The following is a 121,100-nucleotide window of genomic DNA, read 5'->3' as shown; positions in this document are numbered from 1 at the left end:
TAAGTCAAGGATCATAATGGAATGTAGCCGGATTACGCAGTTTGCAACGAAACGCTCCAAATGAATGAAGCTATGATAAATAAATAAATAGAATCATGTCAATGATGATGCAGAGGTCTTAATGCCATGAAAATATTTTTAGATATGGACAAAGTCATGGATCTATTAATTTGATAATTTAATAAATACATTTTAAATATGTAAGATAACCCATTTTAAGACTACACATTTTCCATTGATTATGGTACATATTATATTATATTACATTATTTTATATTGCTTATATTTCATTTTTCCAACTCGTAATTATTACTCTCAATAAATGAAGGGGAAGCAAATGAGAAAAAAGTGAATTGTTCTAAAACTTATTTAATAGAATTGTTCTAAAGCTTATTTAATCGATTGCATAAGAATTTGGGAAAGAAAATATTATATGTGTTTTAGATAGCTGTCTTACATTTAAAGGGTAATAATAAAGTTTTAAAAACAAATTCGTATTACTTTTAAAGCAAGTGCTTAGGAAACGTTGAGTGAATTTCAATCACTTATTTATAGAAACGCATTTTGAAGTTCTGATTTCAAATCATCGCACATTAAAGACTGAGATATTGCGATCGTAATATCTACACCCCCTGAGACCATTTGTCAGCAGCTACACTGACACTGGCACACCACGATCCGTCCAAACAGTTTCCAGCCGTATTGGCAAACACTTCGGTTTGGCTGGGCTGTTGGGCCAACTACTCGTACTGTGAGCGCTGTCATCGCCGATGTAGGAGGAGATCGGAGAACAGGCTGTAATGTGCGCACATTGGGCGAGTCCTTGGCTCGTCCAAGGATAACTCGAGCTATCCCACTGACTTGCAGCGGACTGGGAGTCGAGCGCATGCTGTTAGCGCACAAATTGATTTGTCAAATCGGGGCGCACAAGGACATTGCCATCATTAACGATGATTGCTTGAGAGCCCGGACCCTAGGATGCGTATCCGGCCGAAGGTCGTTGCGCAGTCGGTGCCAAGTTTGGGCATTGTCAACACTTTGCGTACCACCAACTGTTTCTGTTGCTGTTTCGCGCCGTCTCTTTCGTCCGCCCTATATGCGTCTCTTTCGCGGCGAAATGGTTGGAGTTTTATTAATAAACACCTTGCTGGCGGAGGAAACGGGATGGCTGCATATCGTACTCGCTCTTTGATCTTTGGAAAAACAGTCGTAATCGATTTGGAATGCTTGGCGGGATCTGCTGCTCCTTGGCTGGCAACTTGTCAGCTTCCTTTTGGCATCCCTGCCCAGCAAGTGTCTTCTGTTTCTGGCCAAGTCGGCTGGCTGCTGAGCGGTTCCATCGCACTCGGATCGGATCGGATCGGAGTGCCAAAGTTAACGTGGCCGGAACGGTTACGCTACTTTCCACCAATTAAGCGGAGCTGCAACTCGGATTGGCTGGCTAATTTAAGATGTATTGGGAATCCAATATGCAAAAGATGATCGGCTTGTAGGGGGTCAATAAGGTGCGGGAAAGGTAACTGCCTTTGTGGGCATTCGGTAACCTTGAATATTTTCTATGGTAAGTAATCTTAAAGTAGAGTAATATATTACCTAACACATTTCCAAAGTCCTAGTTATAATACTATTATCATAAAATGTTTGTAAGCCCAAAAAGTATACTGTTCTTAGAGTTCTTTTAAAAATAATAGGTATCCTAAGTGCTGTAGCCTACGAGACCCCAAATGTTCACTTAATGATAAGTGTTCTCACTTTCTTTATAATTGTAGCTTTCTGGCTTTTAATCACTTCCCATTTGAAATAAATACTATCTTAAAGCTCGATCTGCGCTTGTTGCATTTACCTTCCCACCTGAACAGGTGCCTCCACTGCCCCAACTGCCAAACTTCCAGCTCACACACAATAGCTCAAAGCCAATTTCATGAACAATTCGGGCTCGGGCAATACGAGCCATCCAATTCAGCATTTGGCCCAATCCAAATGGTAATGCGCTCGCCTCATGCCGACATTATTATTAATGATAAGCACAAGTCGCCCTTTCCGCGGTGGCGGGGAAACAATGGAGAGCTCCTATGCACTGAGAAGAAAATATATATTTTCTAAAAATACTGAATAGGAACCTTAACAATTCAGTTTTCTACTAGTTGCATAAGTGTTTTATTAACTAATTTGATGTATTTATAATGATTATTAAATTACTTATGTACATATATCACTAGTATGAATAATGCAACATTATTTTTAAAAATATGTTAGAATTTCAAATATTAATATAATTTAATAATGAATCTGAAGAGCTAATCCGTTGGTTCTCTGAATGTTTTTCGGTGTCCAGTTCTCGCAGTTCGATTTCGATTTTCGATGTAGGAAAAGCGCTGTGTTCTTATCGCCGCGTTTCTGCGGGGGGGTTTCCCCTGGCATATTAATGGTTCATTACGGTGACCCGCTGGCCCGATCCGCTCTCGACCTGGCCTGCACATGGACACGGAGGTGGACGTGGATACGGACTTGGGTGCACCGCCCAGCTACAGCTACCAGCCTCAGTGGCAGCTCCTTGTGGACGCGGTTCGCTTGGGGTTTCGATGGCTTTGTTTTGTGCCGGTACTGTGGGGACTTGCACTGACGCCTGGCGTGACGGTTTTAATTTTATTTTATTATTATGTATATGGTGGCGCAGGGTGCTTGCAGTCCCTGCCAGTCCATAGCCACCGATTCCTACCCCCTACCCCCTTTACCTACCAGTAGTTGGGCATTTTATCATGAACTTGTTTTTATGGCCGGGTCTTGGCGAGCTGCCTCGTAATTAGTTGTGGTGCTCCTGCGCCAGCGCCACCTAGCGGCCGTGGCGGGAGTAACGAACGACATTGCCCGACATTTTCAGGCCCCAAAGCTAATGAAGCAACAGCCCCAAGCCCACCTATTCCCCCGTAGATGCCGCAGACTTTCGGGCTTCATGGACGCGTGCAAATTCCATTGAAAAGGAAGTTTAACTCCGCTTTTATTCCTCGACCTCCTGCTTTTTATCTGCATTGGCCCGGCAATTTACGTGGTTCGTATTTTGTTTCTTGACTTCTTTGTATTGCCTTGCAGTTCCGCTGAGTTTCCTCGCGTCGCGGGTCCACACCACACACACCACACAATGTGGCAAGCTGAAGTTGCCGCGGCAGCCACTAATTTTGCATGCGGAAATTGGAGTTTGACATGTGCCCATGAGGGCTTTGGCTATATTATGGGAGTGTGGTATGCAAATTGCAGCCAAACTATCCTTAAACGTTTAAGGAAGCTCTTCAAAGTTGAATTCATTCAAAGTTTCCATAAAATTCTGGTAAATGAGAAATATATTAATCTCCTCTATATTACTTATATTTCTATTAATCCGTTTGGATTCGCTACACATGCTGAAAGCACCTGAATATAAATCAATTAAGCATTTTAAAATCTTTATTGAAACCCTCAATATTCTTCAAGTAATGGACCCTTAAGATAGTAAGCGTAGAAAATATATATAATATATATTCAGAAAACCGCCGACCGGCAACGACGAAGTTCTGGCTTCTTCTCCTCCAGCGTGTCCACGCCGAATCCATGCCACAATGTATCCGGCGGTTTGCTCCATCGTACGAAGTAGGTTTTATGAACGGCGACCGGCTGGGACTTGGACTTGCTCCTGGTGTCCAAGCGCCGGCGGAAGGGCCAGAGGAACCAGTGGAGTGGTCCTCGACTGGCGGAAGGCACCTGCAGCTGTCCGCAGGAAGCCAATGATTGGATCGTCTCCAGCTGCAGCGTGGGATGCGGTTGCTCCACTATCACGGAAGCTGCCTGAGAACTCCGGCTTGGCGTATTAATAGTAGTTAATCCGGTACTGGAATCAAAGACCTCCATCTTGTCCTGATTTCGTGTCGACCAGGGCTGCAGGCAGCTGGATTGTGGCGGAGAAGACTTCTCATCCGATTCCTCCGGAATGGGAGATACGCGACTGCCACGGTTACATTTGAAGCAACGTGGAATCTTGGACCTTGAAGGAGGCGGAGAAGGATCTGGTGGCGGCATTTTAACCAGGATGAAGTGGTCATTCAGCAGACAGACATCCGACACCTTCTCGTACTTCGGCTCCTCGCCGAAGAAGGCATCCAAGTCGACGTTCTGCTGGTAGATGCGGTAATCCTCTCCAAAACAATTCGGCTGCTGATCCTGCTCCTGTTTCAAAAGGCTGGATTTGCGGCATGTTCCGAAAGTCTGGACAGGCGGCCTCCAGACAATCCTTTCGAGGGACTGGTTCATGAGGCTGCGGCGCAGCAAGAGGATCCTAGCGAACATGGGACCATGAAGGCGATGGTGCAAGAACATCCTGACTGAGTTGTATACAAGCAGGCCTAAAAAAAGTTTAGATGAAAGTAAGTCATTTCACGAAGTTATAAGGAGGTGCGATATGGGTAATATGATAGCATACTTTCAGGCTAGTGTTAAAACTCAACCACTCATCTTACAAAATCATCAGCAATATCAAATAAATTAAAATTATACTGAATATAATGAAAAATCAAAATAACAAGAAATTTTAATATTCAATCGTCATGATCACATCATTACAAACAATCATCAGCAATCATTAGAATAAATCAAATTATATTGAAGATAATGAAGAATCAATAACTATTGACAAGAGAAACTTGTTAATATTCACATCTCATGATCACCATTCATCTTACAAACAATCATCAGGCAATCATTTAGAATTAACATTTCAAATCTTATATTCTGAAGGATAATTGAAGAATTCAATAACTATTTGACACAGAGAAACTTTGTTACATATTCTCACATGCGTCACTGATCTCTTGAGTTTTAAATGGGCCAAGTTTAGGTTTGCTTTTGGATATAGGTTACTCAAAACTAACTGGCGTTTTTCTTGTCGGACAGGCACAATATCCTTCGCTTGACTTTTGACACTGCACTTGGCCAAGAAACGGAGGAGGAAAGGAAGCGGCAGACAGGCGTCGAGAGTCCTTCGCCGGCTGGTTCCTCGTATCCGCTACCAATGCCAACAGCAACAGCAACAACTGGCCGTATTTTATGCCCCACGAAAACAAAAGTTATATTTATTATTTTGACAGGTAAACAAATCACGAGCTCACCGCACTCACACAGACACACAGGCGGTGGGGAAAACAACGAAATGCAGGCAAGGAGACACTCACATTTTGACTCTACCCCACCCAGCGCGGTCTTCTTCTTGCTTCTGGCTTCCGGTTTCCGCTTTCCTTTCCGCTGCCAATTGGGCGTTGTTAGCCGCTTGGCTCACCAACGGCAACTGAAGCCGCCTTTCAGGCCGCCGTTGAATGCAGCGCAGCCACATGCGTGGCCAATTAAATACCCTTTCGAAATGGGGCAGCATGAAGTCTGCGTGCATTTTGCCCAGCTGAAGTGCACAGAAAATAAACCCTAAAACAAAATAATTACAGATTCTTTGAGGATAGAAGAGAGTTCTAGAGATAGATTAAGAAGAGATTCTAGAGATACATATATGGATCATCCTAAACATTTCTTTGTTTTACATATCTTTCCTAATAAAACACAAACATCAAGCTAAAGTTCATATTAGGAACAGATATAGAGTATTTATGCTTCGGTTTTCCATCGTTCCTTAGCTTTCCCTTTTTGTTTTGCATGTTAATGGAAGGACGTTCAGACGAATTGATGGTTGACAATTAGCAAAGCATACCAAGTGCAATGTTTTTAATACTCCAATATAGAACTTGTTACATTAACGGAACATAGGAACCTAACAATAAGTGCTATCCAATGTCAAGGTTACTTACGTTTAATGTGTTTCTTTTTTTCTTGTGATACTTTGCTTCTTTCATATATTATTTAAGTTGTGTTTAGATCTAAAGTCTCAAATATATAAAAAACCGATTTGGTTGATATAATTACTTCTATCTTTATGTCCTATAGTACAACATAATTACTTCTTAAATTTCCTATATTTACCATCAGAAAAGGATATGCGTTTGCAAGGCCCAAGTAACCCTCGTAAACATGGCACATTAGTGACTATTTTTGACATGATTGAATTAGATATATTCCTGGTCTATTCCATAGGGCTATTACGCTGCTCGGGCCCGTTGATTCCAATCTTAGTTCCCAACTAATTCAGGTGCCTGACATGGCGTATTGATTGTTAATGCACGCCACATCGATAAGTCAAATGAAAGCAGAACATCAGGGGGGTGGAATAGGGAAGAATAAAGACTAAACATTAAGCAACAAGCTGCCCCAAGACGAATAGCCCCACCCATTAATCATGGGGAAGTACATGATAGGCAGAAATTCTTTGTTTACTTTGCTTTGTGGTCATGATTATTTGAGTTATAGGCTAGGCGTTAAAGTCGCGATTGTTTTCTGTTCCAAATGGAGAATTTACATTCATTATAGGTATTCTTTATGTACCTAAAAATCATGAAACACATTACCTTCAAGTAATTTTCAAAACATTTGGTTTTTCATGCACGCAAAAGTAACAATGTTAACTAACAGTCTGCAAAGTGACATGCTCGTTACTGTGGTTGCTTTCATACCCGTTACTTCTAATGCAAGTGGGTATACTAGGCTTGTTAAATAGTAACAAAAGGTGATGTCCATCAGTTCGAAGGAACGTTTAAAATATTAGAATTCTTTGATTTAGACTTATAAAAAATGTTCTCAAATTAAACATGGTGGGAAGACAAGTACATGTGAAGTACACATAAATGTAATTGAAATTGTTAGTAAGTTAATTTATTTTTAACGGACGATCTCTTTAACAAGGGACGAATTTAAATTATGTAAACGAAGTAATGGGTATCAGATAGGCGAGACTCTTCTTCTTTTTTTTATGTTACTGTGGCTATTACTGTTTAGTTGGGATGTTTATTGCACTTTATTGACACCAATTATGTGAACGGGTCGTCGATCGCATGAAATTGAACGGAAAATGCGGGGACAGCCCTTTAATGACCTTCCGACAAACTGATAATAAAACAACAAAATTAATATTTTCGAGTTGCCGAACTATAAGATACCTTACAACATACTACAAATAAAGTACTTTCAAATAATGCACATAAGACTTTAAGGTTTCTAAAAGACAACAATATTTTCTAATATTGAAAAATAATAAATTACAAATTACTTAAATATATGTAAATTGGACTATAAACTAGGCTATTTATATTGTGGAACTATTTCCTTAGAAATATGTGGTCTATATCCGTTATGTATTATAAAAATAGTTCTGATCGTAGATATGTATGTATATATAATTAGTGAACTTTAAGTTTTAAATATAAAAAACTATATTTACACGGTTGTTAATCTAGACACCGCATGTTCGAACGTTTTCACTTTCCGTAAGTGTAAAGGGTATCACAACGAAGGAGAACAAAAGCACATAATAAAATGCATTCGAGTAAAAGTTATTTTTGATTCGAAAATGCATAAATAATACATGCTTGATTTTATTTTGATGATCAGCTATGGACAAACTGGATAGACACTTTATCCAGGGAAACACTTCCCTGCACTCTTTTCACTTTTTATGATCGTTGAACTTGAACTTGTCAGCGAACTTCGGCTTACTCATCTTGAAAATAAGCAAAAACAGAGCCTGAAAACTGTAAATCATGCTTAGCCAAGTTGGTTTAAGCCACGTTTTTGCTTCCCGGTCTTTTGTGTTCGTCTGGACCGCAATGAAGGTCACTTAAGTTGTTTTTCTTACTTCTGTAAGGGAAAGGGAAACAAAGTGAACATAATTATTCCAGTTTTAATTGTCTGTGGCTCCAAGGATCGCGTTCCAGCGCTCTTCCAATCTATCCGCTCTCTTAAGCCTCTCTCGGAGCTTCCACTATTCCGGACTTTGCAGCGTAGGCTTCATTGCTTTGGAAGGCCTGAAACTGGAATCATTTGGCGCCGAGCAGCCAGACTTATCGGTCGTTCCAGTCTCGACTTCTGTTTCGGATCTCCTTCAAAACCCAAGATAACGATCCATTGGGAATAATAATAATTGTGTAAATAATGCATATTATTCATTTAAATTCGTATTGCCGAATTAGAGTTCAAAACGTTTAATTATAGTGTACACTGTGTGATTTGTGAAAGTGATTTTTGTGGCTTGCAAATAGATTAAAAAACCAAAAAACTAGTTTTTTATTACAGGATACTAAACAGCAAACCAATCGATCAAATCAACCATTAACTAAATGCGCACACCTTTTCACCGAAGTCAATGATGAGATAGCTAGTCAGATCCATTAAGAACAATGGCTTTTAAATGTCATAGCTATAAGTATCTATAGTTTAGTTGTTGAGCTCAAAATACGTTGGTAAAAGTGCATAATTACGATCTAACTGATTATTATCATACACCTTTGCCAAAAGGAAAATGTGACGATTAAAAATGAATTCAAAGAGTAATTATAGGGGCTGCATCGTAAACCAAAATGAATGCCATAAATTATTACGTAATCAAGTAATTTGCGATTAGACAACCTAAAAAACAAGGAAAAGTTTTGTTACCACCCTCGTTGCATTTTATGGTTATGGCTTACGGTTGCTGCAACAAACATTTGGCTTCCCCATTGCAGCAGGCCATGTGTCTGCCCCTTGCCAAGAAAGTAAAAGAGCCCCAATGTGCAACTGGCCAAAGCGAAGAGCACTGCGAAAAGAGAATAAAGAGGCACTTGCACTTTTTGGAAACCCTTTCAACAGGGCAGTAGCGTACGAATAAATTTGTTAAGGCCTCCTTAAAACAATCTTTTTTGTTCAAATTGAAAATATTTAAAATGTTTATCATATTGAGTTAGTTTTGTAGTTGTATGTGGCATTTATGTAGAGCCCTTTAGTGAAGTTTGCAATTAAGTATTCTCATGTTAAGTATATAAAATCGAAAGAAGGTAAAGCTAAAATGTGTTAGTATCATTTTCGATATAAGTCCCCTTTTCTACGCTCCTGCATCCCGTTTTCTTCGTGTGCGTTTGTCTCTTTTCTGTGTGCCACATTGGAGTGCACGTAATTTTCCATTTAGTGGCAGGCGAATCGAAAACGAAAGTGGAAATGTTGCACTGTCGCTGGTGGCTGCATCACCTCCTCGCTCGCCCACGCCGCTCGCTCTTGGCCAGCCGGTTGTAAAGTCGAGGAAGAAACTTGAGTGAAGAAACCCAAACCCAAACTCAAAAGCCAAAAGTTGTGAAAAGGAAATCCGCAAATGCGGAAGAGCCAGGCCAGTCCAGGCCTGTCCAGTCAGTCAGTCAAACGATCCGTGACTCAAAACCATTATTTTTCATTATAGCCATTGATTGCATCGCATCGCACTTGGTTCTGCCCGATTAAGCTGTCAAAGGGCACCGGATTTCGGAAGCCAGGGAACCCGTACACCCGATAAGAAACGCTCACCATGATAGAACGAGAAATTATCCAGTAAGTGTTAATGCTTATCGGTTGTTTGACCATACGAGTATGTGGCACAGATGAAGAGCTGCACCACAATCTCCTTATGCAGTAAAAGCAATATATGGTTGAACGATTTCACTTGCTTGTATTTTGTTTTAATATTACAAGTATGCTAAGTATGCTATTTTAAGCCCATTTACTATTATACGTTCTTTGGTTTAGTAGCTTTGGTGGAATCTACTGATAGAAGCCACCATTAAACGCTATTTTCCAGCCCATGCAGCCTTGACTGTCGTTCGCTTGGCCACTCGAGTACCCGAAAAAGGGGCCAAGACCCAGTGTCAATACTTCGAGGCGGCTTGAGCCTCAACATTCTCCAGTATCTTATGTTGTACTATATTGTGGCGACTTGGCAAAGTCCGAGCGCTTGAACATTGCACATGCAGCGGGCGCATACAAATAGATAAATTAAATCATTTCGGGGCTGGCCGAGACTCGACTTTGTTTCAATATTTGCCAACTCGGAGTGGGTAGCAAACGTTTCTAGCTGTTGGGCATTTCGCTTCGATCTGTGCACTATATTTGTTCTTTATTTCAGCACTACACCTGCCTCGGAGCGCATCTTTGACGTCCTCAAGGATGTCCTGCAATTTGTCGAGCTCTATGTGCGAATCCTGCTGGAGCTGTTTGTTTGCCTGGTGCAGATTGTCCTGCCCAAGAAGCAGAAGGATGTCAGCGGGGAGATAGTTCTAGTAAAAGCATAATTTATTCCATTTCTACTTTTACCTTTATCTTACCACCTTACAAACCCGCAGATAACCGGAACTGGCCACGGAATCGGTCGGGAGTTGGCCCTCCACTATGCTTCCTTGGGTAGCACTGTGGTTTGTGTGGACATCGACGGGAAAAACAATCTGCAGACGGTGGAGAAGGCCAAACGACTCCAACTCGGCGAGGTGTACAGCTACAGGTATTAAACATATTAAACAAATTTATAAAGAAATAACATTTTGATTTGGCAGCTGCGATGTTTCCAAGCGCGACGAGGTTATGGCACTGGCGGATCGGGTCAAGTCGGAGGTTGGATGCATATCCGTGCTGGTGAATAATGTTGGCATAATGCCAACCCATCCCATCCTGCAGCAATCGGCCGAGGAAATCCAGCGGGTCTTCGATGTGAACGTGTTCTCGCAGTTCTGGACCCTCCAGGCCTTTCTGCCGCACATGCAGGAGAAGTGTCGTGGCCACATCATCTGCCTGTCCTCAATCGCCGGCTTGGTGGGCATCTCCAACCTGGTTCCCTATTGCGCCACAAAGTTCGCAGTTCGTGGCCTGATGGAGGCACTGCATGCCGAACTACGAGAGGGACCCTACAGGGATCTGGTAGGATAACCAAACCACAGCTTAATTATATGAAAAATATGTGAATCTCGACCATTTACAGATTCGAACCACCTCCATCTTCCCCTATATGACCAACACTGGCCTCTGCAAGCATCCCAAGGTGAAGTTCCCATCGATCCTGGGCCTGCTGGATCCCAAGCAGGTGGCCAGAAGGATCGTGGAGGCGCACCGCACCGACCTCATGGAGGTAACCATACCGAGCTGCCTCCTCCACATCAACAACTGGACGCGACTCCTGCCCGACCACTGCGGCCTGATGCTCAAGGACTTCATCGACAGCGGAGTGGAGTCGGATTTGATTTAGTTTACCTTCTATATGTTAGATCATAGATCGAGCTACAATGTGTTGCAGTACAATAAACTTACATTTGGAGTTTGTATTAAAGTAAAACCATCTAGATATTCAGCTTTGCTTTTGGAGGAATGCAAAAAATTTGCAAAGCTTCCAAGTAAGATGTAAGATTTCCTCAAAAAATGTACAATTCAAACTTAAAACGCAAAGTACGCACTAAATTCATCCAAACATTACGACCATCTAGTTACTTACTTAAAGTTTATTGTTTAAAATTACTTAATTAATTATTTTATATTGAAATGTTACACAATCCTTAATATCTTATATTTTATTTGTATTCTAAATTATTCTTTAAGTTTAAACTTTAAAATCAAAAATATAAGCCAGGAATTAATGGTTTATGGTCAAAATGAAGAAACAATTTTTAACAACTTTCTAGTTTATGGTGACCTAAAGTTACCTTAAACAAAGGCAAATACTCCAAATAGTTTCTACTTCGTTTTGAATGCAATTTCTTAAAGTTTCTTTAGTTTCTTAAGTTGCAGTTACTTGTTGCAATTAAATCGATAGCGATAACACACGTTAATCGATTGACAGCAAATCTGGCTGTTTATAGCTAAATCGACTTGCATTGCCAACTCCACTGCAAATCAGCTGTGTGATGAAAACAAAAGGCGATGGCTTGCGAAGTAAAACACTGCGGAGAAATCCGGGATTTTAGGAAAGTTCAGGAATACTTTGGACTCGGACATGGTAAGATAGCTTTGCCACAAACCTCTGCAGCACGTATTCATAACGAATCCGTTCGGAACAGATGACAACTGGTTAAATGCGATAAACCATGCCATATCACCCACTGGGGAACTGATTGCCATGGCCCAGGGTGAAAAGTTGGCCTTCCTCAGCACCTGCTGGAACAGCCATGGCAATGGCAATACCTACGTACTTGGCTGGTGCGGCGAGTTGGAGGATCGCAACCAAATCGTGACCAGCCTCACCTGTTTGCCGATGACTCAGAACAAGAGCACAGATGGAGCCATCGAATGGACGTGCGTGGCAGTTGGCCTGTGCTCTGGAATGGTTATCTTCTACACGGACTCGGGCGTAAAAATCTTCTCGCAATGGTTAGTTGGGACATTAATCGTAGCTACGTTCTTAACCGACTGTACTTTCCAGCTGCCAAGAAGATCCGGTCATTGCAGTCAAGCTGCAGTCCGCTCCGCGTCATTCCGAGGCGGATTCCCTGCTCTACATCGTTTATCCACGCTGCCTGTGCTTCATCCAGGGCCAGGACATTTTGCCCACGCTGACAAACTGCCGGCACAATGTGCAAAGAGGTGCCTTGGATCGTGGATCGTATCCCACGGCAGATGTGGTGCCATTCCAGAAGTATAAGTTCAAGCAAGAGCGAGAGGCCGTCATCAACGATGCAGCCATCTCTACCACACAGCGACCTCCCACATACGACTACATTGTTCAGCAGAGCATCGGTCTCGGTTACTTTGCCAAGGTGCATGCCACGCCGCCGAGGAGCTCACAGGTTCTGGCCGCCGGAGCCGAGCCCTATTTGGGCTTCTTTCAGGCGGAGGAGGGTTATAAAACGATGTCGCTGGGTGAGGTTGCTAAAGATGTTATCGGAATAGCCTACAAGAACCTGCTGGGCGGAATCTTTCGACGAGCTCCGGAGCCCCTGCCATCGCCCGAGGAATCCCCACTGCCCGTGCCCACAAAAGAAGCACCGATGCGGATTCGCTGTCGTCTATACGACGGAAAGAGAGACGGACTGACATTGGCTGTGGCACCAGGAGGACGCCTGGCTGTCGTCACAGATAATCTGGATCGTGTGATGTTGGTGGACACACACCAGGCCATTATCTTGCGCGTGTGGAAGGGCTATCGAGATGCCCAGTGCGCATTCGTTCCAGTAAAAGAAAAATCTGTTCGCGGTATCAAAACGCACAAGCGAAAGGCTTTGTTCCTGGTTATCTACGCTCCGCGAATGGGCTGCCTGGACATCTGGGCACTGCAAAACGGACCCAAGGTGGCTGCATTCAATGTTTCGAAGAGCGGCCAACTGATATACAACAATCACAGTCCCCTAGGCTCCGGCGGAAGCAGTGGATCTGGTAGTAGTAGCAGTCAGTCAAGAAAAGCTTTAGCCATCAATCATTGCTTGTTTCTGGACCCCAGCGATGGCAGCCTAAAGGAGATACACATTCCCTTTCACTACGCGCTCAGCGAGACCAGTTCCCAGACATCGCGGGATATCCATATGCTTAGGCGCCTTAGAAATCAATTAAGAGCCATAAACCATGGCCAAGCCAAAGATGAAGCGTTGCGGGAGATTGGCGAACTGGCAAGTGAACTACAGACGTTAGAGGTGCGGCAACAGTGCCTGGAGATGTTGCTAAAGAGCAAGAAGCTGCAGCCACAGGTGTTTCAGTGCCTCATTAATGCATTCATAAGGAAACCTCTATCTGAGACAACGGGCTCGGAGGAATTCGTCAACCAAATCGAGAACTATAAACGCTTGACAGATCTCTACTTGGCACTTAGTCAAGCCAATCAGCGGGAAGACAACGAGCCACCCGTAGAATACTTAGAGCTCTCTGATGCTGATCTTGTCACCATAAACAAGTTGGTTTTGCTTTTGGACGACGGCACCGAAAAGGATAAACCCGCCGGCACTCGCGAAGTGAGCTTCAAGTTGCAGGCGGAGCATAAGACCGAAGAGTTTGTTGATTACCTGAGCATCTTTAACATCGATAGTCCGGATGGCATAAGTCTACTTCCGGAGAAGTCAGATAAGTTTGGTGCCGTAAGCATCGATCTCTTCAGTCAGTTTTTTGCCCAGGGGCTTTGCTTTGGTAAATTCAAGCAGTGGATCAATCAGGCGTGTCTGCCCAGCAGAGATTTACTAAAGTTAATAATTTGGTTTTGGCTCGAGAAGCCTTTTAAGTACAACAACTGGTAAGAAAAACATTTCATAAATTGTTTTCTTGACTTATCTAGAATCTGTTTTCAGTGATGAAGTGGTGGAGGACATGTCCAGAATTGCTGCTATGGTGCAGACTATTTGCGATCTGGCTGGTGAACATATCCACGACTATGCCTACAATGCCATTTCGCCGTGGTGGCAAGAAGTTCGAGAACTTCTCCTGGAGAGTAAACAATTTTCTGGCTTGCTGGTAGCCATTGTTTGCAAAACGGTAGCGAGTAATTTGTGGCGAAACAGAAAAGAGGTAGGTCTCCTGGTCATAAAAACCAAAAAACTCTATTGCAAAAACATGTTTTCATTAGGGATCTTGTGACGAATCCTCGCAAAACGAGGATGAGGAGCGTTGGGAACGTATCTCCCACGATGAGGCTCAGTGGGGATTGCTCACTGGCAAGCTGGAGGATGTGGCCGTGCTCGGAGCCATACTAAGGTAAGTGCCAAATCTCTCCACCTAGTTCTTAATTAAATTTTGCTCCCTTTGCAGTAAGCCTCTCACCTGCCGGGATCCTGTAGGTCCAGAGATGTCCTACGAGCCGCCGGACTGCAGCCTCAAAAGCATTGTGAGCAGCGGCAAAGGCATCGTCACCGAACTGACTGCCAAGTGGCTGATCAGTGCACAATTACATCCCAGCAAAGTTCTGGAGATCTCGCCTCCCGAAAACGAGTTAGACGATGAGAGCAAAATTAAGATAAAGGATGAGACAACTGAGAAGCCAGCCAATGAAGAGGCAGAATCAGAAGAGGATTTGGAAATGGCAAAGGAAGCGCACGCGCCAAATAAGGACGCCCACGAACCTATTCTCGAACGATTGTCTCTGCTCCGTGCCCACTTTCCCTTCAGCTTGGAATCGGGCGTCCTCTTAAGTCTCATGTCGTGGCAGTACATGGTCCAGTGGAGCAAGCAGCTCTCATCGCTAGATCACCTAAAGGCTGCTTTGCTTTGCCTAAACCAATTCCGGACACCTGACTGGGCCCTAAAGCACGGAATATGCTGCATGCTGTGGAATGCCACCCTGAAGTTTCCTCTCCAGGCGGCGGCAAAGCTTATTCAGAAAGTGGGACGCCTGCCAGTGGACAAAATGTGCCAGCAAGATCTCGAGATGTCGGCGGGAAAAGTGCCAGAGTTTCTGGAACTGAGCCTCGAATTCCTGCAGCATTTCACCGCTTCCATGGAGCACGATAAGCGGGAATTGCACTTTGAGCAGTCGCTTAGCGAAGGAGCCCTGCCATTGCAGTTCCTGGCTCTCCAGCAGCACCATGCCATGCCGCAGTTGCTCCGTCTTCAAACCGAACTGTGTAGCGTGCTGCACTTCGTGTCCTTCTTCCAGTTGCGCATTCCAAAACCACTAACCACTCTTTTTGACTCGATGAGCAACAAAGCTCTGCTGGCGGACATCAACAAGGAACTGCCTTATGTTTTGCCTGCACCAGATCTTGTCCTGCAACAGCAACGCACTGATTTCCTGTGTCGCCTTGTGGTCGCTACCATGGACCTGATTAGAGAGGATTTGGAGCAGCTGTACATTCTCGATCACGTCTTTTACATGGCCAAGATCTGTGCGTTGGCCGACAGTTGGGAGGTCGACAAACTTCCTATCCTACGACGGCAGGTAAGAATTGCCTTTAAGTTGGGAGTGTATGTCATTTCTTATCTAGCAACCCATGAACCCACTTGACGGGCACTTACGATGACTTTTGGCTTATAACATCAGTTTGTTTTCTTGTTCAATAGGGAGCACAACAGAGGAGACACAATGGAATAAAAAATATATTTAAACTATCTTTCCCTTCTCCAGGTGGTTGAGTTGTACGCTTTTGGATATGATGCTGAGGCTCAAATGTTGCTCCAGGACATCAGCGATGACGAGGAGCTGGGCCGACTGCTGCTGGAGATCGCTGGCCGAAGACTCAATCTTTACGCAGAAAGCTCTCAGTCCACGTTCCTGAAGATTGCCTCTGTTGGCCACCAGTTGCTGGCCTACCTGGACAACCTGGTAAGTGCTGCCAGCGTATACCATCCGCAGTACTGATCCACGCTCACTTCTCACACCGCTTCCGCAGAAGGAGCCCATGACGGAGAACAACATTCATATTGCGGCCACCAAGCCCGAGGAGATCGATGTAGCCGCCCTGGACAGACTGTTGTCCCACGCCTACAAATGCCTCTGTCGACGCGAGTCCAAGCAACTGCCCATCATTGCCCAGATGTACAACGCCGTGCGTGTCCTGCAGAATTAGGAGCGAGGATGACACGAAAACACTAAGTTTATTTTTCGTTTATCGCATGATTTTTGTGGGCTTAAGAATGAACCCAATGTTTATGATAAAGCACTACACGAACTCCACATCGGCTCATAATCAATAATCACAAAACCATTCAATCAACTTACGGAAAGCATTACGTTAACAGATATAAAGAAAAGAGGGAATCAAAGATCGACACCGATAGGATATACAACACGAATTTGATGTAAATCGTTAATTTTGAATAATACTGAAAGGCTTATGAAGCACACTCATGCAAGCCTTCAAGGATTATGAACATATATATTTAATGAAATAAAAAATTAATTTCAACATTGTTTTACTATTATTCAGGGATACCTTAATTACATTTATCTTAAGATAATAGATCAACATTCTCTTTATTGATGCCCATCGCCAATCAATTATCTATTCATATATTTAAGCAGAGATCCAAGCGGGCCTTTGAAGTTCGAGTCTTAGGCGCTGCCTCCAAGTTCTCCGCCTGTATTCGTCCAATTGCCTCTGGCGTGGGCAATCTCTCCGGCATCCTGGTGGCGTGCACTTTGAGATGAGTGTACACGGCAATGTAGCTCTGGCTGGTGTCCAGTTCGATGGGTGGACTCTGCCCTATGCGGCCGGGCAGGGCAAAGTGCTTGCCAAGAATGGGTTCCTTGAGAGATCGAGCCAGAAGATTTTGTAATCCATCGTGGTCAGACTCCCACTGCTCGTTCTTCAAACTTGAATTCATTGAGAACTAATCGAATGTAAAGATTTTGAATTCCAAGGTGTAGTGCTTAGAATTTTTCCGAACAAAGGATACGACGCCCCGAGTTGCACTAGGTTAGTGGCACTGACTCCGACTAATCGAAAAACAACTTTCCCTCCTTCATGGCAACAAGTAGCACAGTTTGGCATACCTTTGGTTCCCGACCTCCACAGCTCCTCCTGCTCGGTTATGACTTATTTATTATTCGAGGCAAAAAGTTGATTCTCTGGTTTGTTCAATTTGGGAACTCGGCTGGGACACGCAAGGCCAAGAAGCTACGAACTTGTGTCGTGGGTGAAGTTTATCATGTTGATAAACATGTAGGATAATGAGGAATGTCGTTAGAGACAGTTTCATGTGGTTCCATAATGGGATCAGGATTGCTTTTATGGGCATACAGTAAACTCACGGTACAGTCTATCTGGCCATCTATTGGCTTCTTTAAATAAGTACAATCAAAGAGTATATGTTTGTATATAGATGTGTATTGGGCTTAGCTACAGAATGGGTTATAGAGGTTGAACAATCACTTAAAGGTTTACTAGGCTAGGGTCTCTACAGGCAGCGGCCAATCAGTTCGTTGATAGCATTGCCACGGTCCCCATATTCGCCACCGCGTTTGTAGGAGACGGATACCTTTTTTTGCCAACCATTGCTGGGACTGGACAACTGCAAAGAACCAAATGACATTATTAAGATAGTTGATAAGTTACAAGAGAAGAATAAACCAACCGTGAAGGCGCACAGGAACTCATTGACAGCGGAGAAGTTCGGACCCACTGTGCAGATTTCGTGAATTATATCCTCCAGACAGATAACACCCTTGTCTCCCAGCTGTTCCTCCACCATGGTGTTCGACTGGATGGCCGTCTTCTTGCCTTCGATGCGGGCAAAGCCCTTCTTGAAGACCAGCTCGCGAATGGAGCTTAAAGAGGGATTGCCGTAGACCACAAAGGGTTCGATAACGCGCAGCAGCAACTGGTTCTCCTTGGTATTCTCCAGGAAGACGGCGTTGTGACGCGAGCCCATGCGCAGGGTTCGGAATATGTCCGCGGTGGTCTTGTCGAAGATCTTCTTGCCTGCGTGGCGCATCACGAAGAGCAGTTTGGGATTGGAATCGTCGGCAGCCTGGGCACTTTGTTCGGTGACATTGGTGCGCAGAATGGTTTGCTTGATCCGCTTGGCCGTACGCTCTGCTTTCAGGTAGCCCATTACGAAGGATTCGGCGCGGCGGAACTTGTGGTGATTCTTGCTGGCGGTCCTCTTTTTGATGCGGTCATTTCTTTTCTGCGTAACCACAGATTCATCCTGAAGAATTCTCCTCTTGCGATGCTTCAGCACCGATACTGTTTTGCCGGGCAATTTGTTGGGCACCGCGTATCTAGGGGGTTAAATTATAGGGTCAAGTTAAAGATCGACACATTTTTATAGTTTTACAATAACTCACTTGTCTGACATTGCTAGTATTTGGCTTTTTAAACGCAGTAAATGAAAACACGTGCAAGCACCAAAACAATAACTAAAAAGGATAGAGGTGGGCGCATATCGATAAATGCTCTGCTGTCGATAAGTTATTGGTGCCACAGCTGAACGGGTTTCGTGGTGAATAGCTAATACATTTGAAATTCTGGCGGGATCACTTATTAGTTTTACGAAATATGGTTATTTAACTAAAAACTAAACTTTAATGTTGTGCCTTTAGATAAACTTATTTATAGCTAGTTTTCCAGGGGACACCTTTCAAGTTTATTTATCTGTAAGTAACTGACTTTTTAAAAAAAAGAGACCAAAAATTAAAATCTAGCTAGTTTTCAAATAGAGTGGTGATTAAGCTCTCAAGAATTATGTATATTAGTAGTGAATCATTGATGAAAAAGTTCTTCGCAGAACTGGAACCGCCCGACTAATTACACACACACATAGGGCGCATACACTCTCTCTCTCGCTCTCTGCATTTCTTACTCTCACTGCCTTTTTAGGGTGGAAATTGCGTTAATTTTAGTATGAAAACGCCGGTCTCGATGCCAACGCACAGTCGCTGTTCGCAGTCAAAGCGGTTTCGTTGTGTCGCGCGCTCGAGGTAAAATAAATCGAGTTTTACGTGCACAGTCGATGGGGCTAGATAAACCGAATTAATCAGCTAAACTGCATTCCAAACCTTGCGAAAAGCGAAAAGCCGAAAAACGAGTGAATGCAAAGGCGCAATTGCCAGAAAAACTGCAACTCTGCAATTGCAAATTTCAGTGCCACGCGTCGTGAATTGATGACGAAAGCGTGAGATTTGGCACGCGGCTAAGGCGTCACCATGAAAATGGAGAACTCCCTAATAGGAAGCCAACACGCCAACCCCAAATCACACTACTTTAAAGCTCCATGTTGTGAATCGAAGATAGTGGTGGTGTCAAGGAACATAATTAAAGTGGGAGATTAACTTTTGATTTGGTGCCAGCGAAGCAAAAAACGGGTCTTCAATAGCAATTAGCAACTAAAGACAACAAAAAACACTAGCATTTGTTTACAATTTGCGCAACACGTGCTGAAGCTCATTTGCTGATACTGAAAGTAAAGGCTGGAACACTTAAACTTTTGCATCTCATTCCAGTGGCAATGTGCGATATTCAGCACTAGAGGATAAGCCGAATCCCACAGTCCAGCCAACATGACGGACCGATATGCCAATGGAGTGACCACCAGCCTGGTCGAGCCCACCAATGGAAGCGCCGCCGCGGCACAGCCCGGCGATGGAGAGGAGAAGATTGTCCTCAAGCGGAAGCTAACACTCATCAATGGAGTGGCCATCATAGTGGGCACCATCATCGGATCGGGCATCTTCATCGCTCCCACGGGAGTCTTTCTCTACACCGAGTGAGTGGGGCGCGGGCGGGAAGATGGTGATGATTATGATGATGATTTGCCCACAAATGCATGTGTATTGTATATACATGCTCCTTAATTCAATTTATTTACAAAAAGGTCAATTTAACTGTTAATGGATAGATTGTCGCAAACATTCCTTTAGCGCCAATTAAGATACATTTATTAGTTCTCGATTTTCCCTCGAAGATTCACCCTTGAAATTCAGCGCACGTATTGCGTCAGCTTTTAAGTGTTTTTTTTTGAGCGAATTGCCTCCAGTTACAAGAATAACGTCAATAAGGCGCGCCAAACATTTAAATTATTGATAAGAGCCACGAAAAAGGGGTGCGTCATAAACTTAAGGCGGCTGCAAAAAGTTCCAGGAAGTTAAATTAATGTCTGGAAATATTATATTCAAATGAAAGTTAATCCTCCACTCGTTGTTTATTTATATTTTGCTTAATTACATGATATTTTATTTTTATTACTTACCTATATGACTTATATTGCTTATCTTTATTCTAAGAAAGTCACAGATCTGAACTTAAAATTTTTTGAAGAGATCTTGATGGCTTGCACATGCATTTCTTGGCCATATTTGTTTGTATACTTCAACCCAAATTGTTTATTTACCCATTTTGACTTCAATTAATTATATTTCAGATCCGTGGGAAGCTCCCTCTTGATTTGGCTGACCTGCGGCATTTTGTCGACAATCGGAGCTCTTTGCTACGCGGAACTGGGAACATGCATCACGAGATCTGGCGGGGATTACGCCTATCTGCTGGTGTCCTTTGGGCCGCTGGTGGGATTCCTGCGGCTCTGGATTGCACTGCTCATCATCCGGCCAACCACGCAGGTCAGTTCCGAAGGCGCATCAATTGAATTACGGAATGTTTATTCGTCTTGATTGATGGATTGGTTGGATGGGTTGTTGATGCAAATCAATAGAAATTTATTAAGGGGCGGCTACCTTCGACCGGAATTGAATTCAATTACGAGGAGAACAGCTTTCTCCAATAGAATCAAATGGAATGTAGCATTTATAGTTTGAATACTTTGTTTTCAGACCATTGTGGCTCTTACTTTTGCCCATTATGCAGTCAAGCCATTCTTCCCGGAATGCGATCCCCCACAGAATGCGGTGAAACTGCTGGCTGCCATATGCCTGAGTAAGTAAGTTAAACACTTCACTCGCCATTAATTAATACAAATTATTCCCAGCACTGCTCACCACGATTAATTGCCTGTCTGTGAAGGTGTCCATGAAGGTGCAGGATGTGTTCACGGTGGGCAAGCTGCTGGCCCTCATCATGATTATCCTGGCCGGACTGTACTACATGGCCACTGGCGAGTTGGAGAACTTCAGCCATCCGTGGGAGGGCATCTACACTACCCGCAACATTGGCTACGCCTTCTATTCCGGTCTGTTTGCTTTTGGCGGCTGGAACTACTTGAACTTTGTGACGGAGGAGCTGCAGGATCCATACAAGTGAGTAGTGCTGACAAAGACAAATGGCTGCCAGAGTGGAGTGGGTCGGTCTTATTTGTTCCTCTTATTCATTCCTTTTGCGTCATGCGCAGGCAGCAACAAGTGGAAACTTGTTGAGCGTCCTTGATGTCGTGGCTCCCCGAATACCGCCCGGTGGGTGGGATGCTGCCTCATCCCTAACGAATTCAATTTGCAATCAATTTAAGTGCTACAGCCCCTCCTCAGCCAAGTGGCTTTCTCGCTGAACAGCACGCTCTTCATCACACAGAAAGAAATTTCAAGTAAACCGCATTAAGATTCTTAATTCTGATTTGTAGAAAGCCCTTAAATTAGTTGTAGTTCTAGTGTTTCTGGTTATTACAAACAAATATGATTTTGGCAAGCTACTTTTTTCTGTATTATATCAAATGTTTTTTAATGTCTTTAATGTTTAGTTCCGAATGGAACATAAATCTGTAATAGTACTGGTACCCTTACCAGCCACAGCTTTTTACTCACTACCCATGGTAAAGATAGTAATTTTTTAAACAGAGTTTCATTATGAACAAGCCAAGTCGATGTAAGCAGTTATCAATCTGAAGTAGAAAAGCGACTGAGGTTGCTACACTGGAAACTAATGGTGACCTGGTCGCTAAGCATCGCAAGGTGCACCTGGAAATCAAGGACGGCGTTACTTTCATGAAGCCTGCCAATTACTATCCAAGAACAAGGGGCTTTTTAAGTTAGAAAAGTGTCATGACCAGAAAACGTAAAACTACTGACCAACCAAATTTATGTGGCGAACAGCTCGCCAGCTAAAGATCAGACCAGTAATAGTATTTCCTAAGCCCACTCAACGGTCGTCAAATCATGGTCAAGAGTTCAGCCGGATACCGATTCTTTTAAAGGATTAACTTATAATAATGAAGAATCCAATGTGCATTTCATTGTAGTTACAAATTAATGTAATTTACTGTGCTTTCAAATTGGTATTCATATTGTGGAAAATATTATGTATAAATCTGATCTCCCTCTTTGTTTTCTCTTGTGCAGGAACCTTCCGCGCGCCATTTGGATAGCCATGCCCCTGGTCACGGGCATCTATGTTCTGGTTAATTTGGCCTACTTCGCCGTGGTGAACAAACCGGAGATGCTCAGTTCACTGGCCGTGGCGGTGACCTTTGGAAACCGCGTGTTCGGACCGCTGGCCTTCATGGTGCCCATTTTCGTTGCACTGAGCACATTCGGAGGCGTCAACGGAGTGCTCTTCACCTCGGCGCGACTCTTCGCCACTGGAGCTCAGGAAGGGCATTTGCCCAAGTTTTTCCAGCTGTTCCACGTGAAGCAACAGACTCCCATTCCCTCCCTGATTTTCACAGTGAGTTGGCAGTTTACACGACAATTGTGCATTGATATTACCGAATTTTCCCACAGTGTCTGATGTCTCTGCTCATGCTGCTCACGGATAACGTCTACCAGTTGATCAACTACTTCAGCTCGGTGCTCTGGCTCTCAGTGGTGGCCAGCATAGCCGGGATGTTGTGGCTCCGGCATAAGAGGTGGGTAATTCAATTCACTTGTTGTTAAGTAAGATTGAGTAACCCAATGTGTATTCATTCCAGACCCGACTTGCCCAGACCCATTAAAGTCCATATTGCGCTGCCGATTATCTTCATGGTGAGCTGCGTGACACTGGTACTGCTGCCGAATCTGGAGGAGCCGCAAAATCTGCTGATTGGCATCGGCATAACCCTGGCCGGCATTCCGTTCTACTACGCCTTCATCGCCTGGAAAAATAAGCCCAAGTGCTACGGACGACTGTCCAACTCAGTAGTGGAGATTTGCCGGGCCGTCTTCAATACCACCATTATCGAATCGAATGAGGCGATTAACTAGGCCTACATACATATGTACCACACGCGTAAAACTCGTGCATTTAGTGCAAATTGGACTGCACTGGAAATTGATATTCGAAAACACTGAAAACTTGTTAACTTGTAAACAGTTTTGAGTAAGCCCCTGCCCCGTTTGTATGATATTTTAGCATTCCTCACCACCAAATTGGCATCTATAAGAATTTAGTTTTATCGTACGTACGTATTTATTTCAGCAAGCCCCTCAGTTAACAGGTTTTACAAACCCCAGCCTTTTTGGCCCACTTCCCACTTATGTTTACTATAGACTCTATGGTTGGGTGCAACAATCCGAACTCCTTTTTTAACCAAATGAGGAAGTAATTGAAAGCGCTTATATGGGAACAAACTACAAAATGTGACATGTTTAGGGAAGCTACACAGCAGTACAATAAGGAGCATATTAATGTTTAACTTAACCGCTTAGCAAATAAATGTATTATTGCAAACTCGTTACTTTGAAATTTCAAAAAGACTTCTATGAATCTATGTAGGTGGGGACTACATATAAATCTTACGGGCATTATATTCAATCGCCGTTTCCACAAGAGTAGTGACTCTTATGAAATCCGCCGATACTATATTCGCATTCGTGCCCAGTTCATTCCGGTACAACTGGGAGATGCGCCAATTCACGTTGTCGGCCATCTTGCGCAGTCCACCGATCTTGTCCAAAATGACGTCCCAGGTCTCCGGGGTCAGCTCCGCCATATCGGACACCGGGCGACTGGAGAACCGTCTGTGGGAGTAAAAACCGATTGATCTATCGTATGTATCTATCTTATCTAATCAATTAGGTGTAGCTCCACTTACGACACATCGAAGTCATTGATGTTGCGCAAATAGGTCTCCAGTTTGGCCCACGTCTGCTTGTTTCCCCAGCGCTGCTCCACGGACCCGAACAGGACATCTGGGAACTCCTCCACCATGCCCTCATGGTCGTAGGCGAGGAAGACGTTCTGCTTCCGGGCCCAAATGTCCCGCAGGGAGGCGCTCCACGTCAGCGAAGGATGGGCTATCAGATCGTGGAACTGATCCCGCAAATAGCTGATCAGCAGACGGTGAACTCCAAGTCCTTTCCCAAAACCTGAAGCAAAACGAAATATATTGTGCTCCGATATGTGGATATAACTCAATGGGGCAATCCTTACCCACTGGGAACTCCTTGAGTCCGAAAATCACAATCTCGTTGGTTTCATAGACAAAGTCCCGAACCTGATTGATCACTTCCTGCAGTGGACGTTGTTTCGTGATCCCGTGGTAGATGAAGAACGGATCGGGTGAGTTCCGGTAGTAACCCACGCGTATGTCCAAGTAGCGGACTCCGTGCATCAACTGTCCCCGGATGTCGTCGTCCTGGGTGAGAGCATACTTGGTCACCAGACTTTCTCGGAGCAGCGGATCGAAGTTGGGACGATATGAGCCGGAGTCGTGGGTGCCAGGAATGAAGAGATCTCGCAGGCGCATCTCTCCTATCTTGGACTTCAGATCGTTCATCCAACGGGGGAACACTCTCAGGCAGGTTTTGGCCAGGATATTGCCCTGTGCATCGATGTAGCTGGCCCAGAATCCGTAGCAGTCAGTCTGCACCGTCACATTCTGGGACAAGGCATAATCAAATGGTAATCCCGTGGTGAACCACTGGGTGGTCAGGCCCTGACTTGGCTGAATGGCAGCCACAACCTCGGTAGCTCCTCCATTGGCCACCCAGTACTTCTGCTCCACCTCACTGGTGGCCGATTTGCTCTCCGGTCTCGCGGTGAACCCACTGATGGGCACGTAGCTGGGGGATCCATCGCCGGAGCCACTTCCCTCCTCGCTGGGAAATGCCGCCAGCGGAGTGTGTTTGCGCAGGAGTTGGGTTTGGAAGCTGAGAGCATCCTCCCTCGTCACGAGCACTTGGTCACCCTTGTTCGCCGGTGCATTGCTCCACGAGACCTCCAGGAACCGCTTGCGGGCACTGATGGTCAGCCACACCTTGAGCGTGTTGAGATTCTCGTAGGATTCGGTCAGTGCCAGGCCCTCCTCCGTCCAGGCGGCAAGGAGCATCAGCAGCGCAAGGCGTACAACTTTTCCCACCATATCGCACTGATTGAATTACCCTGCTGATACGCGGTGATTGCAACTGACGCTAATCGGCGGTTCGGAATCAGAGCAGTAATATAAACACGACACCCCGAGAGATCAGAACATCAGAGATCGGATCAACCGTTCGCGTCGAGAGCTCCGCACTCAATGAGCTGCGACCCAGACCCCAAATAACGCGGCACAGGTAGATCTTATCTAAGTGTATGCTTTTTATGGGGCTCCAGTTATAAGGGAAAATTGGAACCCGACACGGGGAGCTTGGCAAGAAAGGGCTGTGTAAATTAGGCTAAATTTCTATTTACTTCGGGATTCCCAGTAATTAGACTTATGCTAACCGGAGGATCAGGTTTCAGCATTTACAATGACTGCGTAAACAGAACATTTGACCGCGATTCAAATCCGATAAGAAATTTGAACAATAGTGGGTGGGCAGATTCTCAGCAATGTGCCTATTATAAAAACATATTTATTCGCACTCGACTTTAATTGGCAGTGTAATGTTCGTTGGCCTTTGGTAACTGGTAACTCGGAACACAATAAATAAATGCCCGGAGGTTAAGCAAGCGTATTTCCTATAGGAAGCTAGACAATGGATGCGTTATGATTTGATTAAACTCCGCACCGACTAATAAATTAATGCAAAAAGCGACCGATCTGTCCGTTTCTGACATTCCGAATCCAACGTCGCCTCTCAACTGAAGCTCAAATGCGCGACCAGAACTGAGCAGAGCTTATTAAATGAGCAATATTATTTGTTTAACTCTTCCACTTTCCCTGTAAGCCGCTGATAATTCAGTGTCAAAATTTAAATAAACAACTCAATTCCTTTCTTAGGTTTAGCTGAAGTGTGAAATTTGTAAGTCAAACTTTTGTGTTGTGCACTTTTTTATAAAAATCGAGTTTCTTTAACTAGTTTTAAATGTACTTTAAATGTATCTATGAATACAACCAAAACCTTAAAAACTATTTCAAATTCCCATTTTTAAGGTAACGGACGAAAATACTAGTCAGTATTTTAATACGTATTTTAAACGGTTCGGTGTTTTTTGGTCACACTGTTGCCCAGCTGTTTTGGCGTTCTTTGGCAAAACATTTGATTATTTTGTTTATGTCGAGTGTTTGTATTATCTAAGGTGCAGAAATGCTGCACTCGCCGGCAATGCAATCCATTCCCACTCTGCACCAGCCGCTGCATTCCAAGGTATCGAATTACCTGAACAACCAGCGAAGAACCGGACAATTCTGTGACCTGCTCCTGGAACTGGATTCAGATGATTCCCTGAGCTTGAGCGTCCATTTCTGCGTGTTGGCTGCGCAGAGCCAGTTCATCAACACCAACCAGAAGCAGCAGCAGTTCTCCATTCACAATCCGCTGAAGATCACCATCAAGAATTTCAGCTGCACCCAATGCCTGCACACAATTGTGGACTTCTTCTACGAGGATTTGGTTTCCGTGTCCAAGGAGCACGAGCTGCACTTTCGGGAGCTGGCCCAAATCCTCGCTGTCACAGAACTACTAAATCTCTACCAGTTGCAGCCCTTGGGCGAGGTTAAGGAAGCAACAGAGATCACAGCACCTGGAGAGGCGCAACCAAATCCAGAGGTAGCTAAGAAAGCGGAGGCTGTGTTTGAGAATCGACAAAGTTACTTCAAGGTGGATAAAATGTCATAGATCCACTCCTGTATCTTATATTCGCCTTTTCGTTAAAGCTTAAAAATCCGCGAGCGGTAAAGTCCAGCAGCAAAGTGAACTACTGCATTGGCTGCGACTACAAGTGCTACCAGGTGCAGAAAATGATCGAGCACATGGGCAGCTGTGAGCCCTCCCATTTGACCTGCTCGCTGTGCGAAGTGGGCTTCCTGGACTGGCGGGAATACGACTCCCACCTTCGCCGACACTCTGGTGATCTGCGTAAGCCCTTCTTTTGCTTGCAGTGCGGCATCCGCTTCAACACCCGAGCTGCCCTGCTCGTCCATCAGCCCAAGCATTCCACAGAAACGCCGCATATTTGTCCACATTGCGGCAAGGGCTTCAAGTGGAAGCAAGGCCTGAGCAACCACATCCTGGTCCACAATCCCGAGAAGCAAATGCTCTGTGACGTTTGCGGCTACAGCACCACCCACATGAAGGCCCTCAAGTCTCACAAACTGCTGCACACCGGAGAATTCTTTGCGTGCACAGTTTCAGGCTGCAAGCATCGAGCCAATCGCAAGGAGAATCTCAAACTACACATTGAAACGCACAAACAGGGTCGTGATTTCATCTGCGAGATCTGCGGTTGCAAGTTCAGCCAGAGCAAAAACCTCAAGCGCCACGCCTTGAAGCACACGGAGAATGGTCCGAGCCGCTACAAGTGCCAGCTGTGTGGATTCAGTAGTCATCGCTCCGACAAAATGAAAGAGCACGTGCAGCGGGTTCACACGGAGAGGGCGGTGCAATTGGAGCTCTCGGAAACGGTGGATAGTAGCTTTCCCGATGACTTTGATCTTCCCGTGATCGACACGTCACCCAAGAAGAAAGCAAAGGATGTTAAGAGCAAGACTAAAAGGGATGTAAATCCTGACAAGCGACTGAAAACACTACTGCCCAAGGAGACTGCTGAATAGGAATAAAACGAAAGGTTACTATTCAAACCTTCTAAAAAGAGATTTGTGAAAACCAACTTTCACATATGTACATGTACATATGTTAGCTACTGAAAAAGTATCGTTATAAGGCGAATGCCAGCTGTAAATATTTAGGATAACTTGGTTAACAAGAAACTGTATCAGTAAATTTAGAAAATGAGTATAGGGATCTCATGTTCTGAGTTCCAAAACAACAAATTTTTTATGTAGAATATTCACGGTAGGCCATAAAAAAAGAACCATCGAGAAATTTCAAGATGGATTTGCTACAAACGAATTGTAAATAAAGACGTATATTGTGGCAGGTTCTTAACACAACATTGTTTAGGCCGTTCTATCTTATCTGAGAAGGTGACTACGATCTATTGCGTCGTTTCCAGACGAACTTTCAGAACGAATACCAGCCAAATGACTAACTAGAGCGATAGTTAGCACCTTATCAACGCCAGAAGGCTGCGTAACATCTGTTTATATAAAATCCAATAAACCAAAACAAACTGAAAGCTCTTTGCTTTTCAAAAATAAACAAATGCGTTGCTGGTGGGAGGGAACTGGGTCAACCAATCAGGTTCTAATGCACCACAATAAATATCCATTATTGGCAATAAGTATATATAATTAGTATGGATTTTAATTTAAAAATGTTTTCTTAATTTTAATAATATAAAATTGTTTTTAAATCTTACTTTCTATCTAAGAAATATTTTTGAGTTCTCAAAAAAACTTATTTTGAGCAGTGCATTTGGGGATCATCCAGAACTTATGCTGCATTTAGTTCTATGTTTATTACATACATAGGTGGAAAAACAAATGCAGGGTAACTGCACTTTGGGGGTCGTTTATGGAGGGCCAAGGTGGGCGGCTGTTACATAACACTCGGGGAACGTGTGTATTCTGAAAATTTAATTATTAAAATAAATGGACGAGGCGAAATAATATGTTTGTTGATTTCTGTTTTTTTTTTGTTTACCGCGCACTTTGTAAACAGCAAAAAATTAAATTGCGCAGCAAAAATTGCTAAGGCGCTCTCTTGAGCACAAAAGGGTTGTCAAGGCAAGTTACTATGAATTTTAATCACTAAAAAGGCTTTTATAAAAAAAATAGTAAAGCTATTAGGGTATAATTCGCTAGAAAGTATTGCCAATAATAAATATGTTTAGTAACTGTGGGTAAACAACAATTAAATGCCTTTCTAGTAGTTTCTCAAGCAAAATCCGGCAACTCTGGCGGAGAGCGAGCTTTTGATGCGCAACAAAAAGCTTTGCCTCCTATAAAAGCCGCTGTTCGTCCGAAAAAAATTCAATTCCGTTCGCAGCTCAGCGAAAAGTGAACCAAAAAAAAGCAGCAAAGAAATTTGGAAAGCAGCCTGCAAATTTGCAGAGAAATAAAAAGCAGAGAATCAGCCAAGAACGCAGTTAGTTTTGCAACCTTAAATCGCCATTATGTCCGAGGCCCACTTCGATGAGTACGAGCACTACAACTTCGACCATGACAAGCACATCTTTTCCGGACACAGCGGCAAGCAGCGCAACAAGAGGGAGGCCAATGAGCACACCAACCACTTCGATCCCTCCGGTCATTCCCGCAAGATTTTGACCAAGCTGATGAACACCAACAACAACAACAAGAAGGCCGCCGCCTGCAAGAACTGATGCAGGGCATCGACGGGGGCGGTGGAGCAGGAGAGAAAGAAGTAACGGGGACACGTTGAAAGGAGAAACGAAATCTTCGAATTTAAAAGGAAAGCAAAAGCAAAGGAGAGAAGCAGAATAAGAAGAAGAAAACGGCAGCAACTTTGCTGGAAGGAAAGAAAGAAAAACAAAAGCCAGCTGGAAATACACATTGCATTTGTATTGTGCATTGGCTTTTCATGCGGCGCTAAACTTTGTGAACGTTATAATAATTTTATTTCGCTTATAATTTCACAAACACAAAAAAAGGCACATACAACTCTTAGCTTCTAATATATTCCTAAACTAATTCAGACTTGCAAGTTTTAGTTGCTAAGCCTTAGAGCGTTTCAAATTATGAAGTTTGATTTAGGTATTACTTATAAAATAAAGAGAAAACCAAAACTGAATCCCATGGTCCGTCTTCTTATTTTCATTTGCATTTGCAGTGCACCTTTCCAAGTGAGAGAGCTCTTCCAATGCTTTCCAATGCCGTTGGTGTGCTGGTGCGCATATTTATAGCCTTTTAGTTGAACTCATTTGCACTCAGCTCCGCGATTATCGCAAATGCAGTTGCAGTCGATTTTTTTCTTTGTTTATAGCGATCGACAAAAAGGAAAACATGTGTGTACATACATAAATATACATGCAGCTTGACATTAAGTTTCCAAACGGAAATATTCCCGAGACCTTCCATTGAAAGTTCACCAGTTACACGGGTAAATAAACTTGCACACACATATGTATGCAGGCCATATTTCTTCCGGTTGTAATTTGCGAGTGAGGTTGCATTAATGAATATTGGACAGCTTTGTATTGCCTTTCCATACAAAAGAGTATTTTTACATAAGGTGTTCAAAATTACAAAAGCTATGTTATTTTCCACTTACAAACAAACAAGCACAAACGCAAAAACAAGCACACATACAAAAATAAAACGAACAAACTTTTCCAGAAAGGTCCACTCTAGTGGAATTCTCTTCTCTCTCGCTCTTTCTCTCTCTCTATTTACCGGCTTTTTGAATTGCGTTGTTGATATTTGGTAAACAATAAAACAGACTCGATCAGGTGGTTTTGCTATGCTGAATATTAATGAAAATGTTTAAACCTTTTGACAATCGAAATTCCAAGATGCGTATGTCTGGTTAGTCATAAATATTGCTTATCTTCATTAAAATTGCACATTGTCTGAATCATGATCATTCTAAAAAGTTCTGTCTCATTGATCATTCTAAAAAGTTTCCCAAACGTGAAACAAAGAGAATGTGATGAAATATCTGTTTTCTTTTTCTATAAAATATTAAACATTGCTGATATATTGCAATTTAAAAGTGTATTAGAATCGTAATTAAGGGAATCTATAATTAAATGGATTTCTAAATTAAAAATATTGCTCATACAAATTACAAAAATTGAACATTACATTACAAAAATTTAACAAAATCGAGCGATAAACATTATCGCGGCGGTTTCAAACAAAGCAATATCAACAACAACATTTACAATCAGAGCTTTTTGGTGGAAAACAAGCAAAGGTCTACAAAATGAGTAAACAATTTTGGGGGTAACGAAACTAGTTTGCCACGCTGCGTTTCCCCGGTAAACATATGACGCATTAGTAGTTCAGTAAGATCTAGAAATCTATAGTCATTTATACATATGTAAATTGTAAATATATATATGTACTTGGAAGATTTGAAGGTAATGTAGAACATAGAATGTATGTACATACGATGTATGTAGTTAATGCAAATACATAAATGGGCGAAGTAATTATGCGAATACGACGTGGATTGCATTAGAAATATAGAAATATTATATTCTTTCATTTGATTACGAATTAAAGTATTAAACTGTGAATATTGGCTTCCTTTTCGGAGATATGAACTCCAAATAGCTTTAAAAATAAAGAATGTAGTTCTCAATTAGTTGGTATCTATGTACATAGTTCATTAATTTTTGTTTGGTTTTTTTTGCATGAACATATAAGCAACAATTAAGGCATTTCAATTAGTATGAATTCCAAAATGATTTTCTCCACTCTGGCCATTCAATGATAGAAACTATTAGAAAAAATCTCATTCTCAAATAGAACTGCGTATTACCAATTTCAAAAAAATGTTATCTTCAGATTACAGATCGTTAAGGGGATCTCACCAGTTTACACAATGAACCCTATAATTGTTGACCTAACGCATCTTAATTGTAGAAATGGATTTCTTTCCGAGTCCATAATGAAAGTGGCACGCTTGCCACGTTCGGTGTCTAACTATGGGCATGTATGCAAGCTTCCTAGATCGTGATCTTCGCCTGGCACACGACTGACGATGGACCTCGATGGGGGCCACTCCACAGGCGTGGATCTCTAAGCTCCACCGACATGGAGCCATTTCAATTACGACTTCCTAAATTCCACAGCTCAACTTCTTCTGGGAAGAGAATCATATTGCACACTTTCACCGCGAAAAAAAACGAATTTGTGGCAAACAACAAAATCGGGAATTATGCATAACTGAATGGAGATGGAACCCAGCCTCGCATGGGATCGTAGTACTGGCTACATGAAGATCTAGAGATGGTGCTAATTGCCGCGGCACTTGGTGGCGGATGAACCGTTAAACCGTCGAAACTGGAGCACTGGCCCAATAACGATGATGCACGCGGCCCACGGATTAGCACCTTTCAACGAGATACTACGGACGGATGTTCTAGATACCCAAAAGTCGCCATTAGCACCATCGCCGGGCGGAGTTTTTCTGGAGCATCATTTGGGGATCTTCGGTTAGTTGTCGACTTAACTCCGAGCCAACTGGCCGTGCGGTGTGTGCTGAACAGGATTCGGAACAATAGAAACAATAGTGCCAAACGGATAATGACTGCCTACGAAAAAATGCCGGCGAAGCCACCACGACGCCTCTCACCCATCTGGTTTCTGGTGATCACGTTCCTACTCTTTGCCACCACCTTAACGGCGGTGGCCGTGATCGAAGCTGGACGGGCACAGAGCAACGCCGGTGGTGAAAGCGATCTCCTAATCCTCACACGCATGTGGAATCACTTTAGAGCCGGTGCCGAAAATGACACAGAAATTGCCACGGTGGAGCGAATTGCTAGGGATACCGGAAACGCAACCAATCCGAGTGCATCCGCATCGCAGCAGGGCAGAAACTTCTACGAGGAGCAGCAGGCGGTGGTGGTGAATGCAGAGAGCATGGACTCACCCGTGATGGGACAACGCCAGGATGCCTACGGTCCGCCGCAGAGTCGCGAGGATTCCTACGAGCAGGATCCGTACTACGATGTGGCCGATGACTACGGACCTGGACGCTATCCAAGTGCAGAGTCCAAGCAGGAGTCGGAGGAGGAGGATCGCTTCTATGATAGGGAAAACACGGGTGAGGGCCGGGCTCATCAGGGACGTCCCTACGATTCCTTCTACGCCCCCTGGTCACACAACCAGCAGCTAGCTCCAGTGGCTACTCATCCCGCGGCTGAGGGCAACAATCGGAAGCTCCAGGCGCCTTCAGCTCCCAATAGGTGAGAAATACTTCATCAAGCTAGATCTGGGTCTTTGGTGTTGGATGATGAATCCGATACTTAGAGTTTAAAACGAGGAAATACACTTCCAATGTTGAAGAGGGTATTTGATGTTAGTAAACTCGTATCTTGGGATATGAGCTTTTATTTTTAAGCCACTAAGTTCGTTTAATTTCTACAGATCGCCCTATCCCGCCTACGATGAGATGTACGATTATCCCATGGGCTTCCAGCCACGCCCTCATCCGGAAACAGAGTTGGCCAAGCAATCTCAGCCCGCCTCCGACAATGCAGTGGCTCAAACCCAAAGCGAATCCACCCTGGTCACCGTGCTGAAGAGCCTCAAGCAGATCTGGGATCTATATCAGGCACTGATGGGTGCCTGGAACGCGGTCAGCGAACGCCATCAGCAGAGCACTGAGAAGTTCCGACAGGAGCAGGCGGCGAAGAAGGCCGAGAAGGAGCAACTGCGTCAGCAACAGCAGCAGAAGACCAGGATAAACTCCAAGAAACCACCGCGTATGGAGGGAAACAAAAAGAACCAGAACAAGAAGCCGACCACAACGACAACTAGGGCAACCAACAAGTCTACGACGACAGCTGCTCCAGATGCCTCTGATGAGGAGGAGGAAGAGGAGGTTGTGGAACAGCCGCAGAAGACAGTGGAGAAAGTTGAGACAGTCACACCTTCGGCTCCAGCCACCAAAGTCTCGGCACTGAAGGGCGAAAAGGGAAATCTGAGATCTGTGCGTGGACTGCGCCAGAGACGCGAGGCCGAGGCGGACACGGATGTGGGCGAGGGCCGCTATATCAAGGGTGATCCTCTCAAGGGATACTACGATTTCGTCATCACGGAGGGCTCCTACAAGTTCTGGGCCGTCTTTCAGGTGAGTGGACATAAAGAGCGGGAAGAACATGGGAGTAAAGTGTAATATATACATATGTTTTAAATATTTAACCTATAGGTGGGCACTGCTCTGCTGATCATCTACTCGACGTTCGCAGCCATTTACTACTCCAAGGTTAATCCGCTGACCAGTGACTACGATTACACGGATTACCTGGGCGGAGTTCGTTCTTTGTCCGGCGGCGATGCGGATTTCGTGGACGACGGCGATGCAGCGACACCGCCCGTTTCGACCACCTCCCGCATCATGGAGTGGCTGCCACGGACGGCGCACTCCATCCAGTTCATACTGGATGCCATCGACAAGGTGCCAGTGGATCATGACAAGGACAAGGAGCTCGGATGGTCCACGGCGAAAACGGACACGCCGCCGGTGGGAATGAGATAGGGAACTGACTACCATATGCGATATTTGTTAAGGAAAATATAATAATGTTGAAGATAAACTGGAAGTTGAGTTTAATTTGTTGGACGACGTGGCTTTAGTTAATTAGTTACATAGTCACAAGGAATTTTTATACAGGTTTTTAAATTACTGCATTAAAAGCCGTAATGAAGACCATAGAGTCTACAATAAACACGTATATGTATATTTTGAATAATTTTTACATACATTTAAACGAATTTCATTTAGTATTTTGTTTATTATAAGTATTCAATAAACTAGATTTAAATGCGAAATTGCGATCTCAAAGAATTTAAATTCAAACCATTTGTCAGTGCTGTCGGCTGCAACGGTAATTTTTCCAATATTTAGCTACTTTCAAGCTGAAATGCCTATGCAGGCCAGCCGATTCTCTTCTTCTTTCTCAGTCACCATTCACAGTGCCACGGCGACAGTCAACATCTGTTCCTTATTTTTTGAGAAAAACAACACGTAGCATTGCAATTATTTGTATATTGTCACGAAAATACTCATGTAAAGAAATCGCTACTTTAAACACGAAAATGGCCAAGTCCTACGTGATAGTTGCGAGAACAGCATTGCTGCTGAATTTGATAATTGCAGCGGCGTCCCACGAAGCCAAAGATTTTGACGATTCAATTTTGTATAAAATAGATTTCGAAGTGCCGGAGTTAATTAAACAACCAGTGAGTACAAATGCTTTAATACAAACATAAACAAATGTCTTAAAAACTGGTGTTTAGGACTTGGGCAATCAGCTAAGAACATTCTACACTCCGGATAAGGAGAAGTACGACTGCCTGATTCCCACTTTGGAGCACCAGAAGGAGGAGGAAAAGTCCGACAAGCCGGAGTTGTGTAAGAAATTGGCATCGCAACTTAATCCTCTTGGATGATACAGCACTTCGAATTTTTAGCTCCAATTACACTGCTGCAGCCCATTTTTTCCGCCCTGACCTGCGCGTACCGCATCGAGGCCTACTGGTCCTACGAGATCTGCCATGGCCACCATGTGCGTCAGTATCACGAGGAGCGCGAGGGAAAGAACGTCAAGTTCCAAGAGTATTACCTGGGCAAATGGACCGATGACAAGATGGAAACAATGACAAAAGCCTGGGAAGCAGACCTCAAGGCGGGCGTTAAGCCGAAATACAAGAGCCTGAAGATTGACAACACTCGGTATCCATACTTTGAGATGGAATACAACGACGGCACCATGTGCGAAATAATCAACGCTCCCCGAACCACAATGGTGCGCTATGTGTGCTATCCCCATGGCAAGGACGATATCTACTCCTTCAAGGAGACATCCTCGTGCAATTACGAGGCCATTATCCTTTCATCGACGCTGTGTGCCATTCGCGGCTTTCATGCCGAAGAGACCAAGGAACTCTCCATACAGTGTTTCAACTCCGAATCGGAGCCGCACAGACCACTGAGCATGCTGCGATCGGAGCTGAAGGAATGGGCTGAATCCGAGGCGGACTTACTGGTTTCCAAGGAAAAGGCCAAAGCCTGGCCCAAGTCGGATGGCGATTTGATCACCTTAAAGTATGGCGGAGTTATGGACAAAGTCATAGTCGAGCTGTTCAATAATGGTGACCTGGAGGTAGACGGAGACTATCAGCAGCTACTGCTGTCTAGGGCAGCCTCTGGAACAGGACCCACACCCATCACTGATCTGACGCCCGTTAAGGACTTTATTTCGGGCAAAAACTGCCTAACTGGGGTACGAATAACATTCAGCTGACCCATGCTTTTGGATTAATAATACTCCTTTTTAGGGTAGTGGCTGGTGGAAGTACGAGTTCTGCTACGGGCGACATGTGCGTCAGTTCCACAAGGACAAAACCAGTGAAGTGGAGCTCTTTCTTGGCTACTTCTCAGAGGAAGCGCATCGCGCGTGGTCCAACGCCAACCCGGATAAGGGAGCGCGCCGTGCCGGCTTCACGACTTCCATCTGGCACCATTATGGAAAGGGAACCCACTGCGAGCAGATTGGAATGCCCCGCGAAGTGGACGTGAAGTTGACCTGCACACCTGTGACCAACAGCGGCACCGCTGTATCCATGTACCTTCTTGAGCCGAAGACGTGCCAGTACATCCTGGTCGTGGAGTCGCCCACAATATGTGATCTCATGCACTATGCCGATTCCCAGGGCCTGGTGAAGCTGGAGGATCTGGACAAGATCTTGGTTACGGAAACCGATAAATTAACTACTAAATCGGCTTCTGCTCCACCTCCTGTTCCAGCTCCCCCTCCTACTTCCAGCCCAGAGGAGGAGATCCGCTCTTAGGCTGTTCTTGTATTCTAGTGAATTACTTAAATACATTGATTGTAATTTTACAAACTTATTTGTATTTCACATATTTATGGGGGGTGATATCGCAGGTAGATACGGTTTTGTGTGACTGGAAAGGTACAGCTGATAGCCAGTGCTGAGGTACAACAGCGGGTGAAAGTATAGTACCGCGCTATGAAAAAGGAAAATAAGGAAGGTCAGTGCAGATGAATCCGATTTTTAAATTTAAGACCTCATGAATTTAAACTTGTACTGGATTTGCGTAAACGGTTTCTTCACAAAATTTAATGTTAAAACTATTTTAGAAATTGCTCACCCAAATTAACTATTTTAAGCCCGCCAGCACCACAAATATATTTAAGTTAATCACTTCCTTAGTTTGGCTACTTAAGAGGATAATCTCAATATTAACTTGAAACAGCTATTCACACAATTAGCTTTTATCAAATGCTCTTCTTCTTCTGCAATGAGCATTCTCTGCGCCGTTATTACTCCATACTTATCGAAACCTATCGTTTTTCGATGTCGTGTGCTCAGCAGGCTGAGGTACAATAGAATCTAAGTTTCTCGAGTTCTAACTGAAAATAGAACAAACAACGTTTCATATTTGCCAAATTCACAGCAGTGTTAAGTTTTAAAAAAGTGTAAGTTCCGTTCACTGGATGCAGCGCGTCACTTGCCGGGCGGTTGGGGGTGTGAAAAATCAATTGGATTGGGGGTTAGGCACTGCAGAAACGTGCCCCCCGCCCGGCATTTAGCGGGCTCAGAAGGCGCCGAGCGATAAGCCAGCGAAGTATTACACAATTTGTGGCGGTGACCATACTGATTCAACTCTTTTCTTGCAGTTCATCACACATAATACACATCCTGAGCCTAACGAGACCGGCACGATGGCGATGACTCTGAACATTGGCTCGGTGAAGCTGACAAAGTGGCAGCTGGCGCTCATCCTTGGAACTCCCTTGGCTATCGGACTGGGCACCTATGCGGTAAAGCGCTGGACTGCCGCGCCCAAGGAGGTGGACGGGGAGAAGAAGCGACCAAAGGCCAAGATCGAGAAGCAGGCCATCTCCCTGGACGGCACCGCACCGGATAAGGAGCTGGAGCGCAATCAGAAGTCCGCCGAGCTGGGCGAGAAGCTATCGCCTCTGAAGGAGGCCAACAACTACAAGACGGAGGGCAACAACTGCTACCGGAATGGAAAGTACGATGAGGCCATCATATTCTATGACAAGGCCATCGACAAGTGTCCCAAGGAGCACCGCACTGACATGGCCATATTTTACCAAAACCGCGCCGCTTCTTACGAGATGCTCAAGAAGTGGTCCAAGGTCAAGGAGGACTGCACCGCCTCGCTGGAGTTCAATCCTCGCTACGCAAAGGCATATTATCGTCGGGCCCGCGCTCACGAGGCCACCAAGGATATGAACGAGTGCCTGGACGATGTTACTGCCACCTGTATCCTGGAGATGTTCCAAAACAATACAACTATCATGTTCGCTGACCGTGTGCTCAAGGAGACCGGCCGAGTGGACGCCGAGAAGGGTATGCGCAATCGGGTGCCCGTTGTGCCGTCTGCTTCGTTCGTAAACACCTACACGCGTTCCTTCATCGCGGATCCGCTACAGACCATGGAAGTCCCAGTCTCCTCTGAATCCGACGCACCCCCAAAGGGTTTCCTGCGTGCCCACCGCGCTTTCCTCGAGGAGAATTACGAAGAAATCATTCCCGCCTGCACCGAGGAGATCGAATCCTCCGAGGCCGAAGCGCAGTACAAAGTAGAAGCTCTGCTTTTGCGGGGAACTTTCCACCTGCTGTGCGGCTCCTACGCAGAAAGCCAGCAGGACTTTGATGCTATTCTAGCCAATGGTAAGAATTTTTACAATTTGAATTTGTTAATTAGTCTGTTTACAGTTTATTTTTCCACTGAATGAATTATTAATTAAACCATTTATTGGTTTACTGCAGCCGATGCTGATCCCAATTTGCGTGCATATGCCTACATAAAGCGAGCAGCTCTCTTCATCCAACTTGATCAGCGCGATAAGGGTCTAGCTGACTTTAATGAGGCGGAACGCCTGAACCCGGAGAACCCAGATGTGTACCACCAGCGCGCTCAGATCCTTCTGCTGCTCGAGCAGATCGAGCCCGCCTTGGCCGAGTTCGAAAAGGCGGTGCGCATTGCGCCCAACCACGCCATCGCCTTCGTCCAGAAGTGCTATGCCGAGTACCGACTATCCCTTCTGGCCGGCGACCAACGGCGCTTGGAGAGCGTAATGCACTCCTTCCAAAATGCCATCGACCGGTTCCCGAGCTGCGTTGAGTGTTACAGTTTGATGGCTCAGGTGTTGGCCGACCAGCAACAGTTTGCCCAGGCGCAAGAATACTACGAGAAGGCCATGAAATTGGCGCCGACGAATCCCGCACTTATCGTTCACCAAGCCATCATGGTGCTTCAGTGGCGCGGAGACATTGAGGTGGCTGTCCAGCTGCTCAACAAGGCGATCGAGGTAGATCCCAAATGCGAGCTGGCCTACGAGACACTCGGAACCGTCGAAGTGCAGCGGGCGCAACTCAAACGGGCCGTCGAGCTCTTTGAAAAGGCACTGCTTTATGCCAAGAGCCAGGCGGAGTTGGTGCACGTTTACTCGCTGCGCAACGCGGCAGTGGCCCAGATCAACGTCACCAAAAAGCTGGGTATCGACATGAACTCGGTGTCGGCAATGGCCCAATCCGGATTAATGCCGCAGGGCGTTGCATAGAGTATGGAACAGGTGTGTTGGGATTGATAGCCCGAGGAAAAAGAAGAGAGAGAGCGCGGAGCATTTAGCCAGATGACCACCAGCAGTCCTACTCTAATTAAGTTAATATCGACCATACCTGTTATTTATATATATATAAAGCTTGTTTACGTTTATGCTCCTAGCTTTAGCATAGAAATCGTCATGTATTATGGTACATATGTAATCTAGAATCTGTTGCCTAAGGAATCCACTAAGACAAATCCAGTAGCTTATGGTTAAGCGTAAGATTAAACTAACAACAAGCAAGTCTCCTCATTGTGGCTCCAGTTCCGGTTGGTTGAACGCCTGTACATCGCCGGATATGTAGCTGGCGCCGATCACCCACATGGCGGTCCTCACACTGCTCACCAGCTTATAGTCGGTCTCCAGTTGTTCCAGATAGGGCATCAGAAGTGCCGGAAGCGCGCCCATTCCGCCCGAAATGCCCATCAAAGTGCCAGCATAGTTGGGACTCATATCCAGCGGTAGCAGCTTGATGCTCGCATAGTAGGCTCCCATGCCCAAAACACTCCAGATTCGTGCTCCGCTCGTCTTGATCTGCAGCATGTACATGGATCCGCATAGGAAGACCAACCAGGACATGAGGCGGCGCGTCTGAGTGCGAGTGAGAATCTGCTGCTCGATCAGCACATCGCTCAGCCGCCCCGTGCTCAGCGAAGCCACCCAGTTTCCAACGTAAGGGGCTATCGTTTCGATGATGGTGGTTAGTTCCGACCAACTGGTGCCTCGGGCTCTTACTTCCTCAAGCGCAGTTTGCAGCTCCTGGGGCAATTTCTGTTGGAATTCTTGCTGCATGGAGGTGGAAACCAGTGCCCAGAGCGGTGTGCTGGTCAGCATGCTCCTCCAAGGAGCAGTGTTACACGTTGCTTCCACTTCTCTGCGGTGCTCCCAGTCCTCGCCTTCATATCCGTCTTCCCCTTCTATGTCCTCTCTTCCTCCGCTAGTGGTCAACAATTGGGAGGTGCTGGTATTGCACCTTATGTATTCCCTTTCTTCGCTCTGAATGAACGGACAATGGTCCGGAGTACTATAGCAAACTAAGGTCTGGAAAACAATTTGGCTTAAACTAGATGAACGTGACTTTGGCCTTGGTATAGACTTACAAATCCCAGGAACCATGCCACGGCGCCTCCACCGACGAGATAGAAGAACACGGGCCAGTCTTGCTCCGCCATAACCAAACTGCTGACCAACTGCACCATCGTGATGCCGATCTCGCCACCACTGAGGACGCAGCTGGCCAGCATGCCGCGCTCTTGTTCGGGAACCCACTGGGCCAGGAGTGCACACACGGCCGGAAAGCAGGGGCCCTCACAAATTCCGACCAACAGACGAACAGCAACAAGGGCATACGGACCGCCCTGGCGCACTGCAGTGGGAGTAAGCAGGGTCAGCACCGCCGACGTGAGTATCGCCACACCGAGGACCCACTTTCCGCCATACCTCTCCGCCAGACGGCCGCCCGGAACATGGGTGAGCACATAGCCGGCGTAGAAGGCCATCACTACAAGGGATTGGGTTTGACGAGGCCACAGCTCGGAGCAGCTTCTTCGTTCTTCAGAATCCTCTTGAACAGGAGGATTCGCGTGGACAGGGACAGGATCTCTATTCCGCGGTCTATTGTGGCTCATCTGGTTGGGATCTGGCTGCTCCTTTCCCGCTTTTAGCCTGCTTCTCAGCAGATATTCCGTCTGATTCAGTGCCATGGCCAGTTCAAAGCGCCAGTTGGGCAGCGCCTTTGGATTCAGTACCTGTGGAGCGTGGTCCACCCCATGACCACCACATTCCAAGACGATCCGATTAAGCGAAAAGTCCAGGCACAAGCGCATTGTGTAGGCATTGATGATCGCCAAAAATGTGAAGCAGCAGAGCACCAAGCGCTGTCGCACCTCCAGATCTGTGGGGTGGAATAGATAACCATCTGGTGGTAATGGATGCCACGTAAGTTCCCTCGACTATGCTCACATACATATAAAGATATCGCTCAACTTTTGCTCAACAAGGGGCAGCATTTTGGTAACTTTGTTTTATAGAAATTGTACAAATCGCAGCAAGCCTACTAAAAGATGTTCCTCAGACTATTTGACACCCATTAAATATACTTTTCAATCCCAAGACCCACAAACAGAATTAAAGAAAACAAACAGGGCTACAGTTTTAATTTGCTTTATACACTTTATTTGACTAACATCATAAAAACAGTAATGTCTTAACAGAACAGCTAAAAACACGTTTTACTTTACACATTGATCAACAATTTAAAATGTACACATTATTTCATCATTTGATTTACAATACGGCAATACGAGCTCTGGTACACGAAATCCTTAAAGGTGAAATCGCTGTTTATTTAAATACTAAATAATAATTAAGAGAGTACGTTGCGTGCGCGGCGAAGGGGATAGTCTTGAATTAGGATTAGGATAAGGATTAGTTTAAGGGTTATCCTAGCTAAAAAAGGGATACACATGGTACACTGCGCACGTTCGGGAGTGTAAGTAAATTCGCTTAGATTAGTTAGTTGGCGCTTGTGCCAGGGATCGGCCAGATCGGGAATACTATAAAACTAGCAATTTGAACAACAGCCACTGCGTATACGGCATGACACTGCTTTTGGGAACCTCTCGGATCCCAGGTCGCGGATCACGAATCACGAATCCGCGTAGACAGCGCTTTAACTAGATTACAATGTATACATATATGTATGGCACTTTTTTTGGCGATCCGCCTTAGGAGCTCTGCTCCAGACCCTTCGACTTCTCACCATCCACCTTGCGCTCCTGTGCCTCAAAGTCCACGGAACGCGGCTGGATGGGGGCATTGTTGAACGGCTGCACCTCTCCGGATGCCCAGATGCAGTAGACAACGGCAGTGACGCAGAGCACGGCGAAGGCCACCCAGAACACAAGACGCCACTCCAGCAGCGAGGCCTGTAAAAGTAGTACAACCGGATTAGCTACAGGTTCAAGCATTCCTCATAAAAATGTCAGTTTAAGCAAGCAAAGTAAAGGTCGTGGCATTTTCATTTATCTATTCGTTCTAATTAATAACTGCTCGGTACTCACATTTGGTGTCATCACGCCCACCAGGTACGGCGTAATCACTCCGGTGATTGCTCCAATTCCGTTTGTGATGGCCATGAGCGTTCCGGCGTAGTTCGGACTCATGTCCAGGGGACTCAGCTTCATGCCCGCATAGTAGGCGCCCATCAAACCCATGCAGATGGTGAAGAGCACCACGACGAGGACTCGATCGCAGCCGGCGTAGGAGGCGCCCACCATGAAGATGGCCGGTCCAAAGGCAGCCAGACCCGTCATTACCTTGCGAGTGTTCGTGGTGCTCATCAGGCCAGAGCGGATCATCCAATCGGCCACGAAGCCACTGCCGACGGACACTATCCACATCATGATGTAGGGCAGCGAGGAGTACAGACCGTTGGCCTTGATCGAGAACTGGAGGACGTCGGCCATGTACTTGGGCAGATCGGTCACCATGATGTAGAAGCCCCAATCGTGACCAATCTGGGCGGCCACCAGGGCAAACATGGGCAGGTTGGTGAGGATGGCCTTCCAGGGAGTGGGGGGCAGGTCCTCGTTGCGGCTAATGGTGCCAATCTCCTTGACCAGATACTCGCGCTCGCTGGGCTTGATGAAGGGATGCGAAGTGGGATCGCTGTAGCAGAGGAAGATCTACGAGCAAAAATAGTTTGGATTATTACAAATATTTATTACGAAGTGGAGTGCTTAGCTATACTTACAAAGATGGCAAACCAGACAACGCCCAGGCCGCCGAAGAAGTAGAACACAAACTCCCAGCCATAGGCGTCTATGAAGACTCCCGACAACAGGTTGCCCATGATAGTACCCACTTGACCACCACCCAGCACCAGAGCACCGAGCTTTCCACGTTCGTTGGCCGGAACCCAAGCAGCCAGCAGGACACTCAAAGCGGGGAAGGTGGTTCCCTCGCCCAGACCCATCAGAACACGGGTCACAATTAGCCAGTCGGATTCACCCTTGTTGATGGCCAAGGGCGTCAGCAGGGTGAATACGGCTGTGGACAGAATGCCAAGTCCCAGGGTCCATTTGCCACCGAACTTCTCGGCCAGCAGGCCGCCGGGAATGTGGGTGACAATGTAACCGATGTAGAAGGAGGACAGGATCAAACCTTGCAGCTCCTCGGACCATTCGAAATCGCCACCAACCTGGAGGATAAATAATTTAAGTTTTAGGTAATACATTCTGAAAGGATCCATTCGGATAATGGTCCTAGGCTCTACTTACACTGCTTCCCTCGTCGAGGTCATCGGGTGGGCAGATCGCTTCAGAGTCGTCGTCCGTGGAGTTCTTCTTGACCACCAGCACGGTGATGGCCTGCGAAAGACAGACGCGCATCGTGTAGGCATTCAGGATGGCCAGGAAGCCCATGATGGCCAGGATCACTCGCTGGGGTATACAGAAATCTGCGGGCGAGAAGACCGAGATCGGAATTGACGTCAGTGGATGTCTTGTGGTGCACATTAATTAACCTGCTGGACAACATTTGCCAAACACTGCGTCAAACATTTTACGAGGCAAACGGATTTGCGTCTCACATATGTATATATTGTTTAAGCAATTAACTTATTTAATTCGGTTAGCGTGCGAATAAATAGTTTGACGGGTGACTCAATTGGGTACAAATCAATTTGCGCTGATAAACTTCAAATTGCACTTGATTGCTGTGTGGCACTATATCAATTAGCGGACCTGCTGAAGCCGATTTGAGCAATTTTTCAATATAATCGATGGGGAATTGCTTAAAAAAAGTTTACTAAATTAAATATAATACATACAAAGCTTAGTTGTTCAATGCTGAAAACTAGGTAACTTAGTGTAATGCCAAAGAGAACACTTCAAGTTTTAGAGCTTAAACAAATTATATGCCACGCAGTTATTAAGTCGATTTTTAAAATAAGCGTGATGCCACCGCAATGTATTTTTTAATGCTAACGACAGATTCTTTAATTTCAAACCAGTTTTTAATCTTAATGATAAAGAGACTATGCGTAAACAACTGCGACATCGCGAAATAATCATTTAAAACTTATAGAATACATTAGGCCTGTTCCGATCTGTAAACCTATCCAGGCTTTCATTAAACATGAATCATGAACATATATTTAACATATTGAGTCAACGTTTTAAAGGTAAGAAGGGTAAACAACTTCCAAAACTCAGATGCCAAAAGTAGCATCAAGTGATCTACCATAAACCAGCCAATAATCTTGTTCCAATCAAGCGCAATAAATAAATACTTTTCATAGGCGGCAATAAAGTACTTATTTTGATAAAATATTCAATAAATCATGTGCTGATTTCAGGAGTAAATTTATGTGCTCTCATTTATGGACCTCCAGCATTGGTTACTTTATTGTTTATTTAGTTATTAGTTATTCCAGGGCATCTGAGGAATTTGTTTAGTTTATAGCCCCGCTCTGGGCCAACTTCCTGTCTCGTGAGCTTTATGGCTCGTGCTCAAGTTTGGGTGAGCACCCGGGTCGAAAGATTATGGTCTACAGATATAAACGGCGCTACGTACTCTTGTCCCTCTATCAATCACCAGGCAGCGATCAACAGCAATCAACAGACGCAGTTTATGCGATGGCCATATCGCAATCAAATTGTTAAGCGGAATTACGCCCTGATAAGGCGGATTGTGATAGATCTGCGATAAACATTTGGAGTGGTGTGTGAAGTATGCGAAATCGCTAACCGAATACAATGACCATAAACCAATGGCGGCGCCAATTAAGTAATTTCGGGTATAAATTCAATGGGGCTTCAATGATAGATGGCAGCCCATGGATGTCGAAGGTTGGATTGATCAAGTTCTTGGGCACGCTTAGTTAACATTGACCAATTTCATTCCGATGGCATAGAAATAAACGATCTAACAAGAATGGCACGCAACGCACTTGGATCTCTGGATTGCGGGTAAACAAACAGCCTGGCTTCTTGGGTAAACACAATCAGAATCCAATTCATGACAATATTATTAGATCACCCCCACAGCCGCCGACTTCTGATGTTTTTGTTGACACTTAGCCACGACTCCACCTACGTCAGAAATCTATCTACTACTTTCAAGCTAGTAAAAGTTAGACAACCATGTTTGCCTTTTTAATGGCATTCGAAACTCCCTTAGTTTATAAGAAATGGTTTCGCAAAAAAGCCCATCGACGTCACCCACTGACAAGTTTATTTTGCCTATAAATTAACATCAATATATCTTTTGCTGGCCGCAAATTGCATTAAGCCACCGTAGCTGGCAAAATTAACAATGTGTCAATATTTGACAGGTTACTTAACCAAATTCGACACGAGCATTTATTCGCGCTCACTCCGCGAGTGTCAAATAAAAAATAAAATAAAGAAATAAAATATGATTACCAAGTGATAAGTTGATAAGGCCGTATATGTAAATGCTAGTTAAGTGCTAATCATATCGCCGTACGCCAAGTATGCCAATATTTTCAGCCCACCAATCCACTCGGTGGCGTTAATATATGACCCCTCTCCATCTAAGGACCATCACCACCACTTATCACACGATAAGCCAGTTAAGATTTAATCAGAGTTTAGTAACGCGACCTTATCGCGCATATGAGTGGAAAAGGAAAGCTAAGTGGCAAAGGGGGGACTCACTTTTACCTAGATTTAATCGCATTCACCTTCTTCATACATTCACTTCTTGCAAAAAATAAAAATAAAATTCATTTGCATGACTTCAATTCTTATTACTGACTGGCCTGATCACTGATTACCTATAAAAATAGGTTTCACAATCCCAAGAATAGATTATATAGCATTAGATATCAATTAAAGTCCAGCGAAACTTTCCAATGAGCCAGGCAATACAATTGAACTAGTTTCAATCGTGGGAATTTGGTTGGAATTCCAAATAAAAAGGAAGTATGGATATATTAAATAACAAATAAGTTAATAACAATTAAATACACATCCCATCAAACTAATTCCCTCAAAGCTTAGTTAATAGTTAATTTTATTCCCCTAAAGCTTAGTTAATAGCTAATTTTATTCCCCTAACATTCACTTAATAGTCAATTCCATTTAATGAAAATGACTTTTAGTTTTTAAATGTGCTAGCGATAGTCACTCGTATCCGTTGCATTAATGAGAAAACGAAAACAATTCCATCTGTCCATTCGTCCGTATGTCTGTCCGTCCGTCCGTCTGTCCGTCCGTCCGTCCGTCCGTATTCGTATTCTGATTCTGTTGACATTTCTGGGTCCGTGACTCTTTGTCCGGCAATCGTGAATGTCTAAGAGATAGCCCCTGAATGAATAAACCTCATTTCTTTTGCTTGCATTTCCGCGGTCTTGCGAAAATTATGTCAATGGGCCTGGGGGGCAGAGGGTCGTCCGTGAAGTGCGATTGCCGCATAAGAACATATACACCAGATCCAGATAGTGCACCCAAGCCAGACCCTTTCCATATGATAATGAGTCTTGCAGTAGAGTAACTGGGACGGGCCACAAACGAGGCGATTAGTCGGGTTGATTGCCGTAGCTCAAAACTAATGCCCAATGCTGCCTGCCAATCGGCTGATTTATGGCCAAATTGTAAATTTGTTAGTTCATTAGGCTAGAACTTGTGGTCAGAAAACGGAAAATTTACAACAGAGCATATAAATCAAGGGAAACCCAAGCAATATATCAGTTCTAGTTAGGTAGAACTAGTACTGCTCAAAAGCTAATTAGTTTGCAACTATCTATTTATGGTTTAGTCTTCAAGGCAGATAACATTTCAGGAAAATCTTCGTCGGCATACGTGATTCCTACCACCCGCACTCCAAGTATATTTGACATTTTATTTTCGTAAAGCTCTTACAGCTGAAATATGTATGATGTACGATGTATGTATGTATGTAGTTGCCCAATCGGACGAAAGAATTCTTTATTGCATTGACCTTGCCCAAAAAAGAACAGAGCGAGATGGCGCGAGGAAGTGGTGTGGGTGTATGTTTATGTATATGGACAGGTCCATAATCGGCTCCACAAGACCGTAATAACTGTTAGCCCTTCAATGGTCGAGAACCGAAATCCTATGCGAAGATACCACATGCCAAGCGACATGATACCCTGTTCTTTGTGGCTGCGCTGGCAAGCAGCAATTCACATGCAAATCGTATGCAAAATATTTACCAATTATGTGCACGCATGCCGGGAATTTCAATTTGAAGAAACCCAAACAAACGTGAAATGCGAGACGCGAGCCGCACAAGATATGAAACAAATCGGAAGTGGCAGTGGCTTTTTGTCATTGTTTTCATTTATGCACAATACATATGGGATTTTATATGTTTCTTCTGCTTTTTTTCTGTTTTATATTGCTGTCGGTCAATGTCGGTTAACTCTAAGCGAGCACTACCACTCGAAAATGCCCCCCTCACGATCGCAGGTTCAACGATCCGATCCGCACAATCCGCATTCTGAATACACCGGCGCACGCGGCACTTCCTTATGGCCAAACGATGATGATGATGTGATGACGATGTGATGATGATCGTGATGATAGCACTCGGGGGGGGATTGGGATGTGGCACACTTACACCTCGAGAGGCTTATGCCCCACTGCGGCTGTTGCGTCATCTCGGGACTGTTTTGCGGCTGTGTCAACAAGGTGGCCAGTTCCTTCGCCACGGTTACGGGTTTAAGGACAACGGCGGATCCTTAATACCAACTAACGCGCGCACTCGCCTCTCGCTTTTCACTGCTCTCTCGACTGCAGCGGTTTCTGTATCGGTATCGGCTTTGCACTATTGCCTTTGGCGCACGCGCAATTACGAAAGCGGAGATGCAGAGGAGAATGTGAATTGGATTACTGTTAGTTAGGCCAGTGATCTCGAACTCGAATGCGATCTCGAACTCGAACTCGCACTCGCGAGCTGGCTGGGTTTTGTTCTAAGTCTCTAGAGCGAAATCCTAACCGAATTCGAACTCGAATTCTAAACCGAACCGCGCACGCCGCCAGCCAAATTACAAATGAAAAATTATTCCCGCCGACTTTAGTTTATATTTATATGAGAGCAGATAAGCGCCGCTCCGCTGCTGCTGCGCAGCCGGCGTCTCTGCGGCAGCGGGAGTTTTTTCATATTATTTTATTTTATTTTTTTTTGTTTTTTTTTTCGCTTGCTGTTGTTGTTTTTATTGGATGCCGGCCAACGATCGTGTATCGCTATATTGACAAGGAGTTGACTCGTAACACTTGCTGTACATGCTGCCACAATTGAGCACTGCGAAAAAAAAGTGCATCAATAGTTTAATTACAAATTTCACTTTTGGCACAAAGAAATCTTAAGAAATCTAAGAATTGATGCTACGCATGTAAGCATTTGTATCTTGAAAAATAGCTTAGTACAAGAAAATTCAGTCATAAAACCAAGTATTATTGTATTCAACACCTTATTTATTCATCTATTAATTTGTTATAAAAAGCTAACATAAGACTCTTAATATCCATTGTGTCTAATTAGAACTAAAATATGTGTAAATTTTATAAAAATCTTTTATATATAAATTAATAATAGTAAGAGATTAATATATTAATATATGGTTCATAAGCAAATAGGCTTATATTCTTCTTACTATTAATAAAGTTAAATTAACAATATAATCTGTGGTAAACAAGTTATCTACCAACCCACAGAAATTTAAAGAAGCCCATAACTATCACATTATAGATGCAGATGCATGTAGATGCATGTTTTTCAAAATATACTAACATTATGTTAGTTCAAAAGCTGACTGCTTTTCTCTCTCTGCATGCATTGTAGCGTAGCACCTCATAAACGCGGTCGCTATCTTGGCCGGGTCGATCGGCGATCCAATCGCATTCAATCAGCCATCGGGCCGCCATGGAGCGTGCAGGGAGCATTCGAACGAATGCCACAACTACGCACAACTATTGGCCATTTGAAGCTCGATTTCGATTTCAGTTGGTATCAGCGGGCAATCGATTCTGCGCTGAATACCTCGACGCTTTTCCTCACCTGCACGCGCTCACCTTATGTCGCTTTATTTTGCTTTATGTCGCTCTATAAACGCTTGGATCGCGAATCGAAAAACCCACCTTACTATGTAGGTACATACATATGTATGTACATATACACAGATGCCAAGCCGTGCAGCCAGCTTCGGTTTAGAACCCGCGGAACCGGAATGCACGAAACCGAAACTTTGGCCAACAGAATGGCCCAGACAGGGAGGTAGCTGCACCCAGCGAAATGTGCGCCTATTGCCAATTTCCCCAGTGGAAACCATGGTCAAGGGGCTACTTACCAGGAATTTTCCCCCAGCATACCCTATCTCTGCAAGTAGTTGCATACATATTCACATTATGCAAGTTAGGAACTTTTATAGTCACTTAATGCAAGTTAGGAACTATTATATCGTCTTGATATAGAAATATTAGTGTTGAAATGGCAGTTGAGTGTTGAAAATGAAAGAACTTAGTACTACCAAAGGGGCTTATCTTGTTATTATCTTATTTATAGAACTTTATCCCACGGATTAAGCGTACTTATAGCATAGTATTCAGTTTGCAGATACAAGATACAAGCTCGAATAAAGGTTGGCAAAACAATAGGAGAAACAATAAGACGCGGTAATAAACTATTCTTAGTTTGCGCACATTTTTTAAAAATACAATTTCAAGAACATTTACATTTTTTTATACACGCGACAAGGTATCTCTCGTCTGGATATAAAACTATAGGCCTATATATATATACTGTAAATCTCTTAAGTATGTCAGAGCAGCAGCACATTTCTTTGTTTATTCATCCGACCGAATCATATAGTATACATGAATAAAATGGTACATTGATGGCCGCAGAGTGGCAGAGTGGCGATAGCAAGTTCCATCTTCAAGGCGCGCCACAGCGAAGCTACCCGACCGTCTGGCTGTCTGCAGTGCAGGGTATTAGGCAGAGAGCGAGACCACTTGTTGCGGCTCCAATAGAATTAGTTTAGTAGCTGTTTTGGCTGTGTTAGTTAGTCAGCAGCAGCCAGCGGCGTTTACCGGTTAGAGGCGGGTTGCGACTTTATGCAATGCAATTAACTGAAAAATGGGGGGCGGCTGTGGGCGTGGCGCGGTGAGAGGGACAGGAGGTGGGAGGTGGGAGGCTGGGAGACTGGAGGTCGCGAGAATGGGGAATCGTTATCGCTTATGGCCGGGTGAACCACCTCAAACCGCCCCTGACACTTCTATTATACGCTCCGTATTCCGTATTCATTACGGGCTCAGTTTCGATTTCAGTCGAATTCAGATGGAATTGCTGCTATATATATATGTACTATATGTAGGTACATCTGTATCTGCACAAGTCGAAGCGCACACGAAATTGAGGGCTTAACCAGTTACAGATGCGGTTCAATGCAGCTAAGCTGGGTTATTAATATACACTCGTTGTTTCGCTTATATTTATAACTGCCCATGTATACATTTCAAGGGGTACTTAACCATACGCATTACTCGTGCAATATTATGCGATCTGTGGCTGGTTCCACGGGGAAGTGCTCAATAGATGTCTCAATGAATTGCACTTAAGGGGTTGGGATTATTGTGGGCTAAGACTTGGCACATGCATTATTATTATCTCCATCATTATCGCCGGAAATGTAATCCATGGCCGAGTGCTCTCCATCTAAAGCCAAAGAGAAGTGTAGACTGTTTATCAGTTAGACTTTGCCGCCTTATCGATGACACACTTTGTCCAGAGACTCGAGATCATCCAGGTGACAACTGGGCCAGATAACCTCCGTTTGCGTAGAATTCCAAGCTGACAGCGACTTGGACATGGACGTGGACTCTGAATATTCCGTCTTTGGCCTAATGAAAAGTGACAAACTTCAATTGATGTGCACCCCATCAATTAGCCGCACGCACATCGCATCCGATCCACTTGGAACTATCCACCATCTACTATCCACCATCCATGAGCCATGAGCCATGATCCATGATCAACGATATGATCCGATATGATCGCAGTGACACTGGAGCCATGCTGATCTTCAAACTCGATCGTTGATCATCTCGCGTTGAGTTTATTAAGTCAGCGAACCATGCTGCGCAAAACGATGCTGCTCTGCAATTGAGATGTTTGTGTTTGTCCACATAAATTATCCAAATATTCAGAATTTATCCGACGATATGGAAATGATAATACATGTTTCGCTCTCGACGGGGCTCTAGAATCCAGCTAAAACTGGCTCCAAACGTCCATGACCGAAAACGTAACCAGCTTGAACTGGTAATTTGGACAAATGGACGGATGGACGAATGGACTGATGGACGGACTTTGCGCCAGACGAACAATATAGCACTCAATATTTAACTCGCATACCAAATATTTTGCGTTATTTGTGAACTATACCATACCGCAAATGAATTGGAGCGGCCTGAAAGTTGCTTAATAGAAGAATGTGACGGAATGGAATTGTATCATTTACAATTTAGCAACGATATGATAGCATACTCTCCTTAATGGGAATCTAAAACATATAAGTTTTTCTACTTATCAACTAAGCAATCAGAGGAAGCGCCTTCATCCTTAGACTTCACAAAAATAACGTGAAAAACACTATAAAACGATTTAGTTAACAGATAAGGATGGAAAACAAGCCTATTACTCAGCGTTCCAAGGAAATTTCCGAATGTGCCTTCAAATACTCCAGAATTTTCCAGTCAACTTTACTTGCAGCATGTCGAGAAGATCGGTCATGTTGGCGCCAATTAAAGCTCGGAAATCAAGTGAAATTTCATCTATGAATAGAAGGACATAAGTCGGGAACTTTGAGTGCTGAGGAGAGTGTCAATCATCGAGATATGAAGAGAAGCAACTAATAGTAGCGCAAATATTTTTAGATGTCTTAATAAAAGGCCATTGAGTGTCAGGCAATTGAAACTGGTTAACAGAATAACAGTTCCCCAGAGAATTTCTTTAGCAACAGATAGCCACATCATCGTATGCTATCTTTATTGAAGGGATCAGCGGTAATGATGATATAATCTAAAAATATATCAAATTGTATCTGTCGCGATTAGATATCCTTTATCTGCAGCTAATCACGCCGCCTAACTGGTGGCTAAAATTCCACAGCAGAGTAGTCAGCTTGGGATACAGTATGAAGTGCTATCTAGTCCCAAAGGATAATTGCTTTTCCGCCAAATTATTTATATATTAGCAAGTCATTAAATGATAGCTGCTACAGCTGAAACGTCGTACACTTTTAAGCACATGCCTCTAACGAGTTTGTAACTACATAAATCATTCGCGCGAAATCTCAACAGGTGATCGACATCGGCTGAGGCGTGAATTGAGTTCGAGTAAAATGCAGTAAGTAAGCTCTTAAGCAATTAAAATGGCCAGCAAATAGTCGAGGCAATTGACATTTTGAGGGTCATCGGCGATGCTGAGAAAATACTCGAGCATATTTACTCGAGCTCACTGAAAGAAACCCAGACCGCAAAACGTCACGAGACTCGAGTTACTTGGCCAAATTGGAGTGGTGTGGATTGGTTTGGGTAGCTGTGAAGTGGGGGTTAACTGCTCGAAGGCCAAAGTCCATTGGGTCACGGGGTTACGGGGTTATGGCTATGGATATATTGCAGTTCTGGGTACTAATCGTGGCGGGTAGGTAATAGTGCCATATTCGCGGCGATCGTAAAAACTATATAAGCTGCGGAACGAGTCGGCCAAAAGTTGGCTATCTTAAATGTGCCTTTTACAATGGTACTAACCATAATATCGGCACCAATCTTTATAGCCGACAGTGACTTTATAATGCGACTTTTGTACCAGGGCTTCAAGGAAAAGATAAGATTGGTGGTGGGAGGACAGGCGGGAATCTCCCCGCCTCAGCCATGGACACATATGGCTCCCAAATCAGAGCATGTGATGCCCACCAAACTATATGATATATTAGATATTCCCAACTGATACCGAAGCGGGTCCCATTGATACCGATTTGTGGACTGGAGTGGAGTGCGACCAGCTGGGAATCTGGGAATCGTATGGGGGTGCGTCATCCTCAAGGGGTTTAATAACTTAATTGGCCATATCTCACTTTGATCGCCAGTCGTGTGCGCCGCTTTATAAGCCAAGGGAAAGTGCCAAAATCAATTGCAGCACTCACATCGTATATCGTATATCGTATATGGGTTATTTTCGTACTGGTAAAAATTCCATAATTCCCCAAACGGGGGACCGACTGGCATTCCGCCCCGATATATGGCCTTATATTCAGTTAAGATACATACTCGTACGTACATCGCCTGTAATAAGTAACATTTTATTTGTGTGCGCAACTCATTTGAAGTGTGAAAAGTGGTAAGACCTTTTAACAGGCAAACACATGCATTTAATTGTGGCACTTTGCAAATACTCAGTTCCCCAGAGCTTCCTAACCACATCTGGACAGCTGGGCAGCTGGATCTGAAGCAGAAGCCGGAGACAAGCCTTTAACACGTGATTCTGATATTTATTGCATATACATACATACGTACAATATTTACGACCTCTAATTTGTGCGAAACGGAAGTGAGTCCGTGCAACGCATTGTGATTTTTTTGGGGGGCAACGAAACCAGTTGGATGCCATAATTGCACTTCTTACGGGTACACATGATTCCGCATGCAAGTCAACTGAGTAATCTGAAATACATTCGTTCATATGTGAACTACATACATATGTATGTGTGAAACCCAAACACTTTGACCTTAAACTTGGATGGTACCTTGGGGTTCTTTCAAGTGCCGTTCGCAAACAGGAAGAGCAGCGCGAGATGGGGAAAGTCGCTGTGCAGAGGTCGGCAAATTACAAAACCCAACAACTCGGTGATAAGATTAGGATTTCGGATGAGAGTGCGGAATATTTGGGTAGGGGAGCGTGGGAATTTCCACGACAGCAGCAAACAACAAAGATTAACCAATTTAAATAATAAATTTAATAAACAAATTGCCTCAGTTCTTCGCTACCTTACGGGTAATAAATATGTATATGCCTGAAGTTAACGCTTTAAAATATTAATTGGTTCTTCTTCATGCAAAAGAAGAGTAATTCCATTTGCTATGAAAATACTCATACGCTAAAAGTTTACTTAGCAGTCTCGTTCTAATCCAAATAGAAGCCCGTGTTGACTTAATCCATACATGAATTTGTGCATATTTGGCTCTTCGAATTCCAAAAGTTAACTGCTGATAGCACGTCCTTTGATTACACTTGCGATTATTATCGGTCAAGTGTTTCCCACATGCGACGCATGCCGAGCTTACATGGAAGTTGTTGACTTCGGCTGGAAATGAACTCGTGTGTGATCAGCAGGCCAAACACAAATACAAGTTTCTCGAATGTTTCCTTAACTATATTTGTATAATTTTCTAATAGTAAGAAATAAATATTCAAAGATATGGTAGCTGTAGGCAATTGAAATTTAAGTTTTCTTTATAAACGTTTATTTGCGAAACTTACAAAATCGCACATTATAATACGATTTATTTGCTCGTTTTTTAAAAGAATCTTTGTTATTTTTATGTGTGCACTCAGCAATTTAACAATAAAATAGATTCGCTATATGATTTTTAAGTGGAGTTTTTTTAAAAAACCGAATTCATTTCGTTTAGACCAAAATTTAAATTTTCGCGCCTAATGTTCTAAAACTAAACGGATCTAAGATACCATTCAGTATTTATTTGCAATATTTTCAACCAGTCACAGACTGGTCACATTGATGAACAGCTGATTTCTCAAGTTCGCGAAAAAAATAGCAGCGTTCTTTGATAAGATAACAGAAAATCCTCGAAACACCCAACAAATCGCAGAGCTTAAGCGCAGAAAATCTATGGCGGACTAAGATCGAACCTCGCCCAGTCGAAAAATGTGATCGTACCGCGGTGGCAGGCAGCAGCGGATTGAAATCGCAGGATTGCCCATTTGGAGCACCCCTCTCTATGAAAATGGGCGACAGCGAGCAGATTTGGCCAGAAATCGGAGTGGATCCGCAACATGTTTGTGAGGCGGGCGGCGACGGTAGATTCCAGTTGATCTGCGACAAGACGTGGCTGCAATCGCTGGAGCGGAACAGACGGTTGACTCACTTTCCCAGTTGGCCACTTCTGGACCGCAGGGCCTATCCCGCTGGGCAGTTGGAGCACCCGTGGACGCGGATTTTGGTGCAGACCTATAGGAAGCAGCCGCAGTCGAGGGTGTACCCGCTGCCTAGGATCTCTGGGGATGCGCCTTCATCCGAACTGCCCTTCTCCTACTCGCAGGCAGTGTCCTTTGTGGCGCACAGCAACTTCAAGCAGCTTTGGGAGGAGGCCTACAGAAAGTACAATGGCGCCCATGTCAAAATGTGCAGATCAACCCCTTCAGCGCCCTCGACGAAGCCACCAAGTGGCCAGGGCCAGCTGCAGCCGCATGATGCAGTGCTCAAAGAGCTCATCCAACGGGTGTACCAATGCCCCGTGCTGCACTGTCAGCTAGATCGTGACGGAGTTGGTGACTCATCCAATGCTACCTCGTCCTCCCCTGGCAGCTGTCATGCCAACGTCTTGCCCGCCCTGGTGGCCATTGAGTCCTCCACGCACATCAGCGTCTTCTTTTATCCTCCAGCTCTGGAATGCAGCCTGTACGACTGCATCACCTTCAGTCCGGCTCTGTTGGGAAAGAACTACAACAAGACACTGTTTGTGATCTACCAGATTCTGCAGCTAGCGAAGCATCTCCAAGGACAGGGCCTTTTTCTGGGCGATCTGCGTCTGCAGGATATTGTGCTGCGGGAGAATCTCTGGCTGCAAGTGCTTCCTCGGCTGCAGTGTAATCTGCTAGACGATGATCCGGCTGGGGAGGACATGTCGCCCCTTACGCCGCTGGCCAGCGAGGATTTGGGAGAGACGAGGGAATCGCAGCAGCCACTTCCCTCCAGCAGCACCATGTTCGACCTGCGATTCGCCTACGATCCCGCCCACTTCAACTTGCGCGAGTATGCCGAGATGTGGTGCAATGGTCAGCTGTCCAATTTCGACTATCTTACTATCCTGAACAATGCGTGTGGCAGGAGTCTGACCAATGCCGCCTATCACCACATCATGCCCTGGGTTACTGACTTCAGTGGACGCGGAGGAGGCTCATGGCGGGATTTGACGAAGAGCAAGTATCGTCTGAACAAAGGCGATGTCCATTTGGATCTCATGTACGCCCATGCAAGCCAGCATGGAAGCGCAGACGGTAGTTATCAAGCAATCGGCGATCAGGCGCCTCACCACGTCTCCGACTTTCTTTCCGAGATCACCTACTTTGTATATATGGCGAGGAGAACGCCCCAGGCCATCCTCTGCGCCCATGTGCGTCCCATCTGGGTGCCCGCCGAGTATCCTGTGTCCATTCAGCGCCTGCAGGAATGGACGCCAGACGAGTGCATTCCCGAGTTCTACTCAGATCCCATGATATTCAAGAGCATTCACGAAGACCTGCCGGATCTCGAGCTGCCTGCTTGGGCCACCTGTCCGGAGGATTTCATCTGCAAGCACCGCGAGGCCTTGGAGTCGCAGTACGTAAGCGAACGACTGCATCACTGGATTGATCTCAACTTTGGGTGAATTTTCTATAGACACTAGTTCATTTGACTCTTACTAATATTCTTATTCCACGTTAGATACAAGCTGAGTGGCAAAGCGGCGGTTAAATCAAAGAATGTCTGCCTCACCCTAGTGGATCAGCACAGGAATCTCAGCCAGCGTGGCATCGTCCAGCTCTTTGCAAGCGCACATCCTCCACGTCGATATGCCACGCCTTGGTTTAGTAAAGCTGCACCCAGACTAAGCCAACTATACGCCAGTCCCTCGAAACGTCTAGCCAAAAGTACGGAAAACCTGCAGGCTGAGAGCGGAATCGGATCATCCCACCTATCTCTGCGTCTTGGTGATGATGGATCAACCGGCTCTGTTCACAGCAGCTCTGCATCCGCATCAGCTTCCAATTTCTATGCAATCACCAATTTCATTGAACTGCCGGAGAATTATAATCCTGCTCTGTTGCTACACAATCTGGAAACTCTGGAGGCGTTCTACGCACGCACTTTCCCACAACAACGGGCGTCTGCCAATCCCGAGGAGAAGATGATCAGCAGTGATCTGATGTTTGAGCAGAACTCAGCGGAACATTCGTTCACGAACCAACTGTTTGCGAGTGGTAACGAAATACCCCCAAAGGCAAAGAATCTCTTAAGGGAAAAAAGGAACTGTCTTCAGCATCTGTTGAATGCCAGGAAAGAGCGGGATCTGCAAGTCTTGGGATGTCTTATCATTGAACTATTCGCCATGCAACGTTTGCGACCCCTTCTAATGGGCAATGGCTTGGCTGCAACCTTTGAGGCTCGACTCTCCGCCTGCCGGACGGTGGCTCAGCTGCATCGCCAGGAACTTCCCAAGCCAGTACGTCGAGTAGTGCGCCTGCTGCTTCAACTGGAGGAGCCCGGAGAGGAGGATCAAGGCTTGCCACAGCCGCCGAATCCTGCCCAGCTGTTGGAGCCCATGTTCAGCAACTTGTTGCTTCCATTTCCTAGCCACTACATGGCTGTCTATGCTCTGGTTAGATCTCTACATGCATTTGAGGCTGACGCAGTGTTACTGGAGCTGCACACTCACTTCAGTTGCAAAGGAGGCAGGGAATGTGACAGATACACGGAGATGGATCGTCAGAGAGTACTGTTTGAACGTAAGATCGCCGAGTGTAAGGTGATGTCTTGCTGTGCCCATGTGAAGAGGCTTCTTGAGCCCATGGCTTTCGCCTATGAGCAATTCACTCCGGTTGAGTTGCTGCTTCCGCACATCATAGATCTTTTGAGAGATGAACGCACATCGATTTTGACTGCCTGGAACTTATTCGATCCCATTGCACAGGCATTGGGAGTATCCCAAACCCAACAGCATCTGCTACAACCACTGCTCAAGCTGTACGATGTGGAGAACGTCAGTTCCCCGGACGACGGCGGCTCCAATGGCTCCACAAACAGTGGTGGCCATCTTCGCTTCTCGGCCAGCAGTTCGTTCAAGTCCCGGAAATCGGTGAAGCTTTATCACCACAGTTTTCTGCTTCGACTAATTGTGCGTTTCGGACTCCGCTGTTTCCTGCATCACTTTATAGCGCCGCTCATTGAAGCAGTTGGTGGCTACAAGGAACCGGAGCAGGGCAATGGCTACCACTATCACAGCGGCGGCAGCAGAAGGACGAGTAAAAATCTCAACTTTGCCTCGGAAAATGAAGTTCATCAGGCAGTGGCGCCAGAAATGAAGCCTGACATCGAGGAGCTGTTCACCTTCGAGGATGACCAGGACAGGGCGTCCACTCAGGACAACAAGTCGATTGACTCCTTTGACATGCGCCCCAGCACCAGTGCTGCCAGTGCGGAGGAAGCTCGAGAATCGGATGGCTCCCCGGACAAACTGGTGATCAACGAGCTCATCTATGGTGCAAGAATATCGCCAGATAAACTGTCTTTAAGAGAGGGTCAAACTCCACCTGTATTGGTTCCTCCTCCTTTAGGACCCCGCTCGCCCACCATTGAGATTCCCATGTGTCCCACTGCCGGTGGCATTCGTCGTAGTTTTCAGCTGAGCGCCATCGACTGCGATATTGGTTCCCGGAAGAGTGTGGACAGCTTTGAGCTGATCAGCCAGACGGTGGAACAGCTACCTCCTGCAGCGGAGGAGACGGAAGCGGAGGCATCGGACTCCCTGCAGGCATCGGTCATCTCTCGGTTGTCGGAAGCCAAGGCCGTGCAGAACAACCGAATCAGCGAAATGAGTGCCGAGAGTTTGGTGTGGCTGTCGCATCGGCTGGGTCCGGTGCTCACCTCTCGGTTCATCACCAGGAACCTGCTGAAGCTGCTCTCCCTGTGCTACGTGGGCCAAGAGAACCTGCTTCCGGAGGTGGACGATGGTGGTTCCAGTTTCAGTTCCAGCCCCGATGCAGCCAACCTCAATTACTTTAGCATTGCCAACGCAAGGGTCGTGGGCGACCGCAGTGCAGCCCGAGTACTGGAGTGCCTCATGTCCATTGCAGGTGAGCTAAGCTATAGTTATCTTAATCACATAGTAAAATCATCATTTGTCCTTGTCCTTTATAGCTCTCTATGGGGAAAACTTCCTGCTGCTGCAGTACTTCCCCCACATCAGCGAACTCATTAGTCTGTGCTCCAAACGGATAACTGGCAGCCTCGAGGGAGCCATAATCAGTTCTCTGCAGCTGCTTAAATACATGGTTCCTTGTCTAACCGATGCCAGTATCATGGAGCACCTTCAGCACATAATGCTGGAGGCAATCCTTCTGCCCATTCTGCGCCTTTTGAGCTCCACAAACCTTGTGATGCCCAGTGGTTATCTGGGACGTTCTCTGTTGGCGCGAAAGTTTTTGGATGCAATCTATGCTCTGAGCGTTCGCTTGGGCTCGGATATGACCCGGGAGCACCTTTGTCAGCCGCTGCTCAATCCCTTCTTCCTGATCTTCAACAAGGCCTTTGGATTGCCAAATGACTTTGCCTGCGATCTCGCTAATCTTTCGCTCGTTGGTGGCGCATCGCAGCCGGAGCGAGCGCTGGAGGAGTTGAGGGATGTGTTTGGACCGGAGCTGGCGCACACCGCTTATCTAACATTTCTGCGCTTCCTGGGCGAGGCCAACATGAAGAGGACACTGAGCAACCTGGATTTTGTGCTGACCCTGTGCCACGAACACGAGCAACCCAATGCACAAAGCAAAACGCAACTAGCGACTAGTGTGAGTTCTGGACAAGATGTGGACTCAGTAGATGCCAGCTGCGAACTGGCCGCCAATAGCTTTGGCACTCAGATCGTGGGAAATCGCCTGCAAGTGGCCAGGAACAATGTGGAACTCATCGACATGGTGGCGTACAAACTGGACCAGATGCCCAAAACTCGCCACCTAAAAGGCAACTGGTTGGCCTACTGGCGCAATGAGACGACGCGCAATGAAAAGGACAATCAGACCCTAAATCTCAAGCAAATACGCCTGCAGTCGTTTGTAGGACACACTAACTCTGTGAGAGCTATATATGCCCTGGATAACGAGAACAGTTTCATTTCCGCCTCCAAGGACAAGACCGTGAAGCTGTGGTCACTTCGCAGCGAAGGAGATGGCCGCAAGACGAGCGCATGTCAGTTCACTTACACGGCACACAAAAAGTCCATAAACTCACTTGGCTTTCTGGAATCCTTGCGATATGTGGTGTCCTGTGATTCGGGCATTCATCTGTGGGATCCGTTTATCGGAAGACCGCTTGGCATACTGGATGCTCCTCGTCATAGTGCTGTCACAGTGGTCAAATGTTTGCCCTCCCATTCGCCGCTGGTCATTGCCGGAACAGCAGAGTCCACTGTCAAGATGGTGGATGCCCGGAACTGTGAGTACGTGAACGAGTGGCGGGTGTGCAATGCTTCTCTGCCCAACGCTACTGTTCGATGCCTGGCTGTGGCCCCTTCCGGCAACTGGCTGGCAGCAGGACTCTCGTCAGGATGCATCGTTCAGCTGGACACGCGCACTGGCATGGTGATCAACTCGTGGCGACCAATGGAATGCGATCTGCTGCAGCTGACCGCTCCGAGTGATCAGTTCCTGGTAAGCTCCGCCTTGGATCACAGCCTGGCCGTTTGGCATGCCCTGGATGGCATCATGCACTACCAACTCAAGTGAGTCACAGACAGAGAGCTATCAATCATCACAAGTTACTTATATTATTGTCGTTATAGACCTCCCCCCGAACCTGCTCATTTCCTGCAGAGTGTTGGCCCGTCTTTGGTCTATGCAACAACTGGCAACCGCGTGGGCGTCTATGCGGATGTGGCCCACTCCCACGCCTTCAGCACCATCACCAAACTTCGCTCGGAGACATTCCGCGGTGTGCTCACCTCGCTGGCCGTGTTGCCCCTGAACCGAGCCTTCCTCGCTGGCAACGAGAGCGGAAATATTGCGCTGCTTTGCTAGAACGTTGGTATCATACCATTGTACCATACTATGATATTATAGTCTAGTTTATTATATATTCAACGGCACCAAATATTATTTTAATGCAACTAACACGGGTTGGACGTCGCCAAGAAACCTACCCCGCCTAACCCAATGAATTTATGTATTGAGCTAGCGTTTGCATTGCTATATATTTATTATATTTACGATCGCACAGACAGTGGTACATTTAAAGCTACTTTTTTCTAGAGTATTAAAATTAGTTTCATACATACTCAAAGCTAAAATTATGCCGTGTAAAAGCATTCCAGGTCCACAGTTTATATATATTTATATTTATGTCCATACAATAGAAGACAAAATTGTATTTACAAGTAACTATTTAAGCTGGAAAGAGGTAAAATATTTAATATGTATAGAGATACAGGAAAACAATAAAAAAGTACAAGACAAGTGTGTGTTTATTTGTAATTCGTAATTAAATATTATATCTCTACAGGGAAGAGGGCGTTTCCAAGTTTAAGTATTACTAAGCGGACGCATTGTTATTGATTTGCCAAAATGATTCAGTGCATCGTGAAGAGTACATATATAGCCGATAACGACCGTCCATCGCAGTCGTAACCCTGAAACCAGTTTGCGGGACGCAATCCGAATGATTTGCTCGTTCAATTTTCGCTGCGCGCTTCTCCGCTCGATTTCCTTTCCTTCGCATCGCCTTGAGCTGGGCCAATGAACCTGCTGGGAGCAGCAGCAAACGCAGCAGCACCGCACAGCACAGCAGCAACATCCCAGCAGCAACGGACATTGCATCCGACGGGTTGAGATCTCCAGGGCCTGGACGGGATGGGGGGCGAGCGGGAGTATCTGGGAGATCGTCCGTTCGAAGGCGTTGCATTTATTTTTGGGCGATGGCGATGGTGATGGTGATGCGGAGATGGGGACGTCGTCGTCATCGTCGTCGTCTCTTTATGGCAACTTTTTTGCATTGGCATTCTGTTGTGCTGCTGCTGTTGTCGCTGCACTTTTTCGAAGTCTGGAGTCAGGGCGACTTGTGCGTGAGGCGATGATTCTGGGCGCTTGTTACAATGAGGATTTGCAGAGGACAATAGTGCGTCTAACTCCAGCAGCACCACTGCCACCCACCTTCGGCCAGTGGGAGTGGAACACTCACGGCAAGGTGGCTCCGTCCTACAAAGCTGGACGAGATTGGGGTCTTTCAGTCGAGCGGCGTAACCTTGAATTTAAGGAGTCGCATCGCTGGAGTGCGTAATCTGAAGAGGGGCTAATGAGCCCTCCTCCCCACCACTGCTCCTCCTTCACTTCGATGGGACCAGCTAGTTGGACAGTCGGTATTGGTTGGCCATATGTTGCCCAGCAGGTCTTTCTCACTGCAAGACTGTGCTGAAGTAATGCACTTTAGGTGGCGACGATTCCAAGAAATTATTTTCAGTGTGCGTACGAGTATGCATGCCCGCGGTCCTTGTTGACTTCGCTCTCAGATGTTACCTTATCGAGATATTTAGTTACTTATGTATACACTTATTTGCGGACTTTACATTTACATCTAAATACGATTCAATACGATTTAAAAAAAATTAATCGATTATTTAAAGTACTTAGAAAATAAAACATATTTTTATAATTAATTTTATTTTCGTCACCTTTGAAGATATTCAATATTTTGAAATAAAATCATATAAAAACCCTTAAACAATTAAGGAAGATTTAACTACACAGATTGGAGTTAGTAATCCTTTTTTGCCAGGTGTGACAAAGGCATTTAAATTAAGAACGTCTATTTAAGCTATATATTCTGTAACTAATGGTTTAGTGAGAGGGTTTTGTTTAATGCCTTATACTGCATGTGTACAAGCATGCATTTATCCTTATACACAACTGCATTGTTAATGAATTTGGGTCATTCTAAGCCCACCCAAGGTCTCAAAAAATTTATCATCGTTCCATTGACCCGCCCACTCAAGGTCGCGATGCGCCATAAACAAACACTGGGAGCGGAAAGCCAGGCAGACTGCATGTAAGCCATACGTATAACCATAACATAAGCCACCAGCCATAACGTCATAATCATGAGAAGAGTGAGAACGGAGGCAAAAGTAACACAAATGCCAACGGCACGCCACGAAAATATGTGGGGAATTCGAAATTTGTGAGAATCGCGCTGCATGAAATTTCACTCAGCTGCCCGAACAGGCAAGCAGCGCAAAAAGCAGACGGCTCGTTATGTTAGGAATGCCATTGGCCCGTGGAACGCCCGACCAGGGTTGCCGTGCGGCCGTCAGTGCGGCGGCCACCTGTTGCGCCTCGATCCAGTGCGCGGGCCTGGCAACCCTGACCCTCGACGCGATTGAAGGTATGCGGTCGTTCGGGGGAATGGAATGCCGCCCCAAAATTCCAACGTTGCAGGAACTGAGCAGGGGTGGGCAAGGGGGACTTAAGGCGAGGAGCGTTGCCAGAGCTGCCGCCGCTTCCGCTGGCGGGCTCAAACATTTTTTGGGACCACAAAATGTTACCAACATACAACCGAAAATTTTTACCAGGCCTCCAGAAGTGGGCAGTTCGTGGTTGGCAGGCTGAAAAGTTCATTGCTCACACGGTGGCGCATAAAATGACTACAAAATGTTACCATACACTCGAAAAAACGCCTGGGAGGGCAGGAAATGCAAATGTAAAATGGGTGGTGCGGTTTATAAATTCACCAGACAGTTTATGCCATCAATTTTATAACTCACACCCCCAACTGGGGGCGTCGAGTCAATAAATTCTCGTCGGCCGCATACGTATTTTATAGTCGCACATTGCAGATCTGACATAATAACTAAGAGGCGCGCAGAATGCGTAGAAAGTGCCTTCTCGGCTGTTAGCGCGTTTTCCATTCCAAGGGGCCTTTTGTTTGGTCTCCACTCTGTAATTACGATTATATGTACATATATGCACATGTATCTGAGCGAACTCTTTTCTCGCTCTTCGGGGCGTTGCTGGAATTCTATAAAATCGAATTTTTAACGGGCAAATGTTAACAGAGCCGCAGGATAGGATGGCCAGTGGGTGCCATCCAGAAGCCGAACTGCCATCATCATCGCAATCGATTTCCGTCATGTTAATGCTGTAAGCCTGCTGCTAGTTAACAGGCGCCCACCCCATGAATTGGCATTATTAGGATTGCCAAAATCATAGAAAGACGATTAATGTCGCGAGACGAAGATGGCAGATGGTCGGCTCTCGGTTGACGCCTGTGAGCTGCGGGAGCAAGCGAGATGGCAGGCGGGTAATGTGAGTGCCCTGTGGAAAATCGGATTGTTACCCGGGAATGCATTTCCAGACGAAATGCCATATACATATACAATTTTGTTTATGTACTATATAAAATAATCTTATTACATATATAAATTAATACCCTATTTTTACGAAATCCTTAACTTATTACTTATATTACTATTAAATTATTATTTTCCAAAAGTTATAATGTATAATATTTTGATTGTAATGCCATTTGGACAATTGTCTATTATATTCATCCAGCCATTATTATTTTTAGTTATTTATCTAGCTTGAACACTTATTAAGTGCTTATGCACTTTGATAACAACAATGCGTTAAACCGAACACCATTGAGTCAGAACGGTTCTATGCAGCAAATTCGCCACTGGGGCGCAAGGTGCTCGCCGAACGAGTGTGGGAGCGAGACGACCGTAGAGCGACGCCCATCCGGTGGGCAATTTAAACTCGTGTATGAGTTTCAATGCGAGAAACGCAGCGGCTATAATGGCCGGACGACGGCCTGTGCGACGATGAGCGCCTGTTCGCAAACGATTAAATTCAGTTTAATCATCCACTAAACAGCTACGATACCGTTTCGTTCGTTATTATTATTATTACATGCAACAAGTCGGGCGGGCACACACAATAAGAGGAATGTCGAAAACGACACACCACACCACACAGCGGAAAGAAAAAGTTGTGCCGCTGAAGAGGCAAGCGAATTGAATCGACAAATTGGATTATCCGGAGAATTGAATCGAGTGGCTATAGAGTACCCCCACACACCCCCCATACCATACCGTTTACCACTTAACGTTTAGCATTCAGATGCTGATGAGTGCACTGACACATCTGTGCATCTCTCTAATCCCTACGCTCGTCTCGCTCGCACCTGCGTGCGCGGCTTCTAACGGCGTTTCTATTGAGTTTCCATTGGAAATCTAATCGCTCGCTAGCCGTGCGGCATGCTGCTAAATCTGCTGGATACCTAGTAAAAATGTTTGTTGTTTCTTAAAGAGCAAGAAGAAGCCCCACTTTGCGCCACTCGCTCGCACATCCAACTCGACTGGTCTATATATGCCATATGTGTATCTCTGTACCTACATCTATGTGCACACACGTATCTACTTCCATTCCCCTTGGAGCACGAACAACTGCAACATTGTTGCCATGCTGCTCGCTCCGGAGGTATCCGGTCTCGATCTGCCCACCACCACACCCACTCGGCCAGCCAATCACGCTTCCAACGAGCGCGTCCAAATGTTGTAAACCGTCGCTACCGGCTCTGTTCACCTGGTATCGTGTGGAACATTCGCTGAATTGAAACGCCGCTTTTCGTATTCGGATTGGTTGGATGTGCGCAAGCAACAAAGAAGCACAACTTCTTCAACCTCGCCGGTGGTTGGACTGCCCGCCCGGACCGCCACCACCTATTGAAATCGCCGTTGCCGTTGCCGCCGCCGTCGCCGCCGCTTTCATTTTACGTTTCCCCGTTTCAGTTTCTGTTTCCGAGTGTGCGCCCTACGCGTCGCCAGTCGAGCGAAGTGTTTCGATTAACTTTTGGCGTCTTAGATAAGATGGGGATGCCATCAAGGAATGGGACACAATCGAATCTTCATTTAGCGTGATAGGATAACTAAGAAAGTGCTATCCCTGAATAAGGAAAGACAATGTACCCAAAGTCCAAATGCTTTTCACATGCTTGTGTGTTGAGAACAAAATATAAAAATGTTAAACTAAAATGTTTCTTTCTTTTCAGTATTCATTCAAGAATTTTCTACATACATACATATGCGTAAGTGGTTAAACAAAGGGCTACAAATAACAAATGTTTAGCTACATACAAGAATAACTAAAATGTTTAAAGCTGAAATATTTAAAAATGCAACTTGTTACGGGCTTAATTCAATTTCTACTTTAGCAAAAGTTTAAGTTTAGCTGCAAATGTCAGGATTTAACGCTATTAAATATTTCATTACTGAAAAACGAAACATGCTCTTTTAAATGCCATCTTTTTTTGGTTTGTATTTTCTGGAACTCTTTCAGTTCATTGCATGTCTTACAACTAATTAGCTTAATATGTTTTTCCGCAAGAATTCACTCCGTTATTCCGACAGTTGTACCATTAGTTTTGCACGCTGAGGGCCAAAGTATCGCCGCTGACACTGGCCACACTCTCCTGCCCTCCAGATGATCCGGATGTGGCATGCTTCTCGCGAATGCCCAGCCACGGCAGACGGCGCTCCAGCTCCAGGCGGTACTTGGGATGGCTGGTGGCATAGACCCAGGGATCCAGACAGGACACCGACTTGCAGGCCAGGCACGGAAGCATCGAGACGAAGGGCGTGATTAGCTGCTGCTCCCCGAAGCATCCGATGAGCGCCACCACGGAGTAGGGTGTCCAGGCCAGGATAAACAGCATGTAAATAATGAGGGCCGCCTTGGCGATACGGAGCTCCACACTCATGTTATCCGCATTGGCATTGGCCGACAGCGACTTCACATTCATCTTCTTGGCCTGCTCCGCCAGCATCTTCTCGTGAACGCGTACGTGGGTGAAGAGCTTGTAGTAGGACACCAGGATCATGGTCATCGGGATCACGTAGGACCACACGAAGATCGTGCGCACAAACAGTCGGTTTTCGTCCGTGTTGGTCAGGTAATCGAAGGAGCAGGTGGTCAGGAAGCCCTCTACAAGGAATATTTAGTCAGGTGAGCAATCCTGATGAATTCAGTTCTTACCCGGCTGGTAACGTCCCCAGATCTGGAACAATGGCAGCACGGAGAACGGAGTGGCCCACAACCAGGTGAAGAGGATCAGCAGTACAATTTGCCCGTAGCTCAATCGTCCGTCAATTGGATTGGATATGGTCTTGTACCGATCGAATGCAATGAAGGCATTCGTTATGGAGGCTCCCATCCCGGAGATGCCTCCGTTCAAAGCGTATATATCGCAGCCCAGATCTCCGCCTACTATATAGCCAACTGAGGCGTTGAGGAGATAATGCGGCATATTGGTGCACATGAACAGGTCGAAAATGGCCAAGTTGAGAATCAATAGGTTGGAGGGAGTTCGCAGGGATTTCGAGCTGAAAGAAGATGGATTTTGGCTGGTAAAATGTGGATTTTTGTGTTAGCATGTTCCACTTACGTGGAGAATATCCAGATGACCAATCCATTTCCGAAGATACTCGACAGCATGAGGACGACAAAGGCAATGTAGAAGCCGGCGTGATAGTAAATTGGTGCCTCGCGGAACCCCCGCCAGTGGGCGTGCACCAAGTGCTGGTACTCCGCCGGATATCCATGTCCCATGGGGAAGACGCCGCCATCTCCGGCGCTATCGTTCACATAGGCCTGTGGCCCACTTGGGCCGTTGAGGTGCATACTGCTTGATCCGCTCCAAAGTCTAGTTTCCTTTGCAGACCGACATTCTGGCCTCTGACTTGAGTCACCTTTGGCCTTTGGCAAGTGCCGTCAAAACGCTTTTATAGCCCGCCAAAGAATCTAATTAAGGCGGATTAAGAGGTGCCCATCCGACCCTGGGGTGCGTGTGCATACCTGGAAGGATAATCCCAACGTCTTAGCCGCAGCTTAAGGCATTCTTGATTCTTGAGGCGGTCAAGTTACGACAGTCAGCGTGAAGTAAAGTATCTTTACTTACAAAAAACGTTCTATCTATATTCGAAAAAAACATACGCTTTTTGTTTATATATATTTTACAGATTTTTACATTTCATTGCTTATTTAAAACGTGTTCTTATAGACAGAAAATAGTACAAAAACACAGAAATTTTTTAAACAAAAATGGTTAACTACGTTAATTGTTAATTAACTTCATTTCATTATCATTTTGCATACTAATATTTTTACATCATTAAAAACATTGTCACTAATTGCTCATAAAGGCTGCTCCAATAGATACATTTCCCCCAGTCAGATGTCTATTCATTCAGCTTAACATTCAACTCAACAGTCAACTCACATGCGACTGCACGATTCGAATTCCCGCTTAGCGGTACGACCACCGCAGGCGGAAACAACTCAAATTCGAAATGTAACGTCTCTTTCTGCCGCTTGCAGCGACAAATGCGAGTGCGAGCGAACACTTGCACGACATTTTCCGACATCGAGGAGCAGGGACACAGAATCGGCCAGCCAGTCGCATTCGGCATTCGCCTCGAGCAGCGACATTCGCATTAATCTCCGTTTCCGCGGGTTTTGGCCCGACTTCGACCTGTTTCTTTCAGACGCAAAAATGCGCACCGGCGCCCAGCATGCAGAGACGGCCGTCAGACAGGGACGGCACTACGGTGCTGCATTGCAGCCACCGAGCATACGGATATCTCGCTCTGGCGGCCGGAAAGAGAGCATGCTGGCGGGTGCATTCTGCGCGCCTGGTTGGTTCGGCGCTGTCATTTCACAATGACCCACCTTCACGACTGACAGCGACGGCAAAAAACGCGTCGCGACACGTCGCTTCGCCTCGCGCGATTTGTGCCGTTTGCTGTTCTTGCGGCTTGGGGCTGCCTGCTGCGGACGCCTGAGTGAATGTTTGTTTGAACAGCACCACCGGCACGGCAAAGGCGGCCGTGTTTTATTATATCAACAACAAAAAACAAAAACAGCAACATTTTCATTAGGCGGCCAGAAAATATCGTACACATGACGACAAGAACACAGCCGACAGCGCAACAACATCACATTGCCGCCAGAAACAACACGGCAACTCGAAATCCTCAGCTAAACACTGGCAACAAAAACAAGGAGCAATAGCAACAACAAAGGGCCACACTTGATTCGCTCCGCCTTTGTTGCGAGGCGGATATCGTGTTCATTGTACGGTACCCCTCAGGCATCGAGAACAGTTCGCGAGTAGGCGGCTCTCTGTGCACCCTTCCCTTGTGAACATTCTGTGTATGTAGTTTAAATTATTCGAAATCAAAATGTTCAACATTTGTTCATATAAAAATATAATAATTATTAACAATAATAATTGATTGAGCATTAGGATAATGGTTTATCTTAAAAAAAATAGTGAAGTCCTTTCATTAAGAATATTTTTTTTATTTGTCCGCTATTTGTCTCCCTTTATATTGAAATAACCAATATGCCTCTAAGTGCAGGGCATTGCGGGAGCGAGACCCTTGCTGACACACAGCCGCCATCCCGCTCTGGCATTCTCATTCTCGTTCTCGTTGGCCTCGCCCGCTAACATTAACCTTCGGCTGGTAGAGCACTCGCCTTGACCGGAATTTCGGGGCCGTTCCCATTGCCAAGTGAAGGACGCACCTTGAAACTCAAGGATTTTGCGAGTATTGCGAAATTTCGCAAACTTTTCGGCAATCAGTAGGTCAAAGCGAATTTTGGCAAACTTTTGGTGACTAGCAGGGGAATGTGGGGGGCACATAAATACATTGGCGGCTTTTGCTCGACTGCCGATGACATAAGCAGCTCATATGTATATGTAATCTCCAAGTGGCATTGAGATGCGTTGAAACAAGTTCCGAGTTGTTTTTTTTTCTGTATGTGTTGTTGAGAAGGGGAGGGGAGGGGCTCAAATATATTCACTCGATGCGTGGCGAGTTAAATGAACTCTCGCCGGATTTTCCTAGACGCTGCTTTTTCGGGTGGCCCGGCCACCAGCTAAACACTTTTGGGCGCCTCATAGCACAGGTTTCGATTTGAGCTTTTTTGGAAGCTAAGGTTAAGGTTATTCGCTAATTGCCCCACAGTCAACCACAGTCGAGCGCAGCCCACCCACCCAAATGGGTGTGGCTCGCTGTAGCGCGGTCGATGGTTGTACGGTGGTGCAATGGTGCGATGGTGCGGTTCGGTGGTTCGATGGTTGATTGGTACATTGGCAAGTGTCAACGCCTCGCTTGTCCGTCCCGGCATTCGATAGTGCGGTCAGTCAGGCCCCAAAATCCAGTTTGGGTAACAGGCGCGCACGATCGGGCAACAAGTGAATGGGCGGCAGCGGCGCAAATCACATTCACGCCGAGTTCCCCAAGTTCCCCCATTTGTGCGCTTGGCCAGGGCGTGGTCTGCCAGTCGACTGGCCAGTGGCTCTCCACAGGGGAATGAGCAGTGATGGGGCCGTGCTATGGGAGGGGGTACGCCAGGGGTTGGGGGCTGCTCCAAGTCGTTAACTCAACTTGGCACTCGTCCAAAAAGGCCGGGCATGAAGTATTTTAGAGCGTCGCCAGTGCCAGGGTCAGTTGGACGTTAACTGGCCCTTTCGTTTGGAGCGTATTTGGTTCAAGGCTGTTCTCATGGCCCCCAGCCATGAGCTCCATCAAGTTCAAGGCATTAAACTTGTAGTGTAATTGCAAAACACTATTTATGGGTTAACTGAGAGGAATTGTTATATTAGAACCTTGGTAACAGACAGGTGACTGTGAAATTAGCACTAAAGCAGTTAATGTAATAAACTAAATAGAAACTAATTAGTTAGTTAATAAGTAAGTAAAGTAAGTAAATTTAACATCCAGTAACAATTTTAAACGAAAAGCAATATTTTGTTTCGCTGAAAAAACTGCTCGTATAAAATGTATAAATTTATTGCGCTAATTGGTGGAGCACTTAATCTGCGCCTGTTAAGCAGCTCCCGATTGGAGCAGTAGGGTTGCTGGCGGTAAAAAAAGCCAAGGCAAACATCAATAGCTGACCATACGCTGGTCAACTGTTCTCCACTGCCCATTTGAGGCCATCGCCGGCAGAATAGCCGGCGGACTCTTGGAGCAGCGCCAACAAACTGGTTTCCCCCCGTCGAATCGCATGCTGCTTCTTCGTTTATTTTGCCTTGGGGGAACTCACACACACGCAAGGCAAATAGTTGGCTTCGTTTTTTTCCCCTTTTTTTAGTTGGGGGAATACGCTCTTTTTGTGGCTTGTGGCTGCTGCTTGCCTGTTATGATTCATGTGGGAAAACGTTGAACGCCCACAATAATGGACGCTTTTGGTCGCCGCTTCTTTGCCACGGCTGTTAGTTAATCGGCGGTGTTAGGCGATAGTTTTTTGGCGCATAAATGGCAAGCTGTGATTTTTGCTGCGGGCCGAGTAGGAATTTGTGCAATAAGCAAAATGACGGGCACAAAACAAAATGTCCGGCCGGAGTGGGCGCCCGCAACTTCCGCCGCGGGCGCCATCATGCAGTTCACTCTATTCCCGCACCAACGGCATCCACATTGCCATCGCCATCTTATCGCGTATGTGCCATACCATACCATGTCATACCCTTGCCATGCCATGCCATACCATGTACCCCATGGCATTTATAGTGGCATAGTCGTAGAACACAAGCCGTAGCGTTTGGGGGCAATTTTCCGTTTTCTGTTGGCCTGTGATGTGAGCAAACAAAATGACTGCTCAAAATTGAGCAAAATGTTCAAGCGTTTGCAGGGGCGCGAGTGTTTGCATTAGAAATTGCGGTGTTCAAACAAACAATATTTACTTGTTTTTTTCTTCTGGTTTTCTTGTTTTGCTTTTTCTTCTCCAATTGCCTGACATGTTGCACAGTAGAAACGAGAGCGAGATGGCAAGAGGGGAGCGCAGGGCTCGCATTTGTGGGCGTGTATAGAGCACTGGGTTTTCATGACATTTTCGCCCTGGGTTTTTATATGAACCCCTCACCATGGCGGTGGCGCCCTCTGTTGGCCGCTCGGCGAACCAGTCAATTTGCTTTGATTGCCCTTGCTTGAAACATGCAAGTAATAAATGTGCACTTTGGAGCGAGAGAGAGCGATGAATTTATTTGCACGGCTTAAAGAGTTTCGATTATCACTAGCTTTTGCCTTAAACTGCCGCAATTTGTCAGCTTTGGCAATTTCATTGCCGGCACACACACACGCACACACCGGCGACCAGTCACATTGAAAACCCCTGCCATTGCGACACTACCGTCATCTCGCTCGCACCCTGCCAAATGCCGTTTTGCTCGCATTTAGCGGCATTTCGTTGGCCCGCTCGTTCTGGGCGCCTGGTGAAAAAGAGGGAATTCACTTTTGGCGGGGTTCTCGTTTTTCCAATTTTGTCCAATCGGCCTTTGTGGGCGCTGCTCTGTCGGAATTGCCGCTCCGCCCGTCGAACGGAACGAGTCCGAGTCCCGTACAGAGGCGGATGGCTGATAAGGCGGGCGGGCATGTTGGCTATTGCTGCTGTTGATAAGGCGTCGGCTTTTTTAGGGGAGTAGTTAGCAATTTGCGTTAAATGGGCAGCAACAGCAGCAGCAGCAGCAAATTAATTCGCACAGTAGGCGTGGTTGCGGGCCTCCGCCCGCCCACATACAACAAATTGTGAGCAGCACGTGCCGTCCTCCGGCCCAGCGGCCTTTTGCTTTCGGAACAAAAGTTCCAATTCCGATTGCGAATCGCAGTCACCGAACAACGAACAACGAGCTACGAAATTCGACAACGGCGACAAGCGATTCGCTCCGGCTGCCCATGCAATGGATAGCTGGGGAACGGAATCGCATGGCATCGCCCCACTGACAACACCACACACACGCGACTTGGCAGGTGGGGACGTGCACCGGTCCGTGGTGGTGGCGGACTTTTTCAGACACGTTCGGTTTTCGGTTCGGTTTCCACCAGGCGATCAGCAAATCTAGCTGACATGCTGGCTCATCGCGCAATCCGGTCGTCGTTCACTGGGAAACATCAGCTGCCGTCTACAGTGGGCTGCTTCGAGCGAAATGTAGATAAAAATGCAAAGTGTACAATAGGCCTGGCCATGGTAAATAGTTCTTATCAAATGTGTAATTTTCCGATTTTGTCGTATGCGATACATTTTTATACGGCAGGCAATCCCCATGTTTTACCCTACCTAAAAAAGAATAAATACCCTTTAATATATAGTAATAGGGTTACAATATTAGGTTAGTTGAAAAATTATTGAGATTTAACCGGTTTTTTTAGTACATAACAAAAATCAAAATATTGTGAGTATTGATACTAAAAAACTATATAAATATAATTTTTACTTTTTTTAATATTTTTTAATATACCAAAGGTAAACCAATTTCTAAATTATTTAATAGGATTTTAAAACGTTTTGTGACTTTCCAGAAGCTAGCTAAAGTTTTTTTTTATTTATATTTATTATTAATATTTATTTATCATAATATTGTATCTTAACATCACAGGGTGAAGAAATATTCCTAAGAAGTACCAAACACTATATACAAATTAGTGAAGTAGGAAAATAGGAGCTAGCTTAAGTGAAATAACTTTGTGCATAAAAAGTTTTAATTGCTAAGCATGCCTAATTGTTGTAGTATTCAGTACATGCACTTACTTTGATTCGCGATCTGTGGATAAAGGTAAGGTTATGAGGTTATGCGCTTTGTACCCGAGGACTTTGAATGGGATAGGCAATGGACTACCAACAAAAATAAATTTAATGAGTTATCTGCACCCAGTTTTTTTATACTCTTTAGGAAAAAGTGAAAATAATCGCAACTAAATGATAAATAAAAACATTTTAGAATAGTAAGACAAAACTAAAATTAAATTTACCATTTAAAAGAAATTGGTTTGTGTTCTCAGATAAATTGAATTGGAGGATTAATTATGTACTGACGGTTACAGAAAAATGTTTTTCTCTAATTCGAAAATATTTATTAAATGCCGAGGGTATTTCATTTTCTATTCATTTTCAAGCCTTTAAAACTTTGGTATTTTTTGTGTGTTCGCCGTGCGGTCATACTGACCCAATCAGGTGAAAGCGACTTCGGAATTATCGCGCTACAGGGCGATAAGTCTGACGACTGATTAGTTAACCAGCGGCGATCGTCGAGGTGAAAGTTCACGTTGCTCCACTCCAAGATGTCAGCAAAGGCAGTCAAGTCCAGCAAACCAGGCGCCACCAAGGAGCCTTCGGCGGTCACAAAGTTGTACCTGTTTGCGTACAACGCCGGTCAAGTGGTTGGATGGAGCTACATTCTGTGGCAGCTGGTCAACTACTACCTACTGCAGGGTCCGGAGTTCCGTGCAAAGGTCACGTTGTGGGAGTACACACGGCTGGCCGTGATCATCTTCCAGAACGCTGCATTCGTGGAGATCCTCAATGCTTCTTTTGGCTTGGTCAAATCGAACCCAGTGGTCACTGGCTTCCAAGTGTTCAGCCGCATGATGGTGGTCGTCGGCGTGGTGATGGCCACACCCACTGGAAAGGTTTCACCCGGTCTGCCCATCGCCCTGCTGGCCTGGGCCATCACTGAGATCATCCGGTATGGTTACTACGCCCTGAACATCGTCAAGGTGGTGCCCCATTTCGTGGTGTTCCTGCGGTACACTACCTTCATTGTCCTGTATCCCATCGGCGTGACCGGGGAGCTGCTGTGCTTCTGGTGGGCCCAGAGCTATGCCCGTGAGAACAGCGTGTGGAGTGTGGTGATGCCCAACAAGTGGAACGCCACCTTCTCATACTTCGGATTCCTGTGGATTGTCATGCTGGGCTACATTCCCATCTTCCCGCAACTGTACCTGCACATGTTCGCTCAGCGCCGCAAGATCCTGGGCGGTGGAGCCAGCGGTGCACCTCAAAAGAAAGCCAACTGAACCTTGACCAGAGGCGAATGCAAATTATTGCATCATTTGCATATCTTTGGCCGTCGCACTTTGGAGCTGTTTTCGCTTTTTGAGGTCTCTCTTGCCTCACCTCTTACACAAGCACATTCGTTCGGACTAAGCTTAGTTATAAGTGGTTTTGTGTACAAATAAACCTAGATACTCTTCCAACTAATTTATTTTTCTTTCGCTTTCAAAGTGTGGTGTAACAGTAACGGCTTAAATAATAGTATATTAATGCTGCGACCATTGGATGGTCTTTAGGTCGATGCCCTCCTGGACCATCTCCCACAGCGGCGACATCTCGCGCAGACGCTCCACATGCTTGATGCACTTGTCGGCGGTGTAGTCAACCTCCTCGACGGTGGTGAAGCGACCGATGCCAAAGCGTATGGAGCTGTGGGCAAGATCCTCGTCGGTGCCGATGGCCCGCAGAACGTAGGATGGCTCCAGGGAGGCGGAGGTGCAGGCGGAACCACTGCTGAGCGCCACATCCTTAAGGGCCATCAGAAGGGACTCGCCCTCGACATAGGCAAACGACAAATTCAGGCAGCCATTGTATGTGGCTTTGGCATCACCATTCCTAATGACATGCGGCAAGGCACTTGAAATCCTGTCCAGCAGGCGATTGGATAGAAAGTCTACCCAGTTCTTGTCGTAGTCCATCTCCCGCAGAGCCAGTTCCGCAGCAGCTCCCAATCCCACGGCCAGTGGGGCTGGAACCGTTCCGCTCCTTAAGCCACGCTCCTGGCCGCCGCCACTTTGAATGGGCTCCAGGCGAACCCTCGGCCTTCGTCGGACATAAAGGGCGCCTACACCCTTTGGGCCGTAGATTTTGTGGCCCGATATGGACATCAGATCAATGTTCATGGCGTTAACGTCCAGAGGGATCTTTCCCACAGCCTGGGCGGCATCCGTGTGAAAGAATACTCGGCGAGACCGGCACAGTTTGCCAATCTCATCGATGGGCTGCCGGACGCCGATTTCGTTATTCACCGTCATAATGGACACCAGCGAGGTCTCCGTTGTGATGGTTTCCTCCAGTTGCTGGAGGTCGATGAGTCCGTTGGCCAGCACTGGCAGGTAGGTGACTTTAAAGCCCTCGTTTTCCAAAGCACGGCAAGAGTCCAGCACACACTTGTGCTCCGTCTGGGTGGTGATCACGTGCCGCTTCTTAGTGCCGTAGAAACGGGCCACCCCCTTTACTGATATATTATTCGACTCGGTGGCGCCGGATGTGAAGATAATCTCCTTGGGATCGGCGCCAATCAAGGTGGCCACCTGTTCGCGGGCTTTCTCTACTGCCGTCTCTGTTTCCCAGCCGTAGGCGTGGGTACGCGAGTGGGGATTTCCGTAGTAGTTGGTCAGATAGGGAAGCATGGCGTCCAACACACGTGGGTCCATTGGAGTGGTGGCCTGGGCATCCAAGTAAAGGGGTCTACCCTCGGTCTGTTCGTTCTTTATGTTGAATCGCACCTGTCTTTCTCGGAATTCTATAGAAATTCGATATTGGTAAGCAGTTATTTTACATCTCGGAGGACCCGTTTACCTTTGGATGTGGCGGCTGGTTTAGCCGCTGTCCTGGAGGAGGTGGCCTCGTGCCGCACCACATTGGCCACTGCATTCGTCGCCCGGGAGCGGAGGACCTGCGCCTGGATGCGTCCCAGCACTTTCTGCATTGTTATGGAATCCTAGAAATTCTGGTGTTAAAATTCGTTATCAAAACGGATTTCACAATCAGTGGGACCGTACTTGGCGGCTGAAAATATACCAAAGGACTCGAGCATACACTTTAAAATCACTTGATTCGATTATACAGAAGCAAATTTATAAATTGTTTTAAATTAATAGCATTAATGGTAAAAGCTGATGTTTCGACAAATTATTTGCTTTCAATGTATAATAATATAATATATAGGGATCATAAATAAAATGCACAAATTATAAACTTTAATATAAAGGCTAACAATTGTATGTAAGTCATATCGCGAGCTTCAGCACGGAATTCATGAATTTTCCCGCATAGGCGCGGTATATTTCTTCATGGGAACTATAAAATACTCATTAATTACATTTGATATTTTACCGGCATAGTGCGCCTGTTGTTTTGAAGCATTCAGATAAAACATATAGAAAATATATTCCAATATGGTTGTCTGCCGGTTCTTTCAACAAGGATCCTGCCGCTATGGCACGAAGTGCCACAACGAGCACTTCGATGTTAAGTAAGTACATAGATATGGAAACAAATCAGCTGAACTCATAACTTATTATTTCATATACAAATGAAATTTAGACAATATCTCAAAGCCGACATGGAATCCAGTCTCAATGGCAAGATGTGGCCTTTCTCCGTCTACGGACCCTTCAAGGACAAGGCGAATTTCCCCAACTTCATCGAGGACCAATCCTTCGAGGAGGTCCGATTCATGTGCTACGAGGCCAAGCGACAAAATCAATTCGAACAGTTTAGCCAACAGTTTAACCGCGAGGTCCTAGAGGCTACCAACAAGATGAAGACCATGCTGCAGATGTCGCCACAGGTCCTGGACACGATGATCAAGATCCACGAGACGCCGGAGGGCGGCACTGTGTCAGCTGCCCCTCAACAGCCCAATAATCCATTCGCTGCAGCCGCTCCGGCATCCAATACATCTGCATCCATTTTCGGAAAGCCCACGCTGAGTGCGGGAAATATATTTGGAAATGCCACAAGCCAAGCCAGCAACACGAACAGCATTTTTGGCGGTAGTATGACTAATGCCAATGCAGGGAATAGCATTTTTGGCACTGGAGGTGCGACAGCAGCAGCAACAAGTGTCTTCGGACAGCCCCAGCAGCAACAGCAGCAACCTGCTGCTCAAGCCTTCCAAGGGGGCAACATATTTGGCCAGGCGCAGGTGCAGGTGCAAGCTCAGCCAGTGAATCCCAATCCGTTCGGTGGCTTCCAACAGCAGCAGCAGCAACCGCAGGCGACGGGAATCTTTGGCCAAGCCACTAATACCAATATGGGCGGAATCTTTGCTCAGGCGGCTCAGCAACAACAACAGCAACAGCAGCAGCCACCTCCCTCCGGATTATTTGCTCAAGCAGCAGCATCCGCATTCCCGAATCAACAACAGATGCAGCAACAAATGCAACAGCAGCAGCAGATGCAACAGCAACAAATGCAGCAACATCAGCAGCAACAACAAATGCAGCAGCAACAACAACAACAGCAGCAGCAGCAACAACAGTTTCAAATGCAGCAGCAACAGCAAATGATGCAGCAACAACAAATGTTGCAGCAGCAGCAGCAAGCTCAAACGACTAACGAAACCCAGACCTCAGTTTACAGTCGAATGGAAGATCTTAACGAACAGGAAATAGAAGCCTTCAAGGCGGATCAATTTCTACCAGGTGCCTTGCCATTCAAACCACCGCCACGGAATCTTTGCTGAACCGAAAACTAGGCAAATTAGCGTATAATGTATATATTTTTACAGGAGTTGATATAAAATAGCTACAACTAATAAACTAATGCATCATCATATTGAGTCGTTCCATGTTAATAGAGTAGACGGCATGGGAGCCGATGAGGTTGCGATCTCGGAAGGCCAGTTGGCAGTCCTTGAGAGTGATTACTGTGCGTTCTGTGGGTTGGCTGAAATAAACATAAAATAAGTATGTTTTATGCATGAAAATCTTATAAAGATTTAATTGCTTACACTTCTTCGCAGGCGGAAAGGAAGGTCACATCGTCGTTCTGTCGCCGCATAAAGTTGGCCGTATTCAGTTCCTTGTCCAGTTCCAGCGGCGTGTCGTCTACCTTCTGGCGGGTGACGGTGTTGCGCAGCGAAGGATCACGCAGTGGCGCACCTACATCGTAGTAAAAGTTCCCCTCGCCGCTGGTTTTGTAGTGCTTTCGCTTCTTGATGATGGCCGATAGTAGATCCTTGAGCAGAACTTGCACGGCCATGGCAACGTACTCGGCGACATTGTCGTCCACGGAGACAAGTCCGATTTCCCAGGCGCCGATCAGAAATCGTCCCATAATGAATCCAGCATCAGGCAGGAAAAGTTCCTGGGCGCAATAGCGCTGCGACTGGAGCTGCTGCTGCTGCTGCTCCGAAGGTCCGCCGATTGCGGACGGCGGACGGATGATTTGCATGTTGTCCTCGGCGACAAACTCCAGGACGTCGCAGAGCTCAAAGTTAAGGCGCTCGGCAAAGGTGCGGGAACTTCTCTTGCGCCGTTTGCTTCGGTTTCCACTGCTGCTGCTGGTTTGGACAGCCGGTGGATTCTCCAACGGAGCGAAGGCGTCGATCTTGTTGAGCAGCGCGAGCAGGAACTGATTGTGCAGGTGCAGTTTGTCCGGTGTTAGGATTTTTCGCGACTCCGCATCGAATTCCTCCTTGGACCAACGGCTGCGAAACCAGTTCTTCATATTGGCCCGGTACCGCTCCCAGTTGTCGCCCAGAGCCACCACTAGCGCCTCCTTGGTGACAAGAACTCTGTCGGTAAGCATTTGTGGATTGGGAATATCTATTAAACAGGGAAATACACAAATGCTTGCAATGAAAACAAATGGATGCAGCTGATTTGAGTGACCGTTCAGGGAACTGCTGAAAATACCAGATACATTTGAGACAAATAAACCGCTATTTTTGCTGCGCGCTTAAAAATAAACATTTTGATTTTATTTATTGTGTATAAGTTAGATAATTAAAATATAAAAATAAATAATTGAGCCCACACCACTCACACAATTTAAAGATAATACTATTTTCAACGCTATTGGATCATTTAAATAAGGACAATACATATCTTGGTTAAAATATATGTCATAAATGAAAGTACTTAATCTAAATCTAACACAAATTAGCAATACAAGAAGTATTGTATATAAATGCTACGCATAGATGATATAAACATACGCTAATAATATTGAAGGTAAATATTACACAGAAGAGAACTCTTTGTTCAATTAATAATCTAGCTGATTTAAAAGGAACCCCTATTTTAATTAACGCGATCCCATCGCCACACGGTGCTGTCGTCGCATACGCAAACTAAAATGCAACCGTCTTTGGAGAAGGAAGTCTGCCGGATGGTGGAGTTGCTCTTGGGATGAACCAGCTGGCTACATTTTGTCAAATTGGGATCATTACAGTCCAGTTCCCAAACGAAGGTTGTGCCCTGTTGGTTGCCCAAGGCCAGAATCTTTTGCCAGGCGTTGAAGGCGAAACGGACGAACCAGATCTCGCACATTTTATAGTCAAAGTGATGCAGCACCGTGGTGGCCGACTCCTGTGGCTTAATCTCATGCCATGGGGCCGAAAGTTTGCCCGGCTTCCAACACACAATTGAGTTCTCGCAGGATTTCGAAAAGACAAAGTCGCCAAACCACTGAACGCAATCCACATAATTGCGGTGTATATCCCTCGTAGAGAAGTCCGGAAAGTGTTCCTTGATCGTGGGAAACGGACCTGTATTCTTATTGGGACTAAATCCAGAGCTTAGCTCGATGGCCTCTTTTATATCGGGCTTATCCAGTCGCCAAAGCTTCAATGAATGATCCATTCCACTGGACATGATGCGATCACCGCGCAAATCGAAGTCAACTGACAACACCTCGTCGCGGTGTCCTTCCACCCCGCCGAAAACTGCCACACATACGTCCGACTGAATGTTCCAAAGGCGCAGGGAGTGATCCTTGCTGCCGGACAGAAGTAACTGCGGTCTAGTCGGATGGAACTTCAGCTCATTAATGGCGTGACCGTGACCAATGTAGTTTTTGCTACACTGGTGATTCACCGGATTGAAAATGCGAATGACGCCGCGGTAACCAGCCGCGGCTAGGACAGGATCACCGGTCACAGAGTCGTACGACCAAGCGCATGTGTAGAAACTTTCATCGGTCTAACGAGGGTGGCAATAGTTGTATGTATGTAAGTAAAAGTGTATAGTGAGTACTTACATCTGGGTCTGCGTAGACCTGCAGCAGTCGAATGCCTTCGCAGGACTCCTGGCCAGTGCTCCTCTCGCACTCATAAATGGAAACCCGATCCTTGCCAACGGTGGCGAACACCTGCGGCTGGCTTCTGTCCAGGAACGGGTTGAACTGCACACCGAAGATCTGGTGGTTGTGGTCCTCGCGAACATGGGAGCTGCATTGCATCCGGGTAATAATCTTTGTGCATTACATGTTGTGCTTGGTAAAACTCACCTATATTTGTACAAGGGCTGAACCATTTTGGGGGTTTTAACCCGCCGACACAGGCGGTTCAATTTCCGTGTGTTGGGCGATTTGCTCCTGGTGGTGGTTGTAGTAGTGCTGAACAAACTGGCAGTGTCCTCCCGATCCACGGAATTGACTTCGTGCTCATCGTCCGGCTCCACAACATTGCAGACACTCGAGGAGTTATTGCTCAGCCCTGCCTCCGGTGGAGATTGGTTAGTGGATTCGTCCTCCGCGGGCAGCTCTTCGCTAGGGGAAGCTGTTTCACTGGGATTCGTTTCTGTCATGTCTGGTTTTTTCCGGCAACCTTTAAAGCTTCTTTTGTTTACAAATTGTTTTCCACTAGAGTGACCGTTTACAAATACTGCCATGTAAAACAGCGTTGCCATTCTGGCGGAAAAAACCAAAACAAACAACCCTGTTTTAATTACAATTGTAATGTATTTAAATCTAATTTACATAGTTATAGTTTGCTTAATCTACTTCTTGGCGGCGAGCAGCTCGTCCAGGTGCACCTCCACCTCCTTGTGTGCCTTAACGCTATTTTCGGTGCGAGAGGCCGCCTCATGCACAAAGTAGGCGCGCAGGACTTCTGCTTTTGTTTGCACGAGTTGCGCCTGCGCCTGTTGCAATTTCAGTTCGTTTGCCAATTGTGGCCCCAATTTCAATTCAGCGGTCTCCTTGAGAAGGGTGCACTTACGAGTGAGGAGCCCAACTAATTTCTCCAGACCGCTGCGATGCTCTTCCTCCAGGCGCAGAATCTCCTTTTGTTCGCCACTTAAGTCTGCCTCCTGGCTAAAGGCATCCGGAAAATCATCGCGTATCCTGTCGCACAATTCGGCAATGGGCTGCAAAGTTGCACGTAATTGAGCGGATAATTTAGTGCGCACCGTCTTGCGATCCGTGTAATTCAAAGGCGGAAAACTGCTGCCGCTCTGAAGGTCTGTTAGATAGGTAATGATTATTCACTGCTTTTTGGATAAACTTGGACCCCTCCTACCTAGCACTTGCTCCTGACCAGCTCCCTCGATCTCGCCCAGTCGCGCATAGCTTCCAATGGAAACCAATTTGAGGGCTCTTTTGATTTCCGCACTCGGATTTGGCCCCACATCCAGGCGTCGCAGCTCGTCCAGCACTAGCTTCAGCTTGAGCACCTTCTTCAACTCCGCATCGCGAGCCTCGAGCAAATCTTTTGGTTCTCCGGGCAAAAGCGTGGCGGATGGATCATCCATTTAGGAGGCAAAATGCTTAAATCGACCCGAAATTGATTGTTTAATTCGAATGGGCAAGCGCATGGCTGCGATACGGCAACGCTGCGGAGAAAAAGTGTGACCAGTAGCCACTATCGGTAAAATATTATAATAATGGTCACCCTACGATCATTATTCAAAGCGTAGCGCTAGAAAAACGATCTTGGTTTAAAAATGTTGAATACCCAAATAATTTTGGAACAGATTCGATACCATCCCATTGTGGCCACCATAAGCATTGCCGTCGGCACTGTCCTGGCATCCGAAGTGATATGGAATGTGGTCCAATACTTTCGGAGCAAACGGAAGAAGGCAAACCGCGTGCACGAAGTGGTCGTCTTCAATGAACTGGGCGAGATCTGTGCGGCGCAGCACCTGTGGAACACCAGGCCCGGATCTCAGGAGCCGAAAGTGACCCACTGCAGGAATACGCATTGTACGCTGCGGAACGTGGGCAAGATCGCGGAACAGATCGATCGGGCTGTGTACTCCATTGACCTGGCCATCTACACCTTCACCTCGTTTTCTTTGGCAGACGCTCTAAAGCGGGCCCTGGAGCGCGACGTGAGTATCCGGATCATCAGCGACGGAGAGATGGTCTTCTCCAGTGGCTCTCAAATCACCATGCTGGCACGTTTGGGAGTTCCGGTCCGCGTGCCCATTACCACGTACATGATGCACAACAAATTCTGCATAATCGACGGAGTGGAGCGCGTGGAGGAGATCCGTCTGCTTAGGAAGCGCAAGGGGATGCGTCCGTGCTATAGCATCGTAGTCAGCGGCTCCGTCAACTGGACGCGTCAGGGACTCGGAGGCAATTGGGAGAACTGCATCATCACCGCGGATGACAAACTCACAGCCATGTTTCAGACGGAATTCAATCGCATGTGGAAGGCTTTTGAGAAGACAGACGAGAGCCTAATTCAGCCCAAATAGAGTTTTAATGAATAACAGCAGCTTTTTGCTAAACTGCAAAACAGTTCCTCAATATACCAAATGATTATAGTTCTTATTTAGTAAGTGCCGCTATTAAACTAACGTTTTAGAGAAATTATGATCTTCATTATAAACGTGTGAAATCTGCAATTATCACATTGAATGTGTTGATTCATTTTGCAAAATGAAATGCCTTTAAGTTGCATTTAGTTACGATCAGCTTTGACTATATTAATTATTTTCTTTTTTATTCACTATGTCTGTTATTGAAAGCTTTCAAGTGAATGAAAGTTAATTACAAATTGTTACATGTACAAACGTTTTTCCAATATATGTATATCTGCTACATTTTTAACCGATTTCTTTAAACTTAAAATATTTACTAAATTAGATCGACCTATGAACTATTTGTCCTGCTGTTTCAGCTTATCAGCGCGGCGCGAGAACAACTCCTTCAAGCCGTTGAGTCGCTCGATTTCTGCCCGAATCTCCTGATATTCCAGATAGGATACTGCCGATTTGAGCAGTATCTCCTGTTTTAGCGTGAGCACGCGGGCGACTTCCTTTTGCTTTCGATGCAAAGCGGTTAGTTTAAGCGAAGCGGACGATTCCTTGGGCGATTTGGACTTCTTGTCGTTTTTCGATTTCTTGGACTTCTGCGGAGTTTAAGAAGAAATCAGTTTAAGTTCGTAATTAATTTGTTTTACATACTTTAATTTCCATTGTTTATGTCGAGATCTCCGCGTGTTAATTTGTTATTATGTGCGTGGTGAATGGCAAAAACGGAAGATGAAGAGATGAGGCGCTAAAAATTACAGCATTTATAAACGTTAAAAATAATACGAATTTTTAACCAAAGGAAATCTAAATAATAAGTTTTAAAGTGGAGCGTTGTATAATAACTTAATAATTTCATTAAGCTTGAATATTTTATAGTTAAAAAGGATTGTGAATGGTAGACTGGATAATGGTATTTAATTTCACTCAGTATTTTAGGTACACTTGGTATATTTCCGGTATCCGATTGCGGTCACACCGGCGTCTTTTTCTTGTGAAATTTTCTGTATTTTGTTAAAAAAATAATATAAAATATGGGTTCCTCGTCGTCTGGAAAGAAGCACAAGAAAGACAAGAAAAATCGCCATCGCTCGCGATCGCCGGAGCGTCAGCGGCGCGCAACAGAGGATGAGGATGTCACCCTGGACCTCACCGACGACTCGTCGTCGCGGCACAGACACCACAAGCACAAGAAGCACAAGGAGCACCGCCACAAGCACCACAAACACAAAGAGCGCGAGCGTCCGAACGAGGTCATCTCGCTGGAGGAATCGGACTCGGATAGTAAGTGTTTGCCCGCTATTTCACACAAAGTGCAGGCCGGGCTCAAGGGCGATTGCCGTAGGCGGGGGATCCGGCGGAAAAGCGATATTCTGATTGACGGACCGCCCATTGCCTGGCAATTGTCTTGGTCCTGCACTTTTCCTTTTCCGAACGTACTAAACCCATCGTTGCGTTTCTCCACGTTTCTCCTTTTCTTCCAGGTGTCCCGCTGCTGGAGCAGATTGTGAGTGGGAAAGCTGATGTGGTTGAAACGTTTCGCCTGCTGTGATGATTAGACAGTTCTAACCGGTGTTCCCTATTTTCAGGTTCCGACTGCGTTGAGGTGCCGGTGCAGGCGCAGGAGCAGGCCAAGGTGAGGGAGGCCAAAGAATCCTCCAATCGTGACAAGGAGCGGGATTCTGGACGCGAGCGTGAACTCCTAAGGGAAAAGGAGCGAGAACGTGAGCGGGATCGTGAGCGGGAACGGGATAGGGATCGGGAAAAGGAGCGCGAAAGGGAACGGGAGAAGGAGCGCGATAGGGAACGCGAGAAGGAGCGTCTCAGGGATCGAGAGGAACGCGAAAGAGAGCGTGAGAAGGATCGTCTCAAAGAACGCGAGAAAGAACGCCTTAGGGAGCGTGAAAGGGAACGGGAACGAGAACGGGAGCTCACAGCTCCACCACCACCCCAAATCTCCAAACATGCCGAATATGAGTCTAGACGAGAGCGCGAGATCGAACGGGAACGAGACGCCCGCAAGCGATCAGGCAGAGAACGTGAACGGGAACGCAATCGGGAACGTTCCCGATCCCAGTCGCCATCGGCGTCGCGTAAACCAGCTAACAGGGAACGCGAGCCCTCCTCTCGGTCCTTCTCGCCCATACCCGAAAACGGTGCCGGCGATGTCCTGTCTATAACAGAGACAAACAAGCTTCGCGCTAAGCTGGGTTTAAAGCCACTCGAAGTTGATAGCGGTCCGAGCAAGGTAGGACCTCCTGCTGGAAGCAGTAGTCAAGGCGAGAGCAAGAAACCCCCTGGCGAAGCCGATCTCTCTTCGTACAAAGATGAGTGGGGCGAGTTCTTGCACAAGCCGGCCGACAACCTGAAGGAGAAAAAGGAAGCAGAGAAGCTGCGCGAGAAACTCAAACAGCGCAAGGAGAAACGTTTCTTAGAGGAGCGCCTGGCTCGCATCAAAACACTGGGAGAGTCTGATGAGGAAACTGACAATGTGTCCAAGTGGGTGGATAAGAACAAGCGGGTCGTCAACGAACGCGAAGAGGCGAAGCGTAAGGTATGTAATTAGTCTTCCACCCTTAATGTTGTTGTAATACCCTTTCCATTTCTAGGCCAAAGAGTTGGAGGAATTGGATGAGGCGTTTGGGGTTTCGGAGATGCTGGAGAAAGAGAAAACCAAAGCCCGTCAGCGAGCATATGGCGATAGCAATCTAAAGGGTCTGCGTGTGGATCATGATATGGAGGATTTCGGCGAAGGGCGCACTGTTATTCTAACTCTTAAGGATCAAGATGTGCTTAACGAGGAGGAAGGCGACACTCTAGTCAATGTGAACATGGTCGACGAAGAGCGCTACAAGAAGAATGTGGCCAACAAGAAGCAGAATCCGCTCAGTTATGGTTATAACGTATACGAGGAGCAATACGATGAATTGGGCAATCCCATTGAACGTTCGGTGCTGGAAAAGTACGATGATGAAATGGAGGGCCAGCCGAAAAAGCGCAAGAACTTTGTGATTGGGGAGAATATGGATGAGGAGCGGGAGCACAGACGCAAGCTCCTGGAAATTAAAACCAAATTAGCCGGCAAGCGCTTGGAAACCTTGGAGGACACCAATCTGCAGCTGGCATCGGACACCTACAGTGCTGAAGAGTTGGCCAAGTATGTTTTTAATCGCACAATGAAGAATAGTTTTAATGCTAATGCGTTTATTTATTTACAGATTTAAAAAGCCAAAGAAAAAGGTTAAGAAACTTCGGCAGAAACTTAAAGCCGAGGATCTTGAGCCTTTAGCGGAGGCTGAAGCATCCGGTTCTTCAAATTTTGGTAGTCGAGGAGGACGTTATCGCGATCACGAGGATGTGGAAATGGAAGAGATTAAACCAGAAGTTAAAGTAGAAGTAGAGGATGATGACTTGGAACGCGTTCTTGCCAAGGCTCGCAAACTAAAACAAAAAGAGAATATCATTAAGAAGCCTTTGCCTGTCGACTTCGAAAGTATTCAGCGGGAGGTAAAACCCGAACCTGTGGAGGACACCGCTTCAGGTGTGGTCCTTACTGGCGTCGATGGCAACATTGTATTGAACGCTACAGCTGAGTTTTGCCGCACTCTGGGCGACATTCCCACGTACGGTATGGCGGGCAACCGTAATGAGGACTCCAACGACATGATGGACTTTGACAAGACCGAACAGCCGGAGGAGCTCACTGAAACACTTACCGATGAGCCTGCCCTGAGTCACGGCACCTGGAATTCGGTCAATCCCGATGAAGTCATGCAGCCTGCCGATTTGGATAATCTGGGTGAAGACCTGGAAGATCGTGCCATTCTAGACGAGGAACCCGACGTGGGAGCTGGTGTAGCGAATGCTTTGCGACTGGCGCTGTCTAAGGGATACCTTGAAAAGGAGGAAAAGAACAGACCTAGCAACACAAAAATGGCCCATTTGCAGGCCAAAAACTATTCCATTGAGGATAAAGCGGCTGGGTAAGTGGTTAGGCATCTTGAACAGGCCATCTTATGTTAATGAGATATCTTTTCAGTGAGGACGACAAGGTTGGCCGCCGTGATCGCTTCCACTTTGGACCGATTACAGACTTTAAGGACAAGGAGACCTTCAAGCCCAATGTCAAGTTGGATTATATCGATGACAATGGCCGCATATTGAACCTAAAAGAGGCTTTCCGGTACTTGTCACATAAGTTCCATGGCAAGGGACCGGGCAAGAACAAGATCGAGAAGCGTCTCAAGAAAATGGAGCAGGATGGGGTGAGTTCATCATTAGTCAAGGATTATGGGCATAAATAAAGTGGTATATTTGTTTTTTCCAGCTAATGAAAACCATGAGTTCAACCGATACACCTTTGGGAACTCTGACCATGTTGCAGCAGAAGCAAAAGGAGACGAAGACCGCATACGTGGTGCTTAGTGGCAACAACAAAAACGTGCCAGGTGTCAGTGGCTCCGCAATAGCCAAATTCAAGTAGATAAGGAGCAGGAAAGACAAGCGATTTAACTACCAAGATATCCATAACCAAATGCAATAGACACTTCCTAATCCGCGTACTAAATACTTAAGTTTAATACTCCAACATATGCATCCGGCCCAAATATGTAATTCTCTTCATATTTATTCAAATACACTTTGGATTTATCTTAAAAAGCTGATCTCGATGGGGGGATCTTCATTCTGACGGCTCACTGAAAGGAAGAAAAATAGGTCACATATCCAGAACCATAGCCATATTTACAATGTGTACTTACAGTTAAAGGTTCTGCCAAGGATGGTTCTCTTCTGACCTTGTGTCATCTGAAAGCCTTTACCAATCCTGTCGTAACACACAATTTCGGAGTCTCTGCTTTTAAATCTAAGGGTACATTTCGCACTCCCGTATGGAATAGAGTTGATAAAGACTTCTTCCACATTTGGCGGCGTCAGGCTTATACCAAAAAACATCAAAAACTGGTCGTCATCAGTTCGCCCGAAGTCGACGCCACCGTAACCGAAGATCAGAGCTTGCAGAAAACCACCAATGCCGGTGAGGAAGTTCGCCGAGCCCTCGTAACCCATGGGCGTTTCGCTCCACACCTTAAACTCGGGCCGAACGTAGCTCTTGTAGCCACGCTCGAAATACTCATTGGCCAGAGTAAGCTGGAAGTTTCGGATATAGTTGGCTGCGAACATGGACCACGTCATTGCAGGACCAGACTCACGGGTCACGTTTGCGTAAAACCGAAGATCATTAATGTGTGCGGAGCTTTGGCAAGAAGGAATGGTCTTATTTAATGGATACTCTCTATAAGGGGCTTCCACTCTAAACCTCACCTTTTATCGAAATTCAACGGATATCCGAGTAGAATGGCGTCTGCCTGCTTGATAATGGTGTCACGGACGTAGCCCTCATACTCCGGATGATAGTCCAGGCTCTCATCGCGTAGAATCACCAAAGCATCGCTGACCTTGCGCCATTTCTCGATACGTTCGGTGCTGGCATTGCCACAATGTGTGGCCAACCACCCGGCAAAATTCAGTGCTATTTTGGACACTGCATTGGTGTACACATTGTCGTTAACATTGGGATGATCCTCGTCGGGTCCCATTACGTTCAGCAAGTGGCACGTGTTTGAGGAATCGTCACAGGTGGCTCGGCTCACCAGGAAGTCGGCCACCTCAGCGGTTATGGGCCAAGCCGTATCGCAGGTCCACTCGCTGTCGTTTGATTGGGCGAAAAATCTTTGGAGGGCAAAGGATATATCGGGGGATATATGGATCTCCTGTTCCGCCACCTCGGGACAACAGGGATTGGTGACCTCCGCTCCAGTGTACGCACTCTCCCAGGGAAACCTTCAAACTTATGTTCAGCTAATTATCTAAATAACATAGATGGAATTGCTCACCTAGCTCCCTTGTAACCAGTGGCATTGGCATGATATCTAGCTGCCTCCAGTTTCCTGCTGCGATAGCCCAGCACCTCCTTTGCATAATCCAAGCCGAATAGAGTGACCACCGGCAGCATCCAGATCTCCGTGTCCCAGAAGTTGTGCCCCTGGTAATCCGCCTCCAGATCGCCACGCCCCAAACCAGTGGGGCTTAGTCCGTAGAATGGTTCGTTCTGCTGGTTGGTTTTGAGTGAGGGAAGCGAACTTACGATGTAGAATATACCAGCATTGACAATCTGCGACAGTTCCAGAGCATCGCCCTTGATTTCAATCGAAAATTCATTGTCCCAAAAGCTGTTCCACGACTGGGTGTGCTTCTGGAGAAGATTTCTGGAGCTCAACTGAAGAACATCCTGCAGTTCCTTTCGTGCCACACTTTCGTCCCTGTCTATGGTAATGACAACTCTATGGGTTAATTGATCCTGCCATGTGGGCCACTGCAGTTCGAGTGGTTGCTCCAAGGATTCACTGAAGAGGACAAAGATCTCCTGACCATCTGCTTGGAACTTCTCATCCTCAACCACCTTTGTTCGTCCTCGAAGTGTCCGGTAATCTCCGCCAGATGCACTGCCATTGTTGACAACGACGAAGTCAAAAGCGTCACTGGAGTTGCCGGCGAATTGGGTGAGCCTTAGGTACTTCGGAGCTACAAAATTTTAATTATTATGAACAAAATATATATATTTAATATTATCTATATATTTTTACAATTACTTACAGTTAATCCTTGAGTTTCGGTTGGCAAGCCTATTAGCCACCACTTCGTAGACCAGCGCACGATTGTAGAACTTGTGCGGATAGGTTCTCTGTTCCACGGAAATCCCTAGACTTGTGTACGTTGTGAGAACCCGGAAGTAGCCATCTCGGAGATCCATCTCGTAGCTGGTTCCATTTGCCACATCGCTGCCAGTGGCACAACCAAAGCGATCACAAGCCTCCGTGCTGATATTTATCCAGTTGGGAATGCGAGCCCGCTTGCTCCTTCCGCCGGCTCCGTTGTAGACTCCATTCATGAAGATCGCATCTCCGAAAACTGTATATCCCACGTGGCCATTGCCCAGGGTGGGCATGAAATTCAGGTCCGAGGGAAGACTAATATCAGAGGATATCAGTTATTCATTTTATATTATAGTTCAAGCAAGCGGGTTTGACCTATAAGCTACATACTCTTGACCAGAATCATTGGTTTTAACTTTCCATCATTTGCATACATGGTCTTATAACTTGCTAATATTACTTACATTGTATTATAATTTATTAGTAACATTTCCCTACCTGTGTGTCTTTAGGAGATACGATTCCGGCGTTTCAGCCCAGCAACTCTGCAGAAGCGCTACGAAACCGATGAAAGCAATACTTTTCCGCATATTTTCGCGATCTACTGAGCAGCGAGGTTCGAACTATACTGCTTTCGTTTCTTTCTTCATCTGGTTGCAGTTTCCGTGAATTTGATAAGAACGCTGATAATATATGTATTAGATTTAATCTCTGCGGGGTGGTATGAGCTGATTCATACAATCGCCTGAATCGAACTCACTTTTTCTATTATTGAGTACCATCGGTGATTTCCCTAAGTTAGTGCCCTCTTATCAGCTTATATATTAAAATCCACTTGAATATGCGATTGATATAATATTACAAAGTAATAGTTTTCATAATTATCAAGCAGATGTTCTACCATACTACATGTTGAAGTTAGCTTGGGCTGGAAACCTGCTCATTTATATATTATCGTTTTACACAAAATTAAGTTTAATTCCTACGTTAGCCTTAAATAGTATTTTTATTGAAAAATTGAATTAATAATACATAAACCTTCTGTTGATTAACCCATTAAGTTCAGCTGCCTTATTATCTGTCTGTCACTAGGAAAGTAATGGGAAAGTGCTCATAAAATGTAGCAAAAATGTTAGAGAAGGTTGCCTTTCGGCATCGATCTGAGTTTCTTGTAGCACAATGCCGATAATAATGCACCATGTCCAAAGGCCATTCGCATTCTTCCCAAGCACTTGAAGACAATAAAAAACTGAAACATGGCGAGTGCAGTGCATTCTAGAACCTGACTTTTTATTGCATCGCACTTGGAGATCTGAATGGGTAGATGCAAGACAAGAAACCGACTTGGATGCCCATCCGAGATTATCAACACGGAGACGGAGATGGAGATTAGACCTGACCCACAGAGAAGCTGCGAGTGCTGAAAGGAGGACAATCATGGGAAATGTGGTGTCTAATGCATAGGAAAAACTCAAATACGAAATACGAAATGAGAATAAAAGTCATTAAAGATTGACTACTGTCAGGTGGCTAAGGTCTGATCTCTGCACTATGTGGCTGGGTGGCCCTAGACTACAATTTATTCACCATCTTTTCTGTCTCATTCTTTTTATGATATTTTCATAATTCCTGGTTACAAGGTAATTATGGTCTTTGTTGTCGTCTCTAATTACCTGGGAGTCAGCGCCTGCCCTTTCCCACATCGGAAGTGGGCTGAGCTGGTTGAGCTTTACATCTGGTCGGTTGGTTGGTTGGGCCTACCGCCCGATCCATATCCATATAGAACCGATATATTCAACGCCAACGTTGATGATGTCTTTGATATCTGACAGCGAAGCGGAACGAGGCAAGGAACCCACTATCCACTACCTACTACCTATAACCGATATGCGTTCGTGACTGGAACCCCATGTGATGGCTCTACCCCTAGTTGCATGTGTGTACAGATATATCTTTATTTGCACACTGCAAATAATTACTTTAAATCATGTCTTTTATATAGATTTGGTCTTTTATATTAGATCTGTCTAAAAGTCAGTAAAGTCATTTTCATTTGATCAATAATTTAGTATTTAGTGGTTACTCAGTTTAAAGCCAGTGTTAACTTATGTGTTTTATGTAGGATATCATGCGAATTCTTTTAAGCTGCAATTCTTTTCATGGCATATTTGTGGCATCAGTTTATACGGGTTATTTTGAAGTGCACCTGTATCTGTTCCTTTATCTGAATCTTGCCGTGCCACAGTTCTCTCTCTCCGAATCTTTGAAGTTCGGCTCAGCCGAGCTCGGCACTAATTTTAATGGCGTTACGCCGCGATAGGTTTTCTGCTCAAGATCCATAAAGAAGTGCTCAGGTGTTCGCTCCCCAGTCAGTGGACTGCGGACTTGGCGGAGTCTTCCACGGCTGTGGTTTGGGTTGGCACGAGATCTCCATCGGTGGGCTTGGGTGGGGGCAGCCCCTCAGTGATTTAGCCCATTTCACTGAATCATCCCCCACATACGAGTATGCTACATACAAGTATGTACCACATACGTACCAGTATATGCATATATATATGTAGTATATGGTGCTTTTCAAGAAGTCAAAGTCGGGGCTCTATCGCGATGTTGTCGCTTGCCGGAGCGTAACTGAAATACTGAAATATTAAAACAAATTTTTCCGTTTTTTTTTGTAGTTTAGTTTTAGTTATGTTGCTGATTTCCTTTTGTTACTGTCGGCCATTTTGCTGGCGGTTTTGGTTTGGTTTGGCGTCAGATTTGTGTTTTCTTTCTTCTGGTTGTTTTTGAAGTGTTATTTGTTGTTCTCTATTTTTTTTTTGCCAACCTGTTGCCCAAAGAGTCGAGTCGAGAATTTTACGCAACGAAGCGTTGCCAATGAGTTTCCGCTTTTGGAGGCATTGGGCTTAGTTGTTGCCATCCGATGGCTATAATGCCATGCGATGGCCAGCAATGATGGCAAAAACAATGCATAAGTGTAGTTAACCAAGCCGATTTGGCTTATAAATGGGGCGATATATTTTAGAGGGCCTGCCTCGAAGATGAAAGTAATATTCCACATTATTTATGACATTAGGTCTATGGAGCATAGAAATATGCAGAAAATTATATTAAATAAAGTATTAGGATGTAGGAAAAAGACATTAAATATCATTTAGATTGTATTTCACTTTACAATTTGTTTTGCCAAAAATGTTCATTTGTTAATTGTTAGAAATATAATTTTTTCCTAAGCTAAGAGTTTAATGATTTTTTTTATGGGAATTCATTCAAAGTGTATAGCAACATTGCCCCATATATTTGTGAACTACTCGGCTAATTCTTCACACCACTTTCTAATCGTAGCAGAATTACGAAATAATTTTGGACTTTTGAAAAGGTGCTGCCCCCACCCCGCGCCAACCCGCTGTGGCCTAAACTACAGTTGGCTTTTTATATGTTTTTAGGGCCCGAATGTTTTTCTGCCTAATTTGTGAGCAAGTGGAGGGGGGAGGGGGGTGTGCTCCCCCCGAAAATGAAACGCGTGTGAAAATCATGTTTATTGTGCGGCCACCCAGCCATTGTGTTCCGCACAAATACAATGTACAATGTGGCAAGAGGAGGGACACATTACTACAGCCAGCCGGCAATCATTTGCTTTCCCCTGGCATGGTTTTGTTTTTTTTTCTGGTCTTGGGCCCAGTTTTTTATTTTGGGTGTTTTCCAACTGTGAGCCGGGAGCTGCCTAATTGTTGTAATTTGGCTAGATATTATATTTATTGTTTGCCAGATAATTATGATGATTATCTATGAAACGGAGTGTTTAAAGCGCTTTCCGCCGGCCTGGGAACCATTGGCCGAAAAGACCTCGCCGCCAAGAGCCAACCCCACCGAGCATTTGCAACTCAATTATGGACGAGCAGCGACTTCTGGCTCATCCTCGCCAGCTGCTTCTACTTGTGCTTCATTATGCACCTGACCACTGCTGCAATTTCTAGCTGATAATTTGCATTATTTTGCGCGCCCAGGTGGCTGTACATCGCATCCGAGGAGGAATACCAACTTCCATGGTGATGGGTTATGTGTTATGGCAGTGGCGATGGCAGTGGCTGTGGGTTCTACCTCATTCTTGGATGATCTCACGCATTGGACACTCGATTTAATTACACTAAACAGCAGGGACATGTTGGGAATTTGTTATAAAAAACATGTTGTGTAATACAAAAATAATAAATACATATAACAATAAAATATTTGATTTATTTTGGGACACACTTTTATATAAAAGTTCGAAAAACTGAATATAGTAATGTTTCTATAATAATGTTTTTCGGATAATAAATTAAGATATATATTCTTTTGATTTTAGAATAACTTTATAACAAAGTGTTAGGTTTACCAATTATAATTACCAGTTATATATCATTTATGTCATATACAATTTTGTAGGTATATTATGTATTATTTATATTTGTGTAATTCTACCGTATGTATTATTATTATTCCATATCATTTGGAATAAAAAGCGCTTTCATATCCATATTTTGCAGCTCGGTGTTGCACTTTTCGCTGGCTGCGCCTGCCATGTGCAGTGTGCAGAGTGTGTGACCTTTTCGCGGCTGCACTCCAATTCAATTACCGGTCGCATGGGGAACAGAGAGAGACAGGTGGAGAAATGGCGAGAGAGAGGGCACCATGGTGTGCAAAGATAATTATCAGCATGAGGCGCAGGTTTCGGGGATTGATATGTAAATTTTCATTTGCTTCATTTGCAATGCGTAAGTCATCCACCAAAAAGGAAAATTAATGGAAAAATGAAAAAAAAAAAAAGGAGAAAGAGAAGAGCTGCGAATGCAACTGCAACTGGGTGCGACATGTGGTGACGCTTGGCTGGCTGCCTAATTAAGGCAGGTCAGGATCGTGGGAAAGGTCTCCATGGACACTCGAGTTGCCGCCTGCAGGACACCACTCCACTGACCAAGTGGCGTATGCGTAATGCGCTCGAAAGTGGGGATACTACGCTGCGCACCGCTCCACCGCCCCACCTCCCCAATTTTCCCCCGCAGGGGTTGGTTAAACATTTGCCGTAATTTTACAGCTGCTGGTTGATTTAATGCTTAGACAGCGGCCAAGCGTAACCGCAGGCCAAAAACTATCCGCAGAAGAATATATATTTCTTGGCTCGCGCGCTCTCACTCACCGTGATTAGGGTTTTGTGGAAAAACAGATTTCAATTATTACACCTGTTGCTGCTCGGTCACCGAACACCCCTTCCATCCAAGTTTTCCAACTTCTTGGCTTTATACCTCTTTTTTTATACATTTTCATAAGTTACTTGGAGCGTGCTTCCTGCTACGCAGCTATGTACTCAGCAAAATCGTTCCTTAATGAATGAGAAACAGTAAAAGATTTGGAAGGCAAAAGTACACTTTATTTAAGTAGACGAGCTGTCAAATAAATGTTTTTCTGAGATATATAAATCTTTGTATATGAGTTATAGGCTCTCTTATATAATCGTGATTTTAAAGCTACTTTCTTTAAGTGCAATGTACATCAGTGCTACTCCGTGGCCTTTCGGAGATGGAGTGCCGATAGAGCCGGAGGAACTCCCCCTAGATGGCCCCGCGATAGCCCATTCAGCTGGTCAGTCAGCTTCCATTGATGAGGATCTGAGCTGGGGCCATCGGTTCATAAATATTTCTCGCTTCTTTCTCAGGTAATCACAGGCTCTCGAGTTACCAGTCGCCATTTAAGGTGTGATCATGACTAGGATGGGCCATGAATCGACATCTACTTCGACTTCGACTTCAATTCGACTTCTACTTCCCCACTTCCACGGAGACTTTAACTTTAGCTGCATCTTCAACTTCAACCGGTAGCCCAGGTCCCTGCATTGGCCTCAACCTCAACACGTTCACGCATCAATGCCGCTCCTCGGGAGTCGGACTTGTGTGGAAATTGATTTCAGATTTTTATTGTTTTAGAGCTCTTCATATCTCACGTCATCGCGGGGAGTGGAGCCCGCTTATTGATACAGCCATTGGCCAATAATAGAGTTGTTATTGCACTTTAATTGCAGTTATGTCCGTGGCGCCACCGACAGATCCTAACACCTGGCAGCAAGTCTCGTGAATTCTATGGGAAAGAGTAATATTTGTATGCCGAATTTCAGACTATAAAACATGAATTGGGGTTCACATACTCTTGATTATTGAATTTAAATGAATGACTAAGAGCTTAAGAGCTAAAATAATAAACAAATGCTAAAGGTGAGTGGCTTACTAAAACGTTGATTATTTTTATATAAATGACAAACCAAGCTAGTTGGTAGAGCCACTAAAAATTAAAACAAGGTCATGTCGAAGTAATGTGTTTCGTATACGAAATATGATTACAATGACATTTGGGCAGGGGGTTAATTAAAGTTTGCTGTGCGTCTTATTAACAAACTTAATTACAAATATTTCTATGATTTTTACTTGATTTATAGTGGCATTTGTTACGCATTTTGTTGCCCAGTGTGGACGGGAATGTGCTTTATATATTTTGCGCTAACTGTACTCACCAAGACTGCGTGTTTAGCACATAATTTTTCCTCGCTTTTCCACTGACAGCAGCGGAAAACTGTTTGCATTTTACAACCAAGTTGGACCTACATACATAGATCCGTGCCACATTGCATGTTGGATGGCTCCCGGCGGAGATAACAGTCTAAATTATTATCATACTTGTAGGGTCGCTAGCACTATCTTTCCGCCTCTTTCGCTCCGTGAGGCAATCTCGCTTGCACCCACACAGACTTTGGCAACCTGTTGATGTGTTCTGCCTTTTTGCACTTTTTTGATTTTCTGCTCCGCTGGCTTTGATATGTTGCATGGAACATTCGCCGCCGCTCGCATCCTCCGCCAAACTCAACTGTACCCCCCGAGTTTGGACTAGTGGATCCCCCATTGAAATGAGGAAAACCATAACCACTTGCAAGTGCTTGCGGCAAACACCCCGAAGGAAAACACGTGCGACACTTGGCTCGGCCTGGAAATGGTCGAAAAATGCTCTTTTTTCATTCATCGCTATCGTAGATCTGTCAAAGGCAGCCGTCCGTAACCAGAATTTCATGTGAAAGTGAACGGTGGAAAATAGTGGAAATTAGGGGGTTTTTGCTATTGATATTTTAGTGTGCCTACATTTTATGACATTAGATGGGTTCTTCGGATAGGTTTCTTATGAAGTATAACTAAACTGCAGCGGTGCAATGATTGCAGTTTCCAATAAGCAAAGTTCCGGATCCTAATTGATTTTATTACCTATTTAAAATAAAAGTTATGACAAAGTGCTTTAATATCACTTTTGATTAGTGATAGCTTCTTCCCTCGCTTTCCTTAGCCTTATTTATTTGTTGACTGTTTTCTTTTTTTGCGTGTCCGTATAAGAGAGAGCCCTGTATAGTTATTGAGTTGGTTATTCTGTTATTCAGTTAGGTCGGGAATAATTACCTACTAGTAGAGCTGCGATAGAGCGCGACACATATCATTGCCCCAATGAACGCACTTGGACTTGGACTTCGATGTGGACATGGACGTGGATGTGGATGTGGACTTGGACCTGGGCTCAGAAACTAAAACTGAAGCAGAAGCAGAAACAGAAACGGAAGAAGTGCTCTGTAATTATGATGAGGCCAATACAAGAAACGACCCTAAACGCGGCGATTGTTGTTGTCTCCCCGCCGCTTCTCCGCCCCCTTTTTCTTTTTTAGAGTAATTAAGAAATCCTCTTTACGGTTCAGTTTCTCTCCCTCTTTCCGTAATATATTTTTTATTTTATTATTTTTTGTTTTTTTTGGGTTTTGGGTTTTATGTGCGGGGCTGTGGCAAAAGTTTCACAGAATTTGGTTCGTTTTGTCGCTGGTGCGGCCTTTTTTTGATGACTTCACTTACAGTCAAATGGTCTTACATACCGGTACATGTGGGTTATTATTATTGTTTCTAGTATTTCGGTAACACAAGTAGGCTGTTTTTAACTTACGAAAGTAAATGAAGGTTCCACTGGGTAGGTTACCCAACAACGATGGGGTTATAGGGGTATTTTCGATAGCACATCTGCTGCTTGAGTTAATATCTTAGTAAGAACAGAACTTTAGTATGCAATCCAGATTTGTATTATCTTCTATTGTTTTGCACATATTTTATAAAAGCATACTATACCCAAACACAACAGGGTACTTCGTAGTCCAAACCCAACTCATGTTAACCCCTCGACTGGTCAGTGGAACCTTAACCCCACTGCTGTTCTCTTTCAGTGCCGTGTTGATATGGAATTAAGCATTTGGCCCTTTTCTCGTGTTGGCCGTTCTCGCTGGGCGGCCAATTGCTTTTGACCCGGACCCCAGTTTCCCCCAGTTTCCCCCACTTTGCACATCCGTTAGGTTCTGGAAATGGTTTTCCCTGTTTGGTCAATTTCGGTGAAAGTTCATAAGACTGTTAATTGCAGTGAGAAGTGATGGCGCGCACAGAGAACTGCATTTGCAGGATAGACTGATGACTGATTTGGCTCCATGAGGTGAAAGTTTGCAGATATATACCCGTGCCCCTCTCCCCTCCAAAACAAAAAGCGTTTTCCCGAATGCAATTTGCCAAATGTCTTTGCCAATGATTGCAACAAAAGCGGCAACAAAAGCCGGCCAAAAACAATAACGAAATCACAAAAATTGCACAATTGGCCGAAAGCAATCGAGCTCAGCTGACTCATTTTCATGGAAAAACTATATCATCTACGACCCATACATAAACGTAATCATACACATATGTATATGTATATGCTTAGACAACAGAAATGGGAAAACAATATCATAAGCGGAAATTTTGTTCTTCACAAAACTAGAACTTCCGCAGGCGAGATAATACCTCGGTATATAGTGTTAGTTTCAATAAAGGTATAAGGTGTATAAAGTGTTAGTTTCTATAAAGGAACCCATTTTTGCGCCTCGTCATTTCCTTATCGCTGGGTGAAAAGAATAATGTCACCAGCAGCAGCCGACGCATAATTAATTATCCCTTTTTTCGGGGCTACCGTTGCGATACAACCTCGATGTCATGCAGGCGCTCATCCTATCCACCAGTTGGCATCGCAGTTCCGATGGTTTCCCGATGGTTCACCCCCATATAATCGAGTTTTTGTACCAAATGCGAACCGAGCACCGAACACCGAGCACCGATGGCCATAAACATTATCGCATGTTCTACACTTAGATCATCAGCTTCTGCGGGGGTTATACTGCCTGTCTATATGGTGTATATAGTATGTATATATCGTATGTAGGTACAGGTACATCACAACAACAGCAACAGCAGCAGCAACGCATCGTCACGGTTCGATGACAATGTAAAAAAAAATAAAAATAAAGAAAATAATAAAAAAAAGAGCATTTCAAATGAAACACATGAGCTGCGAATGGCCCGAGTTTTGTGGGCTGTTTTCTGACCGAAATGATAGCTGCGTTCGCTCACCACGCTGGCTGTCTATTAGGCGTGTGTTTCTAGAAATAACTATAAATGGGTTCCGGAAAAATAATCGCAATGGGTGCTTTATTTATATAGTTCTTAACAAAGCCTTGAAGTTACTGTCACAATAAGTTTAAGATACATATGTATATTCATAAGATCGTCTATAATCTATCTGTGGTTTCATAACATAGTTATGTCCTGTAACTGATAGAAAGACCTCTTATCAACTTCCGTAAAGAAACAAACTCTTTTCCAATTTAATGACAAATTAAAGCAATTTTCCGGAGAAGCCGATCAAATTCGTATATAAATCAAAGCTGCACTTAATCCCATTTCTTTGCGTTCAGCTGGGTGGAATCACATCATTAGATGGATAAATGTGTTTCGCCAACTTCCTTTATTATATTTTGCCACAGATCATTTGCAGAACGCTTGTATTTAGGCTGCTGCTTAGCCAAATGGAAAGCGGACCGCGGGGCTTCTGGCGAATGTTGCATCCTCGATCCGTGGCAACATCAGCAGCAAGAGCAGCAGCTGCAGTTTGTTGCTGCAACTAATTGCATTTGGCTGGGATCGCCGGCAAGAGCTGGGATTCAGATGCAGCTATAGCTGCATATAGTATAGCTTTGGATCCAGCTATCGCGAGTCTAACGGTGGCCACCGCTTCCGTTAAGCAGCATGAAAAACGACAAATGAAGTTTTTCTTTATTTCTCTGCATGTTCTGTTATTTGTTGAGTTACTACGAAATCAAAGCGTCGAACTGCCCGTTAAGAACTAACAGTAGCTCCAAAATCTTCACTCCAGTGCGCACAAAACAAATAAATCACCAAAAGTTGCCAGCAACTTGTAGGATCTGCCATTTAACAACTTCCCTTTTGCACATTCTACATTCCACATCCCACAACAAATTACATCTTTTTACTGCGCGGCAGGTTATAAAATGTTGAAGCCAAAGATCTGGCAATTTGCCATTATTTGTTACATTGCAGTTATAGTTGTATTGCAGTTTTATTTGTTATAAATTTATACGATTTTTTAATACAATTTCCTGTAGTAATTCAACTAGAAGTCATTTCAATTCAAATTAGTCTCTGTGGAATAAACCGTCTTTGTTGTGTTTGATTTTCCTGCAGTGGCGAGCGGAAGCCTGAACTTATTACAATGTAACAGCCTCAGCTCGAACCTTGCAACCTTCCTTAATGGCAATAGGGATCGATTAAGGCCTCGTGCTGGGACTTCCGATGCGATGCGCCCAAAGGAAGCTAGTTCCGCTCGGTATGGCCCATAATGATAAGGAATGCGTATGGAGGCTGCTAGGAAGATTGCTCTAAACGGTTTGGTAATGGCCAAACAAATTATGTTTGATCGGCCAGCGGAAGTCTTGGCCGGCGAAAATGTCATCGACTTAGCACACTTCGAGAAATTATTATAAAGAGTATTAGTAAAGAGTATTAGTATTATAGGTAGGAACTTGTAACCTCAATATGTTTGTATCTTAATATGTTTATATGTTTATATTTTACCAATGAATAATGAGAACTTCTATTCTTAATATGTTTATATTTTACCAGTGAGTAAAGGGAACTTTTAATCTTAATTTTGTTTTATTTTACCAGTGCGAACTTGAATCTTAATTTATGTTTATGTCAATAATAACTTCAAATCTTAATTTGTTGATATTTTACCCAAGAGTAATGAGAACTTTCAATCTTAATTTTGTTATATTTTTCCAATGAATAATGCGAACTTATAATCATAATATGTTTATGTTTTACCAAAGAGTAATTAGAACATTCCATCTTAATATTATATGTCTATATTTTACCAATTAGTAATCATTTTACCTGCAAGAAAATTTTTTTTTTTAAGTTTGTACCATCATATAATCTTTTAATAGTTGGAAACGCAAGCTGTGCATTGAATACTGACTTTAAAACTCTGTAATAAAGATAAGAACTGCACGCAATTAAAATATTTTACAGCTATAAACTGAGACTTGGATCAATTCAGCTCGATGAAACGCTAAGTTAATAAGGCAAACATAACTCATTATAATATTATAATAGATCTTTCCGTTCCTGTGAGATCGGATATATCGGAAGAGTCCGCTGGGGAACGGCTTGGTTCCAGGTGAGTCAGCTCAGGTTCAGGTGCCTAATGATCATTGCGATCGAAGAGCGCGGCTCTCTTGCGCCCGTGCAAGCGAGAAGAAAGACAGGTAAGAGAACGGGCCGCAGAGAGGGAGAGAGTGGGAGTACGAGCGAGACGGCTATAGCGCGCGCGCTGGCAGGTAATTACACCTGTGCTAATACGGTTCGCTGCATTGCCTGCGCCAGAGCGAGACAGGCAGCTGGGTGAAGTTTTGGAGAGTTCGTACCGCCGCGAGGTTACAAAAACCCCGTGCCAGCGACGATAGCTGGCAAGTCGCAAAGTGGAGCGCAGCGGCGAACGAGCTCAGAAAGTCAGTGGAAAACAATTGAAACGCGGTGCCCGTCACTTTTTTTGTTTCATCGCACACACATAGAGAGAGGGCCCTGTACTCACCCACCTGCCTACCTACCTACCAGCAATCAAGCGACCAACCGACCAACTTACCTGTCGTGTTGGCCACGTTTGTGGCGATCCGATCAGTGCACCGTCAGCCAGCGACGCGCACACACCGAACCACACACCACAATCAAGCAGTCTGGGAAACGAGCACCACTGTATACTACACTATACTATACTATCAAGCGAAGTGTTAGAGATAAACTGATAATACTACGGAGCCGAGAAAAGCACTAACGTGGCGTTAACTCTATTAACTAAAAAGCACTCACTCACTCGAACGAAAAAAACGAAAAAACAACAACAGTAAAGACAATAAACGAAGTAAAACAAAAAACGAGTCAGCGGCAAAGTGTCAATAAAACTCTCGAATTCATTAACACAACTCAAAACGTTCTATTAGTAAGCACTTGCAAATTTCAACGAAACAAAAATTGTAAATCCCGAGAGAGACAGAGAGACAGACAGAAATTAGCGTGGCCAACAGTCAAAAGGTCTAATAGAAGCGCGTGTATACGAGTCCAAATGCCCGTATACTCGTACACCTCGGCGAGACCCAAAAGCCAAGATCGTAAAAACCACATCAACAAATGTTCGAAACGAGACAAAAAACAAAAAACACCGAGAAAATCTGAAAAATACAGAAAAAACGCCACAAAAACCCAGACGAAACTGCGGAGACATGTCCTTGGCCTGTAAAAGGGCAGGTGAGTTCAAAATTAACAAAATTTTTATATATCCAGGTGGTGTAGTTTTTGCCTTTTACGATTATTGAGTGCATCATCATTAATCACCGCTATAGAGCGGATCGGCCCCGGGCTGGAAAACCTAATGGATCTCGCTTCGAAGCGAAGAAAATCTATTGATGGCGATTGTTCGCTGAGAAAAATTGAAAACTAATTGATCTGACCACAGTGGATTCCATTCATTTTGACCAGCATTCATTTGGATGCTTTCGAAGGTTCGCCTTGGCAATAGAAGGGCTTTTTATGGGAGTTGTGGCTCTATAAGATTTCTTAACGTGGATTCATAAAACACGTTCATTGGCTCAAGCTGAAAAGAGGGCCTAAAACCTTATTTAACAAATAATCTTCCTCGGAGATTTAAGATCCCCAATTCCATTTTTAGAAACCCCCTTTCTTTCCTCTGCAAACTCAGCTTACCCAACCTGCTAATAATTTTGTGGCCATAATTCGAGCTGTCAAAAGAATCGAAATGCGAGTGGAGTGGAGGGGAAAAACCCCTCGGTTTTGTGCTCAATCATTTCACATAATTTGTAGCATAGCATTCGAATGGCATAGGCAACATTTAGCGGCGCTTTAAACAAGTCAATAAACGATTAAAATAATGATTTTTCAAAACCCCCCAAAAGAAGTCGAGATCCCCCCACACACACACTCTTATGAACATATATACCTTACAAAAGCAGTCTGGAAAAAAGAAAAAGGAACGAAAATGTTTATAAGCAACAATAAAAGGCAAACTCAGTGAGCTCAGTGCTCCGAGTGCCGCGAGTGTTGGCTATAATTGCGAGCTCGACTTTTGGGCCATCGAGTGACATCATTTTGCGGGCAACTTTTATATTTCGGTTTTCATAATATTTCGAGTGTCGGCGAGCGGCTTTCGGGCCATATCTCTTGCCAAACAAGTTGTTTTGCTGTATATTGTACACAAGTGTATAATATTATATATTGCATACATACATCTCCGAGAGCTTTAATTGCTATGACTTTATTAGGTTATCAGAGCCAGCGAGCAGCCAAAGTCGATCTCGATGCCTGAGTTATGTCTCATTAGCAACACGTGTGTGTCTCGGCCGGATCGAAGACGCCGTAGAAGACGACGGAAGAATGGCCAGCGAAAGAACCCACGATCGTCCTCTCTCTTTCCTACCCCCATTCTGCCGTCTCACTCGCACACACACACACACAGTTGCAATATCAATTACAGCATGCCACAGGAGCAGTAGGCAGTGAGCAGTAACTGGTTTCGGTGAGGGTAGATAATGCCAGGGTACATCGGCTACATTGAAAGGCTAATTGTCCGCTTCTGAATATGATCAAATTTATTACACACTTCTTGGAAATTACTTGGAAGTGTTGGCTAGCTCTTGGTCGATGTCTTCTATTTGGTTCTTTCAGTATCAGGTTCTTGATTATATGGCGTTGCTTTGGTGTTATACTCCCAACAATTCTGTGGCAAATCCCATTAGATGTTGATGGAAAATCACAGTCAAGAACATAGACTAAACAAGCCCATCAATCATTCAACAAGTCATACTCTCTGTTGAGCATTCTTATATACAAATCCTCGCTCTTCAATATCATTTTTTAATTTCCACTGATCTCCATTCCTGTGATCCTTTCACAGAGGTGTTAGAGCACCGGAAGGTCGACCAGTTAGCCCCTTCAACTTGGCAGTTGCTGTCGCTGGGACACCTTATGCTCCTTGTGCTCAGAGGTTTCATGTTGCATTTGCCTTGACTGCATCCTCTCAGAAAATGACCCAGAGCTATCGCCACGACCAGTACCAGCAGTACAGCAGTACCAGCAGTGCTGCCACCACCGCTGCTGCTAAAATAAGAACCATTGCCATAAAGTTGCAGCAGGAAACCGAGTTAAACCGGCAGCAGCAGCGGCAGCAGCAGAAGCAAAAGCAGCAGCAGCAGCGGTTGCAACAATTTGCAAACTCATGATGCAGCCTTAAAAGGCCGCCTCATCCGCTCGGGCAAATAAAAAGTGCGTGATTTGTGTGATGTGCCAAACCACCAGAGAGCAAAAAGACTCGGATCTCGGATCTTGGATCTTCCAGCTTCTAGCTCCCAGCTCTCCTCCACTCAGTCTTTCCAGTCGAGTCGAGTTGAGTCGAGTCGAGTCCCTGGCAATCCATCAGGGCAGTCAGGGCCGACAGTTTGCCGGAGGTCTGTTGACCCCTAAGTGCCAAGAAGAGCAACAAGAGCCCGGCAACAGCAGTTGCGCATGTCTAATTGCAGTCAAGTTGGTAGTGAGCGGCTCTCAGGGTTCACGTCCACGGGGTCCGTGAGAATTTGCCACCTGTCAGCCAGCGATAATTGCCAGGGGGTCAGGCAGCAGCAACAGCAACAGCAGCAGCCACACTTACGGCTGCAACATCAACAGGTAACTTGAGCACCTGAAGAGCGCTTAGCCAGAGATTTTAGTGCCCAAATCTGACATAGATTCTACTTACACGTGGAAGAGGACTGAAAGAAGATTAGAATGTGCCAAGTAGCTGACATAGATTCCACTTAAACTGCCCAGATAAGGCCAAAACTTCATAGAAAATATTTGTAAGGATTAACTTTTCTATTGGTAGCTAAAATCTCAGAGCTGAAACGCTTGAATCTTCATATGTATCTAAGTAACTACTTTCGCCTCTTACCTGTTGGAAGTATCTTTTATTTTCCAGTTGACAAATGAAAGATTCGAGCTTTGATTCGCTTACATCATTATTTTCAAGCTAATCGCCTGTCAGAGATTTTTTGGGAAGTGGGCAAAAAAAACCAGAATAGTGGCTCTGCTTCCGCTTAAATCATTCCCCGCCCCATATGGAGAACATATAAGAGTTCCCAACCAACAGCCACAGCAGCTACAACATTTTTATTAGGCTGACTGGCCAAAGGTTCCCATTCAAGTGGCTTGTCACTTGTTGTTCTGTTTTCTGTTTTTTCTTGGGCACTTCTAAAAAAGTTGTCGGGTTTCCTGGAATGGCCCCAGCTCAGACAATCTCTACGCGCCAGTCTCAGTCTCAGTCCCAGTCTTATTTTATGTTTTTCTTTTCTTTTTTTTGTTTCTTATATATGTACAATATATGTTTTTCCTGGGCTGACGGTAGCTGACCTTTTTGTATAGGTTTCTGAGCTGCTGCGGTTACCGGCTGTTCATTTCGGGCGAAGTTGTAAAATGTTGTTCAAAGCGCCGCAGAAACCGTTGGCGTTAATGATCGCCGTTGGCCATGCGACCAAGATGAGGATGTTTCCTAATAGCTGAGAAGCTGGGGAGCTGAGGAGCCCACAGCCCAAGCTGCAGACCCAATCCGAGGAACATGGCAATTCCAAACCCTCCTCAGACGAAGCAATCGCAATGCTGAACGTTTTTTGGCTACCGGTTGCGTTTTCACGCAACAAATGGCAACATTTAAAAGTCCATTTCGCCTGCTCATCTGCTCGCTTTCAGCCGGGCTCATCTTCAGCCTCGTCCACACTCACAGCCACATCCACAGCCACATCCACATCCACATCCACGTCCACATCCCTGGGCACAGGTGCACAGCGGGCAGCAGTCACAACATAGCACTGGCTCATATATCTTGGGCCTGAATGGCTCGGTTCGCCGGAGGAGCGGAGATCTCGGAGATCTCGGCGATCTTGGGAGCCATCGGGGCTCGGCTTTTGCGGTGTGGAGCTGGCTCAATTGATGCTGACAGCGAATGAAAGGCTGTGGCTAAGACGCTGCAACTGGGACCATGGCCAGAACAGTGCAGCCCAGGGCACAGTGGTTGAAAAGCGATTTATCTATGGGGAAAGTATCCCTTCAAAGCAACCCTATAAATCCCTAGTGCTGATTCCAAGCATATTTCTACCTTTTATTAAGATTAAATCAAAATTACAAAACTGGAAAGTTACAACTCCAGCAATATTGCTTTTGAGCAGATAAAACACATACTTTTACGAACACTTCGGCTTCATTGACTGCATTTCCCATCTATTGAGCCATATTCCTGTTTAACATATTCAACAGAAGAGCTTTAATTAACCAGTGCTACAATAGAATTCATTAAAATCCTTGCTCCACTCAATTTATTATGGCTTTGCTGCATATTAGTTAGCATTGCCTTGGATTTATCATGGACAAGTGCAAACGCTCTTAAGAGATATTCATAAAATAGGATGATGGTGTCGGAAATGGAATTTTTAATATTCACATGTTGTTAGCTTGTACCCGTTGGATTTTATGGCCCCGTTTCCCCAGGACACTGTTCCTGGCTAAGCTGCTGTGCCTTTGGGCCAACTTCCCTGCCAGATGGGCAAACCAGTTTTTTGGCTGCCCATTCGAATCGGAATCGAGCGATGCAGCGCAACCACAGCCGTGGACCAAGACGATGACTTCGACTCCCCACAAGATCAATTCTAGCAGATTTCACTTTTTCCTTGGCCCGGCTCAAAGTTGGGATGTCAGTTTTTTCGGTTTTATTTTTTTCCTCTTTTTTTGCAGCTCTTCTCTGAGTTTTGCTTAGTTGGCCCGTGTGTGTGTGTGTGTGTGTGTGGAAGGTGCAGCTCGAACGGTTGCAACATCAGAGCAGCGAGTGCTGTGCTGTGTGTGTTGTCTGCCTTGTCGTCGTTTTGTAGCCAAACCTCCCCGCATTCCAGGATCTCGGCACATTGCACATTGCACATTGCAGTTTTATCTCAATGAGTTGAGCGAACAACATGCTGTTGTTGCTGGTTGCATGCCACAAATGTGCGATTGGCATGTCAAAAGAATTATGTATTGATTTTTGATTTCTGCCTTAGAGCGGAAGTTTCTTCTCTTCTTATTTTTTTTAGTGTTGATTTTTTTTATGTTTGCAGTACCCGCCTCGTACTCGAAAACTTATTAAATTCAAACAAATTAAATTCAAAAAATCCGGGGCTTAGTCGGGCAATCGGCCCATTGAACGCCTATCGATGGATGTGTAAGAGTTGGCAACAGGAAACGGGTTTTGGCCACAAGTGGGCGCCGCTCGGACGCAAAATGAATGACACTAAACGCTCTTGACAGCAAACATTTGTCCGCCACAGTGGTAGTTAATTAGTTTTGCACGAAATTATGTTAGTTAATTGATTAACTATCGAACGGACCACTAAAGACGAGGCACAGGTACTGGTCGAGGTACAGGTTCAGCCAAAAAGATCGATCTGCGCGGTCGGCCTGGCTTAAAGGCCCTGCCTTAAAAGCCAGCGAATATAAATTGCTGTGTTTTCTCCTCGCTCTTTAGGATTTTCGATTTTTTCCCATTTTTTTGAGGAGCTTGGGCTGGCTGCACCCACGCAAGAGTTTCGAAAAAAAAAACACCACAAAACCACAATCCAGGCTAGTCGAGATCGCCGGGTTGTGCGCTGTCTAAATATGGACATGGGCGGCCTGAAATTTCGAGGGGCCGCCACACCGAACCTGGTCATTGCGATCGCTGTGGAGGAGTAACCACCAGGCATTGGACTGGTCCACTGGATTTCGGGGAGTCGGTGATCTGCGCAGAAAGCAGGAGCCGATCTTCAGCCGCATGATTGCCCCCCTTCGGTGGTGAAATATTATTTTCGGATAGACTTTTGGCCAGGAAACTGGTTGCTAATGCTAGGGAAGGAAAACCCTATAAGGCAAGGGCTCGTAGGCAACGTAAATCGAGAGTTTATCTGGAAAAGGATTACATGGAAAATGATTTTGAGTTGTTTATAAGTAAGCCAGCCAATTAAACCACAGAAAGTATTATTTACTAGCTGTAAAGACACACCATTTTGAGGCAATCCCAAAATCGAAATCGGAGGGCAAAGATCAGATGGTGAAATAGTTAAAGCCTAGCACTGAAACTAAGCTCTTGAAAAAGAGAATGTTGCTAGCTGGCCCTCTCAGATCGATCTATTGTGCTAACTATGTATAGATTGTATATACTCGTATATTTTGAGCCCGCGGAGAGGGCCAGAGAATGGCAGATCTCGTAGATAAAAGTGGCTTAAACTATGTAAGCCATCAGCGTTTTATGAGTGTGATATAAAGAACAGATACGGCTTAGAATGCTGTGGTGGATGGCAAGTTCCGTTTCGATTCGATTAACTTGTGAAGATCCAACAGCCAACACGTAACTATGAAATGTCTTTGTTTTCGACCATAATGGTGTAGTATGTGCCATATGCCATTTATATTTCATCACCTCGAGGCGCGCTCTGTGGGCCCTAAGCTGCTCATCAGTTTTTGTTGATTCGCAGTCGCTAATGAAGTTCAGAATGGGATGATGGGATGACTGTTTTTGTGTGTGTGCCTTGGTAATTAATAAAAATTTCAACAAATCCGACACGACACACCGCTCCAAACAGATACAGATACAGATACAGAAAAGCTGAACACAAAACGTCGACTAGATGGGCTGGAAAAAAATTAGAGCCAGCCAGACAATGGCTATAACCGTGCCAAGCTGCTTTGCCAACGCATTGAAAATTGTGCGCATTGTTCGGATGACTATACATTGTGCGCCTGGGTTGCTCTCTCACTGTCAACTACTTGAAACCAGAAAGGCAAAAAATCCCAAAAAAAAATCAAAAAAATAAGCCATATAACAGGCCCAACAAAAATCACATACACGACTTTTTCGTAACAGTCACGTTTTTTATTTCATTTATTTACTTTGCTGACAAAACAAGAAAAGTACTGGCCAAAAAAAAGAGAAGGAGGAAACAGAGTCGAAAATCGAGCACAGCTCGCGCCCAAAGTTGACGCATCGTGCCAACAGCCAACAAACAAATCATAAATATCACGATAAAAAAAAGCAGTAAGAAAAATGGTAGCCAACATGAAGAGGCACAAAATCAGATCTGATTAGAAGCGAAAAGGAGTAAGGGGTAGCAGCTATGTATGACTGATGGTTAGATGAGTTAGGACAAGTAGGAAGTGGCAGCTATTCGGCTACGGGATTATGACGTTGCATTCGATTTAATGACAGCCCCGGGTTATAGCTGCCCCTGCTGCAATTAGTTGCCTCTGTCCCAGGTGGCGTATACGCAATATGCTCGTATATCATTCCTATGGCACTATGGTCGCCAGTTGTTGTTGCTGCTGCTGCTGCTGCCTGTGTGAATGATGAGTGTTGAGTTGCAGGTAATAATTGCTACTGGTCGTCAACGGGCTTGTCGTGAGCTCAGCTCAGCGCAAACATATAATTAAGATTGAGCTGAATTCCCGCTCAAGTCGAAGTCTCCAAAAAGGTCACTCTCTCTCTTCTTTTTTTTGGTTTTGTCTTTTCTTCCACTCGTCTGTCTCTTAAAAGGCCATATATTAACCAAAAAAAAAAGGAAACAGCATAGCTTGGCACAATTATGAAATATTTTTGCAAAAACTCCAAAAAGAAACAACCTCAAACCGGTTGCGTCCACGTAATGAAGGATAATGATGATGATGATGACGATGCGCAGTCCAGGCTCCAAAAGCAAAAGCAAAACTCCAATGCAAAGCCCCGCGATCTTCAAGATCCGAGATTCAAAACCTCAGTGCCGACTAGAAGTGGAGAAAAGATTTATGCCCCGGACCGGGCCGAAAAGGAGTCGGGCATCCGCACAAGATGAAGATGAAGATGCCACTTGCCACTTGCAACAAGCTCAACCCTGCCTCTGCTCGCCCGCCAGCCGCTTTATTTGTCAAGATTAATTACAAAAATTTGCGTTAAATCATAATTTTCAATGTTTTATGAGCCAGCCGCCCGCCTAGAACACACTGAAAGGAAAGAGGGGCGAATGCAAAAAACAACGAAACACCTTTCGTTGATTTACGACTCATTGTTGCTAGTGGCAAAAAAAAAAAAAGTAAAAAGCTGTTGACAAGCCCATGCTGCGATTGCTTTTGGCATTTTGCCTGCGAATGACATTTATCTGAACCTGCGGCAAAATGCAACGAAATTTGTTGCCGGCCATTGGTGTTTGATAAGATTGAGTGGCGAAATATTTGGCAACTCGTTGGGCGTCAAGTTGACAGAGTGCACATAAATATGGAATTTTGTGGGAATGGTATGTCCAATTTCCCGTTGGTGTGAACTTTAACATAAAAATGTTTAACAATATATTTTAGGCAGCGCTTAATAGTGTCGTAAAAAAATGACAGCAAAACTTTCAGAGTCCAACAAATGTATTATTACTGACTTGAGAGGTTTTTTTTACTTTCTCGGAAGTTTTGTAATATTTGTATTATTTTCAAATGCAATCTAGCTACTTTTACAATCTTGCAGCCAATTTTACACAGCGTATTCAAACAAAAACTCCATTTCCTTTGCAGCTAAATTCCCGGCACTCCATAACAACATCATCAAAGGCAGGAGCGCGACTTCCCAGGCTCCCAGGAGTCCTTTCAGCGGAACCGCTCCACTGAAGTACAGAATTACAGAAATTCAAAGCCCCCCCGCTGCTGCAGCCTGCCACAAGGTAAGTCAGTTCGAGAGCTGCTGTTTATGGTTTTAATTAAACGGGGGCAACATTGGTGCGCCTCATTAGCGGCAATTTGTTGGGCATGCCGCCATCAAATCGAACGAACAGCCTTTTTCACGGAAGCCACACGGTCCCCAGATAACCCACAATCCACCATCCACTATCCAGTATTCGCTACTAGGTATCCAATAGCTGGCACATAAGCGATACTGGATAAGCTGGCACCGGAGTCTCGGCCCGGAGTTCCAGTTCCCGCCGCCGGACCTGCTAATTATGCATGTGTGCTGTGACGGCCTCATGGGGTTTCTCGGTTGTTAGGTTCCCCAGTTCCTCAGTTGATCAGTTCCCCAGTTGCTCAGTTCCTCAGTTGCTCGGTTGCTCGGTTTCTCGGTTCCTCGACTTCTCTGGGCCTTGGCCTTATCTATCAAAGCGTTGCGGGGCATAAAATTCAAATTGACACCACTGCGAGCAGTGAAAGCGTGTGAACTGAACTTGAGACGTGGCACAGATAGAGATATAACCCATAGACCAAATAGTCGGCAGAGCTACGTATATAAATTAAACTGAAACCGCAAATAAACATGAGGTTTTCCAGTGGGGAAACAAGTGGAGAAATAGATAACGAGTGCGACAAATGGACGCGAGACAAATACACAGAGAGAACAAATTCATTAGCTCAGAAATTAGTAGTTTAAAATGCAGCAAAGAAATGAAATATAAACAGGTTATCTAAACTTGAAGATAGACTTCAAATTAATTTTGGTGCTTGCCAATAAACAGGTTAAACATGTGTGCAATGTTTTAAAACAGAATATAGATATTATACTCACATTTACTGAGCTAAACTTTTGACCAACAAACAGATGAGATTTCAGGGACTCACATTCTCGTCTCCCCAAAACGAACCTCTTTTTCATGCATATGCAAACCGGGCGGGCAAGACAACAAACAGAAAAACACATTTCGAGAAAAAAAGCAGCAGACACAACAAAAGCCGCTGGCACAACAATCACCGAGCTTAACCCATAAATCTACACATGTTTACATTGGCTTAGCCACTCGATTTTGAGGCTGTTTTCTGAGCCCGGTGCGCTTCCATATCAGTTGACAAATTTGTCAACTTGCCTGGCAACTTGAATGACATTTTCCAAACCAATTTCCCCCCTCCCTTCCACCGTGCCGCCCCATGCCGCACCACCAAAAGTGGAAACCACCCAAAGGAAATCCAAACAATGGACAAACAGCGAACAACTTGAGTCAACGCGTTCAATTCATGAAATGGACAATTGTTGTCTCGCTACGTTGACTCAATTGAACGAGGCCCACAGAAATACAGCAACACAGAAACAGGTAACAATATTGGCCATCAGCAGCGGCGGCAACGGTAGCAGTCGACAACTGTAATTACTCCGACTGCGATAAGACTGCCCAAGTTGAAGTTGGAGTTGCACAAGTCACTCTTATCAGACAATGCATTGCAGTTGGATGAGTCAATTGGCTTGACTTTAATGGCGGCCTTTCGGCTTTTTGCTAATGAACGTCATTGTGGCAAAAAGTCATGATCTTATCTCTACTACAGAGTAGTGCTTACAAGCGAGTTTACCTATGAGAATCAAACTTTCAAAATATGTGGCTATTAACCTGCTTATATTAAGCTTTGTATTTGGCAACGTACTCAAAGCTAAGTTTATAAATAAATAATTCGTAGGCTTTACATTGGCCGCAATCAAAACAAATTATAAATATGCATTGCCTGTGTAACCCTAAGCATTACTATGCCGCCGTGGCTAGAGCATAAATCGTGGCCATATCTTTATCAACTATCTGCTATTGGCTATCTGCTATCTGCTATCTAATGCCATCGCTGCAGCTGCTACCGGCCAGAAGTCGAAGATAAATGCGACCGCGAAAACTTTGACAAGCGATTAACTTTACAATTTATCGCCCAGCAATTTGAATCGTCGTAAATCTCGGCATCGTGTGTTAAGAACTGGTGCCCGTGCCCGTGCCCCGGCTCATGTTGCGTCATTAATTTAACCAGTTGTTGCAACAAGCTTAGCTCAGCCATTGGGTCAGGTTCGAGGCGCTCTCTAAGAACCGAATCGAAGCGCCCTGATTAAAACATCAGGCCGAGCTTGAGGTAAAGTTGTTCCACCAGTCCAGCTCCTCTGCTCCTCCTCTGCGCCACTCTGCCACTTGGCCACTCGACTCCTCTGCTTATCCCATGGAGTCTGTTTTTATTTATGCATGTTTAAACATATTTAATGTCATTACGGGCACCTCTTGCGCCCAGCGCCCATGCCACAAACACGCATTTAATTATCTGCCCGGCTCCACATGCCCCATGCGCATTAATTTAATGAACGCATGCATTTCACATTTTTATCATGTCCAATTGGAGGAGGGGCATTGCCGATCTGCGCGGGAACTGGGGGGTAAATGGGGGGATCTGGGGTATCGCTGGTGTAGCCCGGTAGCTGTCCGGCCTGTTGCAATATATTTATTGCCTCGTCGCCTTCAACGCGGCTGCTCTGGTTAGCTGCCGTTGTTGTCGTCGAAGTCGCGTTTTTAATCGCATTTAATATTTCATTTTATTAAGCCAATCGCCGAGTCCAGTTGGCGGTGCATCTGCATCTGCATCTACATACATGTGCATCTGCATCTTCATCTTCATCTGCGTCTTCGCAAAATGTGCATCGCCATGTCCGCGGATGTCTGCTGATCGTCTGGCGAGCAGTGAGCAATTTGCTTAATGCTGTCATAAGGCTGTCAGTTTATCATTTGCATTGCGGCGCCTTTGGCGACATGGAGATGACACTTAATAAGTAGCCAACTTAGTGGCCACCAATTGGGAGCTGGCAGTCGAGAGTCGTCGAGTTTTGGAGTTGGCAGTTGGCAGTTGGCTGTTGGCTAGCTGATGGAAACGGACGAAATGCCGGACATTTGCCCGACATTACTGCCATGTGGCTGCCACAACGCTGCAGCTGCAAACTGAATACAAACTGCATTCCATTGAGCCAGCCAAGCGAAGTGTAGCAGAGCAATTGTCAATTGCACCACCCTACAAGAAATGCACAGGAAGAAATTCTATATTTTTAAGCTACTCAATAGTAGTTGAAATATAATGAAAAAGGCATTCGTCGATGAAACCAAATTAAATAAAAGTTTATTCTATTAAAATGAACTATAAGCAGGAGCATGAAGGGAAAAGTCTTAGTTCAATTAACCTTTTTTTGTTTCAATTTAAAGTACAGCTAGTTGACATATCAGGTTCCATTTCCAGCTATAAGTTTTAAAGCTCACAGTTTGGGGGCAAAAAGGGGCAACGCCACTGCTGCAACTTATTGAGGCAAGTTTTTGTTGCTCCTGCTTCCTGTCGTTATAGGAGCTGCCAGTTGTAAGCGGATAGGATGCGAGGGTTGCTCAGAAACTCACAATATAAGAAGGCATATTAATACAGAGTATATACCAATATGGGATGTCTCATTACTTACTATAAGATACAATTTGAATTCAATACTCAGCAATCAACCCTCGCCTCGCATCCATTGATACTTATGTCAATTACCATTCTCCGTTCGCCTCTTTGCAGACAAATGCCATGGACTCGGTTACAATTTGGTCTCGTCTTGTCAATCAATTGGCATCGTATCGGGGTCTAGAACTGGAAATGGAACTGGCCAAGGATGACCGGCGAGCGTTTCCTGTTTCGGGTAAGTTGGTAAGTTAATATACCGACTTGGCTCTAACTTAATTAGCCACACGACAGACTGAAGACTCTGAAGACTAAAGACCGAAAGCACACGACCCCGAACCGTGGTGACCTCAAAGCTGACGGAGGCGACTAATTTATCAAAATGGCCAGAAAAACTGAAATAACTCTGCGCATAATTAAAGCAAGCTAGAAACGAAAAATGAGTTGAACAGGTAGATACAGATACTCAAATGCGTTTTTAAACCGTTGCGCAACGCCTATTTCTAACAGTTTTAAATTTTGTTGAGACCTTTCTTTGGCTTTGGTTTTGTTTGAATTTTTCCTTTGGTTAATTGCCGCTTATTAATCGCGGCTCCGTTAATGGTCTCACAAACGAAAATCTAATTAATGAAATATTTTCGGCCTTTTGCTTGCAGTGCCTCGGCATTCCAGCCCACCGAAAGTATAATCAATCATAGCCCAAGACCCAAGACCCCATGATCTCACAGATGGTGGAGATTTTTGGGCAAAGTGAACTTGAGTGTGTTGACAAATTTGTGAGTTGCCGGCAGATTGACAGGAAAATTGAGTAATCAATCATGGGCCATCAAACGAAGCCGCCAGAAAGCGACTTGGCCTTCGAAAGGTCTGTTTAGTTAGTTATCCAAATCCAGTCTTATCAACTGATGATGCACGTCGTGGCCATTATTTAAATGCTAATGTTAATTAACGAAATCACGTTGGTCGAGAATGTTGACAAAAATCTCACAACCAGTAGTCGTAGCAGTAGTAGTAGTTGTTGCTCGAACAAGTGATTCAGGTTTGCATTTATTTTTAGTCGCTGTGCCTCGCATGCGATTGAAACGAAATATAAAATTACATTAAATTACCGGATGTAATTGCGGTGGTCGTGCCAGTCGCCTCTGCCTCTCTCAGCCCGGTCAATGAATCACGGCCCGGCGCACACACGAAATGCGTCGAAACAAAAGACTCAGGCAACGAACTCGAACGCGAACCAAACTCGGGCCAGATTCGAGCAGCGAGCACTTACCAATGACCAAATCAGGGAGACCCGACCAGCAGCCCACACAGAAAGGCAGAAAAACTGAAAAATAAATGAAGATAGACCCACACAGAAAGGCCAGTTGAGTGGTATCTTATCAGGGCTAACGATTTTGTCAAATGACCATTTTCTCGGCCCCATTGAATGCCTCTTTTTCACGCCATTCCCTGACTTTTGTATGGTCCATTTAGTTGTCAATTATTTTTGATAGCCTCCGCCGAGGCAGCTGATAAGAACTTGTGACTAGCACAAGACTTGTTTAACAATCCCAGGAAATCCGCACATCGAAAAGGAGGAAACTTGGCTGTGGATCCAGCTACTGCCTCTCTCCGTTTTGGCCAAATTTGCATATTGAACGGCAGTTTGTCTTGAGCCTGAGCTTTTAGTTATGGCCGAGCATTAAATTTAACTATTAAGCCATTTTCGGAGGCCAGTCTTGTGGAGCTCGACTTTCCAAACATTGTCCCCTGACAGTGGTTCCCTATGGGAATAATCTCTACGTTTTTTTGCTGCCGCAATTTATGAGCCAAAAAGACACAGAAAGATAGACAGAATGATTAACATGAAGTGGAGAGGCATGGGAACCTTGGCTTGGTTAAATTGCAGTGAAATGTCTAAAGCTCTATAACTGTGTGGTATAAATAAATAGGAAAGGCAGATTTATGTCTCAAATCAGTGGATAGCGATTGGCTCACCCATGTGGGTATATGGCTTGGCGGTCGCAATTGAAGAAACAATTGCAGGAGCCGACTTAATTTGATCATAAAAATGCGAATTATCTGCAGATGAAATTCATTTCTTGCAACTCAATCAAGAGGCATGCAACTGAGGCTGCTGACCTATATATGGCTAATAAGAACCAACTTACATGGCAGCAAATGTATGTAGGAATGCTGGTGGCAAGACCATACAGATATACATTTATACAGATATCCATATTGATATCTCCACCTCTGCTGCCTTTCGGTTCGTGCAACAATTTTCGTCGAAAACAATTTTAAGAGCACGAAACGAAACGGGGTGAGGGGAAAGATCAGTGCAGAAAATGAGAAATTTTCGCCGTGCAACATATGCCACGCACGTAGAAACCAAAGCAAAAGCAAACGAAACAGTAACAATCAGACAATCATGCACATAATCATGCCATCAATATATGGCAATTATCAATGAAATTTATAACAATCCACGAAATGTAACGAAAACTTAACCGACCAGTAAAAATTTAATTTTTTTCTCAAAAAGGAGCACTCAGCAGCTTCAACTGACTGACTGACTGCAGCAGTTCGTCATCCTCGTTCTGCAAAAAAATCAGGAAAAATACAGGGGAAAAATGCGAGAAACATGATCATGATCATGATGTGGCCAATGTGGCTGTTTTAGCCCCGTTCGCTTCGCCTTGTGATCTGCATCATAAAAACGTGCCAGATTGATGCGTGATTGAAATGCCAATTGGTTTCCAGTTGGACGCGGTTCGTTCTTCTGCTCTCTGTTTCAGTTTCTGTGCTGGTTTCTGTTTCTGTTTCTGATTGGAGTGTGCGTGCTGTTACCGTTAGCAACCCAATCTGCATTGTCATCTCGAACAATTAGAACCAGCGGAGATCCCAAAGATACATTTGATTTTGAGGTACCCAACTTAGCCTAACCTGCGAACCAGAAAAGAAAAGTGGGAGGCTTTGGTCAGCATCTCAAGAGGAAGAGGGTAAAATCAATCCGCTAGATAAACAGTTAGAGCCATGGCCAAAAGGGGCGGCTGGCTGGAGGAGGCAGGTTTCCGTTGTCCACTTACCGTTGGGAGAGGTTTTGTCGCCATGACCATGACTTGTGGTCTCCGTATGTGGGTCACACGCTCTGACGAGGGTTACCACGATTTCTTGACGGGATTCGTAACGTTCGCAACGTAACGGAAGCGGGAGTCACATTACTCACTTCAGTTCAATACTATCTACATATCTTGCTGCTGATTGGGGTATTGTACTTTGTTACTATTTTAACACACAAAAACTCAGCGGGAATCCAATGTAGCATTATCTGGGTTTTCAAAAGCGAAATTAGGCATTTTCGAAAACGTTTTCTTTCGCCACTTTGTCACTAAATTGTTATCTACTGAAAGCAACCAAATATTGTTCTATATATTCATCCTTAAATAAGCCTTCCCTTATGGAATTATAGATAAAATAGTTGCATTTGGTTTCCGAAAGTGTGTAAGCCAGCTGGAACACGGGCCTAATAGAGTGTTAGCCATTCGACCATCTAGCACCCCATAAATATGCATGTCGTAAAGTCACCCGATGGCGTGCTGTCGCAGTTGGCTGATGAATGGAGTCTGTTGGCGCCACCGGGAACAGCAGAACTATCAAACTCCACCGGATGGCTGGCCATCTAGGGCAACTTGATCGACTGGACCTCAGACTCCGGACTGAGACTTTCTGCTCCAACTGCGACTGGACCTCGCAATCGAGGTGGAGGCATCAGTGCAATAACATCTGGTAACAGCAATCTGCGATGAAGAGCTTCTTTTTTACAACGTCTGCAACTTCCTCTCTTATCGCTGGCAACAAATTGACCATTTCAATTAATGAAACGCACTTAAACAGCAAAGTGTTTTGTTGTCCGCCGTTTGCCACTCAAGTGTTGGCGCTAATGAACATGGCCCATCGTAAAGGCCAGCATCGAGATGGTCCTTTATTTTTGCCACTTCTGCTACTTCTGCCGCCTCGTCCCGCTCACATTTGCATATTTTGTTGTCGAGATTAAGCGCGTAAATTTGTCGTTAAAAATCATGTTTGAGATCGGCCACAGACAAAGACACAGAAACAGGGACACACACGCGATTGCCCAAGTGAAAAGGAGGTAACAAAAATTCCAAACACAGGCAGCTGTAGCTGTTGATGTTGATTTTAACTGTTTCGGTTCGAAATCGTTTCTCGTATTTTGATTGCGAGCCGCTCGATTTGATTGATGGCTGTCGCCTCACGGCGCATGCGCGGCATGTCTATGCCAACTGACGTACTGATTTACCGTTGCCTGATAAGCCAACTAGCCGAAAAAACAAAAACACAAAAAAGGCCTGAGACCCGAAAAAACGAGTGGCAATTACCTCAAGTGGAGCAGCAGCATTTGGCATTTGCATAAATTGGCCGAAAAACAAAAACAAAAGCACACAAAAATCGGGGGAAAATATCTAGCCAACTGAAACGAAACGAAACGATTGGGGGAAGGCAATGAAATCGGAGCTTTCTTCGTGACTGGCGACGTTTTCCCAGCGTTTCGAGCCGAGAAGTCCTCCATAATGAGTGAGGTGAAGTGAAGTGAAGTGGTGAACCCAGGGGTCACAGATGTCCAGAGCAATTGGATGTTACAATTTGTTTGGCCAGCGACAAGTCAATTTGGGGTTACATGCCCTCGGCAGAAGTTGGTTAAGTTAACTATCAAACAACTAGCTTTAAAACTGACTTTTTAGAAATCTGGGTTCATTTCATTCCCATGTATAATGGAATTAACATTTCTGAATACACACCTACACCCAATTAGCAAGCAGAGCATGGAAATGCTCTTAATCTACCAGCTCCGTAATTAGTTTACCATTATAATTTTTAATTGACTCTGGCCGCCGCAAACAAGATGGAAAATGCTGTGCAGAAGCAGCGGGAAAATTACAATTGTAATTTTATGCAACACGCAGCCGCAAAATGATTTTCACAGCAAATTATGCGGCCAACCGCAGTTGTTCCGCCGTGGAACATGCAACATGGATTTCCCACGCATGCCCCCAATGAATGAATACATACATATGTATATATAGAGATATATCTATGGCGCAGAAGCCACTTCCGCGACTTTAACCTGCCGCAGAAGTGAAGAAACCAAATTTGCGTTTTTGATTAAATCGTGGGATAGATCAAAGCCATCTTATCAGGCATCTGCTGGGTGTTCAAGTTTTTGTTTGCTCCATGGGAAAAGCTAGACTTGATGAGAATTCAGAGTCTTAGAATGACGGAAGTGGAGGCTGATGAAAGATTATGCCTCGGTGCTGACGGATTCATGGCACCATTAACTTGTTCTTTATTGATTTATTTTCTAGAATTATAAAACTAAATGAGGATTTGAAGAGTAACCTATGCATGCAGGTGAGTAATCAAATTTAAAGTGACAAAACAAGAAGAGTTAATATACCATGTGATGGTATAAAGATCTCTGCACAGTTAATGGCACTGGAAGAATTCACGGGGTACTTTTCATACAACCCGTGATCTCTTAGTGGCATCTATGGTGCGAGAATGAAACATCCAAGTGAAACAAAATCCAAATAAATCAAACTTAAAAATGTGCTAATGTGAACTGCATTG

The 121,100-nt window shown here is 45.0% G+C and overlaps 25 protein-coding genes across 27 annotated transcripts; 13 read left to right on the top strand and 12 right to left on the bottom strand.

Moving 5' to 3' along the window:
• Window positions 1–3,516: 3,516 nt before the first annotated feature.
• Window positions 3,517–5,292, bottom strand: LOC122626726. Its single transcript, XM_043807095.1, has 2 exons — window positions 5,199–5,292; window positions 3,517–4,373 (listed from the first exon to the last, which is right to left on the bottom strand). The coding sequence occupies exon 2, from the start codon at window positions 4,345–4,347 to the stop codon at window positions 3,517–3,519; it is 831 nt and encodes a 276-aa protein (XP_043663030.1). The 5' UTR covers window positions 4,348–4,373; window positions 5,199–5,292.
• A 2,656-nt stretch (window positions 5,293–7,948) lies between these two features.
• On the top strand, window positions 7,949–11,176 carry LOC122626274 (short-chain dehydrogenase/reductase family 16C member 6). 2 transcript variants are annotated; one of them, XM_043806470.1, is made up of 6 exons: window positions 7,949–8,045; window positions 9,326–9,453; window positions 10,025–10,178; window positions 10,242–10,396; window positions 10,449–10,809; window positions 10,871–11,176. In XM_043806470.1, exons 2-6 carry the CDS (start codon window positions 9,431–9,433, stop codon window positions 11,132–11,134), a joined length of 957 nt encoding a protein of 318 aa, XP_043662405.1. In that variant the 5' UTR covers window positions 7,949–8,045; window positions 9,326–9,430; the 3' UTR covers window positions 11,135–11,176. The 2 variants fall into 2 exon arrangements, with proteins under 2 accessions (XP_043662405.1, XP_043662406.1); XM_043806471.1 differs by lacking the exon at window positions 7,949–8,045 and adding an exon at window positions 8,927–8,945.
• A 596-nt stretch (window positions 11,177–11,772) lies between these two features.
• LOC122623569 (rab3 GTPase-activating protein regulatory subunit) lies at window positions 11,773–16,700 on the top strand. The gene is made up of 8 exons (XM_043802798.1): window positions 11,773–11,878; window positions 11,940–12,249; window positions 12,302–14,095; window positions 14,151–14,367; window positions 14,426–14,553; window positions 14,608–15,733; window positions 15,920–16,117; window positions 16,185–16,700. Exons 1-8 carry the CDS (start codon window positions 11,803–11,805, stop codon window positions 16,359–16,361), a joined length of 4,026 nt encoding a protein of 1,341 aa, XP_043658733.1. The 5' UTR covers window positions 11,773–11,802; the 3' UTR covers window positions 16,362–16,700.
• A 33-nt stretch (window positions 16,701–16,733) lies between these two features.
• On the bottom strand, window positions 16,734–17,554 carry LOC122623559 (WD repeat-containing protein on Y chromosome). Its single transcript, XM_043802787.1, has one exon. It carries the CDS (start codon window positions 17,116–17,118, stop codon window positions 16,801–16,803), a length of 318 nt encoding a protein of 105 aa, XP_043658722.1. The 5' UTR covers window positions 17,119–17,554; the 3' UTR covers window positions 16,734–16,800.
• Window positions 17,555–17,601: 47 nt separating this feature from the next.
• On the bottom strand, window positions 17,602–18,703 carry LOC122623551 (60S ribosomal protein L7-2). The gene is made up of 3 exons (XM_043802774.1): window positions 18,584–18,703; window positions 17,869–18,517; window positions 17,602–17,805 (listed from the first exon to the last, which is right to left on the bottom strand). Exons 1-3 carry the CDS (start codon window positions 18,592–18,594, stop codon window positions 17,692–17,694), a joined length of 774 nt encoding a protein of 257 aa, XP_043658709.1. The 5' UTR covers window positions 18,595–18,703; the 3' UTR covers window positions 17,602–17,691.
• A 443-nt stretch (window positions 18,704–19,146) lies between these two features.
• LOC122624659 (large neutral amino acids transporter small subunit 1) lies at window positions 19,147–23,840 on the top strand. Its single transcript, XM_043804360.1, has 8 exons — window positions 19,147–19,216; window positions 19,739–20,001; window positions 20,656–20,851; window positions 21,062–21,164; window positions 21,217–21,484; window positions 22,517–22,841; window positions 22,898–23,022; window positions 23,086–23,840. The coding sequence occupies exons 2-8, from the start codon at window positions 19,796–19,798 to the stop codon at window positions 23,357–23,359; spliced, it is 1,497 nt and encodes a 498-aa protein (XP_043660295.1). The 5' UTR covers window positions 19,147–19,216; window positions 19,739–19,795; the 3' UTR covers window positions 23,360–23,840.
• A 37-nt stretch (window positions 23,841–23,877) lies between these two features.
• LOC122624750 (PI-PLC X domain-containing protein 1) lies at window positions 23,878–26,156 on the bottom strand. The gene is made up of 3 exons (XM_043804474.1): window positions 24,528–26,156; window positions 24,190–24,463; window positions 23,878–24,115 (listed from the first exon to the last, which is right to left on the bottom strand). Exons 1-3 carry the CDS (start codon window positions 25,456–25,458, stop codon window positions 23,878–23,880), a joined length of 1,443 nt encoding a protein of 480 aa, XP_043660409.1. The 5' UTR covers window positions 25,459–26,156.
• A 382-nt stretch (window positions 26,157–26,538) lies between these two features.
• On the top strand, window positions 26,539–28,541 carry LOC122625114 (zinc finger protein OZF). The gene is made up of 2 exons (XM_043805021.1): window positions 26,539–27,118; window positions 27,175–28,541. The coding sequence occupies exons 1-2, from the start codon at window positions 26,606–26,608 to the stop codon at window positions 28,069–28,071; spliced, it is 1,410 nt and encodes a 469-aa protein (XP_043660956.1). The 5' UTR covers window positions 26,539–26,605; the 3' UTR covers window positions 28,072–28,541.
• Window positions 28,542–29,384: 843 nt separating this feature from the next.
• Window positions 29,385–30,172, top strand: LOC122623543 (nuclear protein 1). Its single transcript, XM_043802761.1, has one exon. The coding sequence runs from the start codon at window positions 29,535–29,537 to the stop codon at window positions 29,742–29,744; it is 210 nt and encodes a 69-aa protein (XP_043658696.1). The 5' UTR covers window positions 29,385–29,534; the 3' UTR covers window positions 29,745–30,172.
• A 2,462-nt stretch (window positions 30,173–32,634) lies between these two features.
• LOC122626423 lies at window positions 32,635–34,610 on the top strand. Its single transcript, XM_043806680.1, has 3 exons — window positions 32,635–33,299; window positions 33,481–34,186; window positions 34,265–34,610. Exons 1-3 carry the CDS (start codon window positions 32,635–32,637, stop codon window positions 34,592–34,594), a joined length of 1,701 nt encoding a protein of 566 aa, XP_043662615.1. The 3' UTR covers window positions 34,595–34,610.
• Window positions 34,611–35,030: 420 nt separating this feature from the next.
• On the top strand, window positions 35,031–36,963 carry LOC122622506 (endoplasmic reticulum lectin 1). The gene is made up of 4 exons (XM_043800985.1): window positions 35,031–35,298; window positions 35,356–35,470; window positions 35,530–36,341; window positions 36,397–36,963. Exons 1-4 carry the CDS (start codon window positions 35,155–35,157, stop codon window positions 36,907–36,909), a joined length of 1,584 nt encoding a protein of 527 aa, XP_043656920.1. The 5' UTR covers window positions 35,031–35,154; the 3' UTR covers window positions 36,910–36,963.
• A 458-nt stretch (window positions 36,964–37,421) lies between these two features.
• LOC122612921 (mitochondrial import receptor subunit TOM70) lies at window positions 37,422–39,840 on the top strand. Its single transcript, XM_043786805.1, has 3 exons — window positions 37,422–37,559; window positions 37,761–38,784; window positions 38,884–39,840. The coding sequence occupies exons 2-3, from the start codon at window positions 37,806–37,808 to the stop codon at window positions 39,675–39,677; spliced, it is 1,773 nt and encodes a 590-aa protein (XP_043642740.1). The 5' UTR covers window positions 37,422–37,559; window positions 37,761–37,805; the 3' UTR covers window positions 39,678–39,840.
• A 119-nt stretch (window positions 39,841–39,959) lies between these two features.
• On the bottom strand, window positions 39,960–41,803 carry LOC122612922 (sialin). The gene is made up of 3 exons (XM_043786821.1): window positions 41,689–41,803; window positions 40,823–41,616; window positions 39,960–40,763 (listed from the first exon to the last, which is right to left on the bottom strand). The coding sequence occupies exons 1-3, from the start codon at window positions 41,729–41,731 to the stop codon at window positions 39,972–39,974; spliced, it is 1,629 nt and encodes a 542-aa protein (XP_043642756.1). The 5' UTR covers window positions 41,732–41,803; the 3' UTR covers window positions 39,960–39,971.
• Window positions 41,804–41,869: 66 nt separating this feature from the next.
• LOC122626081 (putative inorganic phosphate cotransporter) lies at window positions 41,870–48,763 on the bottom strand. Its single transcript, XM_043806203.1, has 5 exons — window positions 48,333–48,763; window positions 44,003–44,181; window positions 43,477–43,923; window positions 42,785–43,408; window positions 41,870–42,649 (listed from the first exon to the last, which is right to left on the bottom strand). Exons 1-5 carry the CDS (start codon window positions 48,370–48,372, stop codon window positions 42,449–42,451), a joined length of 1,491 nt encoding a protein of 496 aa, XP_043662138.1. The 5' UTR covers window positions 48,373–48,763; the 3' UTR covers window positions 41,870–42,448.
• Window positions 48,764–55,504: 6,741 nt separating this feature from the next.
• LOC122625274 (WD repeat-containing protein 81) lies at window positions 55,505–62,197 on the top strand. The gene is made up of 4 exons (XM_043805317.1): window positions 55,505–57,378; window positions 57,439–59,846; window positions 59,911–61,486; window positions 61,547–62,197. The coding sequence occupies exons 1-4, from the start codon at window positions 55,733–55,735 to the stop codon at window positions 61,779–61,781; spliced, it is 5,865 nt and encodes a 1,954-aa protein (XP_043661252.1). The 5' UTR covers window positions 55,505–55,732; the 3' UTR covers window positions 61,782–62,197.
• Window positions 62,198–67,151: 4,954 nt separating this feature from the next.
• Window positions 67,152–68,432, bottom strand: LOC122626778 (opsin Rh5). The gene is made up of 3 exons (XM_043807155.1): window positions 68,197–68,432; window positions 67,788–68,134; window positions 67,152–67,736 (listed from the first exon to the last, which is right to left on the bottom strand). Exons 1-3 carry the CDS (start codon window positions 68,430–68,432, stop codon window positions 67,171–67,173), a joined length of 1,149 nt encoding a protein of 382 aa, XP_043663090.1. The 3' UTR covers window positions 67,152–67,170.
• Window positions 68,433–74,758: 6,326 nt separating this feature from the next.
• On the top strand, window positions 74,759–75,791 carry LOC122626779 (very-long-chain (3R)-3-hydroxyacyl-CoA dehydratase hpo-8). The gene has a single exon (XM_043807156.1). The coding sequence runs from the start codon at window positions 74,873–74,875 to the stop codon at window positions 75,605–75,607; it is 735 nt and encodes a 244-aa protein (XP_043663091.1). The 5' UTR covers window positions 74,759–74,872; the 3' UTR covers window positions 75,608–75,791.
• Window positions 75,777–77,382, bottom strand: LOC122626777 (cysteine desulfurase, mitochondrial). The gene is made up of 2 exons (XM_043807154.1): window positions 77,166–77,382; window positions 75,777–77,109 (listed from the first exon to the last, which is right to left on the bottom strand). The coding sequence occupies exons 1-2, from the start codon at window positions 77,293–77,295 to the stop codon at window positions 75,851–75,853; spliced, it is 1,389 nt and encodes a 462-aa protein (XP_043663089.1). The 5' UTR covers window positions 77,296–77,382; the 3' UTR covers window positions 75,777–75,850.
• A 295-nt stretch (window positions 77,383–77,677) lies between these two features.
• LOC122618305 (alpha-protein kinase 1) lies at window positions 77,678–79,148 on the top strand. The gene is made up of 2 exons (XM_043794664.1): window positions 77,678–77,841; window positions 77,913–79,148. Exons 1-2 carry the CDS (start codon window positions 77,765–77,767, stop codon window positions 79,054–79,056), a joined length of 1,221 nt encoding a protein of 406 aa, XP_043650599.1. The 5' UTR covers window positions 77,678–77,764; the 3' UTR covers window positions 79,057–79,148.
• Window positions 78,989–80,206, bottom strand: LOC122618315 (transcriptional adapter 1). Its single transcript, XM_043794675.1, has 2 exons — window positions 79,324–80,206; window positions 78,989–79,259 (listed from the first exon to the last, which is right to left on the bottom strand). Exons 1-2 carry the CDS (start codon window positions 80,121–80,123, stop codon window positions 79,133–79,135), a joined length of 927 nt encoding a protein of 308 aa, XP_043650610.1. The 5' UTR covers window positions 80,124–80,206; the 3' UTR covers window positions 78,989–79,132.
• A 303-nt stretch (window positions 80,207–80,509) lies between these two features.
• LOC122615296 (polycomb protein esc) lies at window positions 80,510–83,176 on the bottom strand. Its single transcript, XM_043790362.1, has 5 exons — window positions 82,837–83,176; window positions 82,320–82,779; window positions 81,825–82,289; window positions 81,576–81,765; window positions 80,510–81,517 (listed from the first exon to the last, which is right to left on the bottom strand). Exons 1-5 carry the CDS (start codon window positions 83,066–83,068, stop codon window positions 80,618–80,620), a joined length of 2,247 nt encoding a protein of 748 aa, XP_043646297.1. The 5' UTR covers window positions 83,069–83,176; the 3' UTR covers window positions 80,510–80,617.
• Window positions 83,177–83,193: 17 nt separating this feature from the next.
• On the top strand, window positions 83,194–84,178 carry LOC122616656 (mitochondrial cardiolipin hydrolase). The gene has a single exon (XM_043792229.1). The coding sequence runs from the start codon at window positions 83,261–83,263 to the stop codon at window positions 84,020–84,022; it is 762 nt and encodes a 253-aa protein (XP_043648164.1). The 5' UTR covers window positions 83,194–83,260; the 3' UTR covers window positions 84,023–84,178.
• A 71-nt stretch (window positions 84,179–84,249) lies between these two features.
• LOC122616751 lies at window positions 84,250–84,850 on the bottom strand. Its single transcript, XM_043792343.1, has 2 exons — window positions 84,734–84,850; window positions 84,250–84,678 (listed from the first exon to the last, which is right to left on the bottom strand). The coding sequence occupies exons 1-2, from the start codon at window positions 84,743–84,745 to the stop codon at window positions 84,427–84,429; spliced, it is 264 nt and encodes an 87-aa protein (XP_043648278.1). The 5' UTR covers window positions 84,746–84,850; the 3' UTR covers window positions 84,250–84,426.
• Window positions 84,851–85,007: 157 nt separating this feature from the next.
• Window positions 85,008–88,738, top strand: LOC122625978 (U4/U6.U5 tri-snRNP-associated protein 1). 2 transcript variants are annotated; one of them, XM_043806058.1, is made up of 6 exons: window positions 85,020–85,363; window positions 85,669–86,633; window positions 86,689–87,236; window positions 87,298–88,062; window positions 88,119–88,344; window positions 88,407–88,738. In XM_043806058.1, exons 1-6 carry the CDS (start codon window positions 85,114–85,116, stop codon window positions 88,560–88,562), a joined length of 2,910 nt encoding a protein of 969 aa, XP_043661993.1. In that variant the 5' UTR covers window positions 85,020–85,113; the 3' UTR covers window positions 88,563–88,738. The 2 variants fall into 2 exon arrangements, with proteins under 2 accessions (XP_043661994.1, XP_043661993.1); XM_043806059.1 differs by lacking the exons at window positions 86,689–87,236; window positions 87,298–88,062; window positions 88,119–88,344; window positions 88,407–88,738 and adding an exon at window positions 85,564–85,586 and having other exon boundaries at window positions 85,008–85,363; window positions 85,669–85,863.
• Window positions 88,590–91,449, bottom strand: LOC122625979 (protein-glucosylgalactosylhydroxylysine glucosidase). Its single transcript, XM_043806061.1, has 6 exons — window positions 91,291–91,449; window positions 90,734–91,107; window positions 89,974–90,661; window positions 89,402–89,920; window positions 88,840–89,333; window positions 88,590–88,776 (listed from the first exon to the last, which is right to left on the bottom strand). Exons 1-6 carry the CDS (start codon window positions 91,380–91,382, stop codon window positions 88,727–88,729), a joined length of 2,217 nt encoding a protein of 738 aa, XP_043661996.1. The 5' UTR covers window positions 91,383–91,449; the 3' UTR covers window positions 88,590–88,726.
• Between the last annotated feature and the right edge of the window lie 29,651 nt (window positions 91,450–121,100).

Source organism: Drosophila teissieri, chromosome 2L (assembly GCF_016746235.2).
Source record: "Drosophila teissieri strain GT53w chromosome 2L, Prin_Dtei_1.1, whole genome shotgun sequence".
Classification (NCBI taxonomy): Eukaryota; Metazoa; Arthropoda; class Insecta; order Diptera; family Drosophilidae; genus Drosophila; species Drosophila teissieri.
The sequence above is the reverse complement of the archived record's forward strand: the minus strand, read 5'-3'. Positions and strand labels throughout refer to the sequence as shown.

Excerpts from the sequence above, each read along its gene's own strand:
- LOC122615296 (XM_043790362.1), bottom strand. The coding sequence starts at position 83,068 with ATGGATGATCCATCCGCCACGCTTTTGCCCGGAGAACCAAAAGATTTG. Across the intron at positions 82,780-82,836 it reads TGGTCAGGAGCAAGTGCTAG|ACCTTCAGAGCGGCAGCAGT; the intron begins GTAGGAGGGGTC and ends CCTATCTAACAG. Across the intron at positions 82,290-82,319 it reads GAGCTGCTCGCCGCCAAGAA|TAGATTTAAATACATTACAA; the intron begins GTAGATTAAGCA and ends AACTATGTAAAT.
- LOC122622506 (XM_043800985.1), top strand. The coding sequence starts at position 35,155 with ATGGCCAAGTCCTACGTGATAGTTGCGAGAACAGCATTGCTGCTGAAT. Across the intron at positions 35,299-35,355 it reads CGGAGTTAATTAAACAACCA|GACTTGGGCAATCAGCTAAG; the intron begins GTGAGTACAAAT and ends ACTGGTGTTTAG. Across the intron at positions 35,471-35,529 it reads GTCCGACAAGCCGGAGTTGT|CTCCAATTACACTGCTGCAG; the intron begins GTAAGAAATTGG and ends TCGAATTTTTAG.
- LOC122626423 (XM_043806680.1), top strand. The coding sequence starts at position 32,635 with ATGACTGCCTACGAAAAAATGCCGGCGAAGCCACCACGACGCCTCTCA. Across the intron at positions 33,300-33,480 it reads GCGCCTTCAGCTCCCAATAG|ATCGCCCTATCCCGCCTACG; the intron begins GTGAGAAATACT and ends TAATTTCTACAG. Across the intron at positions 34,187-34,264 it reads AGTTCTGGGCCGTCTTTCAG|GTGGGCACTGCTCTGCTGAT; the intron begins GTGAGTGGACAT and ends TTTAACCTATAG.
- LOC122625978 (XM_043806058.1), top strand. The coding sequence starts at position 85,114 with ATGGGTTCCTCGTCGTCTGGAAAGAAGCACAAGAAAGACAAGAAAAAT. Across the intron at positions 88,063-88,118 it reads ATTGAGGATAAAGCGGCTGG|TGAGGACGACAAGGTTGGCC; the intron begins GTAAGTGGTTAG and ends ATATCTTTTCAG. Across the intron at positions 88,345-88,406 it reads AGAAAATGGAGCAGGATGGG|CTAATGAAAACCATGAGTTC; the intron begins GTGAGTTCATCA and ends TGTTTTTTCCAG.
- LOC122616656 (XM_043792229.1), top strand. The coding sequence starts at position 83,261 with ATGTTGAATACCCAAATAATTTTGGAACAGATTCGATACCATCCCATT.
- LOC122623543 (XM_043802761.1), top strand. The coding sequence starts at position 29,535 with ATGTCCGAGGCCCACTTCGATGAGTACGAGCACTACAACTTCGACCAT.
- LOC122625114 (XM_043805021.1), top strand. The coding sequence starts at position 26,606 with ATGCTGCACTCGCCGGCAATGCAATCCATTCCCACTCTGCACCAGCCG. Across the intron at positions 27,119-27,174 it reads ATCGACAAAGTTACTTCAAG|CTTAAAAATCCGCGAGCGGT; the intron begins GTGGATAAAATG and ends TTTTCGTTAAAG.
- LOC122612921 (XM_043786805.1), top strand. The coding sequence starts at position 37,806 with ATGGCGATGACTCTGAACATTGGCTCGGTGAAGCTGACAAAGTGGCAG. Across the intron at positions 38,785-38,883 it reads TGATGCTATTCTAGCCAATG|CCGATGCTGATCCCAATTTG; the intron begins GTAAGAATTTTT and ends GGTTTACTGCAG.
- LOC122626274 (XM_043806470.1), top strand. The coding sequence starts at position 9,431 with ATGATAGAACGAGAAATTATCCA. Across the intron at positions 9,454-10,024 it reads ATAGAACGAGAAATTATCCA|CACTACACCTGCCTCGGAGC; the intron begins GTAAGTGTTAAT and ends TCTTTATTTCAG. Across the intron at positions 10,179-10,241 it reads TCAGCGGGGAGATAGTTCTA|ATAACCGGAACTGGCCACGG; the intron begins GTAAAAGCATAA and ends ACAAACCCGCAG.
- LOC122626081 (XM_043806203.1), bottom strand. The coding sequence starts at position 48,372 with ATGACGCAACAGCCGCAGTGGGGCATAAGCCTCTCGAGGT. Across the intron at positions 44,182-48,332 it reads GGGCATAAGCCTCTCGAGGT|ATTTCTGTATACCCCAGCGA; the intron begins GTAAGTGTGCCA and ends TCTCGCCCGCAG. Across the intron at positions 42,650-42,784 it reads TGGGCGTGATGACACCAAAT|GCCTCGCTGCTGGAGTGGCG; the intron begins GTGAGTACCGAG and ends CTACTTTTACAG.
- LOC122626726 (XM_043807095.1), bottom strand. The coding sequence starts at position 4,347 with ATGTTCTTGCACCATCGCCTTCATGGTCCCATGTTCGCTAGGATCCTC.
- LOC122626779 (XM_043807156.1), top strand. The coding sequence starts at position 74,873 with ATGTCAGCAAAGGCAGTCAAGTCCAGCAAACCAGGCGCCACCAAGGAG.
- LOC122623559 (XM_043802787.1), bottom strand. The coding sequence starts at position 17,118 with ATGAATTCAAGTTTGAAGAACGAGCAGTGGGAGTCTGACCACGATGGA.
- LOC122625274 (XM_043805317.1), top strand. The coding sequence starts at position 55,733 with ATGAAAATGGGCGACAGCGAGCAGATTTGGCCAGAAATCGGAGTGGAT. Across the intron at positions 57,379-57,438 it reads TGGATTGATCTCAACTTTGG|ATACAAGCTGAGTGGCAAAG; the intron begins GTGAATTTTCTA and ends ATTCCACGTTAG. Across the intron at positions 59,847-59,910 it reads GTGCCTCATGTCCATTGCAG|CTCTCTATGGGGAAAACTTC; the intron begins GTGAGCTAAGCT and ends TGTCCTTTATAG.
- LOC122623569 (XM_043802798.1), top strand. The coding sequence starts at position 11,803 with ATGGCTTGCGAAGTAAAACACTGCGGAGAAATCCGGGATTTTAGGAAA. Across the intron at positions 14,096-14,150 it reads CCTTTTAAGTACAACAACTG|TGATGAAGTGGTGGAGGACA; the intron begins GTAAGAAAAACA and ends ATCTGTTTTCAG. Across the intron at positions 16,118-16,184 it reads TGGCCTACCTGGACAACCTG|AAGGAGCCCATGACGGAGAA; the intron begins GTAAGTGCTGCC and ends CCGCTTCCGCAG.
- LOC122612922 (XM_043786821.1), bottom strand. The coding sequence starts at position 41,731 with ATGCTGCCCCTTGTTGAGCAAAAGTTGAGCGATATCTTTATAT. Across the intron at positions 41,617-41,688 it reads GTTGAGCGATATCTTTATAT|ATCTGGAGGTGCGACAGCGC; the intron begins GTATGTGAGCAT and ends TCCACCCCACAG. Across the intron at positions 40,764-40,822 it reads TGGCATGGTTCCTGGGATTT|ACCTTAGTTTGCTATAGTAC; the intron begins GTAAGTCTATAC and ends ATTGTTTTCCAG.
- LOC122618315 (XM_043794675.1), bottom strand. The coding sequence starts at position 80,123 with ATGCTTACCGACAGAGTTCTTGTCACCAAGGAGGCGCTAGTGGTGGCT. Across the intron at positions 79,260-79,323 it reads CTTTCCGCCTGCGAAGAAGT|CCAACCCACAGAACGCACAG; the intron begins GTAAGCAATTAA and ends TGTTTATTTCAG.
- LOC122624659 (XM_043804360.1), top strand. The coding sequence starts at position 19,796 with ATGACGGACCGATATGCCAATGGAGTGACCACCAGCCTGGTCGAGCCC. Across the intron at positions 20,852-21,061 it reads TCATCCGGCCAACCACGCAG|ACCATTGTGGCTCTTACTTT; the intron begins GTCAGTTCCGAA and ends CTTTGTTTTCAG. Across the intron at positions 21,165-21,216 it reads GCTGGCTGCCATATGCCTGA|CACTGCTCACCACGATTAAT; the intron begins GTAAGTAAGTTA and ends AATTATTCCCAG.
- LOC122618305 (XM_043794664.1), top strand. The coding sequence starts at position 77,765 with ATGGTTGTCTGCCGGTTCTTTCAACAAGGATCCTGCCGCTATGGCACG. Across the intron at positions 77,842-77,912 it reads AACGAGCACTTCGATGTTAA|ACAATATCTCAAAGCCGACA; the intron begins GTAAGTACATAG and ends AATGAAATTTAG.
- LOC122626778 (XM_043807155.1), bottom strand. The coding sequence starts at position 68,432 with ATGCACCTCAACGGCCCAAGTGGGCCACAGGCCTATGTGAACGATAGC. Across the intron at positions 68,135-68,196 it reads GTCATCTGGATATTCTCCAC|CTCGAAATCCCTGCGAACTC; the intron begins GTAAGTGGAACA and ends ATCTTCTTTCAG. Across the intron at positions 67,737-67,787 it reads CTGGGGACGTTACCAGCCGG|AGGGCTTCCTGACCACCTGC; the intron begins GTAAGAACTGAA and ends TATTCCTTGTAG.
- LOC122625979 (XM_043806061.1), bottom strand. The coding sequence starts at position 91,382 with ATGCGGAAAAGTATTGCTTTCATCGGTTTCGTAGCGCTTCTGCAGAGT. Across the intron at positions 89,921-89,973 it reads ACTGGTTACAAGGGAGCTAG|GTTTCCCTGGGAGAGTGCGT; the intron begins GTGAGCAATTCC and ends ATAAGTTTGAAG. Across the intron at positions 89,334-89,401 it reads CCGTTGAATTTCGATAAAAG|CTCCGCACACATTAATGATC; the intron begins GTGAGGTTTAGA and ends TTCTTGCCAAAG.
- LOC122624750 (XM_043804474.1), bottom strand. The coding sequence starts at position 25,458 with ATGGTGGGAAAAGTTGTACGCCTTGCGCTGCTGATGCTCCTTGCCGCC. Across the intron at positions 24,464-24,527 it reads ACTCAAGGAGTTCCCAGTGG|GTTTTGGGAAAGGACTTGGA; the intron begins GTAAGGATTGCC and ends GTTTTGCTTCAG. Across the intron at positions 24,116-24,189 it reads ATCAATGACTTCGATGTGTC|ACGGTTCTCCAGTCGCCCGG; the intron begins GTAAGTGGAGCT and ends TTACTCCCACAG.
- LOC122623551 (XM_043802774.1), bottom strand. Across the intron at positions 17,806-17,868 it reads AGTTCCTGTGCGCCTTCACG|TTGTCCAGTCCCAGCAATGG; the intron begins GTTGGTTTATTC and ends GGTTCTTTGCAG.
- LOC122626777 (XM_043807154.1), bottom strand. The coding sequence starts at position 77,295 with ATGCAGAAAGTGCTGGGACGCATCCAGGCGCAGGTCCTCCGCTCCCGG. Across the intron at positions 77,110-77,165 it reads ACCAGCCGCCACATCCAAAG|AATTCCGAGAAAGACAGGTG; the intron begins GTAAACGGGTCC and ends GAATTTCTATAG.